Raw genomic sequence first — 137,790 nt, 5'->3', positions numbered from 1 at the left:
CGGCGCGGACAGCTAGGGCGGGGGCCCACTTGTTCGGTGTGTCCATGTCTGGCCTGCTTTTTTTTTGTTGACCCAAGGAGCTAAATGCTCATGTACTCGTCCTCATTGGACTTGGATTGTCTGCCCTCCTAGTTGTGGTGCCCTTTCATGCCCTCCTATTTTGTGCGGTCACGGTTAAGCCACGTCAATATTTTATATTTTTATTATTTTTTGTCTTATTATCTTATTAAAAAATTAATATAAAATATTGACGTGACTTAACCGTGACCGCACAAAATAGAAGGGCATGGAAGGGCACCATAACTAAGAGGGCAGACAATCCAAGTCCGTCCTCATTTGCCCTTCTCGTGAGTCGTGAGTACCAAATGTTAGATTCCCTTGTAACAAGCGCTTTTGTTCAAAGTGCTGCTTGAAAATGCAATTAAACTAAGCTTTCTCTTTTTTGGACGAAACGCACTGTAAGTAAGGTTGGTTTGGAAGGACAATAGGGTTTAGGGTCCGATTTGGGATATTGTTGCTCAAGAAAAGCACTTCTAAACATGTTGAAATTTGTATTCAAACGTGCTTTCCATAAAAACATCTTGAACAGCTTAACGAAGAAGCGTCCAAACATGTGCTTCTTCGAAAAACACTTGTCTAATAGCAAAAAGCACTTGCAATATCTTTTTCTTCCAAAAACAATCTAAAACATGCTTGTATAAGCACTTTTGATACATTCTACCAAACATTAGCGGAGTCGCTAATGTTTGGTTCTCTAAAAACACTTTTACTTGTTTTAAAAACACTTTGAAACAGGAATGTGAGTTACAAAACTAGTGCAACAAACCAAAAAGTTCGCGTTGCTTTGTGAATTTGTGTAGACAGACATAATTCACAAGAAACCATACAAAAGTGCATCATTTGAAACGATAGTTTACAACGATATGCTTAAGACTGATAGTCTGCAAATTATTCTGAATGCTACCAAGAACTGAAATATACATTTTTTTCCCCCAAAAGGTTTATTAAATTTTGCATTTTAGTCCCCTATACTCATCCAATCAAAATCTCCTTTTCAGATTTTGTAAACCCCTCCTATCATTGCTTGCCACGTGGCAAGCACTCACCTATCTCTCTCTTCTCTCCGAATCAACTCTCATTTATCTCTCTCGCAGCTAACTCTCATCTCTCTCTCTCGCACTCTCTCGCCGATCGAACCCACACCCACACACCGAGGTACCAGAGCCACCCCGACGACGGCGCATCAGCAGCACCACCCTCGTGAATCTCTCCTCCCTCTCCCTCCGTCTCTGTGGAACTTCGGGGCACCCAAATCCAGGTCCGGCGAGCTCAGGGACCTCAAGCTAGAACCCGGCCATCTCCGGCCGTTTGACGGCGAACCTCAGGTAACAATCTCTTCCCCTCACCTTGCACTTCGTTTCTGCACCTAGATCGTAGGCTGGGATGGCGTTTTGACAGCCGGCGGCAATTTTATTCTGTACAGTTAGGTGTGGGCTTTATAAATAAGATAACAGCTGAAGAAGAGAAGATGAAGAAATTAAGAGAGAGAGAGAGAGAGAGAGAGAGAGAGAGAGAGAGAGAGAGAGAGAGAGAGAGAGAGAGAGATTATCCCAATTAAATTAAATTAAATTAAAATTGAGAGAGAAGGGAGAAAGATATGTTTGCAAATAACATGGCAACCATACAACCAAGGTCTTTTGCGCTGAAATCAATCGACAACCAAAAGTACTTGCGCTACATACATGAAAGAATCGAGAATCTTGATGGGCTTGTCCAACTCTCCGAAGACAATGTTCAGAGCGAGTACGCAAAGTTCCAAATGGAGCCGGCAGACAGCGGTAACGGAGGACTCGTGCATATCAAATGCTGTTTCAACAACAGGTACTTGAGAAGGGCGAACCACCGGCAGTATTGGATTGTTGCTGGGGCTTCCGAGCCAGAGGAAGATACAAGTCAGTGGTCCTGCACATTGTTCAAGCCTGAGGTTGTCCATTCAGACAAGGAGGCAGTCATCCGATTGATCCACGTGCAACTCAGGCACTATGTATCGTCATACACTGTAAACGACTTCAATCAGTGCCTCTTCGCAGGGTTTCCAACCCCCAACCCCGGCAACGCCATTGATGTGTACACAGTCGTCGACTTGGAACCGCTTCTGCTACCAAGGTCTTTTGCGCTGAAATCAAACGACAACAAAAAATACTTGCGCTACATACATCGAAGAGTCGAGAATCTTGCTGGGCTTGTCCAACTCTCCGAAGAGAATGTTAAGAGCGAGTACGCAAAGTTCCAAACGGAGCCGGCAGACAGCGGTAACGGAGGACTCGTGCATATCAAATGCTGTTTCAACAACAGGTACTTGAGAAGGGCGAACCGCCGGCAGTATTGGATTGTAGCTGGGGCTTCCGAGCCAGAGGAAGATACAAGTCAGTGGTCCTGCACATTGTTCGAGCCGGAGGTTGTCCATTCAGACAAGGAGGCAGTCATCCGATTGATCCACGTGCAACTCAGGCACTATGTATCGTCATTCACTGTAAACGACTTCAATCAGTGCCTCTTCGCAGGGACAAAAAACCCCAAACCCGGCAACGCCATGGATATGTACACAGTCGTCGACTTGGAACCGCCTCTACTACCTAGCCCTTTTGTGCTGAAATCAAACAACAACGACATGTATTTGCGCTACATGCCTGATCAAGAAAACAACATTCATCAGATTCTTCGGTTCTCCGCACAGGATCGTACAAGCGAGCACGCACAGTTCCAAGTGGAGCGGGCAAACAGTAGGGACCACCAAACTAAACACTACGTTCATATCAAATGCTTGTACAACGGAAAATACTTGAGAAGGATGGACAAATACAAGCTATTGATCCTTGCTGCGGCTGAAAATCGAGACGAAAACACAGAAAGATGGACTTGCACATTGTTCAAGCCTCAAAGTGTCGGACCAACCGGAAACAACCGCAACAACGTGCTCTGCCGACTACGCCATGTCGCAACTGGCCTCTATACAAAACCATTTGTTGACAACAGATCAGAATTACGCCTGGGCGATGAAGTCCCTGACCCCTACGGAGTTGATGTCTACACAGCCATTTGCACATTTACATGATGCGATCGTGTGATGTTTTTTGGCAGTTTCTCTAGAAATATTCACCAGACTTCACTCGTTCTATCTCAGTCACCTATGGCTTTAAAAAGTTTGTTGCATGAGCTAAATATAATAGTGTAATTTTGATTTCGTTTTTAGTTTTTATTTACTTCACTGTAGCAATCTAGCGAAGATCACAAAAAGCGACCGTTTTCGTTACCTATGATCTATCTTGCAAGAGAACGGAGAATTAGATGGAGATCTCAACCATAGAATACGAGCTGGATGGAAAGAGTGCATCCGGCGTGTTGTGTGACCGTCGTAGGCCACTGAAGCTCAAGGGAAAATTTTATAGGACGGCAATAAGGCCAGCGATGTTGTATGGCAGAGAATGTTGGGTGGTGAAGCATCAACACGTACACAAAATGGGTGTAGCGGAGATGAGGATGCTTCGTGGGATGTGTGGGCACACGAGAAAGGATAAGATTGGGAATGAGGATATCCGAGGTACAGTAGGAGTAGCCGAAATTGTAGGAAAGATGAGAGAAAATCGGCTCTGGTGATTTGGACATGTGCAAAGAAGGCCGACTGACGCTCCGGTTCGAAGATGTGACTACGGGACAGAGGTTCAGGGCCGAAGGGGTAGAGGAAGACCTAGGAAAACTTTGGAAGAGACTCTAAGAAAAGACTTAGAGTACTTGGATCTAACGGAGGACATGACACAAAACCGAGCGCAATGGCGTTCTAGGATTCATATAGCCGACCCTACTTAGTGGGAAAAGGCTTTGTTGTTGTTGTTGTTGTTGTTGTAATATGTGTGTGCTAGTAGATCTGTGAACGGATCGAGTTTATTGGGTTTGGATTAGGTTCGAACCCGATCCGTTAAACTAACGGATCATCCGTTTTACTCGTTAACAATTATTATTATTATTATTATTTTGCATAGAGTTTATATTTTGTTGTTAAGACTTTACTGAAATTACTAAAACATCATCAACTAACGGGTGTTAACGGGTTGACCCAAGGTGACCCGTTATTTAACAGATTCACCCCTTAAGCATCCATTCAAATACTAATATTAATGGGTCGGGTGGGTTCAAAATGACATGTCTATCTATAGATGTTAAAACGAGTCAATAAGAGTAGATAACGCAGGAGTCCTTTATTAGGAAAGATTTATGTTGCGTTATAGTCTTTCTTGTAGAACAAGGTTTGTATGTGATATTGTAAATCCTTATTGAATAATATACGTGAAAATATTAAGTATAAAATTCTACTAAAGCAATAAACACAAATCCTATCTTTGTGAAAATTAATGTCTGTATTTAGTAGTGGGTTTAGTAATAGTTCATGGCATTCATTCGTTACCTTCTTTTTATATATCCTACTATTAACCGAAGCCAGTCCTGTAACATATCAAATGATTGTTTCGGACAACACATGCATTACCATGTCAAAAAGTTTGTAAACAATTCCAATTACATATCCAAACCACAGACAGAAAGAGCAAACCAAAATTTAATCAAACGAACGGAAACATAATGATACTAATGCTTCTAAAGATTTTGGCCAAACGTGGACTGCCGCTTGATCTCTCGTTGACGAATGAGATTTTCGACCAAAATTTAGGATCCATTGAGATTCAAGTCTTGGAATTAATCCATTTGTCAATTACTTGTTAGAATTTTGGAGTCTGATCCGACGGTTGAGATCGCACCTCCGCTGATTTTTGTACGGCCATGTGAATGCGACCCCACCGCTACTCGCTTGCACTGTTGCACAACGTACCGGCGTGGATATCTAGGGCGGGGGCCCACTGGTTCGGTGTGTCCATGTCTGGCCTGCTTTTTTTCTGTTGACCCAAGGAGCTAAATGCTCATGTGCTAGTCCTCATTTCCCCTCCTCGTGAGTACCAAATGTTTGATTCCCCCTTGTAACAAGCGCTTTTGTTGAAAGTGCTGCTTGAAAAAGCAATTAAACTAAGCTTTCTTTTTTTTTTGGACGAAACGCACTTTTAAGTAAGGTTGGTTTGGAAGGACAATAGGGTTTAGGGTCCGTAAGTACTAACTATTGTCCGATTTGGAATATTGTTGCTCAAGTAAAGCACTTCTAAACATGTTGAAATTTGTATTCAAACGTGCTTTCCATAAAAACATCTTGAACAGCTTATCGAAGAAGCGTCCAAACATGTGCTTCTTCGAAAAGCACTTGTCTAATTGCAAAAAGCACTTGCAATATCTTTTTCTTCCAAAAACAATCTAAAACATGCTTTTGATACATTCTACCAGACATTAGTGGGGTTCCACTAATGTTTGGTTCTCTAGAAACACTTTTACTTGTTTTAAAAGCACTTCGAAACAAGAATGTGAGATACAAAACTAGTGCAACAAACCAAAAGGTTCGCATTGCTTTGTGAATTTGTGTAGACAGACATAATTCACAAGAAACCATACAAAAGTGCATCATTTGAAACGATAGTTTACAACGATATGCTTGGACTGATAGTCTGCAAATTATTCTGAATGCTATCAAGAACTGAAATATACATTTTTTTTTCTAAAGGTCTCAAGACATTGTATGTATATATCGATGAAACTCTCGCTTTCTCAGCTTTACGCACAAAAAGCACAAGCGGAAAGCTCAAATTGTTAGTAGTGCAAAAAGTATGAACAAAAATGATGAGTTGCTGCTGGGTTGTATCTGCAAGTTAAAAAAAGTGGCAGAAATGCAACTAGAGCTAATGCATTGCTCTTGTCTATGGAGGAGTCTGGTTTTTGTACTTGACAGCAAAGGCTGCTGCTCCGTACCACGACGCTGCAGCCATCGCACCTGGGTCTGGAACTGAAGCCAGTATATCTCCAGAGATATAACTTGAACGACCAGCCTGCATAAAACACCACGGCAGAATCAGATCCCCATAAATACAAAACGGCCGAGGAGGATATGATATCATTGTAATTAGGATTCTACGGGTGAAAAAAAGAAGATAGAAACGAATTAGTCGGACACCTGTGCCTGCATGTTCTTAGTCGACTCAGCTCCATCTAATGCCGCTTCAGATGAGAGTAGAAAAGCAGTCACAGGATCATCACCAGCCTTTAACCTCTGTTTTCAAAAACAGATAAACTGTAAGTACAAAAATATGAGCCCACAAAAACAAAGCAGAAGTAACTGATAATTATCTGACCTCCTGAAGAACCGTAGATGCTGGAATAAGGGCATCTAACATTGTCCGGTAACCAGCACTAGCCCCACCATACTTACTGACTGCAGCAATGGAAGCTTCAAGCGCTTCAGCCCAATTCTTTGAGGTGACAACTGATTGGGTGCTTGCTTTCAATTGAGCGTAGGCTGCCTTACAAAATATATCATACCTGTTTCAAGAATAGAGATGTAAAAATTCATGTCAGGGTAAATGCAGGGAAACTTCAAAAATTCTGTCTAACTTTATCGAAGAAAAGGGGAAGTTGAATACAGGATCCCACTTGTGCCCCCCATAACTCTTCTGATTGATGATCCAATTTCGTTGACTGTTTCGGTTGCATCATTCAGAGGATAACTGCAATACAATAATAAATATAAGACCTTTTATTATTACTGTTGAATTGTCGAAATGCCTGTGAAAAACCATTTTAAGTTGTCTTCTATTGAAAGAAGATGATAACCACTTAAAAAGATTTTTCATAAGCATATCAATAATCGAATAAGAAAGAAAACTGAAAATCAAATGTACTTTTTCATGTCTTCCAAAACTGCTGTTGCACCTCTATACATCTGCAATCGAAAACATAAGATGTAACACGTTAAATGATTTGAGCAGGAAATGACAAGAGAATTAGGAGCCAGATTTAGCACGCATCGTATCATCAAGAAGTAAATAGAGATCAAGGCTAGGACTTACTGTTGACCCACAGTCACCATCACCTACTTTGCCATCCCAATCATTCAAATTGTCCTTAAGTTTTTTAATTGCATTTGCAGCTGCTTCAATGGCCACCTCAAGAATCTGGCCTTGTTCGTTAAGTTGTGCTGGCCGACCTAATGGCTATTGAAAGCATACAAAGTCAAACAATATGATTGTACATGCCTAACTGTACAAACAAAGGTTTGAACATACCTCATCAGACTTTGTTGAACGAGATGGAGGTAATGGAACAGGAATCTTTGCAGGTGGGTGATTGCCTGCAAGGGACAACCACTGAGTTCAACATACCAAATTTGACGAAACTTTTAGTTTTTGATAAGTAAATATGTTATTAAAGAAGTGTAGTATGTATTAACTGTATTTTAAAACAGCAGAAATATGACTTGTTCATGAAACCAATGTCACTAGACTTTCACGAAAGCAATTTCTATTCACAAAGAAATACAAACACAAGAAGATGCGTTCAAACACCATAATCAAATACCATCAACACCAACAGGCCAATATGGCGCCTTTGTTGCAGCATCCAGACGTTGCAAAATAGTTTGATCAGCCTTCATGATAGAAATAGAAAAACCTGAACAAACATAATATTAAGAATGTTTAAATTATTAATATAACTAATTAACTCTTGTCATGTGGCAGAGCCTAGAGGACAAACCTGCCATGTCAAGAGAAGTCATAAACGACCCAGTATACACTCTATCCACTGCCAATCCATGTTCCAGCTGCAACTTAGGTACTGCTTTACCAGATGCAATCATCAGTTCCATTCCCGGAGTTGCACCTAACCTGCCACAAGGGAAAAAAGCACAAGATTACAAATATTTTCTCTTGGCACAGAATAAAAATCCCCATAATTGGAATATTCATTGAACATGTAAAGTAAAATCTCCCACGTACCCGTTTACCATAAGCACCACTCTACTACCCCGAGTAATTGGAACATAATTAGTTTCCTGCAAAGATTAGTAATTAAATCTTTTACAAATTTGGAGCTTAATTCAATAGGTTGTAGGGAAAAAACACAAAATGTAACGTAGTTAAAATGCTAAGTTCATAATAAGAAAGTATCAAGCTATACTGGAGACAATATCTGCTTAAGAACATGAGAAACTATAACATCCACCGGTTGAAGATCAGCTACAGCAGCACCAGGTTCTCCATGCTGTAAAAGTAATCAAGTTTTAGTCAGTCTGTCAGAGTATTTAAAAAGTAAATATAAGTACCAGGCCATATGTGCAAAAAGCTGGAAATTACAACACAAAACAATCAAATGAGGATATGGTTGGAAGAATTTAAGCAGATAAAATGAGTTCCAATTTATGGTATGCAAACCAGAGATAAGAGCTGGTGTTTTAACATGATTAGAAAACTAGAGCTTGACCTTTTAATTTATAATCAAGGTCGCTTATAGAAAGTAACTTACAATTCCAAGACCAAGTTCCATCTTTCCTGGACCCAAACGGTCTGGTGTAACCTGACCAGGCAATGTGCAAACAGATAGTGCAACGCCCATTGTTCCAACCATTTCAGATGCTCGTCTTGCTTCTGCGGCAACATCCGCAAGTGAAAGGCCAGCAGCAGCAGCAGCTCCAGCAATCTATGTCACAGAGATCACAGATTTCAACTAACCTTTTAATCAAAATAATGGAAAATACTGATACTATTAACAGTTGGTACTATGGACCATGTTTTAATTAGGATGTGAAGACATGGGTGAAAAGGCTTCCAACCCTTCAAACACAAAACACTCCATTTCTAACATCCTTCATAATAAGCCCGCTTGCATACATGAAATGACAAATATCTAACACAAAGACAATGTTTAACTGGCTGGATACAATAGTTAATGAAAGTACTTATAAATGGAAAGTGTTGAGACAAAAAAGAAGAGAGAGGGAGAGAACCTTATGAACAAGAATGGTCCCGGCCAAACCCCTTCGACCAACTATTCCTCGAGTCGGGGGTAATGCACAATCATCTCCAACAATTACAGTCTGCACCATTAAACGGCAGTCTCATTGTTTTCATTTAATCTAACCATGCTTCAGAGGGTTTAAACTGAAAATATATAAGGAAATATGCAAATTAATGTATACCTCTACTTTATAACCTTCTGATTTTGCTTGCTCTGCAGCTAAACCAAAATTTAAACGGTCCCCAGTATAATTCTGTCAACAACCAGATAGCAATATCCATATATCAGGGATAATATATGTGAATATACAAAGAAAAGAAAGAAAAAAAAGCCACATTCCCGAAATCACTGATTTCCACCATATATGTTCACGAGGCTGGGAAGCAATTCCAGAATTTAATATGTATTAAGGTGCAATTTTCCATTTTCTATTGTTGTTATATTTTGTTTGTACTTTTTATCAGTAATGGTCTTTCAGAATGCTCCAAAACTTTTGCCATAGCTGTCATATAGCATCCCAACTATACACAGAACAACCCAACAAACAAACTTCAAAGTAGAAATTATACCGTGACAATAAGAAGACAACCCGAAGGACCAGTCACAGCTCGGATGCCCTAAAGTACAATTATATCAGATCAGAGTCGCCTCATGTAACAAAGTACATAAATCAATAGGGTGTGTTCCCTTCCAATTAAAAGCACTAAATTGCAGGAGACCATACTGCTAGAATTGAATCAACTTGTGGTGAGGCAAAAACATCCCCGCAAATAGCTGCAGTTAGCATGCCTTCTCCCACAAATCCAGATTGTGCAGGCTCATGCCCACTTCCACCTCCTGTATCATCAATTTATTTGAATCAGAAAGCCCCAATATGTTACATAGTTTACAATTCCATTAACTCCAAAATCTTTAATTGGCAGCCACTCGGTACTCGGTAGACGGATTCTAGTGATAGCTACAATCTACTTCAACTTCATCAAAGCACCTATAGATTATACTATTTGATAAGTAATACACTTCCAATTCTCTACTTCAGCAATGCACTAATTTTCTTAGGTTTTAAATAGGCAGGTTTGACACACAATGTAGTTGAAGTACCTATTGATTGGACTAGTTGATAAAGTCCACGATGCACACTGTCCGACACTAATCTAAAAAGTTTCTATCTTGAAGTGAAAACAGTGTCTCTTCTGAATTCTAATACCGTAAACAAATTGCAATGCAGGCTTCCATGGACCATAGCAATCAATAAAAATGTAAAATGCCGGGTATCGAACCTGATATAATCGCAACTTTGTCATACGTCCCACCGGAAACATCAGCACGCAACACAACCTTCACCTGCAATCCCCATATACGAAATTTCGGAACTCAAATTAATTATATTTACACATAAAGCTACGGCATCGACAAATTAACACAACGAACAGAACAGAAGGAAAAAAAAAAAAAGACCTGAGGAAAACCATCCAAGTACTGCAGCCCAGGATACGTTTCGACAAGCCCCTCGATGAACTCAACCACCACATCTGCAACCACCAATACCAAAAATCCACAACTCTCTTAGTGAAAAAAGATTCAAATTTTCTTCACATTTCATCTGATTTAACTCGGAAAGTACTCAAAAAAAATTAAAAAAAAAAGAAAATTAATCAAGCGGTAATCACAAGGAAGAGCAGAGAATGATCGGAGAAGAAAATGCAAGAGCGAGGGGGCGAACTTGCGTACCGTTAGGGTCGTTGATGAGCTTCTTGCCTTGAAAAGCCATGGCGATGAATTGAGGGAGGAGGATTAAACCCTACCTATGCATCAGTGGTTTGCATGAACAGAAGAGAGAGAGAGAGAAGAGGGGTGGTCGCTTGTCCGAGCAAGAAGTTTCGTTGCATTGTAGTTCCCATTTTGCCCTTCCTTCTACTAGAAAATTCCTATCTGCCACTCAAAGTTTTATCCACTTTAAGCATTAATTAATCTCTGAATTTCGGATCTTGTTCCACTTTATTCCGCCACTTTAGTTGTGTTGGAAGAAAAAAGTTTTAAACTTGAGAAAATTAATATCCAGCAAAAATAAACTTTAAATTTAATAGAAAAATAAAAAGTTGTCAGCATGATTTGGCAGAGTCCCGAACGGACAGAGTGAAGAGCGATGATTGGAGCGCCAATGGAGACGAAGGGGATCAATGCTAACGGAGAAAGCAAGGCCAAGCCGAGCCGCAAAGAGGTAGAATCGCACTCTTTCCCTACACTTTGAAGCAATCGCAACCGTTAATTGTACATGTTTGTTTTGGATTTCCAGATAATCGAGAAGAAGAAGGCCATGGATGCACTGTTGAGAGCAGCTTCTTCCGAAAAGGACCATCTTTCCGCTTTCCCTGCCTTTCGCCGTTACCAAGCAAACGGTACTTTTAATCTCACAGCTTATCTGTTTTGCCAGTTTTTTCACAATTCGTTTTGAAGATTTTGTTAATTTGCTGCAGTACCTCCCATTTTTCTGGGAATTGAAACGGAACCCTGTTGCGATTTCATGTTTTTTATGCTTCTGGCAACATTTCCTTTTCGGGTTTTTCGATTTTTGTATGAAAGTGGTGAGCTTGTGGTCGTCTCAGTGGTAGATGGTTAGGAAGTTTCTTGGTGATAATGCAGTCAGTCTTGCTTTGTTTCGAGTTTAAATCCCTCACGATTTTATTTGGAAGACAAAATTTCCTGTAATGCTTAATGCTATATTGGATGTTTAGGCCTGTCTGCATTGTTGGAATCAGGACGAGGGGACAAGCTTTCGTCTACCCTAAAGCATTACATTCAAAATCTTCTTAAGGTATTTGAAGTCGTCTGTCTGTTTTTTTTTCGTAGCTCCACCAAATTCTGCAAGGTCCAAAATGCTCTCATTTGATTTATTTACTCTTTGCGGGCAAAAGTAATTCAAGTTTTGGGAAATGATTAGGCAAATATGGAGGGGCTTTATGGATCTGAGTGGCTGGTGGAGGAGAAGGTGAAGCGCAGGGAGATGGTTGCACCTGAAGCACGTTATATATTTGTGCGCGAGGCTTCAAATGCAAGTGCTAGTGAAATGTTAACAATGTCGGAGCAGGAAAGGACCTCAGCTAGTTGTGAGGAGAGGGGGCCCATGGTTGGGTTTGTACATTTTCGATTTGTCATAGAGGAAGAATTGCCTGTTCTTTATGTGTATGAATTGCAACTTGAGCCTCGCGTACAAGGGAAAGGTCTGGGGAAGTTCCTAATGCAACTAATTGAGCTAATTGCTCGCAAGGTGCTGATTATGTCCCATCTCCCATTTTAAGCATGTATTTAACAGACAGCTGAATAAAAATCTAGATGGAAGGAGAATGTCTGATGGCTTGACGAAATGATTCTTAAACCAACTTATCTGCATTCCGTGTTTATTTTCATCTTGGCAATTAATCTAGCATTTTCAATCTTTGTAGAACCACATGGGCGCTGTCGTTCTAACTGTCCAAAAGTCAAACTCGGTAGCCATGAATTTATATTTAAGTAAGATGAGGTAAACTTTTTGCTTGTATATACTACTTGAAGGACTTAAAAACAATGAAACCTGTAAAAGGGTTTTTCATCCATGATGTGTCAGTTTCAGTTTTCTAGAGAGATGCTGCTGATAAAAGGAAGAGAATTATTTTTCACCTTCATGCTTACCAGCTTTTACATTTGGAAGAACTGTAGCGCCTATATACTTTTCTTTTCCATGTAGTATTAGTCATAACAGTTATTCAATAGCAGATTGATGAAGTGTATTACCAATAATTTGTGGATCCTAGGAGGGATGTTTTTAAGATGCATATGTTGTTCATTTTGATGCAACTATATTAGTAACCGCTGCATAAGGCCATGTTGATTGGCTGGTTTGCTGAAAAGCCGACAGACAAGTTTTATGTTGTTGAAAACATACAATTTGCTTCATTTTGAAGTTTAGTTCGTGATGATATCATGGTGCTTTGTTCAACAAATTTATAATGATGCTTTTTTATTTCCATTGCATCGAATGATCAGATTTCTTTTCCTTTCAACAGGTACATCATATCAACTATATCACCATCACGAGTTGATCCATTGGTAAGGGATTATTGGCAAACTATCTACAGTGGCTGAATTACGTAGTAGAATTACCATTTTGTTCACTATGTCTTCTTATGAAGTCTATTGTTTGTGCAGATAGGGATTGAGAAGAGTTATGAAATTCTTTGCAAAGCGTTCAGTAATGAGGCTAAAGCTATCTTGGAGGTATGTGTCTGTTACAACCAGATCAGAATAAGCTCCATTTGTAATTGGATACAAGCATTTTCAAAGATATCCTGTTTTAAGCAAAAATACTCTGCATTGCATCTTATTTCTATTGGCTTTTGTGTCCATTTGCAAGATGGGTTTTTTGTACTTTGTTTCGTATATACATACGCACTATCATTCATCTATTTTTCTTCTTTTTTTTTATGATTATGAATATCAGGAACCACTTGAGAAGGTTCATCTGGCTTAACATGATGTTAAACTTAGCGCTCCACCAAGGGGCAGAATCCGGCTATTGAGGTACCAGATTATAGAGTTCCAGCAGAATGCATGAACTATAATAACTTAGTTGCTGCAATATGTTCAGTATTATTACTCTTGAACTCACAGAATCACTAGCATGCTTTTCCCCCTGCCGTACAAAACCACCGCCAATCGCACAACGTAGAAAGAAACTATTGCGTTTGGTTCTTCTGATCACAGCATAGTAATTGCAATTCGTACTCGACAATTGAGGGTATTTTCCATTAGCTAAGTTTGCCGCATGGCGGTTGTGATAACTGTCAGAATACAAAGGAGTTCTTGTTCATCATATGTGTTCTTGAGAGAGAAAGAGAGATTCGAGAGAATAGCAATCTTAGAGAGAGAAATGAATTGTATCTTGTATGTATTGAATGAATGAATTGTGTTACAATAGCTATACATATATATAGACAAGGCTATCTTAGTCACTAAGTAAGTTAACAACTTTAACTACCTAGCAACCTAATCTACGTACACTTGTCAATATCTGAAACATCTAATACATCTTTACTTCCCCCCGCAATCTCATGTTTGATCGAACTAAGCATGAGATTGGAACAATGGGACTAAAACAAAGGTGCAGCAAGGCCCTTGGTGAGAATATCAGCAAATTGTTCTTTGGAAGACACATGACAAACATTCAAATCTCCTTGAATCACCCTTTCCCGGACAAAATGGTAATCTATTTCAATGTGCTTCACCCGAGAATGAAAGACGGGATTAGAAGATAAAGCAATTGCTGAAATATTGTCACAGTAGATCACTGGTGCAGTGAACACAGAAACATGCAGGTCACACAATAATTGTCGAATCCAAGCCAATTTTGCAGCTGCAATAACTAGTGCTCTATATTCTGCCTCAGTCGAAGATCTTGACATGGTGTGTTGCTTCTTAGAAGCTCAAGATATTGGACTTGAACCAAAGTATACAATATGTCTGGAAGTTGATCTGCGATCATTAGGATCACCCACCCAATCTGCATCACTGTATGCTTGCAGATGTGATTTTCCAGGTTTGAAGCTTAGAGCATAGTCTATTGTTCCACTAAGGTATCAAAGAATACGCTTGATTGCAACAACATGAAAGTCATGGGATAATGCATAAATTGACAGCATTGATTGACAGAAAAGGCTATGTCTTGCCTTGTAAAAGTCACATATTGCAAGGCCCCAACAATGCTCTTATATTGCTCTGGACTGTGATAAGAAGCGCCATCATCTTTGAGGAGTCTGTGATATGGTAAGCAAGGAGTAGGACAGGGCTTGGAATCTTGCAAATCAACTTTGTTTAACAGATCCTTGATGTATTTAGACTGAGAGACAAACAGGCCACCAGATTGATAAGTAACCTACAACCCCAGAAATTATTTCAACTGACCCCAATCTTTCATTTCAAACTCTTTGGTTAATTCCACAATAACATCATCAATCAGTATAGATGAACTGCCTGTAAGAATAATATCATCCACATAGAGTAACAACACAACCGTACCAGCAGCAATATGTTTAACAAATAATGAAGGATCTGCAAAAGATGACTTAAAACCCAAACCAGGCAAATAGCTTGTAAATTTTTCATTTCAAGCTCGGGGAGCTTGCTTCAACCCATACAATGACTTATTGAGCTTACACACATACTGAGAAGGATGAACTGCACTCTGAAATCCAGGAGGTTGAGTCATATACACTTCCTCATTTAACTCACCATGCAGAGTGCATTTTTTGACATCTAATTGGCGCAATGACCAATTGAATTGAGCTGCCAAAGCCAGAATCAACCTCACAGTGGTTGGTTTAACAACAGGGCTGAAAGTCTCACTATAATCAATACCTTCATCTTGATTATATCCTTTGGCAACCAACCGGGCTTTGTACCGAGCTATAAAACCATCAGAGTGTGTTTTGATCCGATGTACCCACTTACAGCCAACCAAATTCTTCCCAGAGGGTAGAGGAACTAGACTCCAAGTTTGTTGAGCATGAAGAGCATATATCTCTTCTTTCATAGCTGCTTGCCACTCAGGACTTTTACACGCAAATTTGTAGGAAGTAGGTTCAGTGCCTTTTGCAGATGTCTGAACAGTTGTTGTGAACACTTTTCGTTTTGAGATTCCACTTTTGGACCTAGTTTGCATGGGGTGCAAACTAACCAAGGGAATGGGAAGAACAACAGGTAGTTGTTCTATTTGAAAATACGGATCAATAGGGATTTGAGACTGTGTAAAACTCTGAGATGCTGGTTCATGGGTAGATAAATCCAAAGATTCTGAGGCATTAGAGGGAAATGTTGGCAATAACTCTATGGATCTAGGAGATAGAGAATTTGAAGACTCTGAGGCTGTAGGGGATGGAGCAAGTGAAGAAGATGGTTGAGGAGGTATGACTAGGTTTTGGGAAGTGACTAAGGGTGGTAAGGACCGTGGTATATGAACAAACACTTGTGACTGAGACAAAATGTTATGAGATTGAGTGGATGAGTGCTGAGAAGTAGAAAATGGAAAATCAAATTCATCAAATAACACATGTCTGGAAACCATGATTTTGTTTGTAAGAAGATTAAGACACAAATAACCTTTGTATTGTCCTGCATATCCTAGAAACACACACTGAGTTGTTTTGGGTTGCATCTTAGTGGTATTATAGGGTTTTAAAGAGGATAGCATGCACAACCAAAGATTTTAAGATGAGAAATTTGAGGAGGTCGACCAAAAAAACATTTATATGGTGAAAACATGTGCAAGGTTTGACAGGGCACATGCATGAAACCAATACTTAGAGGGCATGGAAGCATTTTGTAGAAGGGTGATGGCAGTTTCTAAAATATATCGATGCTTTCTTTCTGCAAGACCATTTTGCTCAGGGGTGTAAGGGCATGATTTTTTATGAACTATACCCTTATCAAGTAGGAAATGTTTAAATTGATGACTGGAGTACCCTCCATCACTTTGAAATACTTTAAGATGGGCAGAAAATTGAGTTTTCAAAAAACTGATAAAAATGAGCAAAGATATTGAACACTTCACTTTTATTAATCAATGGAAAGATCCAGGTAAACCTAGTACATTCATCCACAAATGTAACATAGTATTTGTAACCTTCAACCGAAACAGTAGATGAAGGTCCCCAAACATCACTATGTATCACCTCCAAGGGTTTTACAGTTTTATTTGCAGGGAAAACAAAAGGAAGTTTGGTAAATTTGCCCTCTAAACATGATTTACAAATAGAAGACACATGAGAAATAGGCATAGGGATATTGGAGTGTTTTAACATTGCAGATGTCACAATGTTGGAAGGATGGCCGAGCCTGTGGTGCCACAACGTTATTTTGACTTGCTGTCCAAGAAAACAGGATTGTGTGGAAGTGAATGCAGATGGTTGATATGCTTTATTGATGAGATGTTGTGGAAGAGAGAAGGGAATGGGATATAAGCCAGCTCTACACAATTCCTGGAGAAGTATTCTCCCTGTGACCTTGTCCTGGATCCAGTAAGAAAACTCATCACATATAAATCGACATTTGTTATCCTTACAAAGTCTATAAATGGATAATAAATGTTGAGATATATGAGGAACATGCATAATTTTGTGTAATTCAAAAGCATATTGAGGTGTTCTTAGTGTACTGGAGCCAATATGAGATATGTTCATACCTGAACCACTGGCTGTGGTTACGGTATCTACACCAGAGAAGGGAGTTGCAAGATTAAGGTTTGCCAAATCAGAAGTCATGTGAGATGTTGCTCCTGTATCAGCCACCCAAAACTAGTCCGAATGTGCTGATGGTTGAAAATTTGTATACATAGCAGATAGAGTAGAAGATGAAGCCCTTCCTTAGTGTGAGAAATCGGTTCGATGATAGCACTATAAGGCAGTATATCCAAATTTCCAACAAATTTGACACTGTGGCCTAGAAGATGGCTTAGGAGAGGAGGAATGTCTCTGGAAGCAATCAACAGCAACATGTCCTCGTTTGTTACAAATTTGGCATGTTGGAATATCATAACCATGGTCATGACATGTAGAAACATGTGGTTTTCCTGGACCAAGAATTCCTGCACTGGAATTGGAAAACCCAGAATTGAATCGAGGAGTTGAATTATAGTTTTTCTACCTCTTCCTCTGCCTCTGTAGTTGAAAATGTACCCTCCATTGTGATTAGAATAACCACCATTATAAGTACCAGCATTGATTGAACCATTATGACTATAGGTCTGTGATTGAGTTTGATTAGACCATTCTCCCAACATCATAGCCTTTCCTTTTCCTTTGTTCTCATTTGCCATCATTGCAGACACAAAAGATTCACTCACAGAATTATTTTCAACAACAGCTTCTTCGGCTAATAGCTGAGACCTGAAATCCTTAAGTGAAATAACATTGTCTCTCCCCCTTATAACTGTTCGGAAAATATTATACTCAGCAGGCAAGCCCTTAAGTGCCAAGATTACAATGTCATCATCTTCAAAGATTACTCCTGCAGCAGAGAGATGATCTCGTACATACTTGATCCTTTGAAGATATTGAGAGATAGAATCATAGCCTTTCTTGATATTCTGCAACTCAGTTTTCAACTGAAAAATACTTGCTTTCGTGACGGTGGAGAACCTATCCTTCAAAGTAGTCCACATATCATGAGAAGTAAGATAACCAATGATGCAAGACATGGATGTGGGAGATAGTGTAGTAATGATCAACTGCATGAGAGCACGATCATGCATTTTCCAAATCTGAAACTCCTCAGTTTCCACACCTTCAACATCTGAATCATCTTTAAACCGAGTAGGACATGGATGAGTTCCAGCAACAAAGTCAAAAATACTATGACTGAATCTGATAATTCCATACAAGATAATTTGTATCATCAAGCTTCACAGTAACAGAATTAGAGACATTCGTAATGAGATTCGTGATTTGAGACTGTACAATCTATAGTTGTGCAGCAGTCACCATATTTGCAAGAGTTTGAGAATTCGTGAAAAACGATCACAGAATTACGGTTTCAGAAAGAGAAATCGGACAAAAAATCACAAAGAATTCAACTTGGAGAAATCTTGTAAACTGCTGATATCAATGCAAACAGATCTTGTATGAAGCAATTAATCGAACACTTGGCGTGCACAATGAGACATATACGTCAATAAAGCAACTGCGCAGATACAACCTCACAGAGCTATACAACAACAAAGCCTTTTCCCACTAAGTGGGGTCGGCTATATGAATCCTAGAACGCCATTGCGCTCGGTTTTGTGTCATGTCCTCCGTTAGATCCAAGTACTCTAAGTCTTTTCTTAGAGTCTCTTCCAAAGTTTTCCTAGGTCTTCCTCTACCCCTTCGGCCCTGAACCTCTGTCCCGTAGTCACATCTTCGAACCGGAGCGTCAGTCGGCTTTCTTTGCACATGTCCAAATCACCGGAGCCGATTTTCTCTCATCTTTCCTTCAATTTCGGCTACTCCTACTTTACCTCGGATATCCTCATTCCCAATCTTATCCTTTCTCGTGTGCCCACACATCCCACGAATCATCCTCATCTCCGCTACACCCATTTTGTGTACGTGTTGATGCTTCACCACCCAACATTCTGTGCCATACAACATCGCTGGCCTTATTGCTGTCCTATAAAATTTTCCCTTGAGCTTCAGTGGCCTACGACGGTCACACAACACGCCGGATGCACTCTTTCCATCCAGCTCGTATTCTATGGTTGAGATCTCCATCTAATTCTCCGTTCTCTTGCAAGATAGATTCTAGGTAGCGAAAACGGTCGCTTTTTGTGATCTTCGCTAGATTGCTCCGGTCATTAGTGTGGATAAGTATATAAATGGATAGAGATAGGAAAGCAAACACAAGATGTACGTGGTTCACCCAGATTGGCTACGTCCACGGAATAGAAGAGTTCTCATTAATTGTGAAGGGTTTACACAAGTACATAGGTTCAAGCTCTCCTTTAGTGAGTACAAGTGAATGATTTAGTACAAATGACATTAGGAAATATTGTGGGAGAATGATCTTGTAATCACGAAACTTCTAAGTATCGGAGTGTGGTGTCGTCTTGACTTGCTTTATCTGTCTCATAGGTAGATGTGGCATCTTCTCTGGAAGTACTCTTCCTCCATCAAGGGGTGGTATCTTTAACTGGTGGAGATGCACAAGGTAATGTATCAATTTCACTTGAAGCTTACTTGTAGTTTCAGGCTTGGTCAAGCGCGATACAAACCATGTAGTAGGAGTCCTCCAAGTCGCCGAGCTAGGGGGTCTGCTGAAAGAGGTGACAGACAAGGTAAGCAATCAGAGCTCCGACTGATTGTTCACCTTCTCCCCATCTTGCAGCAGCATGAAGGATAAAGAGAAGAAAAATGAGAAGAGATGATATGAGATACTTTTGCTTTTGAAGAAGTAACTTTCCACAGGCTTATTCTTGAACTGAGCTGGAGGGTTTTCTGGTTTCCTCCAGAGTATAAGGCCGACTGAAGAATTTGAGGGTCAAAACAAGTCCATCAAATCTAGAGTACGTTCCACTCTGCTGATATGGGATACTTTTGCTTTTGACAGAGTAATGGATGTATCGGCACGTGTGCTGTTACGCTTGTCTCCACATGCTTCCTTGTATCCTTCGCACTTGCCCTATCTGTTCCTCAAGCAAATGCGGAATCTTCCCTGGAAACATAAGATGTTGAAGATGAGTACTCGAGAGCAATGCCAGGTAAGTAATCAGGTAAGGGGTTCCAGGCAGTCAGTTCCTGGCTGGAAGCTTGATTCCAAGTGCTAACTGATTGCTCTCTTTCTCCTTGTCTTGCAGGTAAAAACAAGGCCAAAAGAAAAGACAGGGAAAAAGCATGATATGGGATACTCTTGCTTTTAACCCTGATGATATGAGATATTCTTGCTCTAGTATAGCTTGTTTGCAGATGTATTATCGGGGGGAAAGAAAGCTGAATATTTCGAAAGGCTTCGTTGGGAGTGCCCTCTCAGATATGATGAAGGGTTAAGCATTTTTGCAGGTCTGCCTGTCCGTTGGGGATGGAGGTCGACATATATAGGAGTCTCCCTAACAACAAGTAGTAATGTTATTCCTTTACCCTGCTTGGTCATAGCACGGTAGTGGGAGCTGCCAGTTTCACATGTTTTTACTCTGTCAGAGCACTTTGAAAAAGTGGTCTGTGGTATCTGGCTCTCGAGATTCGGAGAACGATGCCTCTTCGATTTTGGAGAAAGCAATCATGCTGGGGGTCCGACTCTCGAGATTCGGAGAGCAGTGTCTCTTCGATTTTTGAGGAAGTAATCATGTTGGGAGTCTGGCTCTCGAGATTCGGAGGGCGGTGCGGCGGTGCCTCTTCGATTTTGGAGTAAGCAATCTTGTTGGGAGTGTTGTCTCGAATGTGAGTAAAGGTTGGGCATGTTTGCTAGTCTACCTTGCCACGAAGCTCAAAGGTTGACACACAGGGACTTTCCAATTATCCATCAATGGTACTGTTCCTTTACCCTCTCTTCGATTTTGAGAAAGTAGTCATGTTGGGAGTCTGACTCTCGAGATTCGGAGGACGGTGCCTCTTCGATTTTGGAGCAAGCAATCTTGTTGGGAGTGTTTTCTCGAATGTGAGTAAAGGTTGGGCATGTTTGCTAGTCTACCTTGCCACGAAGCACAGAGGTTGACACACAGGGACTTTCCAATTATCCAGCAGTGGTACTGTTCCTTTACCCTTGTGGGTAATAATATGGTAGCTAGACCTTCAAAATTTATGTGTCTAAACTTTGTTAGTGTTGTTTCTTTGCTATTCTTTTACCTTTCTTGGTCAGAGCGATGTAGTGGGAGCTGCAAGCATCACGTGCTCAACTTTGGCAGAGAACTTTGGCAAAGTTATATGTGGTACCCATGAGTTATTGTTGCGTGTGGGAAGTGGGTGATTGAACAGTAAGATTCATGTGCTTTCTACTTCACCAGAAGTCTTCGACAGAATGCCCATAATTTCTGCAAAGCTGAGTGTGCGTGTGACAGGTGCTGACAAGGCTGGCTCTTTAGATTCGGAGGACGGTGCCTCTTCGATTTTGGAGCAAGCAATCTTATTGGGAGTGTTTTCTCGAATATGAGTAAAGGTTGGGCATGTTTGCTAGTCTACCTTGCCACGAAGCACAGAGGTTGACACACAGGGACTTTCCAATTATCCAGCAGTGGTACTGTTCCTTTACCCTTGTGGGTAATAATATGGTAGCTAGACCTTCAAAATTTATGGGTCTAAACTTTGTTAGTGTTGTTTCTTTGCTATTCTTTTACCCTTCTTGGTCAAAGCGATGTAGTGGGAGCTGCAAGCTTCACGTGCTCAACTTTGGCAGAGAACTTTGGCAAAGTTATCTGTGGTACCCATGAGCTATTGTTGCGTGTGGGAAGTGGGTGATTGAACAGTAAGATTCATGTGTTTTCTACTTCCCCAGAAGTCTTTGACAGAATGCCCATAATTTCCGCAAAGCTGAGTGTGCGTGTGACAGGTGCTGACAAGGCTGGAAAAGTAGGTGCCTCTTCGATTTCTGAGATCGGCCCTCGTGGTCTCTGGGGAGCCCAGCTTTTGAGAAAGCGAGCGCCTCTTCGATTTCTGAGATCGGCCTTCGTGGTCTTTGAGCAGCCCAACTTTTGAGAAAGCAAACGCCTCTTCGATTTCTGAGATCAACCCTCGTGATCTCTAAGCAGCCCAACTTTTGAAAAAGCCGCTTCTTCGATTTCTGAGCAGGCGCCTCTTCGATTTTTGAAGCTCCGTCGAGTGTAGATTTTTATAGGGGCTGGCATTAAGTTCCCAAGCACACTTGAATCTCCACCAGTAGAAGCTTCATTCTTGCACTTCTAAGATCTTGATTTGTCCGACCTCTTCTCTCTTCAACACCTTTGAAAATGTCTGGCCCCTCCGACCGTCGTTTTGACTTGAACCTTGTTGAAGAGGCAGCCCCGCCTTCTCCAGACAACATATGGCGCTCATCCTTCATCTCCCCTACTGGTCCTCTTACCGTTGGGGATTCCGTGATGAAGAATGATATGACCGCTGCGGTGGTGGCCAGGAACCTTCTCACTCCCAAAGATAACAGACTACTTTCCAAACGGTCTGATGAGTTAGCTGTTAAGGATTCGCTGGCTCTCAGTGTTCAGTGTGCAGGTTCTGTGTCTAATATGGCCCAACGCCTATTTGCTAGAACCCGCCAAGTTGAATCATTGGCGGCTGAAGTGATGAGTCTCAAACAGGAGATTAGAGGGCTCAAGCATGAGAATAAACAGTTGCACCGGCTCGCACATGACTATGCTACAAACATGAAGAGGAAGCTTGACCAGATGAAGGAAACTGATGGTCAGGTTTTACTTGATCATCAGAGATTTGTGGGTTTGTTCCAAAGGCATTTATTGCCTTCGTCTTCTGGGGCTGTACCGCGTAATGAAGCTCCAAATGATCAACCTCTGATGCCTCCTCCTTCTAGGGTTCTGTCCAGTACTGAAGCTCCAAATGATCCCCCTCCGGTGCCTTCTCTTTCTGGGGCTCTACCGACTGCTGAGACTTCTCCTAAGCAACCTTTGTGAAGGCTCCCTCTTGTGTGTTTATTTTGACTCATGTATATGTACATATTTGTAGCTTATCGGGGATATCAATAAATAAGCTTTCCTTCATTTCAACGTATTGTGTTAAATACACCAAAGCCTTCTTCGCTAAGTTCTTTGAATTTTCTTTTGTTGAAGCTTTCTGAGTGGAGCATGTAGGTTGGGGTAGTGTTCCCTTAATTTCCCGAGTGAGGAAAACTTCTCGGTTGGAGACTTGGAAAATCCAAGTCACTGAGTAGGATCGGCTATATGAATCTTAGAACGCCATTGTGCTCGATCCTGTGTCATGTCCTTCGTTAGATCCAAGTACTCTAAGTCTTTTCTTAGAGTCTCTTCCAAAGTTTTCCTAGGTCTTCCTCTACCCCTTTGGCCCTGAACCTCTGTCCCAGAGTCGCATCTTCTAATCGGAGCGTCAGTAGGCCTTCTTTGCACATGTCCAAACCACCGTAACCGATTTTCTCTCATCTTTCCTTCAATTTCGGCTACTCCTACTTTACCCCGGATATCCTCATTCCTAATCTTATCCTTTCTCGTGTGCCCACACATCCAACGAAGCATCCTCATCTCCGCTACACCCATTTTGTGTACGTGTTGATGTTTCACCGCCCAACATTCTGTGCCATACAGCATCGCCGGCCTTATTGCCGTCCTATAAAATTTTCCCTTGAGCTTCAGTGGCATACGGCGGTCACACAACACGCCGGATGCACTCTTCCACTTCATCCATCCAGCTTGTATTCTATGGTTGAGATCTCCATCTAATTCTCCGTTCTTTTGCAAGATAGATCCTAGGTAACGAAAACGGTCACTCTTTGGTATTTCTTGATCTCCGATCCTCACCCCTAACTCGTTTTGGCCTCCATTTGCACTGAACTTGCACTCCATATATTCTGTCTTTGATCGGCTTAGGCGAAGACCTTTAGATTCCAACACTTCTCTCCAAAGGTTAAGCTTTGCATTTACCCATTCCTGAGTTTCATCTATCAACACTATATCGTCTGCGAAAAGCATACACCAAGGAATATCATCTTGAATATGTCCTGTTAACTCATCCATTACCAACGCAAAAAGGTAAAGACTTAAGGATGAGCCTTGATGTAATCCTACAGTTATGGGAAAGCTTTCGGTTTGTCCTTCATGAGTTCTTACGGCAGTCTTTGCTCCTTCATACATATCCTTTATAGCTTGGATATATGCTACTCGTACTCCTTTCTTCTCTAAAATCCTCCAAAGAATGTCTCTTGGGACCCTATCATACGCTTTTTCCAAATCTATAAAGACCATGTGTAAATCCTTTTTCCTATCTCTATATCTTTCCATCAATCGTCGTAAGAGATAGATTGCCTCCATGGTTGAGCGCCCTGGCATGAACCCGAATTGGTTGTCCGAAACCCGTGTCTCTTGCCTCAATCTATGCTCAATGACTCTCTCCCAGAGCTTCATTGTATGACTCATTAGCTTAATACCCATATAGTTCATGCAATTTTGTACGTCGCCCTTATTCTTGTAGATAGGCACCAAAGTGCTCGTTCGCCACTCATTTGGCATCTTCTTCGTTTTCAAAATCCTATTGAAAAGGTCAGTGAGCCATGTTATACCCGTCTCTCCCAAAAGTTTCCACACTTCGATTGGTATATCGTCTGGGCCTATTGCTTTTTTATGCTTCATCTTCTTCAAAGCTACAACCACTTCTTCCTTCCGGATTCGACGATAAAAAGAGTAGTTTCTACATTCTTCTGAGTTACTCAACTCCCCTAAAGAAGCACTCATTTCATGTCCTTCATTGAAAAGATTATGAAAATAACCTCTCCATCTGTCTTTAACCGCGTTCTCTGTAGCAAGAACCTTTCCATCTTCATCCTTGATGCACCTCACTTGGTTTAGGTCCCTTGTCTTCTTTTCCCTTGCTCTAGATAGTTTATAGATATCCAACTCTCCTTCTTTGGTATCTAGTCGTTTATACATATCGTCGTAAGCCGCTAACTTAGCATCTCTGACAGCTTTCTTCGCCTCTTGCTTCGCTTTTCTATACCTTTCACCATTTTCATCGGTCCTCTCCTTGTATAAGGCTTTACAACATTCCTTCTTTACCTTCACCTTTGTTTGTACCTCCTCATTCCACCACCAAGATTCCTTTTGGTGTGGGGCAAAACCCTTGGACTCTCCTAATACCTCTTTTGCTACTTTTCGGATACAACTAGCCATGGAATCCCACATTTGGCTAGCTTCCCCCTCTCTATCCCACACACATTGGGTGATTACCTTCTCTTTGAAAATGGCTTGTTTTTCTTCTTTTAGATTCCACCATCTAGTCCTTGGGCACTTCCAAGTCTTGTTCTTTTGTCTTACTCTTTTGATATGTACATCCATCACCAACAAGCGATGTTGATTAGCCACGCTCTCTCCTGGTATAACTTTGCAATCCTTACAAGTTATACGATCCCCTTTCCTAATTAGAAGAAAATCTATTTGTGTTTTTGACGACCCACTCTTGTAGGTGATCACATGTTCTTCTCTCTTCTTAAAGAAGGTGTTGGCTAAGAAGAGATCATATGCCATTGCAAAATCCAAGATAGCTTCCCCATCCTCGTTTCTCTCCCCAAAACCATGGTCACCATGAAAACCTCCATAGTTGCCTGTCTCTCTGCCCACGTGTCCATTTAAATCTCCTCCTATAAATAACTTCTCCGTCTGAGCAATTCCTTGTACCAAGTCTCCAAGATCTTCCCAAAATTTCTCCTTCGAACTCGTATCCAACCCTACTTGAGGTGCGTACGCACTAATCACATTGATAAGTTCTTGTCCTATTACAATCTTGATTGCCATGATTCTATCTCCTACCCTCTTGACATCTACAACATCTTGTACAAAGTGATCAGGAATGTGGAAGCAAACAAAGCAGATCAGGATCGAGAAATCGTCATAACCTGGCTCTGATACCATGTCAGAATACAAAAGGAGTTCTTGTTCATCATATGTGTTCTTGAGAGAGAAAGAGAGATTCGAGAGAATAGCAATCTTAGAGAGAGAAATGAATTGTATCTTGTATGTATTGAATGAATGAATTGTGTTACAATAGCTATACATATATATAGACAAGGCTATCTTAGTCACTAAGTAAGTTAACAACTTTAACTACCTAGCAACCTAATCTACATACACTTGTCAATATCTGAAACATCTAATACATCTTTACAATCTCATTTTATGTACAAACAACCTTATTTTGTCCCTACATGCTTCTTCATTCGCTAAGTTTACTTCTCTCTTGCATTTGCTATTAGTGTCGGTGTACATTGATATGAAAACCTGTGGCGTTCGTTTTGTTGAAACTCAAATGTTGGCTAAATACCATCAACATATGCTACTCATCTGATACTATTATTGTGGATGCAAATTTTCTCCTCTTCAATCTTGGACGATTTTGCACCTACAAAACAACTAGCACCTCCGATGCCAAAGTTAGAATTTTAGAGAGAAATAGTGTTTAGAGTGTTTTGGAATTTTTGCAAGAGATTTGGAATGAGTGTGGTAAAAATGGGTGACTATTTATAGGACCAAATTGGTCCACATCTTCAAGAAATGGCCGGCCCTTTCTTTGTGCTTTGGGATGAATTTTGTGGTTTTATTAGCCACTTTATTGGCTAATAAAATATAATAGAAATAAATGGGAAGTTACCCAATTGAATGACTAGCATTATTTGGCTAATAAAGTGGAAGAAATTTGAAAAGGTGTGGAGCAAAGAGAGGGAATGTGGCCGGTCTACTAGGTGGGATTTTAGGGTTTATTTTAGGTTTAATTAGCCAATTAATTGGCTAATTAAATATGAAAGGAAATGTTTTAGTATTTATGGTATTGATTGGCTAATTTAAAAGGGAAGGAAAGGTGGAAAAGGTAGAAAAAGGTGATGGAATAGGCTTTGAATGGGGTAGCCGGCCCTATATCATTTTTTAGGTTTGAGTGGATGTTTCAAATTGATAATTAAGGGATGATTTTAGGAGATATGGGAAGAATATATTATTTAGATAATTAATTAACTAAATAATATATTAGGGAAATTAAGTTTTGGAAATAATTACCTAAAATAAGATAATTTGGAATTGGTTACCTCTTTTGGAGCATTTTTGAATTGGTTGAGGATGATTACCCACTACTTGCGCGTAGGAATCCCGGTATGCCTCAAGGGTATTTTTGTCCTCTTTCGTTCAAAAGTCCACGTGTCGCCTAGCGAATATTTTTGGCTCCACAAATGCCCCCACACCTGTTGGGCTGCTTGCAGAAAAGGGCAACAGGTGTAGAGATTTTCTCGCTTTAGGCAACTCTGAATTGATTTCTATTTTGTTGTTGATTCTCTCTTTAAATGGAAATTAGATCCTTCTAGGAAAGGGAAATAAATTTCTCTCAAAGCCTATTTAAGTCCACCTTAAGTGGGTTATTAAATCAACTTTGGAGAGCGATTTATTCTACCCTACAAGAGAGAGATAGCTTAGAGGATATTTGTTCCCCCTCCTCTAGCAATCTTCTAAATCTTGCCCGTGCAAAGGACCGTATTTCGTTGCTTTCTTCGTCTTCTTCGTGCCGCACCAATGTAAGAAAAATTTAATTTTTCTTGCCTTATTCTTGGATAGTGCTATTGCGGGGTGGTGCGGCACGTCGGCTGGCAAGGGCCAGGAGCTGGCTCGGCATGAGCTGAGGATATGTCGTGGCAGGGACCACTGCTTGGGCAGCTTGGCTTGGCCTGAGCCAAGGGCAGCTTGTGCAGCTGGGGTCGAGGATTGTGGCGCTAGGGCACAGTGTTAGGCGAGCCGCATAGCTCATGTCCTTTGGGCTCCTGGACCTGACTCGGGCCAGGCTGGCGATTGAGAGAAATAAGGAGATTGCGGGTCTCATGGGCTGCTGGAATGTTGGGCATGTATGCCTTCTGCCTGCTGGAATGCTGGGTTGAGCTCCCCTGCTGAGTACCATGAATGTCGTTGGCTACTTAGTCTTCTTTGCTGAAAGAAAGGTGGGCTGCTCCAGAAAGATGAGGTAAAGAGGATCAAGGCGGATGCACTGGCTCGTCTGATCGCTGTCGTGGAGCTTACTATGAATGAAGATGGAAAGAAGAGATCTTCCCCGCCTGCTCATGAGATGCCTAGTTAAGAAAAAACTGAAGACTTCTTCTGCTGCTCATGATGGTCCGCTTGCTACCGAGAGGTATGTGATTGACATGACTTCTTCTAATGGGAAGAAAAATAAGGCTGCTAGATCTGAGCATGTGGCGTCTTCCATGTTGAGAATGGCTAGTACAATTGTGGATAAGATTACTCAGCGTAAAGGTTTTATCATGCCCCCAGTGCCGAAGTCTGTAGGACGTTCTTTGGGAGCCAAGTCCGGTTCACCTTTGTAGAGACTTGCTATTATGAAGAGTGGTAAGGTGGACTCTGCTGTTAAAGTGGCGCCAAAGCCTGCTCCCTTTGCTGCTGAGATTGATTCGCCTCAGATTCAAGATCTTAAGCTTGCAATTTCTGAGCTTCGTTTCACTACTTATGCTAAGAAGAGAGTGGATGAGCTTCTCTATTTCTCCGGAAGACTTGCTTGCTTTTACTTTTAAGGCTTCCATTGGTGAAGTAGTTGGAGAAGTTAGTGCCCAGACTGGGGCAGCCGGGGGTGAAGCGTCGGATGATGCCGCTGCTAAGAGCGTTACGGCTGTTGAAGGTGTGGCGACCGAGTAGTCGTGGGATGTCCAAGCTGCTGTAATGTAGTATTTTAGGTAGCCTTTAGGATTTTCTTTGTTTTTCCTTGTAGCTTTTGTTTTGCTTGAATTCCTTCGGCCTTTGCTAGTTGTTTATAAACATGTTTTCCTTCGTTTTTCTTCATTTTCACTTCTTTTGTTCATGCCCTAACCTTTAGACTTGATAGACCAGTGGCAGGCATGCTACTTTTTTATAAGCAGACAAACTCGCGTAGCCTATGCAGTCGTAGGTGTTGGTGTAGAACTTTGCAAAGTTGTTAGCCATAGGGTTGGCAGCCGGATGCCTTACTTACAGAAGCAGACAAGTCCGCGTAACCACTAGGCTGTTAACCTTGACTTTCTTCAATTCCGTAGGTTGCGTAGCAAGTATCACAACACTTTAGGACTTGGTGTAGGTTGTTCCGCGCTTGGCAGAGGTGAAGCTTATCGACTACGTAGCATGTCGGCAGTGGATAAAACTTCGTATATGCGCGCTAGCTTGTTTAACCTTTCACAAGAATGTGCGGTTGTATAAGTCTAGTGCGGCTTCACTGCTCGAAGGGCAAGCCGTAGGCAGTCTTCCGGAATCCGTAGGCTACCTTAGTGCACTCGGTAGCAACTTTAGGATTCCAGGGCAGCCGTCCATTGGATGTACGGCGTAATGTGCCCTCTCCGTCTCTAGGGCCCGGTTCCCCACGGATTAGGCCAAGAGACCCAAAATCCTTCAGTTAGCTAAGCCTTGAAAAAGACCATTGCGGCTACTTCTAGGAATCCCGGCGCAAGCCATCGTGCATCTAGTTATACTAGGGCAGCCAGGCTCATCCACGTCTGGATATTCGGAGTGTAAAGTTTATCCTCCCGTCTTGGAGAGCTGACCCATATGGGTGTCGGAGAATTGGTTTACCCTCTCGCACTGGAGAGCATGGTTGGTCCCTCGGGGGGCGCAATTCCTGCGATGAGTCCCTAAGAAGGGCGCAATCTTCTTTTGAAGTGCAGGAGTGATTAGTTGTTGTAAGCATGCAGCCAAGCCAAGTTGTGATTACTTCTAAATTCCTCATTGAAAAACGAGTGAAACGAACGAGAACTTTAGCTGTAAGGTAGGAACTGCATAACAACTGGATAGTCCTCAGCTTGTGAGGTGGTGCCCGTCGAGCTTATTGAGTCTTCGGGTTTTGATGTAGCGGGAGGTCACACATGGTACTTTTTTAGATTGTAGGCCATCCATTTCTTTTCAATCTTTTTGCCGCTTCATGGTGGTGAGGGTGTAATTACTCTTACTCCCTACTCTGCTGATCTTGTACGGACCTTCCCAGATGGGATCCATCTTTTTGGAGCCTTCTCTGCCGGCAGTGATGAAGGCTTTTCTGCGTCGTCGACATGCAAATGCCAGAAGTCTCCATCGGGTGGAGTAGGCGCAGCTAGAGTGTGCTCGGCTACTTCTGAGGCATCGTTGGGCCGCTCTGTTGCGTCACCTAGGCTCGGCGTGAATGCGCAGTAGGGAGCTGTGGAGATGGGGCCATGTCATACGCAACAGGAGATGCTCAACTGCCGGTATTGGGCCACTCTAGAGTTGAATCATTGAGCAAGGGTCGGCTAGGGCCGTGTGATGCGCAGCAAGAAATGGTACTCAACTGCCGGTACATGTTGCTCCTATGTAGAATCTTTTAGGGTGACGAGGACAAAACTTGCTTTCGAGTGTGTCCTTCCAGTGTTGCGTTTGTCAGAAAACTTTACATCTGCCAGGGTCTACGCCTTTATCGTCGCGCGTCTGGATTGGGCAGAATAGTACGTCATTAAGATGATTGCATGCGTTTGAAAGTAAAACTTGTGCTTCTGGGTTGCAACAACTATCGCCAAAGTTAGCTTTTGAATTTTTAATAACATCGAGGAGAGCTTTTGAACTGTAGAATACAGGTAACTGTGGAATACAGGTAGTCGGGCCCCCATCTCTTCTCGCATGATGGTAGAGCTTATTGCTACTTTAGATACCGTCAAACATGTGAATAAGTCATCCGCTGCTTCTAGGGAGGTGATGTTGGGTACTTCTTCAAGTCCTTGAATGTGCATTGGCGAGCCTCATCCCAAAGTGCATACTTCTCTGCCAAAGCAAAAGAGTCTGCCAGAGTTAGATCTTCTTTCATGATCAATTTTCCGAATAGCGGGTGGTCTGCTGGAAGTTCTTTTTGGAAGGCTGCTTTAGCTATCGAGTCGTTGCATCCGACTATTTTTGCCTTCTCTACTTTGAACCTCCTCACATAGTCGCGAAGCGACTCCTTTGGGTTCTTCTTGACGTTGAACAAATGATCAGACTTCTTTTTGATCGAGCGATAAGATGAATATTCTTTGGTGAAAACCAAAGAAAGTTCGTAGAAATCCCGGATGGATTGTGGCGGCAAGGTGTAGAACCAATCTTGCGCCTCGCCTTGTAGAGTGGTGGCGAATATCTTGCACATGAGCTCATCGTTGTTTCGATAAAGGATCATTGCGCTTCGGTAGCGCTTTAAGTGTCTCTCCGGGTCTTCATCCCCTTTGAAAGATGTGAAATGTGGCATACTGAACTCTCGTGGAGGCTCTGCCTGCTCGATCTCGTCCGTGAAGGGTGACCTGCTTATGTTGGTCATGTTCCGTCGTAGTGCCTCGTCGGTGACCTCATTGCGTTGGAAATCATGCAATCGCTTGGTCAAGAGTCTCTCTACTTCTTCCTGAATTTTCCTTTGTTGGGGTAGTGCAGCTCTCGGCTGCCCCCAGCCATGACTTGCTGGTCTAGGCTGCTCTTCCATGTGTTTGGCTCGTCTATGCCGCAGATGCAGTGCATATGGTGCATTCCTAGCAGGCGAGCGAGTTCTTTGCAGGCTGCTGGTTGAACTTGAGCTGGATTGAGTGACTGCTTCTCTCCGTCCGTCGTGCTGCCTACTCTGATGTGAGGTGGATGATGCTCCTTGTGGGCTTAGCCGCGAATGAACACTTTGTCTGGAAGGTTGCTCATGTTGACTATCGGAGTGTGACCCCAACCGTGAATGTATGCTCATCCGTTGGCCTAGTCGAGTGTACACGCTCCTCCGCGCGCTAAAACGAGAGTATACGCTATCTCGGGGGCCCAATCGGGAATGTACACTGCCTGAACGTTCAGCTCGTGGCTGGTCGAATGGCTGCTTGCTGGGATGCTGCTGGAAAGGTTCGTCTGCCCTTGTCCTACTTCGGGATACCTCGTCCGGGGCACGTTGGATCCCGATGCGTTGCAAAAGTTGATTCACCAAAGTTGTCTGTTGTGCAAGGGCGCTCGTCAACTCTATGACTTGTCGAGACAAGTGTTGTTCGTCATTTGGATTGGAAGAGCTTGGAATGAATGCGCCTCCTTGAGCAGTGGAAGGGTGGTAGACTCCGGGCGCGAGATTTGAGTTGGGAAATGTCAAATCCGCGAAAAAATGTGGTGAGAATGCCCCCGGCTCGATGGTAGGTCCAGATGGTTGAGATAGTTTTGGGCCGACTTGGGCTGCTTGGAAAGCCACGGGAGCAGTGTGGGCCTTGAGAGTGGGCTGCTCGTCGGGAGTGGGCTGCTCGTTGGGAGCAGGCTGGGTCACGAGAGCAGGCTGCTTGGCAGGAGCAGGTTGCTTGGCGGGAGCAGGCTGGGCCACGGAAGCAGGCTGCTTGGCAGGAGCAGGTTGCTTGGCGGGAGCAGGCTGGGCCACGGAAGTAGGCTGCTTGGCAGGAGTAGGCTGGGCCACGGGAGTGGGCTGCTTGGCAGGAGCAGGCTGGGCCACGGGAGTGGGTTGCTCGACGGGAGCAGGCTGGATCACGGGAGCAGGCTGCTCAATGCGCGGTGCATGTGAATGCGAGGCTTGGGCTTGGGTCCACGTGAACTTGGATGGCACGGCTTGGATCGTGGTCTTGGCTCCATGGACCTCGCCACGAGTGGCTACCGAAGTAGCCATCGTGGTGGTTCCCATGGTGGCCGTGGTGAAGACATCATGGACCTCGCCGTGGGTGGCTACCGAGGTAGCCACCACGGTGGTTCCCATGGTGGAAGCTTGTGGTGATGATGCCGCTCCCCTTATTGTCGCATTTTGCCTTACGGATCTCCGGGTCGTGGTGAAGGCTCCATGGACCTCGCCACGAGTGGCTACCGAAGTAGCCACCGCGGTGGTTCCCATGGTGGCCGTGGTGAAGGCACCATGGACCTCGCCGCGGGTAGCTACCGAAGTAGCCACCACGGTGGTTCCCATGGTTGGAGCTCGTGATGATGATGCCGCTCCCCTTATTGTCGCATTTAGCCTCACGGATCTCCGCAATCCCATTTCTTGAACATTAGAATTTTCACTTGTGGAATTTTCTAAATTTCTAGCCATTATATTTTGCTTATACGTTTTATCAAAGAACTTTTGCAAGTAAAAAATTCTAATAATAAGAACGTATGAAAAATATTCAAATGGACTAGAAAATAAAGAAAAAACCTTTCTTGTGCGAGAGTCTTCTACGAGTATGGATTTCAACTCTCAATGAAAGCACCAATTTGTGGATGCAAATTTTCTCCTCTTCGATCTTGGACGATTTTGCACCTACAAAACAACTAGCACCTTAGGTTAAGGCCAAAAGCCTCACGCGCCCACGGTGAATGGGGGGGGGCTTTGGCCGAAGAACCTCCGATGCCAAAGTTAGAATTTTAGAGAGAAATAGTGTTTAGAGTGTTTTGGAATTTTTGCAAGAGATTTGGAATGAGTGTTTGGTAAAAATGGGTGACTATTTATAGGACCAAATTGGTCCACATCTTCAAGAAATGGCCGGCCCTTTCTTTGTGCTTTGGGATGAATTTTGTGGTTTTATTAGCCACTTTATTGGCTAATAAAATATAATAGAAATAAATGGGAAGTTACCCAATTGAATGACTAGCATTATTTGGCTAATAAAGTGGAAGAAATTTGAAAAGGTGTGGAGCAAAGAGAGGGAATGTGGCCGGTCTACTAGGTGGGATTTTAGGGTTTATTTTAGGTTTAATTAGCCAATTAATTGGCTAATTAAATATGAAAGGAAATGTTTTAGTATTTATGGTATTGATTGGCTAATTTAAAAGGGAAGGAAAGGTGGAAAAGGTAGAAAAAGGTGATGGAATAGGCTTTGAATGGGGTAGCCGGCCCTATATCATTTTTTAGATTTGAGTGGATGTTTCAAATTGATAATTAAGGGATGATTTTAGGAGATATGGGAAGAATATATTATTTAGATAATTAATTAACTAAATAATATATTAGGGAAATTAAGTTTTGGAAATAATTACCTAAAATAAGATAATTTGGAATTGGTTACCTCTTTTGGAGCATTTTTGAATTGGTTGAGGATGATTACCCACTACTTGCGCGTAGGAATCCCGGTATGCCTCAAGGGTATTTTTGTCCTCTTTCGTTCAAAAGTCCACGTGTCGCCTAGCGAATATTTTTGGCTCCACAATTATGGATAAGGGAGCGGTATTAGCTACGGAATTTTCTTTAAATATACACCAAGTTAAACTGTAATGGCAACTTGAGAAATGAGAATTTTATTAGTTTCCGTTTGGTTGCTTTGATTTTGTTTTAGATTTGAATCTTCTTGTGATCAAAGCGGAGTAATTGCAGTTTATGCTCAATAATGGAAGCTTGATCTCCATTTACATGAATATTTGTCATTGAAATATTCTTCGAAATCATTTGGCAAGCAAATAAGGGCTCGTTTGGATGTACTTTTAAAATGGTTGAAAGCACTTTTAGAGAAAGTGTTTTTCGGTTCCAAAAGCACTTTAAGTGCTTTCTACAAGAAGCACTTTAAGTGCTTTCTGCAAGAAACACCAGCTATGTGCTTCTTCTAGCTTTTTCATGATTTACTTGCATTTTTACTGAGGATTGGTTTCAAAAACATTGTTCACCAAAAGCGCTTTTAGTCATTTAAAAGTACATCCAAATGAGCTCTAAATATGTCCGACATAAAGCTGTGAAATCCTTTAGGAGCTCTCAGCTGTGAATTCCTTTAGGAGCTCTCAAGACCTCAGTTTCTGCCATAAAAATCGCTCGGACGGGTCTATGGTCTGATAATCTTGATTCGACTCTTTCATACTGCTTTTGCTCGAGTCCCTTCCCGAACCATAGTATTCGATCACACCTACAAAACCACCCCTTAGTACATTAATTAATATGGTTTTGCAGTCGTTTCATTGATTAATGGGCAGTTTATGATGCTTAATTACCATGCCGGAGCACGCCTTTTGTATTTTCTCTTCTGATCACAGCCAAAGTAAAGCCCCGAATTTGGGTAATATTTGTAGCTTGGAGCAAAGTTTATTAGTCCTTCATGCCAACCTTCGAATACACGTCCTTCCATGAGCTCCACCTTAAGCTTTAAAACAAAAAATAATTATTATCTATATTATTTATAAAATCTTAAACCAACAAACACTCAAGAAAGACTTTCATGAAACAAGCACTCCGATACCGTGACGTCTTAATAGGCGTCCCGTGCTAATAATAATAACTCTGTCATGCAAAAGTCTCTCTACATAACATGGTATAATTTGTCTGAAACTCCAAGATGACGGTTGAAATGCGAATTAAGTACCTGATCATATTCCAACAAAAGGTTCCACTTTTGCTTCTCCACAAGATATTGCGTTGTGGCATCAGGCAAGCAGATTCTGTAGTTTAGGTCTCCAAGCCAAATTACCCTACTGCACGTATATATTACTTAGTATTCAATAGTTTTAGAAATAACAAAATAAATTAAAAATTGCTATCAAACAGCCCCTGCTGCATGCTATGCTGCTCTGCATATACATACGTACTCGTAATCAAGAATTTTTGTGGAGAAATTAGTGAAAGGTCCTGCAGGAAAGGTTGTTCGAGACAAAATCTCAGCGACGTCTGCATTTCTTCGTCTCTCATCGCCTTTCTTACCACCAGAAGCTAGATGGCTACACACAAAACAAAAGCTTGTTTCATGTAACCAAAATCTCACTGACACCGAACCCTACATATACGTATACGTGACAATATGTTAATTCACGATATATATGTATAGAAATTGTAGAAGTAAAAATTTAATTTGAATAATTGATCTAAATTCATTCATAATAAATTACGGTGAATGGATTATAATTATTACTTAATATTCTGTACCTTGTTCCCTAGGTAACCCATGATACCACAGCCAACACATGAGACACTGAGATGTCTTATGTATTGGCATAGATCACTTGAAACCCAAACAGATATAAATATTCCAACCATTTGCCTACTAATGATGCATCGGAAATCTTCTTCATCGTCCCCTCCTTCTTCTTCTTCTTCTTCTTCTTTGTCTTCTGTAATCTTATTCTTCTTATCGTTAAGAGCAGCTCCGATCAACGAATTCCATTTCTCACAAACTTTGCGGTTTTCGGATCGCACAACATTTCCCACATTCAGTGGTACAATTTCTTGGAACCTGAAATTCGTCAATTCATTAATTCAGAACTAGTGATCGTATTGTATGAATCAATCTGCAGTGAGTGCATGGAGACTTGCACGTATGATTATATAATTACCGTATAGATGGGGAAATAAATAAGATTAATTACCCAAGGACGTAGATATTAGCTGGAGGGTTAATATTATTAGGTCGGAGCCAACCTTGTATGTCCAAATAGTACTCTGGAGGTGAAACACCTCCAACATTCCAGGAACCCGCGAAGATCCTGATCAGATCCATGCAAAAGTAGAAAACTACGCCATCATCATGTTTAACTACAAATTAATATTCAATATATGAACTAATAGCTAGTTAGGTGAGGTATTGATATATTCATTCTTAAACCTAAGTAGACCAGCTTACTGGTATGTATTTTGAGCAGTGGAAATTATGTTGGAGTTGGAGATCATATTTGCTTGGTTATTATTTGGTCTTTCCGTAGTAGCCTCCATCTCCATGGAGTCTTCTGTATTTATATCCTCCATGAAATTGTTGATGCCATATCTCGGAATCTTATCTGCCATTAATCTGGATTATAGTCTAGGGTAGTGTGACCGTCCCCCACCAAGTTTGAATAACCCTCCCAGAGAGAGAGTAGTAGTAGTCTAGATTTGACCTTCAAACAACGTAAATAACAGTTAGCGAGCCAGACAAATCATTAATTTGATCAAAGAGTAGACGTGAGTTAGGCAAGTTGGCCATATAGAATAGTGTGACCGCACCTTGTACCAAGTTCAGATCCTCCTCCCGGGAGAGTAGTTGTCTTGCTTGTTTGCCTTGCATGGAGTTAGGATGAAAGATATTATAGGACTGATATTTTGGGTAGTGGAAAGGGAATGCAACCCGCAACCCGCAACCCGCAACCCCTCCTGTGAATAAAAAGTGTAAAAAAATTCCATTTGCCCAATATTTGGAAGGAGATAAACATAATTAAGGCTGGGTGGCGAAGGAGATGATGCAAGTAAGAGACCATATTTTAATGGGATTCATTCATGATTAGTGGGAGGTGCGGGATTAATTAAAAATTGGATAATTTGCTAAAGAGAAAAATATCTCGCTCTCTGTCTCATATTTATTTAGTTGCACATGGTACCGTTTTCTAATTTGTTTTTTATCTTTGTTTTTATTTGTTTTGTGCGTGGATAGGAGGCCTAGCTAGCTTATAGAATATTATGAGAATGAACAGTCGATGCATGGTCTAGTTTAATTCATGGTGGTTAAGTTCGAAAAATGGATGGAATCGCAGTAATTTCTTGTGACGTGTACAAGTAATATATAGGTACGTGCATGGTAGTAATTAATAATATAAAGAAGCAGTGAAATCAATTAGTTGGTTTCGACAAAAAAAAAAAAAATCAATTAGTGGGATATGCGATTCCAGTTGAACAACATTTCTACGGGAAAAAGAAATTGGAGATTGTTTAGTCGTTGTATCATATAATGAGTGGTTCACAATAAAGATGACAATATTGTCCATTAATTTGATATATAAATGACTAAATTATTTATATGTGGATTGATTTTTATGTATATATAATCTTTAAATGAAGTTATTTAAAAAAAAAGACTTTAATTCTTAAATAAGATGAAGTTTAAATAAATGTATCATATAAAATTGAACACTGTCCCTAGACTCTACTAAATGTGACCCGTATACTTTTAATGTCATTTTTTTTCTTTTATAATTTCTTGTTGTTCATAAATTAAAGTTTTTTTTATGAAAAATATTGTAGGATTTTAATACTCATTTGAAATCGTCATTTAGTACTACGATTTAGTGGTATTTCTCTTCACTTGTAAGTGAAATGTCTTAGGTTCGATTCTCGCCAAAAAAGAATTTGAACCACATTATTATGACTAGTTAAATGTGAAGCTTAGCACTCCCCCACTCCCCTTAATGTAGGTATCATTGTTTGTTAAAAAAAATACTCATTTGAAATCCAGATGAATTTTCATTTGTTTAGTTAATAAAAAGGAACGATTGGATGGACGGCAAAAGAGCTAAGATAAGTACTACGCAATCAGACTAGCTAGTTAATTAATTAGTTTTTTTTAGTTAATCAAATCAAATAACAAAAAAATATCAATTAGTCATTGGTCAAGCTAGTTAGTATAGTATTAGGTTAAGTAGACAGCAATATACATTTATATAATATATATATATATATATGTGTATAAAGTTAATACCCTTCCTCCTCCTAGTGCGAGTGCTAGTGTGCCCAATTGCTTGCCTTTTGGAGCTGAATATATAGTCTACACGCGACCGTCCAACCCCAATACTATTTCTTCTTGTTTCTATATTGCGTCTATCACAAAGGAATGGTTGGTTTTTATCATGGTGACAAACTTAATATGTATTTAAATGCAGGAAAGGTCGATTAGTGATAGATTATATGAACCAGGAATTGATTAATTATTCATAAACATATACAGATTAGTTGAAATACACGCATATATGTATATATAACACTGTTCCTTTGCAATGGCTTTCAACCTCAATGTCAGTTGGCATTTTGTCTGTTGTCCCAATTGAGCAAGGCAACAAAATCTTGATGGGATGAGGATTGAGGATGACAGGTTCATTGAAAAAGAATGAGAACAAATAAAGCATATGAATTAACGATGGGTGTTTTCTGCATAATATATAACAATTTAACGGCAGATTTCAATATTATCTTTTTCTAATAAAGTTCATGGACAAATTGTACCTCAAACACTTTTTCATTATAATTTTCAAAGGAGCGCGCACTAGAGAGCATATAATTTGAAAAAGAAAGTAAATATAATATACATGAAGCTTATTAAGTGGTTCCTTTTAATATTCATTGTTCATGCAAAGAGTTATTGACAATATATTGAGAATCATATATCGTGAGAATATATATTATATCTACACCTATATATGAATCTCATATCAAAGCGAGTCAACGTGAAATATTAATATATAAATGACGTATTGACGATATATATGTGTATATATATATATGTATATCGTGTATTTCACTATGTGGAGTGGAACCATCTCTAAGACCATCTCCAACCCTGCCCTATAACCTAAAATTTCCCCTTTTTTTCTCCCCAAAATCCACTCCAACCCATGACCCAAAATTAACCTAAAACCTAAAACTCATTTGAGGGTCAAATACCAGCCCAGTTTTAGGCCACAAAGCAAAATGGGCCCCATCAACTGAGACTGAAACCGGGGCTGTGAAGCCCAGTTCCCTTTCCCAACTCGCCTACGCGCTTCACGCGCTAGGCATTTTCAGAAACCCAACAGGGCCACGTGGGGGTGTTCCCCTGCCTGTCAGGCGCTGTCTGGGCAATAAGTAGCCCAACGGCTACTTTTTGTAATCTAACGGCTACGTTTAAATGGGCCGTTGGTTAATCCAACGGTCCAGGTTCAAATTTAATTTTTTTTAGTTTTATATTTATTTATTTATTGAATTCAACGGTTTAGATCGAATATAATCAAATCTAACGGTAAAAAAAATATCTAACGGTCCAAATTTAAATCCAACGGCTAAAATAATTAAAAAAATTTATTTAACTTAAAATTCAACCAAAAACTCTATAAATACCTATGTATTTGTTCAAACATCCACACAAAACTCATTTTTCTCCTACAATTCTTCCAATTTTTCTTTCTACCATTTCTTCTCATTTCCAAAATTTTCAAGATGGCAAAAGAGCATGTTAGAGGTCGTAATTGGACCTTTGATGAAGATATTGCTTTATGTTTGGAATGGATTTCTGTTAGTGAAGATGGTGTCATCGGCACCAATCAAAATAGAAAGGATTTGTGGGGTAAAATCGTTGATAAGTTCCATGAAAACTCCAACGCCGGTCGAAGGGAAGTTGGTGGTGTTTATGATCGGTGGAAGATTATCAACAAAGCGTGCACTTTGTGGAAGGGAAGCTTGGAGAGAGCCATGGTTGACATGCCTAGTGGAAGGGGCGCCTCAGAAATTGTGAGTTTCTTTGTTGATATTTTACTTGTCATGTACATAATAGTATTTTGCAACTAATTATTTTTATGTATTTGTTGCATAGGGTGACAAAGCAATGGCAATTTACAAAACAAAAGCTACACCAAAAAATCAAGCTTTTAAGTTGCATCATGCTTGGAACATCCTCAAGGATTGTCCGAGGTGGAGAACCGATGCAAATCAACAATGTGGAAGATTATTTCATAATGAAGCCCCACCCCCAAATGATGTCAATGAAGGTGTGAATTTTGCCGACAATGAAGGTATCGACCAAATTAGCCCAACTTCTTCTTTGCCAAGGCCCTCGGGTAGAGATAAGCAAAAGGAAGCAAAGAGAAAAGGGAAGTCCCAAGATCCGATACATGCACAATTTGTTAGCGAAATGGCAAGAATGAACGAAAACTAGTGTCGTCGGCAAGAAGAATCGGCCCAAAGGTTTTTGGCCATGAAGCAAGAAGGGGATAGGGAGCAAGAAAGGTACGAAACTAATTTGATAATGGAGGACCTCGATAAATACACTACAGAGAGGAAGAGATACTTACGTGGTAAGCAAAAAGAAATTTTACGAAGGAATGCCACAAGAAGTATATTTCAAGATGATGATTCATCTCAAGACTATCACCCAAGTCCACCAAGTCAAGATGATGGATATCATTATTAGGTTTATGTAGTCTATGAGTTTTCGATTGTATTAAGTTTATGTGGTTTATTAATTGTCTTTTTTTTTTTAAGTTTATGTGGTTTATCATGATTTTCATGTATTGATTTAGTGATTTTTCAAAATTTATCGGAATTTAAATATTTTTAGGTTAAAATGTTCATAAAATTAATTTAGGATAGTCTACATAATTTTTTTTTTTTAAAAGTTAATTTAAAAAAAATAGCCTTAATTCATTTTTTGATAATCTGGGGCTCAAATTTTAGGCCAAAAGGGTTGGAGTAAAAAAGCTGTTTCTGGGCTAAAACCTAAATTTTCTGGGCTAAATATTTTTAGGTTTTAGGTCAGGGTTGAAGATGGTCTAAGAAGCCGCTATATTCGTATAGTGGAAGAGCTTCATATAGCAAGCATCACGTTCAACCATCCACGTAGGGGTTTAGGATAGACTGAATAGTTCCATTTATACTGACCATTTCATGACCACATATCATTTCATGACCACAAATCGTGTATCCCATGAAACGGAATCCCGTCTAAAAAGCTAACTACATAAATATTCATGGGGTGTGATATCTACACTCCATTTTACTTCTCACACACCTTTTTAATTTTCGACCGTCGGATCGGATGAATTAAAAAAGATCAACGGACAGAAATTATCAAGAGATGTGTGAGAAGTAAAATGGGGTATATAGATAGCATATCCCAATATTCATATATAGGAGAAGCTCCATATGTAACATTAACATGTATTTGTTTCACGTTTTACTATTCATTCAGCGAGTCATAATAGTGTCATCTTATTAACCGTTTCGTGACCACATATTGTTTAGTATTGAATATGATTGACATTTCAAAATATTATTTATATTGTCCTACGTTAAAAGTACTAAATGATTCATATGTAGTGACGAAACAATCAATACGAGGGCGCTATCGATCCTATTCCATGTACAGTGGATGGGATATTATATATAGTATTGGTCTTTCGGTTATCATAGACAGATAGGTTAATATAATCCAAGAAGGTGGCTGTGAAAGTGTAGAAATGAGCAGTTCATAACGGGAATAAAACAGAAATTAGAAAGCAACGGTTTCCACTAGATCGTGTAGAAAGTCAAGCCACTTGACCACTCTTTTGGCACTTGTGCTTTCCTAAAACGAATATTTCCACGGTCGCCTACTTGTATTGCTCAGCTCACTGCAGCATTTGCAACATCATATTATGTTAATTAATGAAACATCAGAATAATATTAATTCCTTCATTTCTTTCACTCGATTAATTATCATATAATTGTCCGTGTTTCCTCCATGTAAAAGCGTGGTTAATTATTCTTTTTTAAGTAATCATACGCTAAAGCGAATTAACGTCCACAAAACCCCAAAAAAAATTATAAAAATTTATTTGATTGCAGGGACATAAATCATTATTCACCACCTTGACAAATAATTGATAATATTGTTGGGAGTATCGATCCCACATTGGGGAAATAAGAGAAGTTGCATATGTTTATAAGTAATTGAGCTAATCTCTGTATTGCCAATTGATTTCATAGTGGAACCTCAACTTTTTTTATGGTATCAAAACATGTTACCCCTCATGTGAAACTCAACGGCTATACGTGTTCCACGTCACTTGATTTGTATTTTCCTAAAAATGAGGGACCTTGCATGTGTTTATAAGTAATTAGCTACTTTTTATATTGCTCTTGGTTTTATGGTAGAACGTCAACTTTCTTCCTTGTTCGTAAACCTCTGTCGAAATCAGAAGTTAAAAAATACACGAGTTTTGCTTCACCTGTTAACACTAGGTAAAGAAAACAACAGAAAATATATACTTATGATTAATGAGGGGAGTTTGCTATCGGGTGAGCCAGGAATTCTGTTTGAAATGTGGAAAACCCCACCTGCTTAAATTCTTCAGCAGGCAAGTTTTCAAGCAACATATGGATTAGGAGATGAAGCATTTTACAACTGCAGATGATCTTTCCAATACCGAACAAGAAAACAATGTCACGATGCTTCAAGTTTCAACATAATATGCTGATTTTTTATCCAGCCACATCAATTTCCGTATTTCTATCTCCTGCTTCCACAAAAAAATGGTCACTCGTATCGATCGATCCATTTTCTTTTTGTCCCATGACTTATCAATCTTTATCTCCCACTGTGGCACTGCCTAGCTGCTTCATATTCTACGATTCAACCACTCAATGATGCCCTTCGTAATGGCTTCTCGCTCTGGCTCAAAGAGAAGGTCATGTAACAACCCGTCAAACAGTTTGATGGTTTTGTCAGTTGAGGAGGCTTCATCGTACAGTTTCTGGGAGGCCTCGGGGTCAGTAACAGTATCAGCTGTGCCGTGGAGAACAAAGAAGGGGACCCTCAATTTGGTTAGGCTCTGCTGCAAGTAGGATGTGATTCGGAGAATCTCATAACCAGTCCTTACGCGGATGGATCCAGTGTACACTAGAGGGTCCGAATACTTGGCAACTAGAGCCGCTGGGTCACGAGAAACAGGCATGCCCTTCTTATTTGCTGCACTGATTTGGTATCTTGGCAGCAAAAATGAGAGCAATGGAGCAATTACCTGGCATGATAAACGGAGGAAAGCGTGTAGAGGGTTAGGGTTTAGGGTGCATTTGAAAACTTGTAATTGAGTATATAATATATTCAAGAGTGCATAAAAATTAGTTGTAACAAAAGCTGGTTTTCTGACCACAAATATTGGATGCGTAGGCTGAACCCCAACTGCTGGTGATGTGAGCACTACACCGTCTATGCGGGACTCAAATTTTGGGTCAAGCATTACCTAAAATCATTTTTGCGATGGAGTAGGCTTAGATTAAATTCCAGGCCAATGAAGCTAATGAATAGATAGAAGACAACAAAACTGTGACTACAAAAAAGTCATTCATGCAATTCCAAGAAAAAACAGACTACCGGCAACCCATACCTTAAGGACAATGGCTGCACCTGTGGAATGCCCAAAACAGAAACACGGTAGGCCTGGATTTTCAGCTAAAACCTTTTCGAGAAATAATTTCTGCATAAAAATAAAAGAGCGAAGAACACATGTAAACGTTTAATCAAAGCAGAGTTCCTAGGTTTTTCAGGTGCATTAAGAACTGGATTCAATTGTTAAAGAGCCTTGAAACTTACCATATCAGTAACAGCATAATCGAGAGAAGGAACATATGCATGAAGCCCATCACTCCCACCATGACCTAGATAGATAAATCAATGAGAACAATTATATGAGATATATAAACAATTAACTACTAAATCAGAAGATTTAGAGATTTAGTGCGATGTAACAGGGATGGAGTAACCCAAGGTCCACAATTTATGACTTATCCTTCAACACAAAGAAAACTCGAGATACTATTTTTTTTTATGGCTGTGTTAAACAAAAAAAAGCAGAGACTCTTCCTTCAAATCATAATAAGACTTGAACCCCCGACAACATATAGCCATTACACACCAGAAAACAATCCAAAAGCATCTTAAACAAAAACAAAGTACAGAGAAAATAGAACTAATGACATTCAGTCCCAATTAGAAGCCTAGAAATTGCAAAGGTTTCCAAGTGAATTTCGAGTGAAACGCAAGAAAGTTTTAATCTTAATCCAATTCTGATAAATACAACTGGAAGGACACCCCACCATACACAGTGGCACACTTTAGACCAGATGCTTGTGTTGGATGAAACTAAGTTCAACTTCCGCTTAAACCATTCTAAATATTTTTCACTCGATAGAAGCATCAGAGGCGTAACTTATGAGAAACATACAAGGTTAGACCCAAACATACAAAGCTTACTTATAAAGGGAGCTTCAAAGGTTTACTTTTTCGCACCAATGGGAGTCCAAATTACTCAATTCCTGCAACATCCAAATATATATGCCTTGTTGAAGAGAGTGATCTCTAGGCTTTGAAAACTGTAATTAATTAAAAAAAGATGACTGCCTCTAATACAAGGGTGAGATTTTAAACTTTTGAGAGACATCTTCCCCCTTATCTAAAAAGTTAAGGCTCTTCCCCTTCCACAGCAAATATAAAAGTAATCTTTCAGCCATTTTCTTAAACGTTGCGTTATATAGATCAATCTCATATTTCAATCTGTTGCATAGCATCCAAAATGCTTGCCTAGAAATTTAGTCATTATGACTCAAGACGAGACAAGCTTGTGGCATAAACAATATACACAATTACAAAACAAAAAGAAATGTTGACAGGAAACTAGTGAGTGCACGAAAACATTAAAATTAGGTCAGTACACAACTACACATTGATAATGACATACACAGGAAATTGTCATTAATTGGCTTAGACTTTAGGTATCATGTTTTAGAACTAGAACAGAAACCATTTAGACTAGTTAGAAGTCTAAATGCAATGGTAAAGGGTCAAAATGGTGTTGACTTACCAATCCAATCCATTCCGTAAACCTTAAATCCATTAGCATTCAGTTGCTTTGCAAAGTAATCGTATCTTCCACTGGTGAAATTGTACAAATGTCTTAATAGATATATCAAGGCCCTTAACCTTATAATCAGCTGAAATAGCACTTAAGTGAGAATTATGTAGAAATGACAAACCTGTGTTCGTTCAGACCATGCATAAGAATGACTACGCCCCTGCAAAGTGTAAATATTAGAAACTTAAAACTTGGACTCCATGACTTTGCAAACAAAACTGTGGATAAAGTAGATACGTGTTTGAATATAAAATCCAAATATATTAACAGTCTGATAACATAACTTGTCAGATATATGGTAGGAGAAGGTTACTCTCCTTTAGCAATTATTCCAACTTACATATTCGTAGCAACGGAAATGTTCTCTTACCAATTAGTATGTCATGTAACAAGAATAGGGTTCAGGGTATGGACCATGTAAGTTAACAGAAACTTCTGATAAAACCCAGGCACTGCTTTAGAGGATCTGTCGTCAAGAACAGCTTAATTGCCCGGATGTTTCTTGGCATTATCATTCAACATTTTAATAGAATAGCCCACATACAAGACTTTCTAAGTGGTGAACCTTAGCTGAAATGATTCATCAGAAATTTGTGCAAAGTCACTGTGGAACCAACCACAAGAAAATTTGCCTGACTTTCCCACACACTATCAATTTTAAAACTGGTTACACCATCTGTAGCTACTCTTAATAGATTTCTGAAAAATAGGCAATGCCCTAAATGGTCTCAGCAATATGATCTAACTTATTATGCCAGTAAGCAGAGGAGTGGAAAATGAACAAGATGTGCATTTTCCGTAAATCCAGGTGCACTGCACAACCATTGAAATTATCGTGTGGGTCTAAGGACAAGAGATTAGAGATGGGACCTCAAGAAAGCGAAGGATCCTCATGAAAGCGATATTTGGCTAACAAACAACCACAAAAAGATTGCCCATTTTACTCAGGTATTGCAATCCTTGAGCAACGGTCCTTATCGGTATGGTATGCGTACTACACAGTTTCTAATGGAAGGTTGATAGTGATGGTACAAGCATATGTTAGAATATGCATGACTATTAGCATACTTAGTGAACACAAACTGACAAAGTAATGAAATTATTTAACATGAACCTAACTAATTCAAAACGACGACGATGTAATCAAGAAGATAAACACATATGTCCAAACTGTTCATTCATTGAACTACATTAACAATTGCCACTCTTCGAGCACCAAAACCCAACGATAAAAGATTACTCCTTGAAAAACGATGCGTAGCCAACCTTAATTAAGATTGAAAAGAAAGAAAAAAGATTAAAACTTTCAATCCCATAGCATATTTCTTCTGCATTTAGATTGCCGCCGGAAATCTCATCATTTTCTTCAAGAAGTAATGAAAAATTCACACCTTTTTGCATTAATTCAAATTAAACAATCCAATCCAATCCAATCCAGTCCAATCCAAGGGGATAATACAATACAGAGTCATTTGATTTACCTGATGTTAACGGAAACGGGAGTCCAACTTTGCGTGAAGAGAGTTTCACCTCTCGCAGTCGCAAAGAGCGAATATCGCCGGACCGAATTCTCATCATCATCTTGTACAACTCTTAGCTTCGCTAACGCTCTCCTCGCCGCCACCTCCGGGTCCACCGGCAACGACGAGCTGCTCTTCCACGGAACAATCGTTGTTGGCACCCGGACCACGGGCCCCCTAGGCTGCCTCTCGTCCTTGGCCGACTTCTCCGCCAAGACCGGCGAAGCCGCCGCCGCAGACGACGAGGCGGACGACAACGGCGCTCGCTTGCGGCCGCGAAATGGGAGCAGAAGGAGCAGGAAGAAGGCGTTAATCAGCATCATCAGACTCCGCAGCGCCCGCAGCGAGAGGAGGGCGTTTATGCGGCCGCTCGCTCCAGAAGTCAACATCAACGACGACGACGACGACAAATCGCTGCCTCTCTCCGTCGCCATTTTCTGCCGCTTCTTCGGCGGTGGTCTTGTGGGTTGAAAGAACAATGCTGATGACGCCGGCGGCAGTGGAGATGATGAGTTGAAATGGAATTGGAGCTCCTCCACTCCAATCAACGGCCGGATTGGTTGTTTCCTGTTGAGGTTGTTGTTTGGCTCCTTCTTCTTCTCCCCGTGAAAAAACAGAATTCTACTATCTATAATCCCTGCCTTTCCCAAACAGATCATTAAAAAAATTGTGCGTTTTTTACTCAATTCTCGGTGGGAAAAACGAAAAAGTGCTTTTTTTGCTAATTTTAGACCTCGCGCTCTGCTTTTCTCTAATCTCACAAAAATCGCTAATTCTCCAAAAAATTTTAAAAAAAAATGGACAGCAAAAATATAGGAGGTGGATTCAATTTCAAAGCCAGCCACTTGCCACAGCGCAGGAGAAGGCGGGCGGCCTAAATTAGAATTTTAATTAATTTAATTTTTGAGTTTTCGAGTTTTCGAGTGTTTTCGGGATTGGAAACTGAAATTTCGAGAGACGGTCCATATTCAATTTTCCGTTTTTGGGATTTTTTTTTTCTGAGGGGAGAAGCTACCACCGGCTCTACCTGGTTGGCGCTCTAATCCAATCCGTTTCCCGGGGTTTTCTCGCTCCGACGCGTGTCCTTGCGCGCTAATATTATCCTTTTTTAAAAATGGAGTAAATTGTAGCTATAATATTTTAATTTTAACTTAATTGGAACAATAATCTATCAACTAAAAATTCATTATCATTGGTCTCTCAACTCATCAAAACGTGCAGCTATTGTCCCTCAATTAAAAATTTATTACCATTGATCCCCAACTTTAATTCAACTGGGCAAATGATCCCTTAACTTTAACCCAATTGTAGCAATGGTCATTCCAACATAACTCGTTTTGACAAACTTTTTGATGTAGTTGACGAAAAAGATCATAATTACACACTATGATGAGTTGAGGGATCCTAATTATATAAATGGTTATTCCAACATAACTTATTTTGACAAATTTTTGACGAAATTGATGAAAATGACTATAGCTACACATTTTGATAAGTTGAGGGACCAATGGTAATAGATTTTTAGTTAAGGGACCATTGCTCCAATTTGATTAAAGTTGAAGGACCATTGTCACAATTTACTTAAAAAAATTATACCTAAATGAATGAAATTGTGTTGGATCTGCGCCGATATGGAAGGAATGAGATCCTGTCCGAATCTCTTCTTCCAAAGATCGCTGATCAAGTGATCAAAATCTTTAAAATTTGATCAAACGATCCTTAAAATCTGAACCTCTACAAATTATAATAATTTTTTACCGTTAAATTAAATTTTAAAATTTTGAATCACTTAATTCACGATCTTTTGAAGAAGAGGTCCGCAGAGGATCTCTTTCCGATATGGAAGATGGGAAGTGTAGTGTTTTGGTTTGAAGTGGTCGCAGGAACACGTGGAGTGGTGCCATCAAATTTGTTTACGTTCTCCCGTGCTGCATGGCGACAGCTTAGAGGAAGGATCCCGGTTGAGTTGAGTCTGTGAAGTGTTGACACGTGTAAAGCGTCAGCTCCTGGTTTGCAGATTGGAACTAGTAGAGTTGGTTTGGGCCTTACTATTCACTGGGCCGAATATGATATTTTTAAGGAAAATTGGGCTGATGACAAATGCATTCATTCAAACTACACCCAACCCAAAACCATGATAAAATAACAAGTTTGACACGACATAATACGTTAATAATAACTTATATAACACGAAAACGATACGAACACAACAAACACAAACCATACCTAGTTGTTACAATGCAAACGTCTTGTTAAGTATATATAGATGTAAGATATGAGTGGACATCATTGGATGACACAAAATCATAATCCACTATTGTGGCCATAATCTTCACGTGACGTTCAGTTTCAACAAAATTCAACATCTTAATTACAAAAAATGTGAAGTTAAATTATAATCCTCAAAGTACTATCCAACGTTAAATAAAGGTTACATAATAATATTGTTACTTCATTAATGACGTTGGTTGTTACAACATGAATGTTTTTGTTATAGTATAAATGTAAGATATGTGAATAGACGTGATAGTATATAAACTAATCATATTTTAATTAGGATCAGAAAATGGGTCATGGTGCAATCCACAACGGTAACATCATTTTTGTCACGTACGGTACCAAGCGAAGTAGAATCAACAGCCCCTAAAAGCAGATTAATAGTCGATTATACCTGAAATCTAAGATTTGGTTAAGGGCCGGGCAAACACAACTTTTCTGCATGAAGGAATGATGCAAGATAAGTAGATATACATGCATGCCGGCTTGCTTGTTAAATTATTCAATCAATATTCCCCCACCTCTTAAAATAATATAAAATTAACACAAAAAGTGCTTTTAATTAGCTTTTCTGAGATGCAAATCAAGCTTCAAATCTAACAAATGAACATACTAAATAAAGACAGAGGGCGAGATATTTCAAAGTCAAGATTTCACAACTTAATCACTTAAAAGTGATCCCATTTAAAGGGACAACGGAAAAAGATTCTTTGGAAAATGTAACTTGTTCCGAAAGAGAGAGAGCAAAAGAGGGAATATTAATCCAGCAGATAATGCACCACTAAAACTGATTCCATCTCTTTTCTTTCTGCTTTTAACTTTTGATTCAATTCATGACTTCTACGCAATAGAAAAACATCATACATCAACATCACTAATTATATAGCAACTTTAACCTAATTTTTTATTGAATAATATGTTTTATTAAACATCGCATAAGAGATGGTAAAAGCTATCCAAAATCTAGACATGAAGATCAAAAATTAAAGCTCAGTCTTAATTAAAAAACACGCTGAACAACATCACAAAGTTTAAAAGAACATGTTATACATACACCAGCATATATAACGAATTATAAAAAACAGAGCCTTCCAAGAAAAAGACATCAAGCTTGAAGACGTGCATGGCAACGTATATACATATTTCGTATTTGTGTCGAGATGTGTTTTTTGCTTTTTTCTTTTTTTAAGAGCATAATTCAGCAGTACTAGCCAGGCAATTTTAACTTCATAAGTTAGAGTTATGTTCTTTTACGTGAAGCTGAACTCCATAAGCTTAGATTCTTGAGGTTTCATCATTTGATTCTATAAAACTCTGGGACTGAAAACATTAGCTTATTATTCCCTGAAAATTAAAGTTGATAAACTTGCCTAAAACTTTTGACAAGAAATGTGATAATTAAATAGTAAAGAGGGTTCATGGTAACATAAAAAAGGTGTTTTTGTTATATCACGCCCACTGTCGAAATCCCTATCAAACTTGTATTTCATATTTCCCCCATAAATTTTAGTTCTAGAAAATTAGGGGAATTTCAGCAGTTTGCTCTAGATTTTTCTGTAGTTTGATGAACTATAGGGTGGAAGAGAGTCGGATAGAAAGCTAAAAGTATAAGCTAGGGGTGAAAGTCAGAATGGAGTTTTCAAACCCAAAAATTTTCAAATTCTAATATTTTTGAAAAACTGGAATGGAAAGGGGAATGCATTTATAGATTCCAAGAATTCTGAATTTTTTTGAAGTGTTTCGAACATATCCGATCAAAAAATATCTAATTTTTTATAGTTATTTATTAAAACTTATATACTTTGTAATCATCTTTTGTATTTTATCGTTAATTTCGGTCTTTCTAGATACATTTTGTTCATTTTTTTTGTATTCAAAATGAATTTGATATATGCATAAGTAAATATCAAATATTAAGAGAGAACAATAAATTTCATGTATTGGATTATATTATGAAATTTTCGAGATTACTTTGCCTCCAAAAATTACAAAAAATTGTGATCAGCTTTGATTCCAAAATTTTGGAATAAAAATTGGAAACCTTGTTTCCGATATGATCCGTTCGAAAATAACCCCCAAGTGTAATGGAGCTTGTGGACTTATGTGTGTAACTATAAGCTTGCAGTGCATAATTAATTTGATGATCAACTCAAATTAATTTCCAGTGTTTCGATACGTATATTGTAAGTAGAGACCCATACATGATTGCTAGATCACTAAAATCAATAGACCATTCAATCAAAAGAAGGATTCTCTGTATCCATATAATTAAAAAGATACGTTTCATGCAAGACTTGGTAATTAATAAACCCTAGATAATTGCAGGTCACTACCTCAAATTGTTTTCCAGTAGTAATTCTATGTTGAGAGAGCATTTCTGGTCTAAGAACATTTTAGAAACCTTTAACTGGCTTGCAGCCATCCTCCTCTACTGCAACCATACGCTTGCATATATTATCCTAAAATATAAGTACCAGCAATTTTCTACATCTTCTGCTGGTTCCAAAATCCTATTCAGCTTCTAAGATACGTACTCAAACTCGATGCAAATCACAAATGAAGATCATACCTGCAACATTGAAAAAAAGAAGAAGAATATACTAAGTAGCTAGTCAGTAAGGAACATGTAGAAGGAGGATTTATGTCATGATTAATGGCATGAAGGTCCGAGAAGACTAAGTAGCTAATTTCATCATCAAGAAAGAAAAGCTATCTCCTCAAGCACAACGGGCTTAATTTTTATGTTTTTTATTTTTTTTTTCTAAATTACAAATGGAAAAGAAAATACAAAAAGTTGAAATGTGCTACTAGATATTTATTGCATTCTCTGATCTTATTCTTTCAGACATACATACATACATACATATATATATATATATATATATATATATAGATATAAAAATAATTTTTCTGAAAATTTGATATTACCCCTTGAAACTATATTCTCCTCTACTAAAATCCATCACCTTTTGTTTTCTTGAATAAATCTCATTGACTAAGTTTGACTTTTCAAATTGTGTATTTTCAGAATGCCTAAACTACCCCTACTAATACTTGGATAGAGTTTTTGGATCAGTTACTTGTTATATCCATTTAATCAATTTATATATTTTACAAAATAATTCATGCCATTCATTGTATATTCGATGTATTAACTTTCAAATTGTTATAACGTGCCTATTGAAAAATAATAATACTAATTTCATAATTTTGTGCATTAAATATATAAGTTAATTTACCTACCAACACAACAATAAACCTAAAACAGCTTCTGCGAATACTCCAATCCCTAATACACAAAACAAAAGTGATATGTTCTGTGCAATTTTTACCTACAAAATAGTCTAATTTTCCTATTCCATCAAACCAAAATTTAAAGGGTCTAATTTACTTTCAAAATGGTCTAATTTACCTACATTATTATGTGCATTACATTAAAAGTTTATTTAATTGTCTACAAGCACAAACCCACAACATTCGAACATTATCTAATATCACTATTTTTTTTTTGTTGGGGGAATAGATAAATTAGTATAATATTAATAAGTAGGTAGATTAATTTAAATGTAGGTAAATTAATATAATATTTTATAAGTAGGTAAATTAGTATAATATTTGTATGTAGGTAATTACATGATTTAAAATGCAGGTAAATTAGTAGAATATTTTATAAGTGGGTAAATTAATTTGTATGTAGGTAATTACATGATTCAAACAATATTATTTTTTCTTTACAAGATATGTCTTTTTTTTTTTTAATTTGGTAAATTAATTTATATATGTTGCTAATATTTATGATACAAGAAAGGTAAAATATCCATATGGATTTAATTGCTCATCATAATTAGGATGAGTAATAACATTTATTGACCAAATTAGGATTTTGTGGCATAAGTTGTAAATGTATTGTAAAAGTTGGTCATATATTTGTCTACATGGCAGTCTATTTGAAATTTGGGTTTTATTTGTATGTTTAAATTTAAGTGGGTTTTTATTTGAAAAATAGTAGTTTCAAGGGCCTATATCTAAATAACCCATAATTTTTCACGCCCTCAAGTTCGAGATTTTATTTTTGGTTACCATTTGCAATGCAAGTTAGATTGGTGATGCAAGAACGAGGCCACCGCATAGATTATTAGAAAGAAAACATAAAAAGGAAACAAATGGAAAGCAAAAGCTGGAAAAAGAAGTACTTTTTAGTTTCAGAAAAGGAAGGGCGTGGATTCTGATTTCCCAAGCAAAAGCTAACCATAACCATGCATAGGAAAAGAAAGGCAAAGCAATCACTCGAAAGTACCACCCTTAACCAATAATAAAACAAATTTATATACTAATGAAGGTTCATTAGTTAGTCAGTCCACAAAGAGAAAGTTAAATATTAATTACCTGGAGGAGTTGCCCCATAGATTGTTAGAAGGGTGGTGTTCCATATGATCGTGCTCTAAGTTTAAAGTTGCATTTGAGGCTCCTCTTTGGTTAAGTAAACCATTGGAATTTGAATTATGATGATGGCTTGTTGTAGACAAAAGATCGTCATCCCCAGATCCATCTGTTGCATATCAAGCCAACCAAATGTTCATATCGATGTTCATGACACTAAAACAAACGTAACTTGTTAATGTTGTCTCTTTCTACATTGTATAGATAATAAAATCTAAGTGTAATCTTTGTTTTGGTCATGTACATTATAAGTTATAACATGCCAACAGTCTAAAAAAGAGTAAATTAAAAAAGGTAAATTTTTGTTTCGTTCATGCTTAATCTGAATTCTATACATGTGCATATATATATAGGGGTGTGCTATCCACACATCCCATTTTACTTCTCACACACTCCTTGATAATTTATGTCTGTTGATCTTCTTCAATTCATCCGATCCGACGGTCGAAAATTAAAAAGATGTGTGAGAAGTAAAATGGGGTGTGTGCACACACCCCTATATATATATATATTGTTGTCAAACGTACTAGCTAGTTGTTTGTTGGGATGCAAATGAAAAATGTGTGGATGTACGACTGTATGTATTATGTGCATGAATACGATAGTACATATATGTGGGGTTGGAGGTAGCCAGTGCAGAGGAATGGTTGTAAGAATTTCACAATTCAAAAGGGTACGTCGTGGTAGCAGATATATTCATGGGAATAATTAACAATATTAATTAGGGAAGTCCTAGTGAAGCAAAATAAGAATTACCAGAGGAAGCTAGAGGTTTGTCAGTGTTCTTAACGGTTCTATACATCTGCAAATCCAAAAAGAACAAGATATTTAATAAGAGAATGAGAGAAATAATTGATTAATATATAAAATCTCACTCAGTCGAAAAAGCAAAATAAAATAAAATAAACAAAACAAAATCAAAGGAGATGCTGCATAATTCACTTTGTGGGATTTTTTTTTGTTTGTTTAATAACCACGAGGTTGATGTTTGGTAAGGTCAGTAAATGCTTTGTATTATTGAGAAATGATGGCTTGGCTACTTTCTTTCTTTCTTTCTCTCTCATCCTCTCTCTTTCTCTTTCTCTCTGAAAGTAGAACTTGTCCTGTGTGTATCAGTCACAAGAACAGAAACAGACTCAACTGTTCATGGAAATGGAGGAGGATTTTTTTTCCCGATTTCCATTTCCTTCCCTTCCCTCCTATTACATTTTGTTTTTTGTCTTATTATTTTTATAAAAAATTAATATAAAATGTTTTTTTTTTCTTATTATTTTTATAAAAAATTAATATAAGATATTGACGTGGTTTATATGTACCGTTCAAGTAGGATATGACAGATTAGAGAGAATCATCTTCCACTGTTCATTCATCCATTTATTGATGGATCACTAATTCATCACAGTACCAGTGATAATGCTGCTGCGTGTCCCTTGGCTATCGTGCCACTTGGATAGCCAAAGTGTCCAGTGTCCAGTCTCTCCCCCTCCCACAAACACACACAACCCATAGAAAAAATCGAACGCAGTGAAAGTCGACAGAAAAAATTAAAAGGGAGAAATTTAGAGAAAAGTATAGGGTTTGAATCTGAAATCTTAATGTCGTCAATGCATCAAACATTTCAGAATGCTAATTTTTTTTCTTTTTTCTTTAGAAAATAACATAACAAAAAAGTCACTGATTTAGCGTAGGGTGAGGTGGGTAGAGATGATTAAGAGTAGCATAGGTCCCGGCTTCTAAACTCTCCAATGTAATCGAAGAAGTGATGAGATGAAGCTAGATGTACCTGCAAATGGCTTTTAACATGAGCAAGTGTGAGATCCTTCACATCCATGAGCTCCAACACGGACTTTGGAGTAGCCCCTATATATACACAAAATTACAAAATAATTTATAATTAACTACATATATATTCAAGAGTTCCCAGGGAAAATTATGTACATATAATTCAATTCAAACTAATTAAAAAGAAAGACATTCAGAAATTAATAATATTACGCAACTATGTAGGGTGAGCAGTGGCGAGATTTTCCGGCCGCTACCCACCCTTGCCCTAACGTGCGTCCGCCCCTGAGAGTAAGAGAGAGAGTAGGAGGGGCTTACTTTCATGACCACCAAGGAGCTCGACAGCATGAACAAAACGGGCGTGAAGAGAAGTAGTCCATCGCATCCTGGGAGCTCTCATGTTCCTCTTGTTGATATTCTGCCCTATGAGCTTTGGAGGCGTAAATCTAGATCTCATGATGAAACCATTGGACGACAAGTCGGCGTTGTAATTCCCACCTCCCCCTACACAATGATGCTGCTGAGGGTAATGAGGATTCAAATTATAGGACGGAAAATAGTGTTGCCGTTGATGCTGCGGCTGTTGTGGCTGCACTCCTCCTACTCCTAGGCTTAAACTGTCCATCGTTATCCCGTTAAACCCTCCCAATCCCATTCCAATTCCCATGCCCATGCCACTACAATTCCCAGCAGGTGCTGCCGGTCTGAAGGAATTAGACAGATACGGCGCCGTTTGGTACACAGGATTAGGCGAAAACGTAGGACGAAACGAGCAATTAGTACTACTAGTACCGTAAACAGGAATCCCTTTGATGGGGTTGAGTCTCTCCAGCAACGGAATCTTATTGCCACTACTTGCACTAATACTACTATTCTTCCCTTCGTTATGGTAAACGTCTCCGCCGCCGAAATAGTTCTTCTTCCATGCGCTTTCGGCCTCTGAGGCCGAGGGATTGGCGAGGGAGAGCTCAGTGTCGGCATCAGCGGCTACTGGGGAAGAACTGGTGTAGCTGGCCCTAATACAGCTGTCGCTGTGGGATTTGTTGGTTAGGGCGCCGCCGTTGGTATCTTCCTCGTCGGTGTCTCTTCGCCATATGTTGAAGCAGCTGGCGGAGTCGTGATCGGGTGTTGCTCGGTCGGTGCAAATGGAGGATGGAGCACTATTTGTGTTTGTGTCTGGAGGGCTTATGTGAAGTGAAAGATCAGGAATCGGATTCAAAGATAAGCAGCTTCTGCCGCCTGCAGCTGCTTCTGATGAAAGCCCTTCTTCGTGAAGCATATTTTAAACCCTTTTATATATATTCCCAGCTTCTAGCAGTATCTAAATCTACGGCTACAAACCCAGCAGTTTTGGGTTCTGAAAACAAAATTGAAAAAACACACTTCTTCTCCTGACAGATTTCAGAAACTAAACCACACACTCATAGCTAATCCAGATGTGATTGTGAGAAGTGGGTCTAATTTCATCCATCTTCTTGCTCCAAAACTAAAAACACACTCATATATAGATATATAATTTAGTAGGAAGTAGTGCTGATGGTTTTGCAGCCTAGGAGGAGTATGGAGGACAAATTAAGAAAGTAAAGCCTTTCAAAAGAAAATTGGAAAAGGGAGATATAAAGAAAGAAAGTGAGAGTGTGCTGTAAAGAAAGAAAGGCTGAATGAAAAAAAGGAAGACTTTTCTCTTGCTCAAGAAACAGTTTCTCGTGCTCAAGAAACAGACATCCTCATCAGGAGAGAGAGAAAGAGGGGTTTGGTATTTTGCCAAATATATAATAATTAGTAGTAGAAAATAAAATAAAATAAAATGGGGAAGGGATATTGGGAAGGAGAAAGAAGATGTGGGTCTGAGTTTCTAATGCCTCGAGAGTATATATAGGAAAATGACACTCCAACAAAGCCTGTCCCTCTCACTCTGCTTTAGTCAATATATAAACTCAGCACGCAAAAATGCAGCAAAGTTTTTAGCAAATTTTCTTAATTATTGGTTTCTAAAATTCTTTGGTATTTTTATCTTCCCCGGAGACGACGGGTTAAAAGTAAAGAGGGGACAGTGTGTGTGTGTGAGAGAGAGAGAGAGAGAGAGAGAGAGAGAGAGATAATCTATAATTCTTTTTCCCCCATCCTCTTCGCTACAAACCCTCCCTTCCTATAGTCCTTTCTCTCTCTCTCTCTGCTACACATGCAATGCCATATGAGGGTGGATTTTTTTGCCAAATTGCCATGCCAACCGAATTACCAACCGTGCCATACCGATTTTGTGCCAAATTTTTTGTGCCAACGGTAATGGTACGGTATTGTACCGTACCGAAAGTTCGTGGTACGGTATTGGTAATGGATACCATTACCACGGTATTACCATACCGTACCGAAAAATTAATATAATATATAAATTATATAGTATATAATTATAATATAACACATATTTATAAATTATAATATATATTTATAATATTCTAATAATTTAAAAATAAACCCTACAAACAGTAGACACAAACTAGTGAGTGACTATTCGCTCTCCCTCTATCATTTATGAGATATCAGCAACTAAGGTGAGGTTTGTTAAAGGGGTGAGTCTTGTGGTAGTGCCATAGTGTTGCTTTATGCTTCTGTTGAATAATCAATCGGTACTACTAAGGTGAGGAATTTAGGCTACGCATTGTCCTTGTATATCTATAGTACTGCTTTATGTTTCCATTCTTTGTTTCAAGCTTATAATTTTCAAGTAATTCATCAACATGTCATGCGGCTGTAAATCCATTTGAAGGTGGAAATCCGAAATCCATTTGGGCACTTGTTATGAGAATTTTCTTCCGTCGATGCATTTGGTTTATATATCTTTTTCTTATTACAAAGGCACGAAATATAAAATGTTGAACAAAGCAAAAACATATTTTGTCTCAAAATAAAGTGGCAATTACCATTGCCATACCATGCCAACCGAACATTTGGCAATACCGAACTTCGGTATACCGAAAGTTTGGTATGGTAATGGTAATAGATTTTACCAAACCGAAAGTTTGGTACGGTAATTGGTACGAGGATTTTGGTACGGTAACCGTACCGAACCCACCCCTATGAATTATTAGTCGATTAATCGACCTCGCCAGCTACATCCATTCATCGTTGTATATATTGCTGACAGTCATACATTGACCCACAGTGCACGTGTACTATACATCTATATGCTTTGTTTTTCTTAATTTCCCTTTACTTTTGTCTGGTGCAATAGTAAATGTTTCCGTGTCTTAATATATATCTTACCCTAAACCCTATTGTGATCAGCTTTGTGTTCCTCGGACATCATTATTGTTTAGACTAGTTTATTAGGAGCAATATACTCGTCGAACGAGTTAAGGTTTTACCATTAAACCAATTGGTAATGGCCAGCTTCTTATAACACATGAAAAGTTCGGTAATATTTCAATGTAAGACATCTTTTCATCCTCACACCTGCACCCTTAGATCCAAGTTCAAATCCTTTTCATTTTAGATTTAAGTAGTTAAATTCGAATATCATTTTGTGAAAAAAAAATATCTCTTGTATATGTTAAACAAAAGAATTACATATTTAGTTGTGCTAACAAATAAGCACGTTAATTATCACTTAATAATAATAATTCAATCATCAATAACATGTCATTTAGTTTACATACCTTTTTTTCCATATCTAGAACCTTTAAGTGAAGATACTCAATACGATGTTTACATGCATGCTTATCTTAATCAGAGTACCCAAATCATTCAATTGGTGATTTCGTTACTGCAACATATGTAGAAAGCTAAATGATGATTAGCCCCCAAATTGAGATAATTACACAAAATCGATCGTTTTAGCGTTATATCAAAAAACAGAAGCTCCTTTAATTGTTTCTCCTTTTGTGGAAGAAAAATTGCATCCAACCAAAAGAAAGCTGCAAAACAGCATAAAACAAGCCCAAAGAGAGCTGCAGAAAGTAACGCAACATGCACAAATTCTGTGGTATATGGTATATATCCTATCATCATGTGTACATCCATCCATGATCTGACCCTTTCTCAATAATTCCCTTTCATTTCATTTATCACTTTAAAACGTGTTGTGATTTTTGTTAGGCCTCTGTGGCACGTGGCAGTGATATCACAAGAATTGAAGTTCCAATAATGCTAAGCAGGGTTCTTGTTGTACTTGTCACGTAATTTGTTTCTTTAGATGTTATAAGATGAGTAGATGATGAAGTTGATATGTTTTAAACTTAAATATATTTAAAAAAATCAAATACATATTTCATAATTAGAGCAAAATTATAACATCACGAAACGCTAGTCTGAATTGACAAAAAATCTTGATCAGATAGGGTATGTATCTTGGCAAATGAATGAATGAATGATGGAACTGGGTGGGTGTTGTAATAGTCAAGAAATATTGATTAATTAGGTGGACCCTTTGACCTTAAAGTTTTTATATCGCGGACCCTCTAAAGTGTTGTTTGTTTGCTTTCATATGGTTGTCATCGTAAACCCTAATTCCACATACCTTTGTTAGTTTTCTTATATTCCTTTTCATCCTCCAAAATATTCCCTTCTAATCCTCCAACAAATTTGTCCAGCATTTTGCGTGTATTATGTCATCCCCACATGACCTTCGAGCCTTCACCACACCCTCCCCTCATTGACTCGTACACATCTTAATCAATTCCAGAAACCTAGGCCAAATCAACTTACTAAACATATATAAAAACTAATCATCATCAATTTCTCCCTACTAATTCATTTTTCTAATGCTCGTCTCTTTAATGCATTCACCAGGTTTAGATTTAAACATGTCCTCGACTGCTACACTAACGAGTTACAAGGCCCTATATATGCCCCCATGTCTTAAATTAATTTAACTAATTAATTAACAAGTAATTAAACTGCTCAGCTGAGGCAAGTGTATTACATTGAAAAGGTGAAAGATTTAATGCATTTAATGCTTCAAATTAGTTTAGTTAAATTTCACTTATTTCCATACGCATAAATAAATGTCAAAATTTGAACCATTCATCCTTTGTTTCCGATGCAATTAAGCTTGGAGTCTTGGACAAATATTTATGCAACACCTTGTCGTGGAATAATAATAGAACAGTGTGTTCACACAATCTTTTTTATCTTCTAAGCATTCTTGTTAATTGTTTAGCCATTAATATTTTTCAATTTATTCGATTGGACGGCCAAAAATTAAAAGAAGTTTGTGAGAAGTAAAAATAGATGTATGGATAACACTACCCTAATAATATTTGTTGCTCAAACACTCATTTATCAGCATTCTTAAACCAAATACTTATATTGTACTTGTGCTTGTAAGTATGTTTTTCTTTTCGATAATGCTAGGGAGACTAAATGTGTAGACTAAATTTTATAAACTCAATGACTGAAAGTTGATGATTGGATTATTATTTAAATGTTGATTAATGTGATTATTTCTTATTTAGACATATCATTTAGTTTGTAAATGTAGTTTACCTAGCATTACTCTTTTCTTTTTCTAATTCGAAATAAGTATTCTCATCGATCGTTGCTAATCATAACATTAGGCAACAGTATTTGGCATTATTCCATTGACAAGTAGCAATATTGAAGCCTTCCATTCGAGATAATTTATTGTCTCACCGATATATCTCCAATTACAAATTCTCTCCGTCGGTTATTAAGAACCAACAAAATTTCCTACTCAATAATATGAAATTTTAATAGCTCGAGAGCAACTAATGGGTTAAATCCCTTTAGTATGGAAATTGAAATAACCCCTAAGTATGAAATTTGATATATTCCTATGAAAAAAAAATAGCGTTGAAGCCTTCCATTAAAAAAAAATTGTTGTCTCATCATTAGGATTTATCTTTAGTTGTAAGGTAGATATTCCCTTAGTCGTATGCCAGATTATCTCTCTATCCGTTTAGAATCCACAAAAATTCCAACTCAAAAATATAATTTTTTTATACCTCTCGACAGCAAGAGGCAACTTGCCTAACTGGTTATAAACTCGTATTTCTTTGGTATGGAATTGGAAATGAACTTTGAGTATGAAATATATATAGTTGACAGTTGCTACTACTATAATTATTAAACTTCATATTGTTCCGGGATACATACTCATTACTGTCTGCCCATGTAGTGAGAAGGTAGAGTCAAATCATTCATGCCTGCATAAATAGTACATTGCTGTATGAATAGAAGAAGTGAGGTTCTGTCGGTTCTGATTACCAAGTTTTTTGCCACACATTTAAGTAGCTAGTATTAAAGCTCGTTTAAAAGTGTTTTTAAAATGACTGAAAGTATTTTTTAGAAAATTGTTTTTGGATTTCAAAATGACTAAAAGTGCGTCTTGCAAGAAGCATCATGATTCACTTGCATTTTTATTAATATTAGTTTCAAAAACGTTTTCACAAAAAAACACTTTTAACTATTTTAAAAACATTTCCAAATGATTCCTTAATCTTTCGATTTTTGCATCCTATCAGGTAAACAGTACATATCTTTAAAAACAAGGAAAGGGATCTCCCTTTCCTAAAAACAAACATGTATGTCGTAACAATGTCGGCAAGCAGTGGATCTAATAGTAGATTAACATGATGAGTTTGTACTCTTCACTTCTTTGGATAGAATACATAATTAATACTGAAATTTTTCATAGCACTTTTCTTTAGTAGAAGTGTGAGTGGGTTAAATAGTTAATTGTTAGGAGAAAGAGAATCGATAAGAATCGAACTCGCATCAGAATACATAATCATAATTATTTTTCGTAACTGCAATAAAACACAATCTGCTTTCAGAGCACTTTTTAGTTGTTCGACAATTGGCAGTGCATATGTAAATTTAAGGCTGTTTTTAATAAATTATAATAAGATGGTAAATTCATGGATTTGTTACCAAAATGTTCACAAATAATGTTTAACTTATCAAATTTTCCCTCAACACACCAGACAAGTTTAGGTAAAGAAAAACAGGTACTGTTGATGAGGACTTTGCTTTTTCATATAATAAGTAACAAATTTGACTAATTAAACATCCTTTAACACAACAGAAATCAAGGAGATTTGGTTTCCATAGTTAACTAACGACATCCATATTTTGCAAATGGAATGATTAGCTAGCTTCTATTTCTACCTACTGAGATAATACACATTCACTTTCCAAAAACCGAGATGCACACAATGAACCTTGTATATTTGGTCAACACTACTGGTCAGGGTGGTCACCCAAAACCCAACCCTACACATTAATTTATTTTTATAAATTAAATTAAACGATATTTTGTTCTTCAAAATTAGTAATTATTCTTCAATTATCCTCTATTATTTTCTACTCCTCCATTTTGCTCTTGAGGAAATCACATATAAAGAGTGTCACTTTCCATTTCTTAATTAATACAGAAAAAAGACATCTCTAGCTATAGATTAGACATTCCATATGCATTGAACAGCTTAAGCTACTCATATAATTAAACGCTTGACTAATGAAAAACATATTAGATATCAATTTCAATGGATCTCTATAATAAACTTCGAAAACTATACCCACTCACATGCACTAAATCCCGTCAGATCTCTCACCCAATACTGATTTATCTTCAGGTCCTTGTAGCTTACGATTGGTAGCAAGGTACGTACTTCTTCTTGAGGTCATTGATCATGACAATAGCAGCAGTAGGGGGAAAGCTGGTGTTGGAAATTACGTGCTGAGACCTACAATTGAATGTTGCCCTGCTTCTTACAATCTTACCTTTCTTAGAAGCTCCCTCAGCCACCCTTTCTTAGGCAACAGGTCCACCATCTAATGATAATTAGATAGCTAGCCATGGACCCTTTCGGCAAAACAAGAGGCCAGCCGGATATGTAATTTCAATTTTAATTTGGGGGTATGTTCCGACGAGAGACATTCAAAGTCCTAAGAAAAATACAGAAGCTAATACTAAAACACTACAAATACGCTAAACAAATGACTTTCAAAATTACGCATTTTAAAGACTCATCAAATAAAGTCCTCTCAAGCGTATTGTATCTAATGATTTTGCAAGTCCCTCATCTATATCAAGGTCGATCTATTTGAACATGCATATATATACCTATACATATATAGTGTCCGTAACTTTGTATATAAGCTTGTTTGTTGCAGAGGATTGGCATGGATAAAATTATGCACAATATTGAAAAAAGAAATGGATGACAACTTCCAGATTTTGTTCAAGTTGAAAATTACCTTTAATTTGGACAAAATAAACATCAATTTCTTTCTTTAAAATGCCTCGTCACAGTAAATAATCCTATCTAAGACAATCTTCTCTGACAAATGAGGGCATTATTTAAAAAAAAAAAATTGTTTATATCCCAAGCTCTCTCGACCTCACTTTTTCTCTCTCATACATTCAAGTAGATAGGATTTGATTGAACCGCAGAAATTCTGTGCTGTTTGAGTTTGTTTTATGTGTTCAATTGATCTTGGTTTATGCAAGTTCACGTTTGACTCAAAACTCAAGACACACATAGTTAGAATGCAATCTACAACCACTCCACATCGAATATTAGTTTCAATACTTTATAGGCTTAATTAATTTGTTTCTTTTTATCACGCGATATTTTAAATCTCTAATTTATAAGAAGATTATTTATATTCAGTGCAAAGCCTAAGTACAATTTAACTAAAGCCTAACAATTGTTCTTGTATATAAATGTCGACTGAGATCGATCAGATATTTATTTCTACTTGGATACTTTTACACAAACTTGTTCAATTATGTAGTACTGTTAAAGTTAGGATTGTGCTATCCACACACTCATTTGTACTTCTCACACACCCTTTGTTAACTTTTATCCTTTGATCTTCTTCAATTTATTCAATCCGACAACTGAAAATTGAGAGGGGTATGTAGGAAGTAACAAGGGGTGTGTAGATAGCACACCCTTAGCTAGAGTTGTTGTGATTGCAACACTCCACTCAACATCCCAATAGACTATCTTTTTACTTTTTTTCTTTTCTTTAAAAGTGTTTCCTCTCAAAACGACTCTTCATATTACTATACAACAATGTAGAGAAATGTTCTCTTTGGCCACTTAGAGATCAAAACATTCGGTCACTCACTTATAAATTTTATATAATTAGAAGTTGAGATTAACAATACATGTTAAGTGGCTGATATGAGTCATATCAATCCTGAATTCTCTTGGATTCTTCAGTGAACAATTAAATTCTGCAATGTATGTATGACATTGGTGTACTTAAAAAGTTTCGCATATACACAACTAACTTGCATACATATGTTTTTCTAGATAGAAGTGGTATTGGAGAAAACGGTAAATCAAGCTCAATACCTCTGTTGCATGCGATGAATGATTGAGTTAAATACTACTAATTAAATACTGAAGAATAAAAACTCGACATCCACAATTAGAGTTAAAAATTAACAGTCATAAGTGCATTAGTGTGCTAGAAAGGCATGTGTATACCGACTTGAGTCAAGTGGGGGGTACAGGAGCTAGTATAAGTATTGGCCAATTAGTTTATTTATTTACTGGGAACTGGAGATTAAAGTTACAAATGGGGAAGGTGGGAGAACAACTTACATAATATTAACATGAGAAATGCTAAGGAAATTTTCAAAAGTGTGACTCTTCATAGATTATCCGTCACCTTATGTTTTTGACACAATTCCCCACTAATATTATAAGAAGTTGTGCAAAAAATATAAGATGACAGAGAATCTATAGAGAGTTTTCTTAGAATTTCTCATATATTGTTACATAGAGTTTTGTGTCAATAAATAAGGAAAAGGATCCTCGCCGGATCCTTTTCTTTAGGATCTTAAGGATCATGTAATCATGTCCGTTCATCTTACATCGTACAGTCAGTTTTCGTTAGATACTATTTAAATTTAATTTTAAATTTTAAATTTTAAATTATTTCTAATTGCACGATATACAATGAATGTACATTATTACACGATCCCCATGATCCTTAGGAAAGGATCCTTTTCCAATAAATAATATGTGAATAAAAAATTTCATGTCATTATTTGTTAGCAAATATGTCATAATGACCATGTACTCGTGTCATCTAATTATTTTTAAAGGTGTGCTATCCATACATTTCTTTTTACTTCTCACACACATTTTTTTTAATTTATGTTCATTGATCTTCTTCACTTCATTTGATCCAATGGTCGAAAATTAAAAGGATGTGTGAAAAGTAAAAAATGATATATGAATATCACACACCTATTTTTAATTAAAAAAGGAAGGGTACGTAGGACGTCAGTTTCAAGGGAACCAGTAGTAGAATTGATTAGAGTGGGCACAGGAAACAAAAGAAAAGAAAAGATGCATGAGAAATGATTTTGCAATCGATTGCTTTATGATTGATGGAGAGGAGAGAGAAACCACACACAGAGACAACACTTTATACAGCAATTCCAACGCTTTATTGACAAAATAAAAAAGAAGGGCTACCTGTAGCTATCTAGGCTCCTGTGAATTATGTCTGTCTTTCTTTATGGTGAAATTATGAAAATTAGGGTTTTGCCACTGCGCCCCTCCCCCCTTTGAATTTGTTTGGGATTTGAGTTCTTTTGACTTTTTTCTTGTTTCTCTTTCTTTCTTCTGCTTCTTATTATTCACAGCCCCCGACCCCGAGGCAAATATTGAAATCAACCACCGCCCCATTGGGTTGGTCATAAATCAACAAGAGAGAGAAACAAACTAGAGAGAGAGAGAGAGAGAGAGAGAGTTGATAGCAGCATAAACTGGATGTCACTGAGCTTTCACATCTCATGGAATACCGAGAAGGGATGTAGACGTTCCTCTGCTTTATAGCAAGTTATATGTATACATGCATACATACATACTGGGAACCTGTCTTTCTCTCTTTCTTGCCTGCCTGCCTTCTCCTTCTCCTTCTTCTCCTTCAGTCCTGCAACTTCCCTCAGTTTCTCCAGCTGACACCAAAATTAACTCCTTGTAGTCTTGTAACTCACATAATTTTAACATAATGAATATCACACAATAGTTAGCCTACAACTTAATAACCAAACTGGTACCCTTAATCTGTTCCTGCATAGCATTCTACTTTGACAGTGTAATGTAATATGACATCTACAATGTAAAATCCAAACTTGTTACATTATTCATTAAGTCATTTTGTGTTATTAATTATAGGGAACTTTAACGAAAAGCACCAGGTACTGTTCACTTTAACGAAAAACCACATTTTTACACTAAAAAGTCAATCTTGGTACTATTCACTTTATCCTTTATTTTGTCCTTATCATTAAAACTCAAAGTTTTCAAACCCTTTTCATTAGTTTTCCTTTAATTATAACTTTATCATTATTTTGTTGCTTTAGACTATAAACTTTGACAACTAGGGCTTGATTTTATCTTTACTTGTAATTCACATTGAATGTTAATGTCATGTTCTAAGATCATTAAACGCAAAGAAAGTAGCATAAATATAAATAACGATAATGGATAATTCTTACTATTTTATTGCTTTATACTATATCAAGATGTTCAAAATGTAACAATCAACCTTAATGGTGTTACAAACAGATACCATTTTGTAACCTCACCATATATAGTCAATATTGGACACCAATACCCTGTCTTTTCAAAAGGTACAGTAGAATTCCCATACAAAAAATATGAATCAAATTGTTATTATTATCTTCTCTTGTACTAGTTCTAATTGTTCCTGGACAGATTAAACTAAAATTTTCTTTATTATACTTTATACAACAACAGGTATATATAATATTATTAAGAGGTGTCAGTCTGTCAGGTCAGGTTTGAATTGAGGAGTAACATTCGGGAGAGTGGATGGAACCACCAGGTCATCCCTTTTCCTTCCACAGGCCATACAGGGCGGGACCGCTACACCTACACACATAATTACTACTCAGACCCATCACTTATTCACATACACACCCATATTGAATTGCATGTTGTTGTTAATTTTATGAGGGCTGCTTCTTTTGGGGTCCAGATTCTCTTCGGATCTGCCCCTTCAGAATTCTTTACAAAACTCAATCCTAACCGTTCACGAAAAGATCATTTTGCGTGTAGCGTGAAAAAGAAGAAGAAATTAACATTGATTCGTGGCCTGACAAATTGCATGAACGATCAGAATTAGAGTTTAGGAAATGATCTGAAAAGGGAGATCCGAATAGAGAATTCAAGTCCTTGTTGTACACTTTGGTAAGGCATGACTTTTTTTTAAGGTAGAAATTTCACTATACAATAGAATCAGATACATCATTGTTCATGAATAATTCCCGGATTACAAACGCAAAAAAAAGACGAAACAAAACCCAACCCACATAACCACATCGTACCAATCAGAAGATACGCTCATGAGGGCAAAACCTTTGCAACACCTTCTGATACACTTGCACATAACGTTGCACCTTAGCAAAGAAGCCTTGCTATGAGACAATACAGAGAAGTCGACATAGTCTTTTGCCAGGCACATACAACAAAACCACAACCTAAACAAAATAAACCAAAAAAAATGTCATAAATAGGGTAGAGTTGGGTTATATGCTCAACTTAATTTAATTCATGTATATAGTGAAGAATATAAGTATATATGGTTGGATAAGACATTAGATATGCATGTTTGAATCCTTCTCCAATACAATTACAAACCGTTTCTTGCTTGTATTATTAATTAATTGCAAGGGACAGGAACTGATTAAAGAAAACTAAATTCTAAGGAGAATAGGAGTACGAGATTCCGTGTCAGTTTAGCCATTAAACAATTTTAACATGCGCTCAGTTTGCCAAAATTTCTTAATTGATGCTTCAATTAAAAAACAATAAGAAGAAGCATCGATAAGATCAACCCTTAACAAGATCGAGCCTGAAGCGTATAGGTCGATAAGTTATGGCTTAGAGACGCATAGGTAGAGAAGTTCTGGCATGTGTCCGTATGCTAAAACTTCTCATATAGGCCGAGGTCGGACCAAATTCAAATGGAAAAATAAGAATATTGGACCATATACTAAGCCTGCCTAAGACATGAGCCAAGAACAACGGGCTAGACAGGTCCATGTGAGTAGGTTAGGTGCTTCCTTGCACCCTAATTAATGTGTCTAATGTCTCAATCGCTCGCCTAACCAAAAATTGCTGACTGGTAGGTTAATTATCAAGTTTCAATGTACATATTGAAGAGAGAAATTAGCTACACATTTTGGATCAAGTTGAACTTGAAGTAGAAATAACTCACCAAGAGATGAGAACATCAATTCACCAAAACAGTGAAGCATATATTCACTCAAACTTTTTAATCATCATTAGGTCATTCAACAGTCTCTCAATGGCTTCATCATCGTGCCCACGTCCTTTCGTCTGCAGTTTGATCAGACAGGAGATTCATCATAATTTAGTTTTTGCAAACATACATACTCCATATTAACATAATAAGAAAAGTAAAGATAAACAAAGTTGCCATATAACGCTAAATACTGAAAACTAATTAAAAACCAAAAGGTTATCAAACGGGCACACGAAGTGGTGCGATGCTGAGATATAAATATTTGCCTTGTTATAACCTGAGATATGTAGACATGAAATATGAGATTTACAACACTACCTTGAGGGAAGGCACAACTGCCTTGGCTTCCTCCACAGTTTCAGGACAAAGATTTCCAATCACAGCAAGCTGCGGAGTAGAGAAAATATGAAGGCTATTATCTAAAACAAAGCGTAATTTATTCTTTTGATTATTCGTCCATTACCTCAAATTCAGCCAACTGGTATCTACTGAGAACTCTGAATAATACTTAAGGATTAAACATGTATGAATGATATATAGTGAAAAGAAGAAGACTATAATTAAATTAAGAAGTGCAATTAGATAACCTATATTAACATTAAGTTTCTCCATTATAAAGGCATTACATGCTTGTATTGAACCAACATGAATCTTAAAGATTTCACCAGACCATACATAAACCAATTCATCAGTGTGACGATATTTGAAGTTACATCATCAATGAAGGATACTCTCGAACTTGCTTCACAGAGCCCTGATTCGTGAAGCGACTGAAGCGCTTAACATACTGCAGTGATTTCTCCAGCACTCTGGCCATGAAAATAACAAGTGATCAGTAAATTTATAAGCCTGGACAGACAAAAAAATTGACGATCAAGCACCCTTTCTATCTACCAGCTAACTATTTATGAACTGATAATCCATAATTTTTACTAAATTTTGGTGTCAAAGAGTACTAGAATTAAATCTTACTGGGGAAGTTGGTGCATTGATTCGCCGGACATATGCTTCATCTGATCACATCTGTGCTCAAGAAGAATGGCAACCTCACTATTCATCAGACACTTCGCCTTCAAAAAATCTGACAACGACAATCTCAATGTAAAACAAATCATGACCAGATATTACCCTAAAATTGAATACTCAAACTAGGTTTACAATTGAATCCGGTGGTAAGTTAGAGAAGTTTAGTGCTTGAAGGTCCAAAAAGTGATGCTCTAGTGTGTTTTCTTCAAAGAAAGATAATGTCACGGAATAATGTTCATCTTTACACAAATTCAATTAATGCACACAAACCCTAGATAAAAATATATATTCCATATCCTTCATCTCACATCTTAAATTATTATATCATTAAATTATGAACGCCATTGTTGTACAATGTCACGTTTACAGTGCCTATCGGTTTTGTGCCCTTTAGATTTTGATACACAAAAGTTTATGCCTAGGTCATGACCGAAAACCGCAATCGCAGCCAATTAAGAACTTTGAAAGAAATTGATAATAATGAATCAGATACCGTCTCCAAGTTTGAGTTCTGAAGCGTCCTCATCTTCTGCTCTTAGCATTTTTGAGAGAGCTATGGACGTTTGTTTTTTTTACCCCAATTAGATATGCTTTCTGGAACGTAAGCAAATCCCTAATGAGGAATTGAATTCTGTATTTGTGGCTTTCGGCTGTTATATAAAGCTCTCCATTGTCCGAACCGACCTCAGTTTTGGGCCGACTAAAAAAATAATAATTCGATTTTGGGTTTTAACGGCTGAAGAAGGCCTACTTTAGCTCACATATTAGATTTTGGGCACCCAAAACATTAACCCTTTAGCTTATGACAACGTCACAACCCAAGTTTGGTTTTAGGTTTATAATCGAATTATGCATGTGCAGGTTAGGTCTAGTTGATTAGAACAATATGTCTTTCTTTAACATCTAATTTTGTGTACCCGTCCTTCGGATTAAATAGTTCTTTACTTTCATTACACATGATATTCTTACCCTAAGATAGATTAGTGGGAGAGTGGTGAGCTTTTAACACATAACAAAATAGATTGAAGAAGAGTACTTTATCCATCACGATGATCAACCACTGACCCAAGTAATAGAGTAATTTAAAATATCGTTTTATCAAAAAAAAAAAAGTTAATTAGATTCTTATGTAATGACATAAACGTATAGACTAGAGTTACTACAACGCGTGTTCTTATTGCTTTTCGATTTTCATAATCTTGAAAGCGTGAAAAAAATTTAAAAACAAAACGTCATACTTTGCTGTATTATTATTGCGCTTCGCTAATTAACGATACGAGTTTCTGACTGGTCCGGACATAAATATTCATCCATCCAAGGACCAATCAAACAAGTGAAGGATATTTTGGCCAACTACTTTGGAGTTTGGAGACGATGACATCTGCCCTGCCTGCCGTCCTACGATTGGGGAGGCAAACTGGTTCTCGCCGACCTTGGATTTGGATCCTCCGAATATTCTAACGGTTCCAACATATATGCCCGCGCATATTCGCATCTCGTCATCCTATCTGTGACGTCTGGATCGTTATCAATTCCTTCTCTGTTTTGGTGTAATAATTGACTCAAGTTGCAAAACTCTTGGAACTGCCAACCATTTAGAATCCATGAAACTAAATATTCTCATCATGTTCTCCCTGCCAAACCCAATCAAATTTAACCAATATTTTATACACACAGAATCTGCAAAAACTAACAAATATTTCAAATTAACTAACATTTACGTGGCAAACTGTATGTTCCGATATTAGAAGAGATTTAAAGTTCAAAATTATGACAACTTGGTATTTATTTCCACCAATTCATGAGCCAGTGAAAATATATTCCATGTTCAAGTTTCTTGAGCGTGACTTGGAGAATATTCTTCAGTATTCCTCACGTCGTATCGCGGAATTCAGAGTTAAGTGGAACCTAATCCCAATCCTTTTGCATCATCATCTTCATAATTATAATTAAGCATCTTTGTCTCCTACTTAATTATCAACCTTGTTGTATATAAAGGCAGTGGACTGTGACACTTTAATACAAGGAAGAAGATTACCTCCAAATATTCATCGAGTCTATACTTTTTGCCTCGTTCATATATACATTTGGTTCGATTTTTCTCATAAACTCCATAGCCATCCATGGCTATTCCTTTTAAAAACTTTAGAACCTCTATTTTTTTCTTGATCCTCAGTTTTGCCCTATGTCTGGTAATTACATCCGCAGAACTGCAGAGATTCGACCACCCCACCAAACAAGATGGATCACTCAGCTTCTTGGTGATTGGGGACTGGGGAAGAAGAGGAGATTTCAACCAGTCTCAAGTTGCCTTTCAGGTTCCTTTCCACAATTTCCAAACCTTGTTCTCATTCGTTTAACATTCTTCTCATGATTTTCGACGGAATCAACATTTTTGGAGTGCTAATAACAATTTGCTTTGGCACATGCACAACTACGTTTGTTGCAGATGGGAAAGATTGGAGATAAACTTAACATAGATTTCGTGGTGTCGACGGGAGATAACTTTTACGACAATGGGCTCATCAGCGAGCATGACACAGCATTTGAAGAGTCATTTACCAAAATCTATACAGAAGAGAGCCTGCAAAAGCAGTGGTATAGCGGTAAGTTTCTCCTGCGATGATGTGAAGAGTTGTCTCACGTTCGAAAGTTAATGAAAAATGCTTATTGTTATATTAATCTTTTTTTTTTTTTTACCTTGATAATAATTATCCTTGGTTTACTTTGAATGCCAGTGTTGGGGAACCATGATTACAGGGGAGATGCAGAGGTTCAACTGAGCCCCCTCCTCCGGAAAATCGATAGCAGATGGCTTTGCTTGAGGTCTTTCATTGTGAATACAGGTGTGCATAACATAAGAGCTCTTGAGTTTCCTTCTTTTCTATACAATGAATTGAAATCCCTTGAAACTCGATCAAAACTTCATAAGCAATTGCTTCCTATATCCTTTTTCCTCCAGAACTAGCGGAGATTTTCTTCGTGGACACCACGCCTTTGGTGGATATGTACTTCACAAACGCAGACGAACATACTTACGATTGGCGTGGCATTGTCCCTCGAAAGGCTTATATTGCAAACTTGTTGAAGGTATAATCAAATTTCTGCTACCATTTTGAATTTGAATGTTGCCTAAAATGTGAGAAACTTAAAACGCATGGCAGTGCGTATTTAGCGTGGGATACCACCAGATTGACATCTTCGTGAAAACCATGATGCATATTGATACATCTGATGTGGTAATAGGATGTGGAGTTTGCATTGAAGACATCCCCTGCAAAGTGGAAGATTGTTGTTGGACACCATGCAATTCGAAGTGTAGGGCATCATGGTGACACACAGGAGCTTATAAACCAGCTTCTCCCAATCCTTCGGGTATGTATTTCTATAAATCTTCGATAAGAATAAGTTGTGATGAAACTATGTCATATGAAGAAAGCTAACTCTACTAAATCCTTCATAAATCTCAGGCCAATGACGTTGATTTTTACATGAACGGGCACGATCATTGCCTAGAACATGTTAGCGACTTAGAGAGGTACAGAAGTTTAATTTAGGTAGTTTTCATGGTGTTGCTTAAAATTGGAAAGCCTTGTTTGGTACCTTGGACTGGATATTGGATAACTCGCTAGATTTGGAAGTTAACATTCATTTCTTGCTTCAACACATTGAATCTGGTGGTGATTATCCCATACAATCCAATCCTAAGCACTAAACGAGAGTCATGAAGTATAAGCTTAAGTAACTTGTATGTGACCCCACGACGGTGATGCTGATTGAAACTCGAATGTAAATGCAGCCCGATACAGTTTCTAACAAGCGGAGCAGGGTCTAAAGCATGGAGGGGAGATGTTAAGGGGCTGAGCAAAGAAGGGCTCAACTTCTTTTATGATGGTCAAGGCTTTATGTCTGTGAAGTTGAATCCCACAGATGCAGAGATTGCATTTTATGATGTTTTTGGCAAGGTTTTACATAGACTGAATGCTTCCAAGCAGCTTCACCCCTCGATATAAATTATGTTTTTTAGCTAGATGCAAGAGGGAATGTACTACAGCCGTATAGATTGTAGTTGCAAGGATGAAAATTGTAGTTGGATTCAATTCTCAAATTGTTCTTATTCTTAAATATGTACCTTTTTTAGTACATTGATCCTTATCAAAATCGTCGGTTTTTTTTAACAAGAAGATATTCAAAATTACTTTAGGGTATGTTTGGATGAGGGTTTAACAAGACTCAAGGGATTGATACCAAGCTATGAATAAATAGACCACAAAATATAACATGGAGGGAAGTAGAGAAACTTTTCACAAGCATTACAAAAGCATGTGAGAGGAATTCACAGAACCGTACTTGGGAGGTGTCATCTACGAAACCCTCGTATATGATCTTGTAATGCTCATGGAGAGTTTCTCTAATTCCCTTCATGTTACATTTTATGGTCTATTTCTTTATAATTTGACACCAATCCCTTGTGTCATGTAAAACCCGTTGAATATCTGATATGTATTATGTATGTGTATCAACTGACTTTATGTATTATTATACCCTTATTTTTTGCTATCATGTGCCAATTCTGGGCATATCTTAGAATTGAGGCATGACTTGATTAGAAACTAGAAACACAAAATCAAGACATCATTTCTGTTCTTCCTGGCTCTATCACAAAATATACTAAGACGTGTTACCAAGATATTTTTAGTATTTGTACGGCTCAGTATAAGTCATGGATGTGGACGAACTTAGGTGCTTAAGTTGATGTCGAATTATTAAGTTTGAAACAATATCAGTACTATATCGAATATTATAATAGGTTCACGTTGATTTATGGCACAACTTAAGTATTAAAATGGTTGTTTTATCATCAGAAGACAATTACATACCTAGTGATTTGTAGAAAAGCTTATTCATCATGCATTCATTTTCTTCTGTATATTTGGACTTGAGCTAGCAAGTGATCGGTGTAGGACTGTCACTTGATTGCCAAACTATGATCCCAAAACCTGAAAGTGAGAGAAGAGAAAAACAAGATGTAGGAAGTTGCCAGGAAATTGGGAAGGTTGGAAGTTGCTAGGAAATTGGGAAGGAAAGCAACCCTAGGAGGCTAGAACCTAGACTTATCGATGGGACCCAGCAACATCACAGTTTGCACTGCAGATGCCGACTGGACTTGGAGTAACTTTAAACGTATCGGTAGGGGGTCTACGTAGCATTCACTTTCCGTTGTGTCTACATTTGCCTAATTCAGAATCTAATTGCATTATGAATAGTGTATCGCACACTCATTTTTAATTCTCACACTCTTCTCTTAATCTTTGACAGTTGGATTGAATGAGTTGAAGAAAATTAATAACAAAAAATTAATAAAGATGAGTGGAAGGTAAATGAATGTGTGAATAGTACTATTTTATGAATAATACTTGTGTGTTCTGACGGGAAATGCATATATACACGTCTTACAAATAACATATCTTAATTGTATAAACTCTACAATCAGAATCGTTCATCTTCTTAATCTTTCTTTGAATATCATTCTTACAAAAAAGTTGGAATAAGAGATCAGTTAGTCAATTAAATGTATCAAATAATTAGACAGCTCATCTTGAATATGTTTCTTGATACTCACACCATCAATCTATTTCATACATTTGAATTACTAAATTATTTTTTATTCGAATACTTTATGTAGGAATGATAGTTAAATAAAGATTAAGTAATCCAACGATTCTAATTATAAAATTTATATAGTAAATATACATTATTCGAGAGAAATGAGATATGTATATTCCAAAAGAATGTAGGTATTATCCTTGCATTATTACATTGGTAAGCGAGTTTTTAGTGTGTCATGAGCACGGTCCAATAAACCAATTGTTACGATACAAGTGATTGAATACTTATAAAAAAGAAATTTCCAATCACTTGTATTATATACTTAGTGTACTAAGTTGTATTTTCGGCACACTAAAATTTTTCTCTTACATTGCCCTCACAACAATAATTCATATTAATTAAAGCACTCTCTCTTTATATACAGATAATATAATATACTCAGCGTTTTACTTTCTTTTAGTTCCAACTTCTAAAACACAGAAACATAATATTGCCTAGCCGATGTCCATAGCCATGGGTGGTTGTTTTCATGAATATTATTTGGTTGAGCTTTGTTTCTGTGTCGACGGCGGAGCTTCAGCGATTTGAGCACCCTGTGAAACCCGATGGCTCACTCAGCTTTTTGGCGTTTGGTGACTGGGGTAGAAGGGGTGGTTAGAATCAATCTCAAGTTGCTTTTCAGGTTAACTTTGTAAACTATATTTCTTTACTTTGTTGTTCTTTTTGAACTTTTCATGCGAGTTATAACTTATAGAGGATGAACACACTGCTCTGATCAGCTCGGCTACACCGAAGTTTGCTTTACTTTGTTTATTACAGACACAGTTCATCTTGTCGATCCGTCAGACAGATGTTTCTTCTGCAGAAGTTTCTTAGTTTCCTAAAATAATTATGCTTTTTTTTTTTGCTGCAACATAAGTAAATAGAAGAGGAAATTAATAACATCGTACTATTTTCTTGGCTTATTAAAAGCCACTGTTCTAAAAATCCCCGCCTAGTGGGGCCTAAACGTTAGGCGGCTAGCCACCGTCCCGATTAATGTCTAGGCGTTTGAAAATTAAGAAAGGGCGCCTACCTACTGAGGCGTCCGCCTAAACCGCCTAGGCACTTGCCTAGCCTGCCTAGACCCACTTAGACACCTACCTAGGTTGCAACTCACTTAGATAGAAAATAGACAACTTTCCTTTTGCTTTTTATTGTTTCCAATAAATTGTAAGAGACTTATTGACCACTTAAATAAACACACATTATATGTTTGCTCCCCATGTTTTCATTATGTTCCAATACTTCATTTTATTTTCTAGTTTATGATGAAATTATATATATTTTAAGTATCAACAGACACTTATTTACATGAAATACAATAGATTTAATGAAATACAATAGATTTACTCCGCGTAGTCCGCCTAGGCTCCGCCTAGCCGCCTGGGCGCTAGGCCCCAACCCATCGCCCGATTAGCGCCTAATGTCTTTTAAAACATTGTAAAAAACGTACTTAATCTCCTTCCACTCACGTTTTCTTCATTCTCAAGTTTTTTATTTTATTTTACGCACAAGCTCAAGGAAAATTAAGACGTATATGTATATACCCTTCATATATTGAAATGGGGTAGATTATGAAGAAATTTGAAATTTTCCATTTCTCCAATACCAACTTTAATGGTTGGGGTCAACTAAATGTTTAGCCCCAAAAATTTAGATTCTAACCCAGAAACAATTTTGCCTTAAAATTCTAGCCCGAAATTATTCAAAGAATTATTCTAGCCTACTCTTCTTTCAGTATTCAGTAATTTAAAAAAAAATTATGTGGATTATCTTAATTTATTTTATAAACATTTAATCTAAAAATATTAAAATTTTGATCAATAATAAAAAATTATTAAATTTACCCCATTCTTACACATATGCATCACATGAAAGAACATGAAAACCCGCATAACCTACCCCATTGTTAAACACAAATACATAGGTGGGTAGGAAAAAGAAGGAAGAATTGTTTGACGAGTGAATTTTACGTGGATGTTTGACCAAATACATAAGTATTTATAGATTTTCGGATGAATTTTGATGTAAATATTTTTTTTAATTATTATAGACGTTGGATTTTTATTGTGTGTTTGTGGATTTTTTTTTACCGTTATATTTGCTTATATTCGATCTCAAATGTTGGATTATGTATTTATAATTTTTTTTTTAAACAATTGAATCTGGATCGTTTGGTTGAACAAATGGTCCAACCATGTGGGCCGTTGGATAAAAAATAGTTCTGGTCTTTCTGTCCCAACCACTAACTTTGACTCATTTTCTGGCCTAAATTTCCCTCAAAGATAAGTTTTAATCCAATTTTTTTTTTCAGCCCAATGATTGGAGAAGTTTGAGTGAGTTTAAAATTTAAATTTTGAGTTTTAATCTAACCATTGAAGTTAGTCTAAACAATTGAATTTTTATTGTGAGTTTTTGGACTTTTTTTACCATTAGATTTGCTTATATTTGATCTCAAATGTTGGATTATGTATTTATAAATTTAATTTTTTTTAAACAATTGAATCTGGATCGTTTGGTTGAACAAACGGTCCAACCACGTGGGCCGTCGGATAAAAAATAGTCGTTGGTCTTTCTATCCCAACCACTAACTTTGGCTCAGTTTTTGGGCTAAATTCCCCCCAAAGCCCAATGATTGGAGAAGTTTGAGTGATTTTAAAATTTAAATTTTGAGTTTTAATCTAACCATTGAAGTTAATCTAAAGGATGGTGCTATTCACACATCTCTTTTTACTTTTCATTTACCCCTTTCAATTTTGATCAGTCGAATCAAATGAATCGAAAACAAAATTAAATGATAGAATTAAGAACAAATGTGAGAGAAGTAAAAATAAGTGTACAAAAACACGACTGTTCTACTTGCTCTGGTACTTAGGTGTCAAGACCTAGATAAATTTCAGTTGAGATTATGGGCACGCTTTTTGGGCACGCTTAATCAAATCATTTGTATGCGTTTTTGGCTCTTTCTAAAAGTAACAAGTGTGGAGTGTTTGTTCTTTTCCACCATGTATAATTGCATCTTGTAAATAATTAATTGCAGATGGGGAAGATTGGAGCCAAATTAAACATAGACTTCGTCATCTCCACGGGTAACAACTTTTACAACAGGGGATTGACCAGCGTCAACGACCCTGCATTTCTAAAGTCGTTTGCTGAAATATACACTGCTCAGAGTCTCTGTGGGAGGATAAAATCGGGTTTCGACTCATGGGCCAATTCAAGTCAAGTCACCCAGGGATGGTGTTATGCAAGGTAAACCGTAAAGAAAGCCCACGAGGAACAGGTGCAGGTGTCCAGGTAACTGCCTCCACTACGGAGGATCATTGAGGAAGTGGAAAAGGAAAATATGACGTGGTGCTTGTTCCTGAAGCATGCGGTCATATTACGGAGGACCACTAAGGAAGTGGAAAAGGGAAGAGAGATCGTGATACTTGCTCTCCAGGCATGCAATCCTATAAATATGGAGAGGAGCCAAATAACAAGGTACGTAAGGAAAACCTGAAAGAATCCAGAGAAGAGAAAAACCAATCAGCTGACTTGAACGTCGGAGTATCTTTTACAGGTACCCCCGTCCGAGCAAGTTACAGAGGAAGACTATTCTGTGATATCAGAGAGAAAGATTCGGCGAACGTGAGGATTACGGTCAACAAATCTGTGGAGGTATTTCTTCTTGTAGGAAATCTTTTGTTGACCGTAATCCTCACATTCGCTGAATCTTTCTCTCTGATATCCCAGAATAGTCTTCCTCTGTAACTTGCTCGGACGGGGGTACCTGCAAAAGATACTCTGACGTTCAAGTCAGTTGATTGGTTTTTCTCTTCTCTGGATTCTCTCGGGTTCTCCTTACGTACCTTGTTCTTTGGCTCCTCTCCATATTTATAGGATTGCATGCCTGGAGAACAAGTATCACGATCACTCTTCCCTTTTCCACTTCCTTAGTGGTCCTCCGTAATATGACCGCATGCTTCGGGAACAAGCACCACGTCATATTTTCCTTTCCCACTTTCTCAATGATCCTCCGTAGTGGAGGCGGTTACCTGGACACGTGCGCCTGTTCCTCATGGGTTTTCCTTACAGTTTACCTTGCATAAGATCATCCCTGGGTGACTTGGATTGGCCCATGCGTTGAAACCGGTTTTTATCCTCCCATAATGCCCAATTTTTCCTTTTTTTACGTATTTATAGGGGAAAACTAAGTTTTTTGATCACATGTGGCCTTGAAACTATGCTTTTTGAACCTAGCTAAAACTTTAAGCATTTCTTACTAAGACCAAATTTATGGAAGTTGCTTTTTCTACGGGTAAATTTACTGAAGGTAAATTTACCAAAGTCATTGTTTCGTGTGCCTAACTCGCGAAAGCCAAACAGGCTCATTCGCTTACTTTATGAAAGTCACCTCACATATTCACATAAAATGTGGGCTGACACCTTCCACGAAAGCAGACTGACATTTACGAATGAGGATTTACGAACAAAGATTTACGAACGAACATAATACCTTGTATGATTTACGAACGAGAATTTACGTATGAAGATTTACGAATGAGGACTGACACGAAAGTGGACTGACTTATATGATTTACGAGGATTTACGTACGAAGATTTACGAACGAGGGTTTACGTACGAAGATTTATGAGCGAGGATTTACGTAAGAAGATTTACAAGCGAGGATTTACGAAGACATTACGAAGGTGGATTGACATGACGAATGAGGACTGACATTACGAAAGTGGATTGAGATTACGAATGAGGACTGACATTACGAAAGTGGACTGACATGATGAAAGAGGACTGAAGAAATTAAACTATGTAGGCCGTCTGACAAGTTACACGTATGCGTATCTATTATATAAGTCATTGTCCCATCTTGTCAAACTGACAAAAGCAGCAGCGCAAAAGTCTAAAACACGTTTACACACTTGCGTGCATATATATAGACACCAATACCGATACTTGCCTTTATACATATACATATATATATATATATATATATATATGTGTGTGTGTGTGTGTGTGTACTTTTGCTGACATCACGTCTTTGCCAGACTTTTGCATCATTTTCTATATGTACACACACCAATATATATATATATGCGTACTTTTGCGGACATCTCGTCCTTGCTAGACTTTTGTATGCTTTTCTATATGTATACACATCAATATATATATATATATATATATATGCGTACTTTTGCGGACATCACTTCCTTGCCAGACTTTTGCATGCTTTTCTATACGTATACACATCAATATATATATATATATATATATGCGTACTTTTGAGGACATCAAATCCTTGCCAGACTTTTGCATGCTTTTCTATATGTATACACACCAATATATATATATATATATATATATATATATATATATATGCGTACTTTTGCGGACATCACGTCCTTGCTAGACTTTTGCATGTTTTTCTATATGTATACACACCAATTCCGACACTTGCCTTTATATATATATACACACACATACATACATACATATATATGTCTAGATTCATAGGCATATATAGGTAGACCTACGAGTAACATACGTGTGCATATCTCTGCATACTGACCGTAGGTAGACCGACCTCTGTGGGGATAACCGCTTCAATACCCTAAGCGAGAGATAATGGGCAAAGACCCAATCAAGATCAAAAATCTAAGATTGAGCAGGAAAGGAAATCCAATGGGCAAAGACCAATCTAAGATTGAATAGGTAAAAATTGATTCAAGGTTGAATGGTTTCTGAGATCGATAACGAAAGGGTGAATTTAATAGATTTGCCTCCTCGAACACGTCGCGTGTTTGCAGAGGAAAATAAGGCATGAAGTGTGCGAAGGTAAAAAGCTTAGGCAGTGGGACGTTGTTCTCTTGCCGTAAAAGAGAATATGTTTTATTTAAAGAGGAAAACCTCTTAGATGTTGGATATATAGTACGATAAAAGACAAGAATGAGAAGTAAACCTACTAGCAAAAAAGGGAAAACAAGGACAACATCACTGCTAGATATCCCAGTAGTGGTTGGACCTAAGGGCCCAACTTATTACAAGCAAAATGAGACCTAGTCTAACGGGGTAGAGAAACTATCCCAGTTTACGGAGGGAAAGGCCGATTTCACCTTGGAGCGGAAATATTGAATGCCTTGCTTAAAACCATTGTGTATGCCATCTGAGTGAGCAACAGACACGACACGATCGATAGCCATTAATTCCCCTTTGAGATGATCTACCTGGTGTTCAGCGCGTTGCAAGTATCCCTTCAGAGTTTCACGCTCGTTCAATAGTAGAAAGTAGTTGAAGCACTGGGGACAGCGTGGGTGGTGACGGAAATGTGCGCGAGAAGGACCCGCTTCATCTCTTGCGTAAGGGTCGAGATAACAAGCGATAGAGTCAGGAGCCTGAGTTACGTAACTCCCTCCCAAAGAGACCATTCTGTTAGTAACTGGATTAAGAGCCTAAGTGGTATGATTTAGCCTCGAATAGATCATTCCGCAGACAATGGAGTCTGGATCTTGTTCTCCACCCGATCTTGTTCGAAACCTGTATGTGGATTCATAAAAAGTGTTAAGGACTTCAGAAGAATAAGAAGCCATTATTGGTGAACAAGAAAATGAATTAGAACATAGCTCGATTACATTCCTAGAACCCCAAGCTTCCTTTTTTGGGAACATCAGCGTAAAGCCGGAAGTGGAGCTTCACTTTTCGATTGTTAACCATGAGATCCAGGTACTACCTAATGGCTCTTAAACACCCCTTTATATAGGCAATTCGAGGTTGATAGAAACGAAAATTCAAAATCTAAGGTGATCGTATCTTATTAAGATAAGTTAATCTTTGGTTTGAAAACTCAAATTTAAGGATAAAGGATATTGATCACATTCAGTTAAAATTGAAAATCAAAAGGAACGAATAGGAAGAGTTAGGCAGTGGAAGGGCGAAGGCCTAATTTGTGAATGACAATCACGCGAAGATACAATTGAGATAGTAAGTAAAATACAGATTACAAACATAGATGGAGTTTTAGCCCATAAGAACGGATCACTAACACAAATGGGGGTTTAGCCCAAAAGAATAGACCACGCGATTGCGTGAGCTATTGAGCGCCGAAACGATGGCCGAATTAAAAGCCTCCAAAGCCTAAACTCGAGATGGGTCCAGAAGTAGTAACAAACCCGCTGCCTAGGATATGATCAGAATAAGCAAGTTGGTTTGAGGGTCTCTGATCTTTACGATCTATCCCTTCGTACCACTCATATCCACCCGATTCAATCTCTATATGGTGATCATACACGTCAGGATCAGCTACAAATCGATGTTTCGGGCATTATTGGCTTTGCACCTAACCAAATCTGAAGCTGGAAGCCATCTCCTTACATATTTGCTGCATATTCATCTCGCGCTTAGTGGCCCTCGCTCGCTTGACCTCGGTTAACTTTTCCTTCTTGCGGCGTACTTCAGACGTTACAGCATCCTAAGCTCCTTTCAAACTTGTGATCTCTTCCTCATATCCATGAAGTTTAGCCTGGTACTCTCTGACCTGTTGCTGAGTAAGGTTGAGGGATTCCAACCTGGCATCCAGTCTGTCTGATTTTTCCTTTTGAATGAGAGCCATCTGGAAACAACGTTAGGGTTAAAGCTTACAGAAATGATGAAAACATGAGAGAATGAAGGAATACCTTCATAAGGCAATGAGATTCATAAGAGTTGACATCATCATCGAGCATTACCTCGAAACGACTGGTGTCATTAGGATGAACCAAGCCTCTTACCACAGCAGTAGCGGCGCTTGCGTTACCCTATAGATCATCGCTAAAGGTGACATGACTCCCATCTCTTTTTGTGAACTCAGGCCTCTAAACTTGAGATGAATTGCTGGAACCATTGCCACTAGTCGAGCCGAAAGTGGGAGGAGCCGGTTGCCATTGCATGGGTCTTGGGGTGGTGCCGAAGATAGTCGGTGAACCAAGCCTAGGCTTTTTGGGCTTATCCGCCAGTTGACATTTATCCGACCTACTTACAATTATGGGCATAGGAAGATCATGTATAGGCGATGTAATGCAGTGGGGCAGTGGAATGTTAGAAGGTGGTGAAGCCATCGCATGAGAATAATTCAAGTAAGAATTCGCGTCTGATTGCCCTGACTCCTCGTCTTCTTCTCCTTTGTCTTCTTCTTCTGAGCCCTCCGTTCGAGAGTCGGTCATAAATAAGGAAGACTCTGCGCTGAACTGAAGGTCAAGATCGAGAGCGAAGATAGATTTAAGTAGGTGGTCCGAGGGCAACGACCGGTCGACCAAACAGTACGGGAAGTAAATGATGGAGTTGCGGAGAGGTGATTTGAGTAAGGATGTCGAGAACTTTTTTAAAGCTCCATATCTTCCTCGTCACAAACTTTTTTAGCCAGCATTTTCGGTCTTTGGAAATGATCTATTCAGGACCATCCGATAAAGCTGCGAAAGAAGTTCACGGTAAGTAAAGTCCGCATATTTATGAAAAACAAATAATAAAGGTAAATTTATATACAAGGTTTAGGACCAAAAGTAGAAAGGATAGATAGTTGAGACAGCTCGGGAGCCTTCCAGTTCCCCGAAATCAGAAGAGGGCGGTTTTTCCAATCTCTGGCTCTCGAATGGCCCAATGACAAGAATTTCTTACGATATCTAGGTTTAAAATTAAAGAAGCTAGTTTCACCCTTAATAGCCGTCAAGTCGAAGAGATAGAGAAAATCCCTAAAACCTAAAGATACACATAGATTCAGACCCAATGCCAAAAATGTCGACATAATCAAGTAAGAGTTCGGGTTCAGTTGCATATGGTGAGTATTGGTGAAGAATAAGATGAGATGAATCATGGGGTGGAGCGGGAAACTAATGACCCCTAAGTAATCCGGAGATAAAATGGTAGACCTGGCTAGGATACCGAGGCCCGAATACATGTCGGCTTCGGCAGGAAGTGGGCTAAGGTGTATGTCATCTGGAACATGACCTAGGTCACGAGCCTTGACAATTTCGAAGTGTGGTGGAGTACCACCATATTTAGACCAAGGTGTACGTCTCGACATGATAAATGGGTGGGAAACTTACTGGCCAAAATTGGTTAGATAAGACAGAAGAGGAATTTGTGCTCGTAAACGTAAGTGGAATGTTTAAAATATTCTCGAGGGGTTTGAAATGGAAAATTACCTGTAAACTAAGAGGTCACCCTGAAGCGAGAAATCACAGGCTTGGAGAAGAAACTAAGCAGAGGAAGTGAAGAAAAGCAGGGATGGAGAAACACAAGGTAATGACACACACACACACACACACATACACAGACATATATATATATATATATACATGCGTGCATAGAGATGTACACGAATATATGAACAGTATGTACAGAGATCCGCATGTCAGTATGCAGAGATATGCACACGTATGTTGCTCGTAGGTCTGCCTATATATGCCTATGAATCCAGACATATATATGTATATATATAAAGGCAAGTGTTAGAATTGGTGTGTATACATATAGAAAAGCATGCAAAAGTCTGGCAAGGACGTGATGTCCGCAAAAGTACACACACATATATATATATATATATATATATATATATATATATATATATATATATATTGGTGTGTATACATATAGAAAAGCATGCAAAAGTCTGGCAAGGACGTGATGTCCTCAAAAGTACGCATATATATGTGTGTATAAAGGCAAGTGTCGGTATTGGTGTCTATATATATGCACGTAAATGTATGAACGTGTTTTAGACTTCTGCGCTGCAGCTATAGCTGCTGCTTTTGTCGGTTCGACAAGATGGGACATGATTTATATAATAGATACGCATATGTGTAACCTGACAGACATCCTACACAGTTAAATTTCGTCAGTCATCTTTTGTCGTGTCAGTCCACTTTCGTAATGTCAGTCCACTTTCGTAATATCAGTCCTCGTTCGTAATGTCAATCCACTTTCGTAATGTCAGTCCTCGTTCGTCATGTCAGTCCACCTTCGTAATGTCTTCGTAAATCCTCGCTCGTAAATCTTCGTACGTAAATCCTCGTAAATCATACAAGTCAGTCCACTTTCGTATCAGTCCTTGTTTGTAAATCTTCATACGTAAATTCTCATTCGTAAATCATACAAGGTGTTATCTTCGTTTGTAAATCTTCGTTCGTAAATGTTAGTCTGCTTTCGTGGAAGGTGTCAGCCCACATTTTATGTGAAGATGTGAGGTGACTTTCGTAAAGTAAGCGAAGGAGCCTGTTTGGCTTTCGCGAGTTAGGCACACGAAACAATGACTTTGGTAAATTTACCTTCAGTAAATTTACCCATAGAAAAAAGCAACTTCCACATATTTGGTCTTAGTATGAAATGCTTAAAGTTTTAGCTAGGTTCAAAAAGCATAGTTTCAAGGCCACATGTGATCGAAAAACTTAGTTTTCCCCTATTTTACATACGTTAAAAAGGGGAAAAGGGGGCATTGTGGGAGGATAAAATCCGGTTTCGACTCATGGGCCAATCCAAGTCACCCAGGAATGGTGTTATGCAAGGTAAACCGTAAGGAAAGCCCACGAGGAACATGCGCACGTGTCCAGGTAACCGCCTCCACTATGGAGGATCATTGAGGAACTGGGAAAGGAAAATATAACGTGGTGCTTGTTCCCGAAACATGCGGTCATATTACGGATGACCACTAAGGAAGTGGAAAAGGGAAGAGAGATCGTGATACTTGTTCTCCAGGCATGCAATCCTATAAATATGGAGAGGAGCCAAAGAACAAGGTACGTAAGGAGAACCTGAGAGAATCCAAAGAAGAGAAAAACCAATCAGCTGACTTGAGCGTCAGAGTATCTTTTGCATGTACGCCTGCCTGGGCAAGTTACGGAGGAAGACTATTATGGGATATCAGAGAGAAAGATTCAGTGAACGTGAAGATTACGGTCAACAAATCTGTGGAGGTATTTCTTCTTGTAGGAAATCTCGCTCCAACAGTCTCCAAAAGCAATGGTATCTTGGTGAGTTCGTTGCTTTGTACATTTTAAGTCACTCAGATCCACCCACTAAATTCTCGTTGATTCTTCAATGCACATCCAACCATTAAATTCAACTATATATGTTACACATTGAATTAAATGAAGCTCAGCTGACCTTGTTTTGATGTTGTCGGGAAAATAGGGTCGATTTCAGTTCTCGGCAACCATGACTACCGGGGAAATGCTTTGGCCCATTGAGTCCGGTCCTTAGGAAGATGGACAACCGGTGGCTTTGCCTCAAGTCTTTTCTTGTCAACACACAAGTTGCAGACTTCTTCTCCATTGACACCAACCCTTTTGTGGACAAGTACTTTTCGGTGTTCTTCCTAGGAAGGAGTACCTCTCTAATCTCTTGAAGGTACTCCTCCCATTCTTCTTCGGCTTGAGAATGAACTTCCTTGAACGGGAATTTCACTTGACAATATCTCAAATCAATCACAAACTGATCTATGAGAAAGTTAAAATACATGACAGTACAATATTGACTTGAGATACCACTACAATGGCAAATCCCCATTTTCTCCCTACCATGTTCCCATTTACAACAATGGATTTTCCTACCAATATGCATAATACATCTGTTTATGTTGGGAACAGGATCTAGATTTTGCATTAAGGAATTCTTCTGCAAAGTGGAAAGTTGTCGTTGGACATCACACAATCAGAAGCATAGGGCATCATGGAGACACCAAAGAAGTAGTTGACCAGATTCTGCCCATTCTCGAGGTAACTTCTTATGCTGCTATGCATGAGAGAGAGAGAGAGAGAGAGAGAGAGAGAGAGAGAGAGATATGTTGAGTAACATGTTTCGACCTCTCGCATGATTTTGATGCAGGCAGACAACGTTGATGCGTACATGAATGGACATGACCACTGCTTGGAACACACTAGCGACACCAACAGGATAAGCAGTTTTAAAGTTAAACTTTAACTTTATGGATGAATAGAATCTGTTAAAAATCACCAATTTTGTGCGCACGGCCAAATCCAGTTCTTGACCAGCGGTGGTGGGTCGAAGGCATGGAAGGCGACATTAAAGCGAAACGAAACAGATTCAAGTTCTACTATGACGGGCAAGGCTTCTTATCTGCACAACTTACAGAGACTGATGCAGAATTTACATTCTATGACATGTTCGGCACAGTTCTGCATCGTCTGAATCTTTCCAAGCCTAACAAATTTCCTTACAATTCCATGTAGAAGTGCAACAAAAGGAAAGACTGTCTCATAAATTAAATGATCAAATGTTGTTCTGTAACCCGTTGTATCGATGAGAAATGGTTGTCGGCGCAAACAAATCAGAATTACAGAAAGTTTGATAACCCTACAAAGCCTTTTTGTTACAGGGACAACAGCAAATTTTCAGCTGTTTATATACAGCAATTAGCACCAAACATTTGATATTTTTCACTAGTTCTGAATTATCCCATTTGAGAAGGGCAGTTGGGGCTCCAATGCACCACCGAGTTTTACCATGGCAGGAACGATCTTTAACTCGATATAACTCAGTTTGCAACAAAATGATACCTGGAATCCACATAGCTCTCGACGTCCCAAAGAAAAGAGCCAAAAGTCACAGATTCCAAAATGAGTCTCCTCAAACCACCAAAGCTAATCTTGATGAGATCATCCTTGGAGGAATCAACAGTCCCCTGAGGAGTGATGACAATATCGGGTCTCCCAAACAATGCCTCGGTGTGCTTTTCAATGATGCTAATGGCCTCCCTCGATCTAATTGTTGCATACCTATGAAGGGTCTCTCCATCAAACGACATCACATAGGTTCGCAACCGAGAATGCTTGAGCGCATTGCCAAAACCCCCAGGACTAACGCCTCCAGCCAAGGAAGGGACTTCAGGATGGGAAGACGCCCCTGCTTGCAAAGCCTCCCCTCCACTGCCAGGCCTCACGTCCTCCCCCACTGATTTGTGAATATCACTGTCTTCAGCACCCATTGCACCTGGAAGGATCTTCATTGTCTTCTCAAGTTGAAACCTCTGGTCAACCCGTTTGAGGAAGTACCCATACATGACAGAGGCTGCATAAACCTGCCCAACTTTGAGTTTGCTAATCTTTGCTAAAGAGGTCGAGTCACCCAACCGATTTCCTAGGATGAGAGACAGGTGGTTTTGAATCATCTCGTACGCTTCAGGAGAGTGAAGCTGCTCGAGCTTCTCGTCTTGACTTGGCCATGAATCAACTTGGCCAGAAGGGTCTGAAGCAGTTGGGCTAATGGCAGGTACTAGAGAAACATTAGCATCCATGAATTTCTGCACCACCAAAGCATACAAAATCTCTTCAAGAGCCTTTCTCCTTTCAGTAGCCTTAACCTCGGCGATCCTCCTGATATTGCAGAAGAAGTTAATAATATCTCACTCCAAAACTACAATTCTCCATTTAGTTGCACATACCAAATGGTGGCAAAGTCAAACTTTTTCCTTCATTTATTCTGATTTTACTAAGGAAAACAGCATCAAACTTATGGTTCATTTACGCAGCTTAACTTGACTTAATGTAAACATAACTGGCTCTTAGCTTATCACTCAATCTAGATTGCAACTAACCTGTACAAAACGAGGTCTGTACCAGATGCGGAAGGCTCTTCCTTCTGTTCCTTCTTTTGCTCAGCATCGCGGTCGGTTTGAAGCTGTTCAAGCTGCTGGTCCACTGCACTAGGCACAAGGTGTGGGTGACTAATCATTATCTGAGAGAGGAACTGCCCAATTGGAGACTCCAGCTGAAGTGGGGCGATTGGAGAAGCAGAACCAGCTGAGTCCGGAGACGAAGATGCAGCTGCCGCCCTAACCACGAAGCCTCTCCTGCTTCCATATCCCATTCTCCTATGCCCCACCTTCGGTTGACAGATTGAAAACCGATGCTGCTAAACATGAAATCAGATCAAATATTACTCAACTACTACGCCAAATTTGGCCACAGCTACAAATATTCCGAAAAAAATCGGATGAAATATCGACTAAAAATTGATTTTTTGCATAGACATTTAAGTCATATGCTATAAACAGCACAATTGAACTGCACCAACTAAAACCCCTCAAATCCCAATAAAAATTGAATCTTTCTCAATTTAACAGAAACCCCAGAATTCTCATCAATTACCAGAGGAACCCATTACTCGCAAACTATTCGGGATCATGCAAAATTGAAAAGTAACAACAACCCACGAATTCTCATCAATTACCTTGATTGGCGAGTGAGTTTTGGGACCCAAACGCAGAAATCCGGGTCCATTGGCCGTCAAAATCCCCGGTCGGGCAATCAAATTGGAGGGCCTGGAGGCGGCGATTGATGATTGAAAAACACTCGATGTTGCTGCTGCTTCCATCTTTCAGCTCTGCGAACCCGAAACCCTATAATTTACAATTCGAACTGATAAATTTCACACAAGACAAATGAAATTCTTTTTCTATTTAGACAAATGAGTTGTGCTGTCTAATTATTACCGTCTAATTTAAGTAACAAAATAAAGATGAAAAAAGAGTGAGTAAAAACTTAGCTTATTTTTAGCTACGTTTCTGAAACTTAAATTTAGTCTTACTTTGCTTTTTTTTTTTTTAATTTAAAAGTCGTCATTTTATTCTCTCAAGTTAAAATTTACTCTACTTTGCTCTCAAAACTCAATTTGTGCTTTCTTGAACTTAAAAATCATCTTTATAAAATTCAAAATTTATTCCATGTTGATTTAGATATGTTAATCTCGTATGTAGCTAGGTGCACCGGGCTAATTAACTTTTTTTCTTTCATCTATTCAATGCTTTTAAAATTAATATTATCTGATTGTTGAATGTTGACGTATAATGAAAATTTATAATCAAATTTACTGCACATACGACACTATCTTTTTGAATGTTGGTCTCACGTACATTTTAGGAGGCGATCTATAAATTAAAGTAAAATTATGACTTTTGAATTTTAAGACCTACTCCAACCCTTGGAGTAAAACTCAAATGTTAAGTTCTAAACTTATCCAACTTGCTCCAACCTTTGGGGTAAATATAAATTAAAACTCAAAACTCATTTTTGGGCCAAATTTAGCCCAGATTCTTTCTGTGTTAGTGGGGCTGGCCTACTATATATGTAAATTTTTTTTAGTTTTATATAAATTTATTGAATTCAACATTTAAGATCTAATTTGATGAAATCCAATGGTAAAAATCTAACAGTCCAAATTTAAATCCAACTACTAAAGTACTTAAAAAAAAATTCTTTTATGTGGTTCATATTCTTTCATAGTATTTCACGAGTTTCATGGTGTCAATTAGTGATTTTTCAATATTTGTCAGAATTAAAATATTTTTAGGTTAACATGTTCATAAAATTAAATTAAGATAGTCTACATAATTTTTTTTAAAAGTTATTAGCCTAAATTTATTTTTTAATAATTTCATGTTAAAATTTTAACCCATAAGAGTTTGAGCAAAAAAGCTACTTATGGATTAAAACTAAATTTTTTAGGTTAAAAATTTTAGGTTTTAAGATGATGTTAGGTATTGTTTGGTATGCAGACAGGACAGGACGAGACAGAACGGAAAGGGAGCAAAGATGCCCTCGGATGGAAACAAGGAGGAAGAAGAAAGAGACGGAGATGTTATAATTTTTTGTTCCACGGATATAGAACGAGTTGTTCCAGGGGTGAGGCGGAACGAAAATTCACCCAAAATTCATCCCGTGGAATAATACATTTCACCCGTTTTAGGCACACTAAGCATAGAATGGAACGCCTCGTCCCACTTCATTTCGTCCCGTTCGACATACCAAACGGTAACTAAAGGAGCTTACCTAAAAATAAATAAGTGCAAGAAAAAAGAAATTGACTAATTTGTGATAAACAAGTGAAAAACCCAGCCGCCCCAAGGGACGTATTGTGATCTGTGAATCAGACAGAGACAGTGGAATTCAGCTAGCCATGAAGTTCCGGTACGCCATGGTGTGTTCGTCGAACCAGAACCGGAGCATGGAGGCTCACTCGCTCCTCAAGCGGCAGGGCTTCGACGTCGCGTCGTACGGCACCGGAGCCCACGTCAAGCTCCCTGGTCCCTCTCTCAGAGAACCCAACGTTTACGACTTTGGCACACCTTACAAGCAGATGTTCGACGATCTCCGGCGAAAAGACCCCGAACTGTATCCTCCTCCTCTGAACTTGTTCTTCTCTCGATTTTGTTCAATTGGGGTTTTCAAATTATGTATCTTTCTTGTTTCGATTGGGTTTTTCGAATTCTGGGTTTTGGGGAATATGATATTTTGGTGATGAAATAGATTCCTATAAATATCCAGAAAATAGTGCGAACAAAATGTTTTGGTAGGAGCAGATTGGTTAACAGGAAAGAAAAAGAAGAACTTTGAGACTCTGTTGATATATGCAACTGAGATTGTAGGTTCAAAGCTTCAATATTTGGAGATTAAGTGGGCAGTCTGATAGATTTTATGTTTGAACTTACCCGTGGCTTTTAAGAGTAAATTCGATATTTGTGGATTCGAGGCGTTTAGCGAAGAGAATAGAATAGTTGATGATGATGACTATTGATTGGTAGCTCTGAGTAGCAATGCTCGAGTATTGTGGGATGTATGAACTGGAATTTATGTGCATACTTTGCGTTCTGAACCGTGTTGTTTTTTATGCAAAGTGCAACCTTGACGATAAGTACAGGTACAAGCGTAATGGCATCTTGCCTATGCTTAAAAGAAACTTGGGAGTCAAACTGGCACCTCAGCGATGGCAGGACAATGCTGCCGACGGTTCCTTTGATGTGGTGTTAACATTCGAAGAAAAGGTTTTTGACATGGTTATTGAAGGTTGGTTTTAACTCCCTTCTCCTAGTTTCGGCTTGTATCTTCTGGATTTCAATAGTCCACAGTAATTCGATAATCAATTAATTAAATGCTCTTCTTTGTGTTGGTAGTGTTGTTTCTTGGCAATCTCTTTCTGTCGAGCTGTTGGAATATGACTAGCTGGTAGAGTTTGAGCTCGTAAGTTATAGGCATGCAATTTCTTTCAGCTTAACGTAATCATTGGAGATGGTAACAAACAACGATTGATATTTGAAATGGATTCTTTTTCCATCTGGGAAATGTAAGAAAGTAAGAAACTTTGAGTTTATAGGTTCCCAGGATTATTAGATTTTATACATACAACAGAGATGCTGGTTCTAGGAACTTGTGGTTAATGAACCTCAAGGAAAAGATAAAGTTTAAACCTCAAGAGAGTTTTTGATAAAAAATAACATATTGGATGGTTGAAAGTTTCTGTTTAGTTGAGCATATGTGGAAGAATTTATTTTGAACTGAAAACCCGAGTTGGATGGTAGGGGAGAATGCTGAAATGTGTTGGCTTGAGTCTGCCTGCTTTATACGTGGTGATATTTTTCGCAGAGAAGGCTGTAGGTGGGAGAGACTCTACTTATGCCTAAAAAATGGAAATTGAATAACTTAACTGGGTTTTGATCAGATTTCTCTGTGGATTTGATTTCATAATCTTTCGCTTGCTGTAATTCACAGAACCAAATGAATCATATGGACTTATATTTGAACTTTGAACTTTTAGTCCAAACTCTAACAAAAGCTTCAAAAGTATTGGCACCATCTACTTTTGTTTATCTTTTAGTTTTATGAAAACTAAAAGAAGATTTGTGCAGTTAATCTGTAACTTGAAGATGCCATCCTTGTTTGCTTGTCTGACCCGTGTGCAACAATGTATAGATCTCAACAACCGGGACCATGTTCTTAGGAAATGTGTGCTGATAATCAACTTGGAGGTGAAAGATAACCACGAGGAGGCGGCTGTAGGAGCTCGTCTTGCTTTAGATCTTTGCCAAGAGGTCTGTATTTATGGTTGCATTGACACCCCATAATCTGTAATGCAAAATAGTAATGCTGACGGGTACATTATCGTTAATTTTTTTCCAGATCGAAGCAGCCGAATCGTGGGAGGAATCAATTGATGATATTGTATCTGGTTTTGAGAAACAGCAGCGACGGAAGTTAGTGTATAGCATCTCATTTTATTGAAACTGTACTAATAGTCTGTTAGGGAGATTTCGAAAAACCAAGACCCGGTGTTGCTGGTAACTTATGTGCACTGACTGTTCTCCCTAAATGTACTTCTTGCTTAAGCACCAGTTTCAATAATATCTTGATTAGAGCAACTCTCCTACCAGTAATACTAATACGGAGTACGAAGATGAGACTTAAACACCAAAATTCTATTCTGCGAGAGGTAAGGATAACGTCATCTTGACATCTCGTGCCAAATTTTTCTCGACCAACTGACATTAGCAGCTCAATGTATAAACGTATTTACTTTGGTTTCACCAAAAGTAATCAACTGTCAATTTCCAATGGTACTTATTTTTAATTATTTGTAAACTCCAAAAACATCAATTTGAAATGTGAAAAAATTGTCAACGTCATCGTTGACATTTCTCAACTCTTATCCCCCACTCTCTAGCTTCCCCCCAACTGCTTTGTACGGCAAAGCAATTACCTTTCATTTCATTTTCTCGAGCTTTTTTCTCGGGAACCAAACACCCTGCGCCCCGCCATGGCTTCCGAACCGGAGGGCGGGAAGAGCTGGGAGGACCTCCTCAGAAAGATGCTGCCTGCCGGCGCACCATTACCCGACGAAGAGCACCTCGACTACTCCATCGCCGTCGAATACGAAGGCTCTCCTCTGCACTACGACCCGCCCAAGGTTGATCCGGTTAACCTCGACTCTCTCGATCTTTACTCTTCTTCCGTTACCGCTGGTTCGGTTGAAGCCCCGTCTTCGATTCCGGTGGCGTCGCCGGTCGGTCAGAAGGTCTCGCGGTTCAGACGGGTGAGGAACGGCGGCGTTGTGAAGGAGACGAGTAGAACGACGTCGTCTTCGACTCCGCGGACGCAACCGGAGCTGCGAAACCGCAGGGAAGGATCGGAATTTGAAGGAGCAGAGGAAGGTTTCAGCTCTGAGTTGCCGGCTCAAGACTCGAACTTGGAGCACAAACCGACCGGCGGCGCCACCGGAGGAAAGAGGGCGGCTGTCGTGACTTTCAATGAACCAAGAGATTCGGAGAACGAGGACGAGGGTGAAGATAACGACTCGTCCCCGCAATCGAGCGCGGCCACCGAACAGGTGGGATCGCCGGTTGTAGGGCCCTCTTCGCCCGGGAGGCGATCGAGTAAGAGAGGGATTTGCAGCAGGTGCGGGAAAGGGAACAGATTGAAGGAGAGAGAGTGGTGTTTGGTGTGCGACGCCAAGTACTGCAGCAATTGCTTGCTGAAGGCGATGGGGTCGATGCCGGAGGGGAGGAAATGTGTGAGCTGCATTGGGCAGCCAATAGACGAGTCCATGAGGTCGAACTTGGGGAAGTGTTCGAGGATCCTGTCGAGGGTTTGCAGCCCTTTGGAGATTCGGCAGATAATGAGGGGCGAGAAGGAGTGCCCCGCCAATCAGCTTCGGCCGGAGCAGTTGGTTGTGAATGGAAGCAAGCTGAGGGAAGAAGAACTGGCTGAGATTTTGGGATGTGAATTGCCTCCTCAGAAGTTGAAACCTGGGAGGTATTGGTACGATAAGGATTCCGGTCTTTGGGGAAAGGTGAGCTTTTTTTTAGCAAATGGATGAGCATTTGCAGTAGGGTTTTTTGTGCTTTGTATGTTTATAGTCCTGTGTGCTTGATTTCAGGAGGGTGAGAAGCCGGATAGGATTATTAGCTCGAAACTCAATGTTGGGGGTAAGATTCGGTTTGATGCAAGCAATGGGAACACCAAAGTGTTCATGAATGGCCGAGAGATCACAAAGATTGAGCGTAGGGTGTTGAAGGTATTACCTAAATGTCCATAATGAATGAGTATGTTGGTAGTAGAGCTCCGTTTTCAATACAAACAAATGCAACAATAATTTGGAAATCTAAACCCTAAACCCCTAGTATGAAAAAGTGAATCTGTCAATCCAATGGTTGCAAATGTGAATTCGTACTATAGGATTTTCCATAATAAGTAAGTTTGTAAGATAATCATCTGTCTAGTTGAAAGTCTTCTAATGAAAGTTAACAATAAGAAGAAGCTTCTTCATATTTTTTGGTGATTGCATAAATCATTTGTTTACATACGACAAAGCTTATCATTTTCCTTTTCACTTGCATCTCAGCTGGCCAAAGTGCAGTGCCCTCCGGATACTCATTTCTGGGTGTATGATGATGGTTCTTATGAGGAGGAAGGCCAGAATAACATTAAGGGGAATATATGGGGAAAGGTTCTTTCGTACCTTGAATGTTGGTTAATTGTTGTTTGGTGCACGTTTGAAATTGTGACAGATTATTGTGAGTCGAATTTTTATTCTCTTGCAGTTTGGTTTTTGGTAGGCAGGCATCCACTCGTTTCATTTGTTCATTATTCTCATTGCCTGTACCACCTGGTAATCAAAATGGGGCACAAGAAGATCCGATGACACCTTCAAGCAGGTCAGTCCGGGAATTCTGGGAACAGGGAAGAGTTCAGAAACTTCTGTTATTTGGCTTGGAGGGATCTGGAACTAGCACCATCTTCAAGCAGGTATTGCCCCCCTTCTCTTCAGGGTGCCTTGCATGGTACACGTCTTTTTGAGTTTACGTGTTTCCTAGTGTCTGATCTAGTCAAGCAAGACTTGAATAGACTTGCTCTATCCGGTGTCTGGTTCCTCATTGGTTTACAGTTATGCAACTATAAAATATTTAAAACTGCTTTCGCTAAATGCAAAGATGTTAGTAGTTGCATTTACCTTGTTTTCAATTTGACTCGTGACATATTTAATCAGTTGACAATTAAAATGTGTTTCCTTTACCATGATAGTGAACTTACCTTATCTTCCCATATGTCATTACATGGTTTGCAATCTTTCACTGAAACCATTGGCTCTTTTTGACTGAACAAACCCCAACTAGGAGTCTAGAAATTTAGCAAGTATGGTAAAACCATAGAAGTAGCCAAGATGCTGCATGTTTTAATGGATCAAGAACATTATTAGAAGCAGGGGAAATCCAATTAGCTCAGTCGCTGATATATTGCAAGTATGGTAAATGTGGGCATTCACCTTGGAAAACATTAATTTAAACATTTAACATAGATGTGCTGACGTGTAGCATTGTGAGTCATTAGGTTTTGTGTGAATGATTTAGATTCAAAACCAAGGGAAAACAGGGATATTAAAATAGGATTGGAGTCCATTTAATGTATTAACTTACCTTTTGTGGATAATCAAACTGCATGATACCTTGAAGACCGGTTAGCGAAAAGCCCCTAGGGCTTGGTGCTTTTGTTTTTGCTGTTTATTATTTCATTCGCTTTTTTTTGGTATCAGAACTTTGAAAGCTTTATTTCTTGGACAGTACATCTTAAAAATGCTTATGTCATCCTTCTTTTACCCATGGAACAGGCTAAGCTCTTATACGGGAACAAGTTCACTTCCGAAGAGCTGCAGAACATCAAACTCATGATTCAGAGCAATATGTATAAGTATCTAAGTATATTACTTGAGGGCCGAGAACGTTTTGAAGAGGAAGCATTGACAGAGAATAGGATATCTTTGTTGGCTGCTCATGAGTCCCCTTCAGGTCAACATGACCTTTTACTTTTTCTGTTTACAAAAATACGGTAGCTGCTTGCTATGTCCATGTCCATCTTTGCAACAAAACTCTAGATCCATGATTGTTGTAGTTGTTTCTAACATAGATACATTGCATTATGGTGGTCATGATGGATGGTGGTCATGTCTGATTTGTTTTTGCGTTAAATACTACTTCAAATACAGCTACCTTGACAGGGCTGGTAGTTTTTTTTATTGATAGATGGGTCAACCTTCTCTTAGTCTGATTCTCTGCTGCTGCTGTTGGTCAAATTTTGTTTGTTTGTTTGTTAGAATCAAGTAGAACAGTGGCGTTGGCATATCATTTTTTTGTCTGTCCGAAAAGGAAAAAATGCTTCCCCTATTGGTTTCATCTTATGTCTAACATAATTTAAACTCATGATTGTCCCCTTGTTATTAATATTGAAGAAATGTTATACTGGTTGAAGAGGAAAATGTTTACATCTTAAGAGAGAATATTTTGCTTATTTGGTTCTCTGCTTGTAGGCATGAATGAACCTTAAGTCAGTGGTTGACTGTGAAATGAATTTATGTGAAACAGTAGTTGATGAAAGTGAGCAATGCATCTATGCAATCAACCAAAGGTTCAAGCACTTTTCTGACTGGTTACTGGATATCATGGCAACTGGAGACTTGGATGCATTCTTTCCTGCTGCGACACGTGAGTATGCTCCTATTGTGGATGAAGTGTGGAGAGATTCTGCCATCCAGGAAACATACAAAAGGAGGGAGGAACTAGACTGCCTTCCTGAAGTTGCCAAATATTTCTTAGATCGGGTTAGTCATTACTCATTTTTGCCTTACTCTTTTGGCTCCAAATTGCATGCCTGTTAAAACTTTATTTGGAAGATCAAAGTTTGTTAATCACAGAATTGATAGTATTCCTTTTATGGAATTTTCATATTTAGTTTATGATCATTCACATGTACTTTGAATTAATATTAAGACTATGTTTGGATAGAATATGGTTTAATTGGTTGATATATACGTGGGTGACATTTTAAGCAGGCTTGGATGCTTTGTCGCTAGCTAAACTAAATTTGCAATATTCATGTTTTATTCTTATGCACATTTGGTGTTTCATTTCTAACAGGCTATAGAAATATCAAGTAACGAGTATGAGCCGTCCGAGAAAGACATTTTATATGCTGAGGGCGTTACACAGAGCAATGGGCTTGCCTCTATGGAATTTTCATTTGATGACATAAGTGCCACGTCTGAGCCATACAATGAAAACTATGAATGTTCCCTTCCCTTGACTAAGTAATACCTTCATTCTTTCATCGTCAGTCGAGCTTCCCATCTTGTCCTCATACTGTATCTTTTTTTCTGTTTCCAATGAGACCATCAGTCTGTTGCTCACTGGATTTTATTGTCTCAGGTATCAACTAATTCGCATTAATTCCAAGGGACTGAGTGATGGTTGCAAATGGCTGGAAATGTTTGCAGATGTGAGGGCAGTGATTTTTTGTGTTGTGTTGAGCGACTATGATCAAATGTGGGCCCACGGTAATGGTCTTCTTCGTAATAAATTGCTGGCAAGCAGAGATTTGTTTGAGAGTTTGGTACGGCACCCTTGTTTCAGAGACACTCCGTTTGTGCTCTTTCTGAACAAATACGATGCCTTTGAAGGCAAGATAAACCAGGTTCCGTTGTCTGCCTGCGAGTGGCTAAAGGACTTCAGTCCTGTTAAGCCTCGTGGTAATAGTCAGTCTCTGGCACAGCAAGCATATTATTACGTGGCGGTGAAATTCAAAGAGCTGTATTCATCCATAAGCGGCGAAAAGTTGTTTGTGGCGCAGACCCGAGCTCGGGAGGCTGCCTCAGTTGACGAGGCATTCAAGTACGTACGGGAGGTCCTCAAGTGGGATGAAGAAAAGAATGATAATTTCTTTGCAGTAAATGGGGACGACTCATTTTACAGCACGGAGATGAGTTCTTCTCCATATGTCAGGGAGGAATAGACCACGCTTCTCCGTGGCTCTGCAGGTGAGCACCATGTGAAGTGAAAAGTTGGAAGGCTTGAACTTGTCACTGGGGAAACACCGAAACTGCTCCAACGAACATGGGGGGCTACGTGCTGCCGTTTGTTCAACTGATGGAAGGATGAGTAGCGAAGACAGTTCGGCTGCATTTCTTTGTCTCTTTGTTCTTTTCCTCCTCCTTTCTCAGGCCGGACTTGTTTTCAACGTAGGCCGGATTTGTTTTCGTCTTAGGCCGGATTTGGTTTCAAGGTTCATTGACAGTGTTGCTGGTTATGTACAGGATTAAAAATTGATTTGTAACATAAGCTCATTTTTAAAGGAGTGGTATTTTTCTGTACAGCAAATTCAAAAGTGAATAAAAAGCCACTCTCATAAGGTTTTCTGTTTTTCAAGTTAAAATTTCTATTTGCTTATTTCAAATTGAATGAGGATTCTCTCTGGATCCTCTTTGTGAGGATCCCGAGAATCCTTTAATTACATATGTTAATTGTATATTGTGCGGTTAGTTTTCGTCAAGTACTGTTTATATTTAATTTTAAATAAAAAAAAAAATTATGATCGCATGATGTACGATCGACGAACGTGATTGTAGGATCTTCGAGATTCGAATTAACCGGGTTTAATTTTTTATTTATATTTTATGGGGTGGGAGTTTGAAATTGAATGGCCTATGACTCTGTCAAAGTCAAAACTGCTGTGAAGAAGACAGCTGATACCTTAGCCTGATATTGAGGAACCTGGTTAGGCTAGGAGGACTCGTTCTTACATAGTTAAGCTGACCGACTTTGTGTTGCTTTACATCCGATTACAAAGAAAACATAGACCTAAATAAAGACTAAAAAAAATGAATAGAATAATAACCAATAATTCTAGTTATTACCATATTTATTGCCCAACTTGATCGTTTTTGTAATAGATGGGATCTCGAGAAGAGAGAAACTTACTTACGACAAAATATGTTATTGTGTTAGTATTTTTATTTTTGGTTAGAGTCTTTGTTTGGAGAAAAATTTCGGTCGGAGAAGTTTTGTTGGGAGAAAGCTTTTCTATAGGGTAGCCAGACCAACAATTCTCACAAAGGATGTGCATTGAGAATTGTACTTATGTGAGGTCCAGTGGAACGAGGAGTTCGTTCCCTCGTGAGATTGATAACCATCTAATTAGTAGGACTGTTTACATGTCTTGTTCGTTAACTTTTCTAAAACAAATAATAGAATAATTACACTAAATTCATTTGAATCATAAAAAAAAAAAAAGTCGAACTTGACTAAACTCAATCATACATTATCCTGTATTCTAAGGGGAAAAAAAAAAAAAAAGAGAACAAATAATTCGTTTGCCTGGTACAGTTGGATCCCGTGAGGAGTATACTTTTACCGCTTCCTCCTTTGACGATTTAAGGTTTAAAAACATTCAAAGCTTCAACGGTCAACATTCAAATACTATTACTTAAAAAGAGAAAAATGGAAAACCTATTCCTCCCCCTACATCTTGAATTTCCTTTCTTTCTTATTCAATTCTTTCCCACTTCTCATACTTTGAACGCCGCGTGTGAAGGCCTCAAACTTGTAGTTTGGACAACAAATTTTGGTATATAAACTCCATCTCCTTCCTCCTATTTTTTCCACAACCAAAAAAACCAACACCAACAAAACCAAAAGAAACAACTTCTCTAGTTTTCTGAATTTTCGTCTTTAACCTATAACTTCTGTTGTGTGAGTGAACTAGCTTGTACCAATGGTTTTAGGCTGGGGAAGGAGGAGAACCGGCCACCGTGCGGTGAAAAACCAGCCGGGGGACCTCGACATGGAAGCCCTGATCCCGAACCATTTCCTCTGCCCGATATCGCTTGACTTGATGAAGGATCCGGTCACATTGTCATCCGGAATAACCTATGATAGACAGAGCATCGACATGTGGCTCGAAGGCGGGAACTTCACTTGCCCTGTGACAAATCAGGTGTTGAGAAGCTTTGATCAGATTCCCAACCATAGTCTCAGAAAAATGATTCAAGAATGGTGCACCGAAAACAAGCGCTATGGAATTGAACGTGTTCCAACGCCGCGAGTTCCCGTCATGCCAATTGAGGTCTCCGAGATTCTTTTCAGTTTAGCGGGCTCAGCTCGACGTTTGGATCACCAAGGGTGCGTCGAATGTGTGCGCAGAATCAAGAAATGGGCGGCTGAGAGCGAGCGAAACAAGCGCTGTATATTGGAGAATGGGGCTGCATCTGTACTCGCTGCAGCCTTTGATTCTTTCGCAAGCGATTGCGAAAGGAGAAATGCAATTGTGTGTGAAGAATTACTGTCTGCGCTGAGTTGGATGCTTCCGGCTTTCGATGAAGAGTCACACACACACTTGGGATCCAAGGCATCGTTGCATTGCATGGTTTGGTTTCTCAAGGAAAGCGATGATCTTTCGGTGAAGCAAAACTCCATTCTAGCATTGAAAGAGCTTCTTTCTTGCGATGATCGCACCAAACATGTTGAAGCGTTGGCGGAGATTGGTGGGGTGAATGACATTCTTTTCGAGCTCATCAGAGAGAAAATTTCACCGGCGATTACCAAGGCATCTCTGATGGTAGTTTGGTACTTGGTTTCATCATCTTCTTCCGCCGGTGAAAATATCAAGCTAGCATTTTTGAAGATGGGATTGGTTTCGGTATTGCTGGAAATGCTTGTGGACTCGGACAGGGGCGTAAGCGAGAGGGCATTGGCGGTTATCGACAGTCTTTGTGATTGCAAAGAAGGGAGGGAAAAGGCGTATGCTGATGCGCTAACTATACCAGTTTTAGTGAAGAAAATTTTGAGAATATCGGAAATGGCAACTGAGTATTCGATTTCAGCGATTTGGAAGCTGTGTAAATGTGCAAGCAGGCAAGAAGAAAGAGTGCTGGTTGAGGCCCTTCAAGTCGGTACATTTCAGAAGCTCTTGTTGGTTTTACAGGTTCGTTGCGGGGATGATCACACGAAGGAGAAGACGAACGAGCTTCTGAAGCTCTTGAATCCTTACAGAGCTGGATTGGAATGCATAGAGTCCGTCGATTTTAAGAGTATTAGAAGGTCGTTTTGATGAACGTTTTCAAAAGAAAACATACATATTCTTTGTGTTAATTAGTTCTTAGTTTTAGTTCCATCAATTGATGAGCTTTTCAAATGGTAAACATTGATTAATTTATTCTCCAAATTTGTTAACGCAATGCTGCCAGTTGAATTGGAAAGTAAAACAGAGTTTCAATCTCTTCTTTTCACATGTCACAGTATTATATCAATGATTATTGTTTCTGAAACACATGCTGGTTAGCCCTTTTGAAAGGACTTTTGTAATATCGAAATACTAAAGAGACTCTTAAAGTAGGACACTCCATAGATTCTCTGCTACCTCACAATTTAACTGTATTTCCGTTCCAACATTGTAAAACTTAAGTAAAAAAACATGGGATGATAGAGAGTCCCATTTTTAAAAGTCTCCTTAGCATTTATCTCTTTAATAAATAAATATTACAATTCTACATTGAGAAGTTCAAGTGCTTACCGGAGAAACACTTCTCCACAAAAGTGCTTATACGACCCAGAAATGTTAATACGTTTTTGGCCACATATTTTTCGATTGCCAAAAACACTTTTATAGCCATTTTAAAATCCGTTTAAAACATGTGTTATTCATTTAAGATGTTATATCAGCGGGTCATGTTTATATCAATTTAAGTCACCTCTTGTACAAAAAAGAAACTCGAAACACATCCCTTTTGTGTGTCTAGTTGTTGGCGCCGACTGATGAAGCTGATTTTTTATGCACCTGTTTAAACTAAACCAAAACTCGTTTGGATATTAAGGACATGGTTTCATACCTACCAAAAGAAAGAAGATTGCAACACTTTCTATGATGTGAGTTGGGAACGACAAGGATGTCAATGATGTACTGCACATTTGTAATGTGTTTTCAATCTTTTCAACTTGTAGGCTGTTAGTGTTTTAGCCTTTCCTCTCCCCCGAGTGGGAATTCTGCACATGATACAGTCCGTCCTCCTCCCCATGCAACACATTCTTAAAGACATGAAGAGCTCACAAAATCTCGCTAAATATATTATTTTCTTAGTTAACATAAATCTCGTAAAAGATATCATTTGCTCAGTAAATATACTAAATAATAAAAAATTGGAGCAAAATAGTTGCCAAAGAAAACATTATCAAGCAGCAGACATATCTGTAAAAAAATTATGATTATTTAATAAGATGAAGTATTATAAGTCATTGGAAAGCTGATGGTACGGCGAAAATGATACAAAATAGTCTTTGTGAGGGTTTTGATAAAAACCTTGAATTATAGTGAAGTGTTTGTGAAAAACAAAATTGGTGGTTATTCACAAGATCTTTTGCATAAGTAAAATGTTATAAACTTATAAGCCTATGCATAATACAATGTCCTCCATTAATTTTGAATGTTGTGCAAATTTTAAATCAAATCTTAATTGTTAAATTGGTCAGAATAAAATATCGTATCGATTAAGTATTGACAACCATCATAGAATGACGATATAGCAATTATAGTGATTAACCCAACAAATTTGGCCAATTTTCAAGAAATTAAAGCGTGTTTCATGGGTCAATGCAGCCTCTGTGTGACAACCAAGTCTACGTACGTTGGAAGACCTCGTTTGAACATTTCAATTGAATTATTTGACTTCTCTGCCACGAAGTGTAAACGAAACTTGCAGCATAACATACGCCGACGAAACAATGACCTTGCCGAAATGCATCTGATGGTTCCATCAACGAAATTTAAAAATTCTAACTGAGCTAGACGGGGCACCGCCTGTTCCTACTGCCCCGTCATGCTCACGAATCGAGGGAGATTAGAATTCATATACTCAAACAAACGATCAATGCCATAGTTTTCATGTAATGTGGAAAACAAAGTATATTTCAGCTACACGAACAATGTATCAACATACTAGACGGCTACAAATTACACAAACAAATTCAAGACATTACAGTATTACTAAAAGCAGCATCGGTTTCTCATTTATGATGAAAAAAATATTAACTCGGTTGTTTCCACTGCCAACGAAGGGCCTATATCCGAAAACCTACTTGTCCTTGTACCTCTTCTCCACTTCCTCCAAGTTCTGAATATCCTTGTACAATTTACAGATGCGAAATAGACACCTGCGCCCAAAATTTGTAGATTGCTATCAAATGACAAGACATATATCAGAGGCCTTAAGTTTACCTTCTTCCTTTTCTCTTTTATGAATTAAAAACAAAAAGAAGTGGGCATTTCATATCTGGCCGACGTACCAGTAAAGCAGACATGCTGAAGCACAAAGAACTACATTCCCTTGAGCCTTGTACATCTGCATGGCATATTATTCGCAACAGAGGAAATGAGTCAAGAACAATTGAATATACCATGGATATAGAAAGAACTTGATTTTTGTATCTCTTCATTGGCAGAGGGCTAAATATGCAATCACTAGACTAGGCTGATCAGCTCTTTTGTCACCTAACCGAATCAAATATGATAAGACTAAACTACGTGCATCAAGTTAAAGTTCAAATAACTTTCCAATTTCCATGCATGAATGGTTCAAAGACAATGCACGAATGGTACCAATTTCCCTAATAAACAAAGAAATCCCCAAATTCCATCTTCTAAACCTGAAAAAAGAAGGATGATGAACTTGGCTTTCAAACCTTTGTATCTTGATACCTAGAAATCCAAAACAATGGCGAGTGTCGTTTTAGAAGCGAGCATTATGATGAGAAATTGTCAAACACTCATTTGCATGGACATATCTATTCTCAATCTCTCTAAGACATCCCAAAGCTGAATGTGCAACAACTTGCAACGCAAGAATTGGACCACATATCGAATTTTTCATGAAATGTACAGCCCAAATGTAGAGATATCTCGTACTAGAATATTTCCAAAAGCATAACCCCTTCTTCCCCCCTCATCCACAAATTCCCACAAACAAAGAAAGTCCAACAAATGATAAAGAAGCAGGATTCAAGATACCATCCTATTCCAAAACAACCTAACAATTTAATTCCCAACATATGTGTATTCGGAGGACTAATTTAAGAAACAGATATGCATTATTGAGCATTTTGATTTTGAGTAAAACTAAGCAAGAATATGTGATGATCTCGAAGGTCCCTAAATTAAAATGCTGTTAATTATAATAAAGCTGCCAAGCAGCATTAGTGAATGGGGAGATCAAAATGTAATTTTCCTTTTTGTTACAAGATTTCTACTTCAATAAGTTAATTTAGCTGGTTGATCAAGTTCAAGACCAGAAGGCATCATCTGATCAATTTGATCAAATATTGGAACTTTAAAAGCAATGAAAACCACGGAGAGAGAGAGAGAGAGAGAGAGAGTAATGGGAAACTGACCGATTTCTCATAGCGGTCACGCTCAGAGGCGGTGCAGATATCAGAGGTGCAGGCCAACCGGTGCTCATTCTTCCAGTATATATCTACACACAAACAAACGAAACAATTGCAAAATCAAACATCAAAGGGAACCCATTGTTACCAAAAATCAAACAAAAAAAAAGAAGATAAATTGGGAAATCCAAAGCTATATAATGCCCTGAACGAGAAATTCGAAACCCCATTTCAATTGAGAGGCCAGATCGCAGAAATAATTACAAATAAGGACAATATCAGTGTGATTGGAGCGGAAACGGGAACGAAATCGAGAAAGGAAACGAACCCAGGAGCTGAAATCCGGCGAAGGGGACGATGAAGAGGGCGGGTTGGAGGATTAGAGAGACCAGCGACACGAATCGATTCTTCAACAGCTTGGGCGCCGGAATGGTTAGGAGGAAGGCCAACGCCGCCTCTGCCGCCACGACGTACGTCAATATCATCCACTGCAACGCCATCTTCGCCTCCAATTCCTCTGCTTTTGCTTGCTTCGCTGTTACTTGCTCTACTCCTCCTTCTGATTTTGCAGCTGCCTTAAGGCTTAAAAGGCTTAATCACCAAGTAAAGCATATAAGAAAGGAAGAAAAGTATCTCTCTCCGATATGATTTGGTTTGGTTTGGTTTGGTCTGGTTTGTATCTCATCAGATCGGTTGGGTTGGCCCAAAACCAACATCGTTTGGGCCACAGCCATTAAGCAATTATACGGTCCACTCAAAGCCCAAGCTATGTTTTCAACTATAAATGGGCCTGAGGCTCAAATTTGCAGTAAATCGAGAATGTAGTCTTGTCTTTTGTTTGTGATGGTGTGCTATTTCTCATAGAGGTGATCAAGGAACATTAAAAGTAGATTGGTTGATATAAAATTTAAAGGTAAAGGCCTATGAAATCTTAATTAGTCATTCAAGTGATAAAGAGAACAAGACTCTATAAACTTGTCATGCAAATTATATAGTAAATCAATCTTATTGTTTTAATTGAGTTGTGTATCATATAACATAGTTACATAAAAATAACTGCAATTCGTTTTCTATTAGATGTGTACGTTTCCTACTTATCGTATGCAGAATGCACTTGCAATGACGGATTTAGATTTTTTTTTGGGGGGTGGGGGTCCTCGATGTGCAAGGTTTTTTAGATAGAAATAGCACACAAAAGCGTTCAAACTTTTTCCAATAAGGCACTTCATCGGGTACTTGGTTGCAAGCCATGATGCGCACCTGTCAATTGTCGAGTGTTGTTGAGACTTCTTGCCTAGTTTTGTCGACTCTTTCTATGTGTGATGTCGAATATACATTTCATCAAATAGTTAGTTGGCACAAAAAAATCTCATACTGGTTCGGATCATTCTCGGAGGACCTTCACAAACTTGTTTCATAGGCTTCATTAGGTCTCGGAACCACACTGGTCTCTATGTGGATGCGCTCATGCTCACTTGTATTAGATGGTACGTAAACAAATATATCAATATTGTTACTAAATAGTAAAATACTATTTCTTATGTGTGTATGGAGAAGTCTAGAAACGAATTAATTAATATAGTATCAACTATCAAGCACATGGCCATTTCCTTTTGTTAAGACAAAAAATATTTTCTTAACCATTCAGCTTTTAACCTACACATAAGAAAATAGAGGTGCAACATTGCTGTCTTGCTCACACGAGAAAAAAAAGAAGAAAGAAAGATAAAAGATAAAGATGTTGTAGGCATAATTTAATAAACAATTATGGAGGCAATAGAAAGAGGAGTGCGGCAATAGTAGAGAGAAAGAGAAATATATGTAATTGTGGATGTGTATTATTCCATTACAGTGCACATTTATTTATAGTAGGAGGGAAGGTTAATTCCTTACCCTTTTAAAATTGAGTAATGTTATTCATACCATATTTTTATACCATATTTTTATATCATCTTAAGTGACATCTGATGTGGACAACCACATCATTTGAAAAATTTGCAAAACCCAAGGAAAGGAATAAGAAAGACTCATCGTATACCACAATCATCATTTAATTAACTAGTTTTTCTTAATTATTAGTTTATTAAATAATGAACTAAATTAAAAAAAAAAATCTGATTAATTCAAATGATATGGTTGTCCACATCAAATGTCACCTAAGATGGTATGAAAATATGGTACAAAAACATGGTATGAATAACATTACTCTTTAGAATTACAACTCTAATAAAATTCATTATAAAATCTATTTGCTTTCAAAATAATCAACTGAAAGCAACAAGCCTAAATATATGCACATTCCTCATGTATAACAATAACCATGTTGTAGCATAGTTTGGGCCCACTACTTAGTGCACTAAGTATGTAAGAGGGGATCCCCTATCCTATAGAAGTGACTCCTCACCTTATATTAGAGAGACGAAACCCTAGCCTCTCTACTATTTCAAATGCAATAGACATTTATGTACATTGTAACCCACATTAATTTACGTAGTGAAATTGGAACTGCACCAATGTTAACGTAGCTCCAATCCAAGGTGAACAACGATACTTCTTTGTATTCTTTGTATTTGTGTGATTTAAGGTCAGATCTAAATTGGTTCAAAATTCAACCGATCAGTTTTGTGCATCAACAACTAATATGGTACAAAGTTTCGAACAAAATACTCGGCATCCATACTTTATAAATGAAAGTTAGACAAACGCTTATTCATACAGTGCAAGTAAAATAGACCAATGAGATTAATAATTATACCAAATCTTGCGTCAGTCCAATGAGGTCAGCCATCCATGCTCATATTAACTAAAGAGAAAAACAAAGAGAAACATTAGTTAAAGACTAAGAACAGTTATTGTTTGTGATGTTGTGCTATTTCTTATAGAGGTGATAAGTGAACATTAAAATTTTAAAAGTACATTCGTTGATATAAACTTAAAGGTAGAGGATTATGAAATCTTAATTAGTCACCGAAGTGATAAAGATAATGAGACTCTATAAACTTGTCATGCAAACTACATAGCAAATCATTCCTATTGTTTTAATTGAGTTGCTTATCAAATAGCATAGGAAATAAAATTAATTAACGATAATGTTATTTAGACACATAGAATAACTGCAACGCACTCTTTATTTAGATGTGTTTGTACCATACTTAGGGTCTCCGTATTTAGATCTCGTATAAATACTCGGGGGACTCAAATGTAATTATGTAATAAATGAATGGGCAAATATGTAATAAGTGAGGAGCCTTTATTCTATAAAAGGACCCCTCACTCTCCTCATTAAGGGAGGCCAATTCTTAGGCCATGGGAAGAGCTCTCTCACCCTCAGAAGCTTTCACCCTTTCATCATCTCACAAACAGAGAAATACAATATCAGTGTGGACGTAGCCCAAACATTGGGGTGAACCACGATACATCTTGTGTTCTTTACTTTCTTGCAGATTCACAATCGGATTTACGTTGTTCCAAGACCCCTCCGGTTTTGTGCATCAACATTTGGCGCCGTCTGTGGGAAATCGACACAAAAAACTATGTCGGTTCTCTTTCACTTTTTCATCAAATTTCACCACTGTCTACCGTGGATCTGCAAAACCAAGATAGCCCATCTCTTTCTCGCTCCAACCCCACATTCATTGGGAAATTCTCTCCCACCGTGCAAGCAAAGCAGCTTTCACTTTTTTATTGTGCTCTTTTCTTTGGGCCTCTTTCTCTCTCTCTCTCTCTCTCTCTCTCTCTCTCTCTCTTGTTTCTAGGGTTGGGTGCTTTTTAGTCATTGAGATCTGCATCAAGATGGGTAACTCCCAAGGCACCTTCACCGACTACAGAGAGCCGCCCAATGCCCCTTCTCTTCATCTTCCTCTCTACACTTCCTCCTCATTAGCCACAGATCACCACTACTATGACTACAATGACCACAGAATCAAAACCCTTGTGAAGGAAATGTTTAGGGAGTTTGGCTTGTCCTGCTTTCTCCCACATTTCCAGAAACAGATCAACCAGTAGTCTGTCTTGTCTACGCTCTCAAGTCATCGGTGCCGCTGCAGCTAAGGCTGTCTTGTCTACACTTGGAGGTGCCAAAGAATGAGTCCGCGCAGCTAAGGCTGTCTTGTCTACACTCTCAAGTCATCGGTGCTGCTGCAGAATTTGATTCTCCTTTCGGAGACGAAGACTTACGTACGCCGATCACACTACCTCTGGACGCTCTATTCTCTATATTAAAAACTTCATCGTCAAAAACGTCCTTCCCGTTTACGGGAATACTCACACTTGTGACAGCTTCGTCGGAAACCGAATGACAAAAATGGTGGGAGAAGCAGTCAAGTACTTGAAGAAATGCTTAGGGGTTGGAACAGATGATGCACTCTTGCTGTGCGGCTAAGGCACCACTTTAGCAATCAAAATGCTCCAAGAAATGATGGGGATTGCCGTGCCATCAACCCTAAGAGATAAAATACTGGGTAGTGATTTAATAGGCATGGAAGAGAGGTGGTTGGTTTTCGTCGGCCCTTACGAGCACCACTCGAACCTCCTCTTGTGGCGACAAAGCTTAGCTCAAGTGATCGAGATCGGTTTAGACGGGGATGGCTTGTTGGACATGGAGGCTCTTAGACTACAACTCTTGTCGTACAAGTACGCCAACCGCCCCATTTTTAGATTCCTTCTCGGCTTGTAGCAATGTGATTGGGATTTATTTGGATACACGAGCAATCGCTCGACTTCTTCATCAATATGGCAGCTTTGCATGCTTCGATTTCGCAGCAAGATCGAACTCTCTCTCTCTCCACGGTTTGATTTCGCCAAATCTCTCTGCCGCACACTGCCGTCATCAGAGAACCCAATTCCCGCCCCATGGCCAGCCCTAGTACCTCGACAAATTGCATGGAAGCTAGTGCATATCAAAGATGCTCTGTATGCTGCAGACCCTACTGGATGAGATCAATGACCCATCCCCTACATCTTCTTTGCAGGGTGGTAGCCATGTGAAATCATTTTCTGAGAAAGCGAAAGTGGAATAAAGGAAAAAGAGGAAAGAAGAAAGCACTTGGATAAGTATACTGACCTTTTACAGCTGGAGTACACCAGCTGGTTTTTAGATCTCGTGCTGTATACTGACCTTTCATCATGCATGTTCCCATTTTGAAAAACCCACCCGGAGAACATGCAAAAGTATCAAAGTATGAAAGATCATGCCTGTTGACCAAACCTGCCTTCACGTGAAGGTTTCCTCCAACAGCTGGACCGCTGAGGTTGATGTGAAGGGAGAAATCTTGCTGTCGCCAAGTCCTAGTAGTTTTTTTTTTTAATGATGTGATTTATTTTTCTTATCTTTCGGAGACATCTGTATAAACCCTATCATGGTTACAATGGTATTTTCCAAAGTTTCGGGCAGCTAACTTGGAGTTTCCAGAGGGTGTGGCTCATGCCCGAATTCTAGCTGAAGCTTCTTCCACAAACCATTCAACGTTTGCCTGCTTTTATTTTTTTAGAGTTTGCAGGACTCGGGCAGACTTGGAGTGGGGAACGTCTGTGTTTATGAGGTATTCTTGGTTTTATGATCAAGCCTTCCAAGATGCCTTTAGAGAATATGCTAATCCCTTTTGCAGGGAGAAATTTAACAGTTGTATTCAACCACGGGACTTAGCTTGGGAAGTCCGTAGCGATCGTTATGAATGCGGGTTGGAGGTTTATCATCCCAACTTTTGTAGTAGGTAATTCGGCTTTAAACAAGCCATTCCAATCCCATTATTTGACTATATTCATTGTGGCACCTATTATCGCCTCCAATCTCCTCAAGAAGTCATTTTCTGAGCTACCCGACATAGCCTTGAGGTTATGAGCAATGTTGCCTGAAAGCCTTTAGCCCTTAATTTCAAATACACCTCGAATTTCTCTACTTGGTGGGAAGCTAAATGGATCAAGAAGTATGGAGATAATTTCTGCAAGCTCATGACCGTCTCTTCAACCAACTCTCTCTCAAATCTTAACCTAGCTCGGGCGAACTTGAGAATTGGAAGGAAATGGTTAGTCAAAAGAACCAGCTTCTACTGATAGGTGCTTTTTCTTCCCTTAATTTATATTTTATGAAAATCTTGTGAATCCGTCTTTCTTTAGCTCTTTATTCATTTTTTTTCTTTAACATTTGTAGCTCAAGGGAATACTGAAACGGCGAACATTGGGTCAGATGAAGAATATGTTGATGCATTGATCATTCAGGAAGCTATCGCTGAGGCTAAGAGGTGAGAGGCTGGAGAAGGTGGGGATATCTCTGAGCTATCTGGAGACTCGGAGGCTGAAGGAGAGCCCGAAAAGAACATTCGAGCACCTAAGCGGGCACAGACAGTTGTGGTAGAAACTTCTGATTTTGAGTCTGAGAAACAGCCTAAACCCAAGTGGGCAACCCCAACCAGGAAGAATACAAAAGCTCAGACTTCCAAGTCTTCAAAAGCTGCCTTTGCTTCAAAGTCACATAATGTTGTTATTCCTGTAGCGGGTAGGCAGAAACAGAAAGCCTCTAGTAAGTACTCCTCACTTCAAGTTTCCGTTTATAATTTCCGTCTGAAAGCTAACAATTTTATTTTACTTTCATTTCAAGACCCTAGGTATCTAAGAAGCCTTCTTTTGTTTCAAGGGATGAGTCATTGGGCATAGAAATGCAACGGAACGCCGAAGAACATCAAAATGCTGCCTTTAAAGAGTTAGAGGTATAGACTGCTTCTTTGATTTTTTTTTTCCTTTTCTTTTCTTAATTCTCTACCTGACTATCTGCAAAGGATCTTCAGGCTAAAAAGATCTCACTACCCGAGGCTTCTTCTCATTCATCCCAATTAAGGCAAGCTCCTCCATTTCGAGCAAAATCCATTCCTTTGGAGGTGACTCCCATTTCTCAGTTTGATCGTTCAACTGTGAAAATGATGCACTATGATGAGGATGACAGTAACCCAGTAAGTGCCTACCTTTAATACTTTCATACTAAGAATTTTTTTTCTTAGTACTCATCATCTTGTACTCTTCCCAGCCTTCTCCAGTACAGAAACCCCATCAAACACCAGTTTCCACTTTCGGGGAGCTTATAGTCCTTGAGATTCATGTGGTTTTAGAGGTAACTAACCTACATGCCTCTCGAGCAGCTCCTACTGATGCACCTGAAGCCTCTAAAGTCCCTGCTCCTCAACCTTAGGTTCCCTCTCAGGTACATCATAACTTTAGACCTTCTGCTTTTCTTCTTCATAAGTTAATTACTAACTTTGGCCCCCACTTCTGTTATTTGTAGGTTTCTGTTGAAGGTTCGAGCACTGTCTCTCCTTCCTTGGTAAGCCATGACAGTCCCCCCAGCAATCAGAGGAAGTAACTCCCCATTCATCTCCTTCCAAGGTTCCGGCTTAACTCAGGTAGATTTACCTTGTCTTATTCTGACTCGTAAATTTTCCTTTTAACACGTCTGTCTTGTTTGCAATAGGGTTTTGGAGAAAGTTCGGGAAAATCTCCACCGCGCATAGTGCGTAAGAGAGATTTTTCTCGCCCCCCTCCTAGTTCTAGTATCACATGAATCTTTGTCCCTGAGCCTGTGAGTAAGCGAGCCAAGACTTCTACAACAGCTACTTTCATTCATGCTCCTGCAATCATTCCTACTCATTTAGTTGAGGCTGCCCCTACTTCTACGGTTGAAGGTGCGAAAAGTGCACATTCTGCTTCTTCAGCATCATCTTTGCTCGACCTGGTAAAGAAATTCGGGCAAATCAAAACTAAGCTGCAATCACCTCCAACATCCTCTAAGTCTCATTCTTTTTAAAATGATCGTCAAATCTTCAAGGATTGGATGAAACGGGACTTCATAGCTTCTTTCAGCCTTAAGATTCTCCATGACGCGAATAAGGCCTTTATTGAGCTTTACCAAGCTCAGTTGTTGTCCCAGGCTTAGTAAAAGTCTTTCTGAGTTTATTCGAGAATTTGCGGGCATTAAGGGATCATCATCAGAAGGCGGAGCGGGCGTCCAATAGAGTGAAATGCTTTTAGGAAAAACATGTGAAGAGTACAGCCGCGCTCCGGCAGTTGGTGGAAGAAGGGTTAGTGATGGAAAAAAGGATTACAGTGGTTGGTCCTGAAATCCAGCGCTTGGAGGAACAATTGTCTTTACTCAAAGCTGAGAAAGTGACCCTCACCAACCACCTCTCCCAAAAAGTAGAAGAGATGGAGAAGATTTCGCAAGAGGTTGAGGATTCCAAAACCCAACTTGCGAACAGCAACATGTATTTAGGAGAACCAGGCCGAATTTTTACCATCATGCAAATTTACTTTTCTAGAATAGTTGCTCTGGCTGAAGATGTAAAGTTGTTGGACTAAGATTTATGTAATCCCTTCATGAAATGAAATCTTCTTCTATTTAACTTTCTAGACTTTTAATAGTAGAAATCTCTCTCCAAATTTACCCGATCTTGTTAAGAAAAACTTTTGAACATTTTGGACACGCCTTTTAGTTGAAAATCCCATCCCAATGACTACAATTATTATAACTTTTAGAGAAGCCTCATGTTTTTAACCGTTGGATCAAAATCCAACGGTTCATATGCTTTGCTTAGGAGGCTCAGCCCCCTAAGCTTAGGAGAGGGTCCAAATCCCTTTATATGTATATCAAACATGCATTTGTTTTATCTACGTATGTGGCATTGAGGTCAGTTGTCCAACCAAATCTCGCGTCAGTCCAATGACTTGAGCTAATTAAACAACTCGCTGTTGAAAGCTTGCACATAATACATACATACGTCATCAACTTTTGATTTGTATTTTGTGGAAGGAGAGAAACTGAGAGAAAGATTAGTTAAAGACTAAGAGAAAGATTAATTAAGGATCAAAATAAGCTATTACACTTGCATAATCCAAAGTAACTTTTTTCCCCGATTGAGTTTCCTTTCAAGATCCGGTGTTGTATATATGGATAGAAACTTTCTCAGTTTCATTACAGGATCTACCTTTCAAAAATTACTATAAGGGAAAGCATTTATATTCGAGTCCTTATTGTTACAACCACCCCCAAATAATTGTAGTATTTGTTATTTCCACCCCCCCACTGCCACGTGGCAGTCATCTAAACCACTTCTCTTTTCCCTCTCTCTGTCCCCCACCCCCGAGACCTCTTCCTTCTCCTTCGTCTCTCTCCCTCGTAGCTCTCACTCTCTCCCTCTCTCTCTCAGCTCTCCCGTACCTCTCTCCCTCAAACTCTCGCATATCTCTCTTCCTGTGGACTCACTAGGACCGAGTCACCATCGAAGAGAGGCTCGCAACGAGCCCAGGACCTCTCTGCCCGCGAGTTTGACAGCACGGAGCAAAGCTCCGGTGAACCCCCCTCTCTCTTTTTCCGTTAGGTAAGTCGAATCTCTCATTCTTGTTGTTAGATTGTTGCTTGGTTGTGATTTAGAAGCTTGAACCTTCCATTTTTACGTAGGTTTTGCCTTGGAATCGTTCCAGGGTGAGCACACCCATTTTTCCGGCGAACCGTGGACGTTGGGAGCTTTTTCCGGTCACCTCTAACTGAGTCACGGTCTTTGGAAGGTAGAAACATCTCTCTCTCTCCTTGTTCTTCATGTTTGTACCTAGATCGGAGCTCGAAGCTCTCGTTTTCAAGTGACCGGAGCTGTAGCAGCTCCGGCCTTCTCTCTCGGCAAACCAAGGCCAGCCGGCCTTCCCATTTCTTTCCCTCGGGCCTTAAGCCCATTAAACCCCAAACTTTTTTCTTTTATTAGCTTACTGTTTTTATTTTTTTTAAACCCAAAAAAGGGCCTTGGGTCGGTGGTTTTTAAAAAGGGCTTAAAACCCTGTTTTTCTTTATTTATTTTTATTAAGGCCTTAAGGCTTTGTGATTTTGTGCCCGTGTGTGTGTGTGTATTTTGAGGTGTGTGTGTGTGTGTGTGTGTGTTTATGCATGCACATGCATGTGTGTGTGTGTTTGTAATGTGTGTGTATGTTTGGGCTTAAGCCCAAACCTCAATTCTGACCCTAATACTATTTTAACCCAAAACCCGAGGTTCCTAAAATTAGGGGTGGGCAAACGGGTATAGGAACCGCGGGTCGGGCCGGGTAATGCGGGTACGGGCAGGTTCCTAATTTTTAAAAAGCAAAACGGGGCGGGCCGGGCCGGGTCTTTGAAGTTTTAGGTTCGGGCCGGTTCCATAAGTGTAGAAAAACGGGTACCCGACCGGCCCGTTTGTAACATTTTTCCATTCCTCTCCTATTTTCTTGCACCTTCTCGAAGACTCTCCGCTCCTCCTCAGTCCTCCCTTTCGGATCTGTGATTCTCAGTCTCCTCCCTTTCGATCTCTCTCTCTATCCCCGAACCTCCTTCTTCGTCTTCTTCTTCTTAATCCCAGGGACCAGACTTACAGAACCCAGCCACCTCTCCTCTCGATTTAACTACCCATCTTCTCGATTTGTCACCTCTCATTCGCCGTCTCGAGTGCGTCGTCCCCTCCCCTCATCGAGGAGGACGGGATTCAGATCCTGCAGGTTTACTCCAAGGAGATCAGCAATCTACTCGCTACTGCTTCCTCCATCCCCATAAACTACTCTGTCTCCATCATCTCTCTCTATAGAGCTCTGATCCTCTGCGGCCATGGCTACAGTCCTCGACTCCGTCGTCGTTCCCCGATCCTTCCATCTCCCTTCTTCAACCGCGCTCTCTCGGATCGCAGCTCTCTCGTCGCTCTATTCCTTGTCCGCCGGCGCTCTGTTGCCACGCTACAGAGGCCTCAAGGTTGGATGAGCTCTCCGAACTTGTTCCGTCGGATCGTTGAGTTACGGTCCCGCTTCCGGACAAGCGAACCGCCGTGGTGAACTCGTCGTCTGCGAGGCTCAGGACACCGTCGTCGAAGGTCAGTCTCCTAATCTCTCCCTTCCAGTCATGATTTCAATTATTTTTTTTATTTCAAAGTTTTTATTTATTTAAGTGTTCATACTTTGTGTTTGGTTGTCTGGAAAATTGACTGTAAAATTCTCCTTCAGTTTCTTAGCAATCAACAGAAGATTTGATTTTTGTGTAAAGATTGTTGTAATCTGTGTTCAATCTGTGCAATCTGTGCAGCTGCTGTGTTCAATTAGGCATACTTCCATTATCTCTCTCTTGACAATTAGGCATATTAACATTTTGATTGAATTATTATATTTCTCTTGACAATCTTCCAGATTGAATAATTATAATGTGAACATATTGGGCGTTGGATGTCATTTTGATGTTATTCATTTTCTTACAGATTCAATGAGGAATGATGTTGGATGTTTGATGTCACTGCAGATGTTAATGTGGATGTTATTCATTTTCTTACAGATTCATTTTCTTTGCCCTTTCCGTTTCCTCTAAGTTGTGAGAAAACCACATGGGTTGGTTTTTCGGGTGTTTGAAATTAAAGTCTTTTCGGGAGAGAAATATAATTCATAGTGAAGTGCAGGTAAAGTAAACTGTTAGTGAGATACCCATATGGTGAATTTGTGCAAAATATGCACAAATGCAGTGTCACTGTGATTGTGCAGTTGCAAATTGCAATCTGAGCAGTTTGCAATCTGTGCTGTTAAAAAAAAAAAAAAAAAAGGGTACCCGTGGACCCGGCCCGAATCGGCCCGTTTCAACCGGGCCGGGTAATGTCCGGTTCCTATACAAGAAAATCCAATCCCCGCCCCGTCCCGGCCCGTTTCGGGTAATGTCAGGTTCCTACAAACTTAGGTTCGGCCCGGCTCGGCCCGGCCCGTGCCCAGCCCTACCTAAAATCCTTTAAAACCCTAAACCCATTCAATCCCAAATCCCCTATTTTATTTAATTCAAACCCAATCTTTTAGAAAATTCTTTTATTTATTTATTACATTTTTGTGCTTAGGTAAAGTTGTTATTAAGGAAATTCGTAATCCTGATTCGTGCAATTCTTCTGCTAAGGAATATTTGTGAGTGGACCCCTTCTAAAATTTCATGATTTGATAATTTAATTGCATAAATGATTAGCATTCCTACGAATTTATGATTTGATTTATGTGAAGCCTGTTGATTTAATATATTGATTTTCGTCTCGTGTTTTGGTGAGGAATTAATTGTTAGCCTATATTGAGTTATATTATGATATATCGTATTTTCTATAAAAACTATGAACTGGTAGACTATCCGATGGATGACGATAGGATGCTAGAACATGTTTTAGAAACCCCTCTTTATAGTATAGACGATGGATGACTTTATACTATGAAGTGGTTATTTATGAGAGGCGTAACTATTTGTGCGTACCTAGTAGACACTATGCCGCCTGGGGCGAGGAACTGGTGTTGGCATTTAGGCCGGGAGAAATAATCCCTAGCTACGGGCTGAGGGACATGGAGCAGGTATTGGGCCGAGAGTTGGTAATCTCTGGCTACGGGCGCAGAGACCACGGAGCAGGCATTGGGCCGGGAGTTTATTTATTCAGTGATCTTTCTAGCAGCACACCGCGTTTACGAGACGATTTATGATACGTTTACTGTTTTGATTTCCGCGATGCATTTCTGCGATATGGCTTTTGAGATATTTGGTATGCTAGGATTTTATTAAATCCATCACTTATTATGCTAGTAGTTTTCATTATTAAACTGTGGGGGTTAGTATCTTGATAACTGTTTTATTATTATTATATATATGAACTTGGTCCACTCACCTTTGTTTTGCGCCCCCATTCAGGACTTAGGATCAAGGCATCTAATCCCGGCGTCAAGACACTTCCGCAGTAGCATCTTTGAATCCTCTTGATGTAGGACCCACTTCTTTATTCATTCAATTTTATCTTAATTCTTTTTAGTGATTAGATTTAGTTGTATGCTCTAAACACGTTCCTAAATTGTTAATTCATTGTATTTTAAATTCATAACCCTTATTTATTTCTTATTCTTAGCTTTTGTATCAATTAATGGCTTTCGTCACCCTTGGGTGTCGGCCAGCACGTGTCTATCTTGGTATTCGGAGAATATCAGGGTAGGGGCGTATCACTTATTAATCACACAGTCGCAGACTCCCCACCGATATTACCTTCCTTCTCATGGCCAGGCAGCCATGGCTGTCTTCACCACCATCTTCCATCCCCACTTTTAACCAAATCCGTTACCATCGTCTACTATAAATCCATCACTGTTTCTAAGGCTCCACTGTATTTTCTAACAAACGATCCGTAGGCTTTTATTCCTCGTCATAACCATAAGCACTTGTTAAGAAAAAAATTTAACAAAATATTCTACACTAGTCATGTGTTTTATGAAAGTTTACAATCACTTATTTAATGCTTAGAAATACATGCTATTCCGATAAAAAGGCTGGAAACTAATGAACAAAGCAATGACATCAGTTATTTACCCAATCTTTCGTCACTGGATGCCCATATCCATTAAATACTAAGAATAAATATTACTATCTAATAGTTTATTGTATCAAAACAGATAAATATATATATATATATATATATATATATATATATATATATATATATAAGCAACATGATCAGAAAAAGAAAAAAAAAAGACCATAAATAGGATAGCTGGCTTATAAATAGTTTACCGTATGCTCTCATATGATCATAAAAAATACAAAAAAAAAGAATTATTATTGGGCATCCAATGACCAATGACTTGAGCTAATTAAACAACTCGTTGTTGAAAGCTTGCACATAATACATATATACCCCGTCAACTCTTGATTTGTATTTTGTGGAAGGAGAGAAACTGAGAGAAAGATTATTTAAAGACTAAGAGAAAGATTAATTAAAGACCAAAATAAGCTATTACACTTGCATAATCCAAAGTAACTTTTTTCCCCGATCGAGTTTCCTTTCAAGATCCGGTGTTGTATATATGGATAGAAACTTTCTAAGTTTCACTACAGGATCTACGTTTCAAAAATTACTAGAAGGGAAAGCATCTATATTCGAGTCCTTATTAATCACACGGTCGCAGACTTACTGGTGTGATAATTATGTTGACACTCAAATTAACCCTCTTTTTATCAATTGTAGCAAAGTATGTAAGTAGGGATCGTTCTAAACCGGGGATTAGGAGGGATTGCAAAATCACTTGAAAACAGACTCAAATACGTAAAAACAAGTTTAAAACACTAAACTAAACTCAAAGAATGCAAAACTAAACTTTAAAACACCAAAACAAACCAAAAGACTCAAAACAGCCCAAAAACACTCAAAACTGCCTTAAAACCACAATCTGGGCAGTTTTGAACACTAGACTCAATCTTGGACGAAAATTGGTTTTATCTTGACCTAAGACACTTAAAAACATAAACTAAAGTGATTTCTAACTACTATGACTCAACTAAGTAAATGGGGATTGATTTTGGACGAATTTAACTTTTAAAACAAAAACTTTAAAAACAAACTTTAATGAAAACGATTTTGATGAAATAGAATGGGGAAAGGCTAGTTAGAGGGTTCCTTCTCCACACATGAAACCTATGCATACGACTCGATCTCCAATTATTCTTTCAACGAACCATGAATGACAATGCCCCAAATTAACTAGATTGACCAATTAACTCTTAGATTTCCCTAGATTCATTGAATTGAATGGGATACGCATTACAACCAAATTATTCTTATCAAGGACCCTAAATATGGAATACGCATGATAGAGACACATATCAAAGATCATTAAGTTCAATAGAAATCATAAGCATTGACGAGGCATTCATAACTATGGGATTCGCATGTTACTCTTGCCTAGGATTCACTTAACACAATCGTGACTAGCGACTTTTACTACTTATGAATATAAGTTAATAACGATTAGGTGAAATTCCCTTATACTCTAGCATCAAATTCATGCATGCAAACTAAGTGTCGACCCTCAATCAACATACATAAACATGTTATCAATCAAATAGATAAGTAAACCACATTCACGATTCATGAAATCATAATTGGAAGAAATCAAGTCATATAAAACATATGATCATGGCTTTGAATTCCCCTCTAACTATAAAGAAATTAGTTCCTCATGTTCGCAAATACACAAAGACAAATAAATTTAAACATTGACATAAAGATAGAAAACACCTAGAAACGCTCCACAATCCAAGCTCCTTGAATGGCATGCACGGCTCCAAGTTGTCTTCCTTCTTCTCCTTGCAAACTCACGGCACAAGAGGTATGAATGGGTGAATGGTGTAGTGAAAATCTGGTAGAGGGTGGTGAATGAAAGGGTGCGGCAAGGCCTTGTATTTATAGGCTGAAAATCCCATCTCCTAGGTAGCCAAGGACAAGGTTTTAAAAGCCTAAGTTGCATAGGATAATAACATACAATCCTATAAGGAAAACAAGTCAAAAACCCAAAGGGATTGGGAGATAAGGTGCGGCACAAAGAGTGTGAAAAGATAAGGCTTCTAGAAATCTGAAATTCCAAGGGAATTAAGGTATAGGGTGCGGCACTTATCTAGGAAGGGATAGGGCTTCTAGAAATCCCATTTTAAGCATCCTAATCTAATTAGAAACCCTCCTAAGTGGCTGAAATGTGGATAGTTTAGGATAAGGATAAGATAGGATAGAATAAGATAGGATAAGATAAGCTAAGATAAGGTTATGGATGAGGTTTTGGATAAGATCCTTCTCTTGAGCTGATTCTTTGACTTTACTCTTCTTCTTCACATAGGAAACCTTGCTTGAGTCGGAAACTTCATTCGTCTAGGAATCCATTTTCAATTAGGACTCCTACATTGATTAGGAATCCTTCTTCATTTAGGAATCCTTCATGTAAGCTCTTTCCTACTTCAACTAGGAAACTTGGTATCTTCAATTCTTCAACTTTGAAACGCCTTCCAAGCTTCGTCAATTCCTCAAATTCGTCCATCCCTTGTGCTTCATGTGCATGAACTCCATTCTAGCCCAATTTTGCTCCAAAATGCTCCAAATTGCATCCTTTTGCTCACTTTGTCTCTAAAACCTGAAAACACATGAAAATAGCTTAAAAGACTAACTTAACTAAGAAAACACAACATAAATGCATAAGAACTAACTAATTAAGGCGCATAAATATGCTCCTATCACTTACCTTCCTTCTCATGGCCAGGCAGCCATGGCTGTCTTCACCACCATCTTCCATCCCCACTTTTAACCAAATCCGTTACCATCGTCTACTATAAATCCACCACTGTTTCTAAAGCTCCACTGTATTTTTTAACAAGCGATCCCTAGGCTTTTATTCCTCGTCATAACCATAAGCACTTGTTAAGAAAAATTTTAACAAAATATTCTACACTAGCCATGTGTTTTATGAAAGTTTACAATCACTTATTTAATGCTTAGAAATACATGCTATTCCGATAAAAAAGGCTGGAAACTAATGAACAAAGCAATGACATCAGTTATTTACCAAATCTTTCGTCATTGGATGCCCATATCAATTAAATACTAAGAATAAATATTACTATCTAATAGTTTATTGTATCAAAACAGATAAAAAAATATATATATAAGCAACATGATCAGAAAAATAAAAAAAAAAGACCATAAATAGGATAGCTGGCTTATAAATAGTTTACCGTATGCTCTCATATGATCATAAAAAATACAAAAAAAAAAGAATTATTATTGGGCATCCAATGACCAATGACTTGAGCTAATTAAACAACTCGTTGTTGAAAGCTTGCACATAATACATATATACCCCGTCAACTTTTGATTTGTATTTTGTGGAAAGAGAGAAACTGAGAGAAAGATTAGTTAAAGACTAAGAGAAAGATTAATTAAAGACCAAAAGAAGCTATTACACTTGCATAATCCAAAGTAACTTTTTTCCCCGATCGAGTTTCCTTTCAAGATCCGGTGTTGTATATATGGATGGAAACTTTCTAAGTTTCACAACAGGATCTACGTTTCAAAAATTACTAGAAGGGAAAGCATCTATATTCGAGTCCTTATTAATCACACGGTCGCGGACTCCCCACCGATATTACCTTCCTTCTCATGGCCAGGCAGCCATGGCTGTCTTCACCACCATCTTCCATTCCCACTTTTAACCAAGTCTGTTACCATCGTCTACTATAAATCCATCACTATTTCTAAGGCTCCACTGTATTTTCTAACAAGCGATCCCTACGCTTTTATTCCTCGTCATAACCATAACCACTTGTTAAGAAAAATTTTAACAAAAAATTCTACACTAGCCATGTGTTTTATGAAAGTTGACAATCACTTATTTAATGCTTAGAAATACATGCTATTCCGATAAACAAGGCTGGAAACTAATGAACAAAGCAATGACATCAGTTATTTACCCAATCTTTCGTCACTGGATGCCCATATCAATTAAATACTAAGAATAAATGTTACTCTCTAATAGTTTATTGTATCGAAACAGATAAAAAAAAATTATATAAGCAACATGATCAGAAAAAAAAGAAGAAGAAGACCATAAATAGTATAGCTGGCTTGTAAATAGTTTACCGTATGCTCTCATATGATCATAAAAAATTTAAAAATAAAAAAAAGAGAATTATTATTGGTATTTCAAATTCTCGTTATGCACTCCAAATTTTTATATTTAAAAAAAATACACACTTGTGAGAAATGCACAAGGAAAATTTTGGAATGTTAATAAAATTTCTTTTAAAAATATACATAATTTGAATCATTAGTGTGGACACAATATGTGAACATAGAAAAAAAATACCTATATACTAAAGCATCATCTAACTTATGTAAACAACAAAAAAATAGGAAAACTGCAGCTGGTAGCAATTTGCTTTTATAAATAGAACTAATATAGGTGGCTGAGGGTTCGGAGAAGAGTAGATGAGAGAATTAAGAGGGATGGAAGAGAGAAAGATTTCATATCCCAATTAACATGGCAGCCTGTGGCCTTCTACCACATTAGTGAAGCGGAGTGTTACCCTGCACTACCGTGTGAGTTTGAACCCCGTCAACTCCTTAATTTAACATTTAATCAAACAAATCTATCGTTCAACAAAAAGAAAAAAACATGGCTCATAAAAATTCTACCGAAATCAAACAACAAGAAAAATACTTGCTCTGAAATTGAATAGTTTCGATTATAAAATTTCTACTATGAAAATGTGTTTTAAGTGGAGGAATGAGCTCATCTTATGCGGGCACTTCAAGTATTATCTTGCTCCATAATTGAACAGTTACGATTATAAAACTTCTACTATTAAATTATGTTTGTAAGTGGATGGATACTTGTATTATTCTTTGGATAATGTTTGTATCCCCCACGACAGCCTTTGCAGATAATGTATTTTCACCGGATGGTTCTAAAATGGAAGTTCAATTTTTTAATCTTCATTTGAAGATTCTCTCTCCAAAAAATCATTCAAATCTGAGATTGTTTATGCAGCCAAGTATATGGAACAAAATCGACGGTATAAGTATCAAGTTTATAATCATGATGAACCGTCCATTTATTTAATACTTTTGAATGACTAAACAATTTTCAATTTGAATGATTATATATAAAGATTATCTTCAAAAATTAGGAAATATAATGATTTTGATATAAATTTATATAATAAAGATACATTATTCAGAGAGATGAAATATGCGTCTTTCCTAAAAGAAATGCAAGTATTATCCTTATTCTTTTACCAAATCGTTCGTTACTAAATGAAATCAGCCGTGTTTATATTAATTAAAGACTAACCATTACTACTTTCCTAATAGCTAATAGTTGATAACCACTCTTTAAAAGTATATATTAAATCAGTGTGGACACAAGTTGTGAACAGATGAAAAGGAAACCATATAATTATAAACAATCATTATCAGCTGCTTGCTGGCTTCTTAGAAGAAAAAAGGAAACCATATAATTATAAACAATCATTACCAGCTGCTTGCTGGCTTCTTAGAAGAAAAAAAAAATATTGGGAACACAACAAAATATAGGATAGCTACCACTTAATACCAAGGTCTAAATAAAAAATAAAAAATAAGAATAAAAAACAAAAACCAAAAAAGGATAGCTGACAACTGGTATCAATTTTCTTTTGTACAGTTAGGTGTTGGCTTTATAAGCAAGATAACAGCTGAAGAAGAGCACTTGAAGAAATTAAGAGAGAAGAGAGAAAGAGATCATCCCAACTAAATTATAATTGAGAGAGAAAGGAGAAAGATATCTTTGCAAATACCATGGCAACAATACTACCAAGGTCTTTTGCACTGAAATCAAACAACAACAAAAAATACTTGCGCTACATACATCAACGTATCGAGAATCTTGATGGGCTTGTGCAACTCTCCGAAGAGGATGTTAAGAGCGAGTACGCAAGGTTCCAAATGGAGCCGGCAGACAGCGGTTACGGAGGACTCGTGCATATCAAATGCTGTTTCAACAACAAGTACTTGAGAAGGGCGAACGATCACCAGTACTGGATTGTAGCTGGAGCTAACGAACCAGAGGAAGATAAAAAACATTGGTCCTGCACATTATTCGAGCCTGTGGTTGTCCATTCAGACAACAAGGCAGTCTTCCGATTACTCCACGTGCAACTCGGGCACTTTGTGACGTCATTCACTGTTAACGACTTCAACCAGTGCCTCTTCGCAGAGAGAAACACCCCCAACCTCCACAACGATATGGATGTGTACACAGTCGTCGACTTGGAACCGCTTGTACTACCGAGCCCTTTTGTGCTGCAATCAAACAACAACAACAGGTACTTGCGCTACATGCTTGATCAAGAAAACAACATTCATCAGATTCTCCAATTCTCCGCACAGGATCGTACGAGCGAGTTCGCACAGTTCCAAGTGGAGCGGGCAAACAGTAGGGACCACCAAAATAATCATTACGTTCATATCAAATGCTTGTACAACAACAAATACTTGAGAAGGATGGACATAAACAGGTCATTGATCCTTGCTGCGGCTGACGATCGAGATGAAAACACAGGCAGATGGACTTGCACATTGTTCAAGCCTGAAAGTGTCGGACCAACCGGCAACAACCACAACAATGTGCTCTGCCGACTACGCCATGTGGCAACTGGCCTCTATACAAAGCCATTTGTTGACAACAGATTAGAATTACGCCTGGGCGAAGAAAACCCTGACCCCCAAGAAGTTGATGTCTACACAGCAATTCGCACCCATACATGATATGATCATGTGATGTTTGTGCATAGTGTCTCAAGAAATCCTCATGAAACTTCACTCGTTCTATCTTAAAAAATTTGTTGCATGAGCTAAATATAACAGTGTATCTAGCAAAAGTGTAATTTTGATTTCTTTTTAGTTTTTAATTATTTCACTGTTGTGTGCGCTAAAGCAATAAACACAAATCCTATCTTTGTGAAAATGTATGTTTTTATTAGAGGGTTTAATAATAGTTCATGCATTCATTAATTATCTTATATTTATATATCTCTACTATTATAAAGCCGAGTGCTCATTTTGGTGAAACAAGCTTCGACAAAAAAATTTGGACTAAACCCCCCCAAGGGATGTTTTCGTACAAAAACATATCAAATAATTAAAGAAAAAAAATTAAAGAGATAAAAACCGGTGGCAGTTAACCGAAGCCAATCCTGCGACTCCACAGGAGGGTAGGATGAAACACAGCGCAATTGTGCTTCTCTAGAGAAAAACAAACCAGCCCTCCCGTTACTCCGGAGGAAGAACCCACCATTGTTTAGGGAAGATGGGTCCCAGATAATTCCCTTTTTTACAAAAATAAAAAAATAAAAAATAAAAGAAAAGATCATCCCCCTTTTTCAAGAGATTGGTGGTTTCACTGTGTAATTACAATCATCTTAGATTATGATTACGTTGTCTAATAGTATTGAGAATTGAGAATGATTGCATATACCCAAAGTAAGGTATTCGTAGAGATCTTGAGAGTATTTGTAGAAAAAGTATTATGTATTAAATCAAGAGAGTATCTAGGAGGGTATCTAGGATAAGACACAATCATCTTAGATTATGATTATGTTGCCTAATCACCAAGATATCTTAATTTGACATGAACTAGGGTTTTCCTAGTTGGGAGACAAGTAACATCTATAATGGGCATAAGCCTAGTCTTAATGATTAAGGCTGTCTGACTACACTTGGTGTTCTGGCTAATCATTTCCTGAGAGTAGCCTAACTACTTTGATCAGACTAGATTGCTCTTATCTAAACTAAAGTATTCTGACTACTCCGATCAGAGTAGCTTACTCCGACCAGACTAAGTTCATTAGAGTAGCTTACTCCAACATGAATTCGATCAAGGATAATGTAATATTACAGATAATACGCATTGGCTAGCACCTAGTAATAAAATGTGAACTACATGTTCGAGAAATGTATAAAAATTAATGTTAACCAGTTTCTTGAGAATGATCGGAGAACTCTGACAACTGAGAAGCTCTGGCGACTTCAAGCAATTTGATCAGTTTCTTATTTCCACCTATGCGGGCTTCATCAAGTGGATCTAGTTCTTCAAAACAACCTGTTGATCTGGCCGTGGCTGACCAGCGGGACGAAGGCAAAAGCAGTTGGTTTGCAATTGTTCAAGCCTGAGTTGTTGGACCTGCCGACAAGGACAACAACAATGTGCTCTGCTAACTACGCCACGTGCAAATCGGTCTCTGTACAAGGTCATTCGTTGAAAGCAGATTAGAACTACGCCTGAAAGAATTAAGTCCCGATCCCCAACATGTCTACACAGCCAGTCCCGTGCAAGAAGCCACTAGCCTTCCAGGACCATCATGATTTAATGTTTATGGGTAGCGTTTCTAGAAATCCTCATGAGACTCCCAATAAACAGACATATCCTATCTATGTGGAAAGGTATTTGTGTTGTAGAGGTTCAATAATATATAGTGGACGAATGTATTAATTCATGCATATAATGATCTAGCAAGTAAGGTTATTAATTTGTAATTTTGGCCTCGCGACTTTTTCAATTTTTCCTCAGTATACCGCAGGCCATTCATTTGTCATAATATTTTCCATACGTTTCAACCTTTCAAATCAAACTAAATGGTTGATTACCCATTACGTACACCATTACTCGACCAAGATTAGTTTTCCATGATTTGCATATAATATTCATGTGTATCTTTACAACCTTAGACAGTTTCAGCTAATATTACGTTAGTTTCTTTCTTTTGTCAGTTAAATAAGCAGGCTAAAAGTTGACAAAAAAAAAAAAAAAGCAGGCCAAAATGGGAGAGAGAAATGTTCGCACTCTTGGCTCCATTCAATCAAAGATAATGTATTACAGATGATACACATTGGCTAGCAGCTAGTAAAATGCATAGTTGTTCGAGAAATGTAAATTAATGTTAACTAGTTTCTGGAGAGTGATCATAGTACTGTCGCAACTGAGAAGATCTGGTGTTATAATAAAAAATAGTTTGAAGAAGACCATAAGATGATCCAGCCTAAACAAGTCAGGTCGAGAACATTCAAATCGTACACCTGTCCTCTGAATCTTTAATAGAACACTTTCACGTACTATATCTGTATACCAAACATGCATTTGTTTTATCTGCGTACGTGGCATTGTCCCTGCATTGAGGTGAAATATGCGTCTTCCCTAAAAGAATCTCCTTATTCTTTTACCAAATGGTTCGTCACTAAAATGAAATCAACCACGTTTATATTACTGTTGACCCTAAAAACTACTAAGTCTATGTGGCGCGCAGGCCAAGTAATTAATAAGCTAACTAAATCCTTTGGTTGTATGCGGGCGTGCCAACTCGTCGGCCGAGGAGTAAAAAATGTTGATGTTGCTTTGGGTGTGCTACTGACTTCTTGATCTTGCGACTGTGGCCGAGGAAGAAACACGTCTCGGCCTTTGGGTTCTAGAGCCTGAAAACAAGGCTGCTAGTTCTGCGAAGTTCAATATCAAATTCGGCTTTCAATGTGCCGAATGTAGTAACTTGTAACACCTCACTTCGCCGAGAAGGCTAATGAGATGACCTCTGCCAATAAGGATTCGAAAATCCTTCTCGACCGAGACTTTGATAGATAACCAGTCGACCCTGTCGCAGTGCTATTTATCCAAACTGAAGGTGCTTCACGGTCGGCTGATTCTACAGCAACAGTGTTGTTTATCCAAACTGAAGATGTTCGCTGGTTGCCTTCACAGTGCTGTTTATCCAAATTGAAGATGTGTTGGCGAAAAAGGAAAATAAAAATCTCAAAGTTGTTGAGAGGTTTCGCGTAGAGCGAGGGTTTGCGCATGACAGTTTGTGTGTTGAGTTGGAGATGCTTTTTCCTATTGCCATTGCCTCTGTATTTATAGGTTTCAGTTCTTGCTTGGCACGGCCTGGTAACTTTGTAGAGTTCAATCGGGATTCTGTCACCTTATCCACATAATATGCGATATCCAAAATCCCAAATCCCTGATGTAGACCACGTGCATTTGTGATAATGGCCCCAAGGAAAAATTTTGATATTTGATGGTATTGTACCCTGCATATCCTTCCCTCAATGCCACGTGCTCCTTCCTTATATTTTGCATGGCACCAATCTAAACCAAAGATTGGTTTTGATAATGTTTGATTGCCTCGCAAGCTGTGAATCTCTATGGTCCAACTTCCATGCACCAATGACATTCCAATTATCCCAAACCACGCATCTTGACTTTTCAAACCCCATCTACCATGCTGCTCCAATCTAATAACAGGAATCCCAAGTTCACTTGAATTGTACTTATTCGAAGATATAATGTTGAAATGATTCAAATTAAAAGATAATTATTATGATAAAAACCATAATATTATCCTTTAATAGTAACAAAATTATATTTATTTTTCATCCAACAGTTAAGAGCTATACTCATTCAACAGTTTAGATTACTCGGGCCGATAGTGTAAAATCGGGTCCAAACAATAATCTTCCAATTCTACCTTCCAATTATTCAATTTCAATATTCCAACTATCCAGAAATAAAGGTTGAGAAAGGGAAATATACCTTTTTTTTTTTGGTGAAGAGTGCTCGAACAAGATGAGAGGGAGAGATCGAGCTCGAACGGAGAGAGAGAGAGAGAGCTGGAGAGTGGAAGCGGGCGAGAGACAACAGCGAAGGAGAGTTTTAGGAGAAAGATGCAAAAGGGTAGGTTTGGAAATTTGAAAGTTTCATTTAATGAACACTGTTCATCCGTGTTTTGGCGATAAAAAGCCGGTCTTGTGAAGTTTTTTTCATCCAAAACTGTGAAAATTAGCTGTTTTAAAATGTTTATCAAATACATTTTAGTGCTCAACTTTTTTTGGTACCCACTTTTTTTATAATTTAAGCTTAAGCCAAACTGGTACTAAGTTCATTAGAGTAGCTTACTTCGATATGAATTCAAAGGATAATGTAATATTACAGATAATACAGATTGGCTAGCAGCTAGTAATAAAATGTGTACTACATGTTCGAGAAATGTATAAAAATTAATGTTAACCAGTTTCTTGAGAATGATCGGAGAAATCTGACAACTGAGAAGCTCTGGCGACTTCAAGCAATTTGATCAGTTTCTTATTTCCACCTATGCGGGCTTCATCAAGTGGAGTTCTTCCCCATCTGCAATCAAGAAGTAGACTAGTTATTTAAAAATGGATTCAAGGAGACCATAAGATGTCGTCCTTGCCTAGCAAGAGAGACTTACAAGGATCAAATTCACTACCATTGTTGCGCCATGGGCCACCAATACAAGGCCATGTGGAGAGAGCCGTGCATATGCTCTTGTATTAGTGGCTCAAGAAGCCACGTTGGCGATGAACCCATTCCATATAACTCCTCCGGCCTAACAAGCCAGATGAGGTACATTCAGACCTTACCTGTCCTTTGATAGAACACTTGCTCCTGCTTCTAAAAGGAATTCTGCCATTGGATATAAGCCTTCTGAAGCAGCTACATGAAGTGGTGACCGCTGATCATAATTTTTCGCATTCGGGTTTATGTCATTGGATAAAAGCCTTTTCAGAAGCTCCATATTCCTCCTTGCTGCCGTGGTACAGAGAAAATCACCGGCATCATCAACAGCGAGTGATGCCCCCGCCTTAACAAGTAAAGAACCTACTTCGTCGTGCCCATTTTTAATGGCTTCAAGTAAAGGAGTGTTCCCATATTTATCTAATATTACGTACAGTGACACACAAATTAATCAACAATAATTGTAATAACTAGGAAGATTTACTCACAACATAACATGATCCAGTTAAAAAGTTCTCGTAGAGCTCCTTAGAGTATCACCTGACATCTCAGCGGCCGCTCCTTGTTCAATAAGGAAACGAGTGATATCAACAAACCCTTTTGATGCAGCAACATGCTGAGGAAACAAAATAAAATATATAGATATATATATTTAATACTGTTACAGATAAGAAAACATAGTAGTAAAGTTGATTATATTATGCCAACATTTCCAGTTTATAAAGATCAAATTATAGCTTAAGCTTAGGCATCTAAATACGTACCAAAGGCGACCTTCCGTCATAGTCCATCTTGTTGGGATCAGCTCCAGCTCCAATCAAACGTTTTACTCGATAAAAATCTCCATCATAGGCAGCACAATTTACTTTCATAACTAACTCCATTTCATGCTTTCCAATATATAGGATGATATCTGATTCCAAAAGCTTGTTCCGGGTATTCACGTCTTTTCCCTAGAAGAAGAGAAGTGATTAGCAGGTGGAATTTAAATTTTCATTTGCAAATTACCTGGGCATAAGCACTATCTTTTTGTGAAAGAAGCAAGAAAGCGAAAAAAGACCACGAAAGTTTTCGAGTCTATTTACCTCGAGGAGGTTGTTTAGGATAATCCGCCCATCTAAGAAATGTATATCCAGGATTTCCCTAAAAGATTGTTTATCAAGTCGCAAGACCCTGCACAGTTGACTAGCCCGAACAGAATATGGCTGGGGAGTATTACAAAGAAAAGAAACCTCGCCAAACGAGCTATAGGTTTGCAGGCGCTCAAGGAGCTCTTCACTTTCACTGTCTTCATCCCTTCTCACCTTCTCCTGTAGACAATATCAAAACAAATCCGTTAGGATTTAGGAATAATAATTGAACATATATTCTGGTATACAATAGACTACATAGAGTAACTATTAATTTACCCTTGAGGGGTCAACAAATAATATGAACTTGCAAACCTGAAAGAGTAAACAGAGAAAAAGGTGCTTCATTTGTGCGTGCAGCCGCGCAGGCTTTCGCATATACAACAAATGAAATAGATTTGTGTGTGTGTGTGTGTGTACTAATAGTAGCCAGCACCAATCATGGGGTTTGAGGATTGCACGCATGCAACTAATCAAATAATCAACAGTATGAGTTATAGTAAGAGCAGAGGAACACAAAGATCAATGTGTGAGTAACTAAAACAATTTAAGGATTAATTTTGATTAGTGAAGAATAAGCAATTAACATTGAAATGTCAAACTCATACCAGCTCCCCATGGCATACTATGTATAATTGATCCACTGCTTGTCCCTGCTCTATGATCACTTCTCCTGGAAGGAAAAACTCCTCATGAATTTTGGTTGCCTGATAAACGCAAAACATAGGTTAAATTTCTTCCTATGGAAGAAGTAATTCTAGAATTCTAATCATTTTGGAACTGAGCACTATAGACCCCTTTTATTTCTCCCCCTACACACCCTTTTATATTTCTGTCATTCAGTTTTAATAAATTAAAAGGGAATCAAGGGACATAAATAAATAGGAGTGAGTATGCATAAGGAGAAAAAAATGTATGCAGAAATCATTCATGTGTTGAGGGTAAACAAAGGTGATGCACATATCAAATGATGACAGCATTTTGTTCATTTGTCCAATGCAAATACTGAATAAAATGGCTTACAATCTGCTTTATGAATCCTAAAGAGCATCCCTTAAAAAGAGAAACTTCTTTGATGTATGGTTCATATAATTTCTGTGAAATCTGCAAAGTAGAAACAAATAGATTAATTTTAGTAGATTTCAGAATCAGTACAGCAGTACCAAAAACTTGTCAAATAGGATAATCAAATGTAAGATCCCAATTATTTGATACGTACTAAAATTTACTAAAATTTATTGGATAATAAAAAATAATTTTTCAGGAAAATGTACTAAAATTTATTGGAGATTTTCATGATTCAGCAAATGGTTCAAACCGGAAGAACAGTCAAGAACAAGAAACATATTATTTGATCAAACTCCCAATTCACAGATTTCGGCCTGACTTTAAAATTAGGCAGTGATCAGTACCTTGCTGCGAATGGAGGCTGGAATATCCTGAAGAACAGCCGCTTCGGTGTAGCTACGATCATACTGTAATCTCAAATGATTTTTGATATCCTTACTTATCCCCCTATCAAGCCTGTTTTTCTTCATGTATTTTATAAGTTCGGCCATCTTGTCCCTAAACTTTTCAGTTTTTGATCCTTTTACAATCAGTGCGGTAATGTTACCCAGCAGATAAGCACCCAAAAGCATGTCAAAAGACACATAAAACATGATGAATATCATTTCCCTCACATTCACTGCATGTATCTCTCCATATCCTATAAAAGATACAAAAACAAAAGAAGAAAAAGCATACATTAATTAACCATCTCTAAAATGAATTGGCGTATGTATAGTAAAAGAGAAGAATGTAGTTGCAACGGGATCCCAAACCAATCACGGATTGTCACATGAGAATGTTAAAATACATGACAATACATGATTTATGTGATTAACTTGGAATACTACCACAATGACAACCTAGTGTAAGGAAATTAAGAAGCTTAAACTAATGAACAAATAAGTGAGATAATTACCAACGGTTGCCATGGTAACAACGGCGAAATAGAGTGAGGTAACGTAACGCTTCCAAAGGTCAATTTCTCTAAAATGGGAATAGCTATAGTCACCCATCTTCAAACTTCCAATCCATGTGTATCCTTCCCGTGACGGAGGTATGGTAGTAGCAAGGTAATAAAAGATGCAGGCAGCCGTGTGTGTGCTATAAAGTTCCACAACAAAAAGTTTGGCAATTCTTGTAAAAAGGTAGTTGATCCTTATATCTTTCTCCAACTTCTCAAAAAACTCTGTTACTCTGCGTGCTCGACTTAGTCTTATCCATAACAGGTACCTCACTCCCTCTTCTTTCCCAGAAGCCTACACATCATAATCAATCTATTAATTACTTAATTAAGAATAACTAGATCTGGATTCAGTTGGAGAAAGACTTAGGGCATGTTTGACATTACTTCTCTATAAATATTATATAAGTTGAAATTCTTTTTTATAAACCCAAGTGCTTCCAATAGAAGTATCTGACATATGCTTATTCAAAAAATGTTTCGATGAGCTAAAGCGCTTCTTTTTTTTTTTAACAAACACAAAATGTTTTTAGACTTTTCAAAATTCCCAAAGAAGCCACTTACTTTGAGTACGCTATATTGTGCTAATTTTCCAAACTAATAATTCAGATATGTTTTCAGATTCAATGGCGTCAAATTTAGTCTTTGTAGTTTGCAAATCTCAATTACAGAACATCCATTAACATATGTTAATTTCTTGTACGAAACTCGTTAATTAATCACTCTCCCATGTGAATGCACGAGACAATTTTGTACAATAAATTAATAGGACTTAAGAGTATGGGGTTTAACGGATGCCCTCGGACTGGAACAGTTTGCAAACAACTTAACCAAATCCGATGTAGTTGGAATACATGAAACGAAAATGGAACTTTTTAGAAACTACATAACTGAAAACGTGTTTTTGCCTACAATTAGTTAAGAGTAATACTACCTTGTAGATGGCGTCCCAAGGCAGACAACCGAGCAAATCAACGAGAAATCGAGACTTCAAGTAGCGGAGAGCGATGAGGTTGCGGTTGTAGACAATACGGTGCGAGTGAAAGTCTCGGTAGGCCACGAAGAAGCGTACGACGATGTCGACAAGGAAGGCCAGCTGGCCGGCGATGTCGAGCAGGAACAGATTCTCGGGCAGACCCCGGAAGAAGCCGAACTCCAATGGCGTGAAGAAGGACGAATAGACTGCCCATAGCAGAATGAAATGCGTCCACCCCACGTACAACCTGCATTTTCCAATATTTAGGGTTATGTTTTGGCGCCAACTTACAGCTTTGGGCTATTGGGCCGGTTCTAAACCCGACCCAACTTTTTGTCAAAACTATATTCATAAAGTTCATTTTTCCCCTCTTTTCTTGAGTACTATATATCGAAAAGGTTTTGCTAGCAGGTTCTATATAATATCATGAATTCCGTGAATTTTCTTTTCTTTCCTTCCCAAATGTGTGAATACAAAGACATTCTAGTTAGAAAGTTCCCACTTTGACCTACAACCTTCAAGAAAGTACAATCAGACCTCTGCTTGTAGTTGTAGGGTAGATACATACAATTAAGAGACTCACATTCTCATTTAGGTAAAAGACATACTATATGCATCTATATATCATGTGTATTAACTTTCTATATAATTTTTTTTGTATCCAAACTTTCAATATAATTATAAGTGATAAATACCAAGATTGTTGAAACAGGTGCTGTGACACTTTACCAAGTCAGAACTAATCATTGTCGACCACCAGATCCGCTGGTCTGCAAGCTAACGCCTTACAACTAATTAATAATTTGAAAATGATATATAAGTAGGTTTCTCACAACTAATTAACCCTACACCTACATAATCCATTCATGATTTTTATTTATTTATTATAATCGATATTATTACTCTAATTAAGGCATTGTACTCGGAATACAATAGCTTGTAAATGAAAATGAAGATACTATTCACGAGAAAAATCTATCACTTACTAACCCATCTATAATTATGATTGATGATCCTAATGTACTAATTAAATTACCATTATGTGTTAACTGCAACTCATTACAACGCAGATTCTCTCCGGCCGTGAACACAGATCTAGAAAACACATCTCATACATATATTAGCCAGAGAAATTTGAAGGTACATGTACTTACCAGTTATCAGGATGAATAACGAGTCGATCAAGAAACGAAGATGCAGACGATGATCTGCTTCCAGTACTTGTACTGCCAGGAGTAGTAGTAAGAGTGGTGGAGTCGCCGGCAGTCGTACAAGCGATAAAACGCCCTAATTTCCACAGCCACTGTTTCTTAGAATCATCATTAATATGCTCCTCCTCATAATCATCATCATCCTCAAACGTCGACCCCTCATCTTCGTACTGATCATGAGCACCTCCTCCTGACGATTTTCTCCTTTCAGCTCCATGCATTTTTTATCTTCCTCAGATCGACCTCTTTCAATAATAAAAAACTTGTGAATAAAGTTAAATGAGAGCCAAAGCCAATGTATATTTAATGCCAATGATACTGTTGTTGTTTGATACCAAGTAATAAACACTAACTTTTTGTGGTGACAGATAGAATCCAGGCACTACTACTTTTTCCCGTCTTTTTATCAGATAAGGAAAGGCTATTTTGGGCCGCTCATAAATGTTTTTACGTATCCAAGAACAATCTTCTTGAGCATCCAAGTAATGAAAATTCATCCAATAAAGAATAAAAGAGAAATGATAAGGAGATTATTTTAAAATGAGATTTTTTATGAACTTTTTATTACCTTACATTTTAACGTAATTTCTGTGTCAACGTTATAAAAATTGTGTCAAAAACATAAGGTGACATAAAATATGAAGAATCCCAATTTTGATAAAGTCTCAACATTTCTCAAGGGGAAACTTTATATAGCTTTGTAAATATTAATTAGGTTACAAATATTTATTGATTAGACGATCGATAGTTTAAACTATTTTAATTACATATATGATGATTAAAATTTGAGCTGCCCTAGCTAATTGACGTCTGCATTACGTAACATATATAAATGAAGAAAAATATAGTAGCAGTCCTACATCAATAGTAAGATGTTAATATTCTTGGTGTTTTATTTTTTATTGTAAGATGCTTCGAAATTAATTAACAGAGTTGAAGACTGATAGATAAACATGGAATCTATACTGACCTTAATTTCAAATGGATGGGACACCACCTCATATCGCATAAATATATATATATATATATATATATATATATACTATATATATATATATAAATCAAGGGAATACTCCTGCACTTTTTCGCATAAATATATGACTATACGTTTCCATCTGTACGTTTATATACAGAATTGTAACTTTTTTTCAAGTTACAAGAGAAATACATTGGTCCCAAATTCCTAATACCTATAAAATAAGTTTTAGGATTTTGATCATTTGTTTGTTATGTCCGAGTTTGGTTGGGCTCGTAACATTCTCAAGTCTTTGGACTTCATGAATGAAAACATTGTTAAGTATTTTATCTCTAATTTTTGCTGGCCCAAAGCTTGGTGGCTCAAAAATTTCAATCAATTTATTAAGTTTAAATCCAAGAATTTGTAACGATAAAAAAAGTCCCTAGAAATTGCAAGAGTGTGGGTAGCCAGAGGGTGGGGACGGTTCGGTACAGTCTGATTCTATTCATCAACCGAAATTGAAATCGGTATATATGATTCGATTTGGTTTTTGAACATAGTTTATTTTATTACGGTTCAATTCGATTTGCGGTTCCATGGTTTTTATGCCCTCTTAGCCAATTAGCCCAATTCGAAGAACAAAATTGCAAGAAGATCCTATGGGAGAACATCAAAGCACTATTCCGTGCTTAACATGCTTAATAAAACAAAAGAAAATCAACCTCATCACTAATAAGTTTTGCTTAAATTGAGCTCGTCTCATGCCCATACATATGTGTGTGTAGAATTATGACTCTTGAGTCGATGGTTCTATTTTAAAAACATATTATCATCGTATCTAGTAAATGCCAATAAAAAATACTACATCAAAGGTAAACTCTTCATGAACTCAGTTACCTCATGTATCATGCACAATATATAATTTTAGCCCACCTCATTCTAAAATTCTAACTACGTCCATACAAATAACTTTTAATTTCTATATGTCACGTTTTTTTGTTTGATCGATTCATTTTATACTACAAGTTCCACACATTTGAAACTTCTCTTTGGAGATATATGTATATATTAAATAAAGTTAAGCCACTGTTGACCCTAGAAACTACAAAGCCTACGTGGCGCGCAGGCCGAGTAATCTATAAGCTAACTACGTCCTTCGGTGATTGCGGGGCGTGCCAACTCGTCGGCCGAGCTCGGCCGAGGAGTAAATTTGTTGATGTTGCTTTGGGTGCGCGGCTGACTTTTGCGTCTTGCGATTGCGGCCAAGAAAGGAACACGTCTCGGCCTTTTGAGCTCTCGAACCTGAAGACAAGGTTACTATTCTTACGAAGTTCAATATCAAATTCGGCTTTCAATGTGCCGAATGTAATAACGTGTAACACCTCACTTCGCCAAGAAGGCTGATGAGATGACCTCGACCAATAAGGGTTCAGAAACCCTTCTCGACCGAGACTTGGATAGGTAATCAACCGTTCTCGCCGCAGTGCTGTTGATGC

At 38.5% G+C, this 137,790-nt stretch overlaps 17 protein-coding genes, 1 long non-coding RNA gene and 1 pseudogene across 30 annotated transcripts in view; 10 read left to right on the top strand and 9 right to left on the bottom strand.

The window, feature by feature from the left end:
- Positions 1–46, bottom strand: part of LOC126599195 (calmodulin-like) — a 1,913-nt gene extending 1,867 nt beyond the window's left edge. The window contains exon 1 of the mRNA XM_050265524.1: positions 1–46. Coding sequence (XP_050121481.1) covers positions 1–46 — 46 coding nt within the window.
- A 1,090-nt stretch (positions 47–1,136) lies between these two features.
- On the top strand, positions 1,137–3,244 carry LOC126598786 (uncharacterized). 3 transcript variants are annotated; one of them, XM_050265142.1, is made up of 3 exons: positions 1,137–1,385; positions 1,484–1,555; positions 1,606–3,244. In XM_050265142.1, exon 3 carries the CDS (start codon positions 1,658–1,660, stop codon positions 3,113–3,115), a length of 1,458 nt encoding a protein of 485 aa, XP_050121099.1. In that variant the 5' UTR covers positions 1,137–1,385; positions 1,484–1,555; positions 1,606–1,657; the 3' UTR covers positions 3,116–3,244. The 3 variants fall into 3 exon arrangements, with proteins under 3 accessions (XP_050121099.1, XP_050121098.1, XP_050121100.1); XM_050265141.1 differs by having other exon boundaries at positions 1,484–3,244; XM_050265143.1 differs by having other exon boundaries at positions 1,137–1,555.
- A 2,286-nt stretch (positions 3,245–5,530) lies between these two features.
- On the bottom strand, positions 5,531–10,828 carry LOC126598785 (putative 3,4-dihydroxy-2-butanone kinase). The gene is made up of 19 exons (XM_050265140.1): positions 10,672–10,828; positions 10,399–10,472; positions 10,221–10,284; positions 9,665–9,777; positions 9,510–9,557; positions 9,122–9,193; positions 8,930–9,019; positions 8,449–8,622; positions 8,104–8,187; positions 7,923–7,978; positions 7,681–7,811; positions 7,504–7,596; positions 7,212–7,276; positions 6,996–7,139; positions 6,828–6,868; positions 6,570–6,653; positions 6,282–6,468; positions 6,104–6,199; positions 5,531–5,978 (listed from the first exon to the last, which is right to left on the bottom strand). The coding sequence occupies exons 1-19, from the start codon at positions 10,709–10,711 to the stop codon at positions 5,850–5,852; spliced, it is 1,785 nt and encodes a 594-aa protein (XP_050121097.1). The 5' UTR covers positions 10,712–10,828; the 3' UTR covers positions 5,531–5,849.
- An 80-nt stretch (positions 10,829–10,908) lies between these two features.
- LOC126598787 (uncharacterized) lies at positions 10,909–13,950 on the top strand. 7 transcript variants are annotated; one of them, XR_007614969.1, is made up of 10 exons: positions 10,909–11,161; positions 11,237–11,339; positions 11,418–11,525; positions 11,676–11,755; positions 11,882–12,208; positions 12,384–12,450; positions 12,984–13,026; positions 13,110–13,194; positions 13,418–13,497; positions 13,588–13,950. XR_007614969.1 is itself a non-coding variant. In XM_050265144.1 (9 exons), exons 1-9 carry the CDS (start codon positions 11,087–11,089, stop codon positions 13,445–13,447), a joined length of 918 nt encoding a protein of 305 aa, XP_050121101.1. In that variant the 5' UTR covers positions 10,911–11,086; the 3' UTR covers positions 13,448–13,950. The 7 variants fall into 7 exon arrangements, 4 of the variants coding, with proteins under 4 accessions (XP_050121101.1, XP_050121102.1, XP_050121103.1 ...); XR_007614970.1 differs by lacking the exon at positions 13,588–13,950 and having other exon boundaries at positions 10,911–11,161; positions 12,384–12,460; XM_050265144.1 differs by having other exon boundaries at positions 10,911–11,161; positions 13,418–13,950.
- Positions 13,951–34,590: 20,640 nt separating this feature from the next.
- LOC126599194 (type IV inositol polyphosphate 5-phosphatase 9-like) lies at positions 34,591–36,495 on the bottom strand. Its single transcript, XM_050265523.1, has 6 exons — positions 36,365–36,495; positions 35,925–36,231; positions 35,591–35,775; positions 35,368–35,476; positions 35,000–35,148; positions 34,591–34,914 (listed from the first exon to the last, which is right to left on the bottom strand). Exons 1-6 carry the CDS (start codon positions 36,493–36,495, stop codon positions 34,767–34,769), a joined length of 1,029 nt encoding a protein of 342 aa, XP_050121480.1. The 3' UTR covers positions 34,591–34,766.
- Positions 36,496–39,852: 3,357 nt separating this feature from the next.
- LOC126600593 (uncharacterized) lies at positions 39,853–40,867 on the top strand. The gene is made up of 2 exons (XM_050267179.1): positions 39,853–40,223; positions 40,306–40,867. The coding sequence occupies exons 1-2, from the start codon at positions 39,933–39,935 to the stop codon at positions 40,645–40,647; spliced, it is 633 nt and encodes a 210-aa protein (XP_050123136.1). The 5' UTR covers positions 39,853–39,932; the 3' UTR covers positions 40,648–40,867.
- A 1,913-nt stretch (positions 40,868–42,780) lies between these two features.
- On the bottom strand, positions 42,781–47,892 carry LOC126600574 (uncharacterized). Its single transcript, XM_050267162.1, has 7 exons — positions 46,862–47,892; positions 45,502–45,540; positions 45,330–45,400; positions 44,063–44,127; positions 43,857–43,946; positions 43,620–43,712; positions 42,781–43,490 (listed from the first exon to the last, which is right to left on the bottom strand). Exons 1-7 carry the CDS (start codon positions 47,557–47,559, stop codon positions 43,089–43,091), a joined length of 1,458 nt encoding a protein of 485 aa, XP_050123119.1. The 5' UTR covers positions 47,560–47,892; the 3' UTR covers positions 42,781–43,088.
- A 3,523-nt stretch (positions 47,893–51,415) lies between these two features.
- On the bottom strand, positions 51,416–57,246 carry LOC126600962 (transcription repressor KAN1-like). Of its 2 annotated transcripts, XM_050267652.1 has the most exons (6): positions 55,718–57,246; positions 55,401–55,477; positions 54,374–54,419; positions 53,564–53,726; positions 53,371–53,421; positions 51,416–51,746 (listed from the first exon to the last, which is right to left on the bottom strand). In XM_050267652.1, exons 1-6 carry the CDS (start codon positions 56,676–56,678, stop codon positions 51,728–51,730), a joined length of 1,317 nt encoding a protein of 438 aa, XP_050123609.1. In that variant the 5' UTR covers positions 56,679–57,246; the 3' UTR covers positions 51,416–51,727. The 2 variants fall into 2 exon arrangements, with proteins under 2 accessions (XP_050123609.1, XP_050123610.1); XM_050267653.1 differs by lacking the exon at positions 53,371–53,421 and having other exon boundaries at positions 55,718–57,241.
- A 10,372-nt stretch (positions 57,247–67,618) lies between these two features.
- LOC126600324 (DNA-directed RNA polymerase II subunit 4-like) lies at positions 67,619–70,326 on the bottom strand. Of its 2 annotated transcripts, XM_050266907.1 has the most exons (7): positions 70,203–70,326; positions 69,656–69,764; positions 69,415–69,492; positions 69,147–69,180; positions 69,002–69,070; positions 68,660–68,757; positions 67,619–67,895 (listed from the first exon to the last, which is right to left on the bottom strand). In XM_050266907.1, the coding sequence occupies exons 1-6, from the start codon at positions 70,249–70,251 to the stop codon at positions 68,680–68,682; spliced, it is 417 nt and encodes a 138-aa protein (XP_050122864.1). In that variant the 5' UTR covers positions 70,252–70,326; the 3' UTR covers positions 67,619–67,895; positions 68,660–68,679. The 2 variants fall into 2 exon arrangements, with proteins under 2 accessions (XP_050122864.1, XP_050122863.1); XM_050266906.1 differs by lacking the exon at positions 67,619–67,895 and having other exon boundaries at positions 68,548–68,757.
- A 1,020-nt stretch (positions 70,327–71,346) lies between these two features.
- Positions 71,347–73,870, top strand: LOC126598527 (purple acid phosphatase 17-like). Its single transcript, XM_050264894.1, has 7 exons — positions 71,347–72,027; positions 72,159–72,315; positions 72,448–72,555; positions 72,672–72,799; positions 72,956–73,084; positions 73,180–73,247; positions 73,509–73,870. The coding sequence occupies exons 1-7, from the start codon at positions 71,833–71,835 to the stop codon at positions 73,720–73,722; spliced, it is 999 nt and encodes a 332-aa protein (XP_050120851.1). The 5' UTR covers positions 71,347–71,832; the 3' UTR covers positions 73,723–73,870.
- Positions 73,871–75,774: 1,904 nt separating this feature from the next.
- LOC126599978 (purple acid phosphatase 3-like) lies at positions 75,775–87,306 on the top strand (annotated as a pseudogene).
- A 271-nt stretch (positions 87,307–87,577) lies between these two features.
- On the bottom strand, positions 87,578–89,798 carry LOC126599977 (UV-B-induced protein At3g17800, chloroplastic-like). Its single transcript, XM_050266469.1, has 3 exons — positions 89,574–89,798; positions 88,939–89,255; positions 87,578–88,717 (listed from the first exon to the last, which is right to left on the bottom strand). Exons 1-3 carry the CDS (start codon positions 89,715–89,717, stop codon positions 87,880–87,882), a joined length of 1,299 nt encoding a protein of 432 aa, XP_050122426.1. The 5' UTR covers positions 89,718–89,798; the 3' UTR covers positions 87,578–87,879.
- Positions 89,799–91,197: 1,399 nt separating this feature from the next.
- Positions 91,198–93,534, top strand: LOC126599956 (uncharacterized). Its single transcript, XM_050266438.1, has 4 exons — positions 91,198–91,513; positions 92,040–92,185; positions 93,089–93,207; positions 93,296–93,534. The coding sequence occupies exons 1-4, from the start codon at positions 91,299–91,301 to the stop codon at positions 93,395–93,397; spliced, it is 582 nt and encodes a 193-aa protein (XP_050122395.1). The 5' UTR covers positions 91,198–91,298; the 3' UTR covers positions 93,398–93,534.
- A 290-nt stretch (positions 93,535–93,824) lies between these two features.
- On the top strand, positions 93,825–99,346 carry LOC126599955 (extra-large guanine nucleotide-binding protein 3-like). Of its 2 annotated transcripts, none has more exons than XM_050266437.1 (8): positions 93,825–94,961; positions 95,049–95,186; positions 95,514–95,618; positions 95,732–95,917; positions 96,777–96,954; positions 97,531–97,763; positions 98,080–98,249; positions 98,368–99,346. In XM_050266437.1, exons 1-8 carry the CDS (start codon positions 93,930–93,932, stop codon positions 98,948–98,950), a joined length of 2,625 nt encoding a protein of 874 aa, XP_050122394.1. In that variant the 5' UTR covers positions 93,825–93,929; the 3' UTR covers positions 98,951–99,346. The 2 variants fall into 2 exon arrangements, with proteins under 2 accessions (XP_050122394.1, XP_050122393.1); XM_050266436.1 differs by having other exon boundaries at positions 93,830–94,961; positions 97,528–97,763.
- A 1,188-nt stretch (positions 99,347–100,534) lies between these two features.
- Positions 100,535–102,197, top strand: LOC126598581 (U-box domain-containing protein 21-like). Its single transcript, XM_050264949.1, has one exon. The coding sequence runs from the start codon at positions 100,709–100,711 to the stop codon at positions 102,041–102,043; it is 1,335 nt and encodes a 444-aa protein (XP_050120906.1). The 5' UTR covers positions 100,535–100,708; the 3' UTR covers positions 102,044–102,197.
- A 1,641-nt stretch (positions 102,198–103,838) lies between these two features.
- Positions 103,839–105,978, bottom strand: LOC126600789 (uncharacterized). Of its 2 annotated transcripts, XM_050267442.1 has the most exons (4): positions 105,695–105,968; positions 105,373–105,455; positions 104,272–104,327; positions 103,839–104,139 (listed from the first exon to the last, which is right to left on the bottom strand). In XM_050267442.1, the coding sequence occupies exons 1-4, from the start codon at positions 105,864–105,866 to the stop codon at positions 104,061–104,063; spliced, it is 390 nt and encodes a 129-aa protein (XP_050123399.1). In that variant the 5' UTR covers positions 105,867–105,968; the 3' UTR covers positions 103,839–104,060. The 2 variants fall into 2 exon arrangements, with proteins under 2 accessions (XP_050123399.1, XP_050123400.1); XM_050267443.1 differs by lacking the exons at positions 103,839–104,139; positions 104,272–104,327 and adding an exon at positions 104,419–104,683 and having other exon boundaries at positions 105,695–105,978.
- A 9,914-nt stretch (positions 105,979–115,892) lies between these two features.
- Positions 115,893–116,657, top strand: LOC126598855 (uncharacterized). Its single transcript, XR_007614994.1, has 2 exons — positions 115,893–116,231; positions 116,542–116,657. It is a non-coding gene; the product is annotated as an uncharacterized LOC126598855 (long non-coding RNA).
- Positions 116,658–124,505: 7,848 nt separating this feature from the next.
- On the top strand, positions 124,506–125,474 carry LOC126599193 (uncharacterized). The gene has a single exon (XM_050265522.1). It carries the CDS (start codon positions 124,506–124,508, stop codon positions 125,472–125,474), a length of 969 nt encoding a protein of 322 aa, XP_050121479.1.
- Positions 125,475–129,631: 4,157 nt separating this feature from the next.
- Positions 129,632–135,631, bottom strand: LOC126600602 (potassium channel SKOR-like). Its single transcript, XM_050267187.1, has 11 exons — positions 135,280–135,631; positions 134,084–134,372; positions 133,105–133,444; positions 132,551–132,846; positions 132,162–132,242; positions 131,747–131,845; positions 131,094–131,318; positions 130,773–130,961; positions 130,549–130,624; positions 130,134–130,428; positions 129,632–129,876 (listed from the first exon to the last, which is right to left on the bottom strand). Exons 1-11 carry the CDS (start codon positions 135,555–135,557, stop codon positions 129,753–129,755), a joined length of 2,292 nt encoding a protein of 763 aa, XP_050123144.1. The 5' UTR covers positions 135,558–135,631; the 3' UTR covers positions 129,632–129,752.
- Between the last annotated feature and the right edge of the window lie 2,159 nt (positions 135,632–137,790).

Source organism: Malus sylvestris, chromosome 14, assembly GCF_916048215.2.
Source record: "Malus sylvestris chromosome 14, drMalSylv7.2, whole genome shotgun sequence".
NCBI lineage: Eukaryota > Viridiplantae > Streptophyta > Magnoliopsida > Rosales > Rosaceae > Malus > Malus sylvestris.
The sequence above is the reverse complement of the archived record's forward strand: the minus strand, read 5'-3'. Positions and strand labels throughout refer to the sequence as shown.

What these genes read in the sequence shown, in the direction of transcription:
- LOC126600962 (XM_050267652.1), bottom strand. Translation starts at nt 56,678, where the DNA reads ATGCTTCACGAAGAAGGGCTTTCATCAGAAGCAGCTGCAGGCGGCAGA. An exon ending in GCTCCTTGGTGGTCATGAAA is followed by an intron (nt 55,478 to 55,717) that starts GTAAGCCCCTCC and finishes GTGTATATATAG; the next exon opens with GGGCTACTCCAAAGTCCGTG. An exon ending in ATGTTAAAAGCCATTTGCAG is followed by an intron (nt 54,420 to 55,400) that starts GTACATCTAGCT and finishes TTGGATTTGCAG; the next exon opens with ATGTATAGAACCGTTAAGAA.
- LOC126600602 (XM_050267187.1), bottom strand. Translation starts at nt 135,557, where the DNA reads ATGCATGGAGCTGAAAGGAGAAAATCGTCAGGAGGAGGTGCTCATGAT. An exon ending in TCCTAAACAACCTCCTCGAG is followed by an intron (nt 130,962 to 131,093) that starts GTAAATAGACTC and finishes CTCTTCTTCTAG; the next exon opens with GGAAAAGACGTGAATACCCG. An exon ending in AGCGGCCGCTGAGATGTCAG is followed by an intron (nt 130,429 to 130,548) that starts GTGATACTCTAA and finishes ACGTAATATTAG; the next exon opens with ATAAATATGGGAACACTCCT.
- LOC126598785 (XM_050265140.1), bottom strand. Translation starts at nt 10,711, where the DNA reads ATGGCTTTTCAAGGCAAGAAGCTCATCAACGACCCTAACG. An exon ending in ACTTGGATGGTTTTCCTCAG is followed by an intron (nt 10,285 to 10,398) that starts GTCTTTTTTTTT and finishes TGGGGATTGCAG; the next exon opens with GTGAAGGTTGTGTTGCGTGC. An exon ending in ATGGTGACTGTGGGTCAACA is followed by an intron (nt 6,869 to 6,995) that starts GTAAGTCCTAGC and finishes TTTCGATTGCAG; the next exon opens with ATGTATAGAGGTGCAACAGC.
- LOC126600789 (XM_050267442.1), bottom strand. Translation starts at nt 105,866, where the DNA reads ATGGCGTTGCAGTGGATGATATTGACGTACGTCGTGGCGGCAGAGGCG. An exon ending in CGCCGGATTTCAGCTCCTGG is followed by an intron (nt 105,456 to 105,694) that starts GTTCGTTTCCTT and finishes GTTTGTGTGTAG; the next exon opens with ATATATACTGGAAGAATGAG. An exon ending in GTGACCGCTATGAGAAATCG is followed by an intron (nt 104,328 to 105,372) that starts GTCAGTTTCCCA and finishes TATGCCATGCAG; the next exon opens with ATGTACAAGGCTCAAGGGAA.
- LOC126599955 (XM_050266436.1), top strand. Translation starts at nt 93,930, where the DNA reads ATGGCTTCCGAACCGGAGGGCGGGAAGAGCTGGGAGGACCTCCTCAGA. An exon ending in TTGAGCGTAGGGTGTTGAAG is followed by an intron (nt 95,187 to 95,513) that starts GTATTACCTAAA and finishes CTTGCATCTCAG; the next exon opens with CTGGCCAAAGTGCAGTGCCC. An exon ending in TGCTCATGAGTCCCCTTCAG is followed by an intron (nt 96,955 to 97,527) that starts GTCAACATGACC and finishes TATGTGAAACAG; the next exon opens with TAGTTGATGAAAGTGAGCAA.
- LOC126598787 (XM_050265144.1), top strand. Translation starts at nt 11,087, where the DNA reads ATGATTGGAGCGCCAATGGAGACGAAGGGGATCAATGCTAACGGAGAA. An exon ending in TCGATTTTTGTATGAAAGTG is followed by an intron (nt 11,526 to 11,675) that starts GTGAGCTTGTGG and finishes TTGGATGTTTAG; the next exon opens with GCCTGTCTGCATTGTTGGAA. An exon ending in CATCACGAGTTGATCCATTG is followed by an intron (nt 13,027 to 13,109) that starts GTAAGGGATTAT and finishes CTTCTTATGAAG; the next exon opens with TCTATTGTTTGTGCAGATAG.
- LOC126598786 (XM_050265142.1), top strand. Translation starts at nt 1,658, where the DNA reads ATGTTTGCAAATAACATGGCAACCATACAACCAAGGTCTTTTGCGCTG.
- LOC126599956 (XM_050266438.1), top strand. Translation starts at nt 91,299, where the DNA reads ATGAAGTTCCGGTACGCCATGGTGTGTTCGTCGAACCAGAACCGGAGC. An exon ending in TTTTGACATGGTTATTGAAG is followed by an intron (nt 92,186 to 93,088) that starts GTTGGTTTTAAC and finishes AACAATGTATAG; the next exon opens with ATCTCAACAACCGGGACCAT. An exon ending in CTTTAGATCTTTGCCAAGAG is followed by an intron (nt 93,208 to 93,295) that starts GTCTGTATTTAT and finishes ATTTTTTTCCAG; the next exon opens with ATCGAAGCAGCCGAATCGTG.
- LOC126600593 (XM_050267179.1), top strand. Translation starts at nt 39,933, where the DNA reads ATGGCAAAAGAGCATGTTAGAGGTCGTAATTGGACCTTTGATGAAGAT. An exon ending in GAAGGGGCGCCTCAGAAATT is followed by an intron (nt 40,224 to 40,305) that starts GTGAGTTTCTTT and finishes TTTGTTGCATAG; the next exon opens with GGTGACAAAGCAATGGCAAT.
- LOC126598581 (XM_050264949.1), top strand. Translation starts at nt 100,709, where the DNA reads ATGGTTTTAGGCTGGGGAAGGAGGAGAACCGGCCACCGTGCGGTGAAA.
- LOC126599193 (XM_050265522.1), top strand. Translation starts at nt 124,506, where the DNA reads ATGGCAACAATACTACCAAGGTCTTTTGCACTGAAATCAAACAACAAC.
- LOC126600324 (XM_050266907.1), bottom strand. Translation starts at nt 70,251, where the DNA reads ATGCTAAGAGCAGAAGATGAGGACGCTTCAGAACTCAAACTTGGAGAC. An exon ending in TCAATGCACCAACTTCCCCA is followed by an intron (nt 69,493 to 69,655) that starts GTAAGATTTAAT and finishes TTTCATGGCCAG; the next exon opens with AGTGCTGGAGAAATCACTGC. An exon ending in TCTGTGAAGCAAGTTCGAGA is followed by an intron (nt 69,181 to 69,414) that starts GTATCCTTCATT and finishes AGTATTATTCAG; the next exon opens with AGTTCTCAGTAGATACCAGT.
- LOC126598527 (XM_050264894.1), top strand. Translation starts at nt 71,833, where the DNA reads ATGGCTATTCCTTTTAAAAACTTTAGAACCTCTATTTTTTTCTTGATC. An exon ending in AGTCTCAAGTTGCCTTTCAG is followed by an intron (nt 72,028 to 72,158) that starts GTTCCTTTCCAC and finishes CGTTTGTTGCAG; the next exon opens with ATGGGAAAGATTGGAGATAA. An exon ending in GTCTTTCATTGTGAATACAG is followed by an intron (nt 72,556 to 72,671) that starts GTGTGCATAACA and finishes TTTTTCCTCCAG; the next exon opens with AACTAGCGGAGATTTTCTTC.
- LOC126599194 (XM_050265523.1), bottom strand. Translation starts at nt 36,495, where the DNA reads ATGGATCTGATCAGGATCTTCGCGGGTTCCTGGAATGTTGGAGGTGTT. An exon ending in TGGGTTACCTAGGGAACAAG is followed by an intron (nt 35,776 to 35,924) that starts GTACAGAATATT and finishes ACGTATATGTAG; the next exon opens with GGTTCGGTGTCAGTGAGATT. An exon ending in ACAAAAATTCTTGATTACGA is followed by an intron (nt 35,477 to 35,590) that starts GTACGTATGTAT and finishes ATATACGTGCAG; the next exon opens with TAGGGTAATTTGGCTTGGAG.
- LOC126600574 (XM_050267162.1), bottom strand. Translation starts at nt 47,559, where the DNA reads ATGATCTGTTTGGGAAAGGCAGGGATTATAGATAGTAGAATTCTGTTT. An exon ending in TTACGGAATGGATTGGATTG is followed by an intron (nt 44,128 to 45,329) that starts GTAAGTCAACAC and finishes TTATCTATCTAG; the next exon opens with GTCATGGTGGGAGTGATGGG. An exon ending in GTGCAGCCATTGTCCTTAAG is followed by an intron (nt 43,713 to 43,856) that starts GTATGGGTTGCC and finishes AAATGATTTTAG; the next exon opens with GTAATGCTTGACCCAAAATT.
- LOC126599977 (XM_050266469.1), bottom strand. Translation starts at nt 89,717, where the DNA reads ATGGAAGCAGCAGCAACATCGAGTGTTTTTCAATCATCAATCGCCGCC. An exon ending in AAACTCACTCGCCAATCAAG is followed by an intron (nt 89,256 to 89,573) that starts GTAATTGATGAG and finishes TTTCATGTTTAG; the next exon opens with CAGCATCGGTTTTCAATCTG. An exon ending in ACAGACCTCGTTTTGTACAG is followed by an intron (nt 88,718 to 88,938) that starts GTTAGTTGCAAT and finishes CTGCAATATCAG; the next exon opens with GAGGATCGCCGAGGTTAAGG.